At 36.7% G+C, this 106,137-nt stretch overlaps 8 protein-coding genes and 1 pseudogene across 13 annotated transcripts; 5 read left to right on the top strand and 4 right to left on the bottom strand.

Moving 5' to 3' along the window:
- Window positions 1-3,593: 3,593 nt before the first annotated feature.
- LOC104598587 (uncharacterized) lies at window positions 3,594-6,085 on the top strand. The gene is made up of 6 exons (XM_088900807.1): window positions 3,594-3,758; window positions 4,233-4,327; window positions 4,602-4,859; window positions 4,966-5,296; window positions 5,545-5,626; window positions 5,706-6,085. The coding sequence occupies exons 1-6, from the start codon at window positions 3,733-3,735 to the stop codon at window positions 5,895-5,897; spliced, it is 984 nt and encodes a 327-aa protein (XP_088756933.1). The 5' UTR covers window positions 3,594-3,732; the 3' UTR covers window positions 5,898-6,085.
- A 22-nt stretch (window positions 6,086-6,107) lies between these two features.
- On the bottom strand, window positions 6,108-9,743 carry LOC104598598 (EID1-like F-box protein 2 pseudogene; annotated as a pseudogene). 4 transcript variants are annotated; one of them, XR_016083941.1, is made up of 4 exons: window positions 9,609-9,743; window positions 9,298-9,515; window positions 7,069-7,951; window positions 6,108-6,463 (listed from the first exon to the last, which is right to left on the bottom strand). The product of XR_016083941.1 is annotated as an EID1-like F-box protein 2 pseudogene, transcript variant X3 (transcript). The 4 variants fall into 4 exon arrangements; XR_016083942.1 differs by lacking the exon at window positions 9,609-9,743 and having other exon boundaries at window positions 7,069-7,354; window positions 9,298-9,498; XR_016083939.1 differs by lacking the exon at window positions 9,609-9,743 and having other exon boundaries at window positions 6,324-6,463; window positions 7,069-7,991; window positions 9,298-9,586.
- Window positions 9,744-11,393: 1,650 nt separating this feature from the next.
- Window positions 11,394-16,127, bottom strand: LOC104598551 (uncharacterized). Of its 2 annotated transcripts, none has more exons than XM_010260679.3 (3): window positions 15,806-16,127; window positions 14,069-14,135; window positions 11,394-13,913 (listed from the first exon to the last, which is right to left on the bottom strand). In XM_010260679.3, the coding sequence occupies exon 3, from the start codon at window positions 13,889-13,891 to the stop codon at window positions 11,759-11,761; it is 2,133 nt and encodes a 710-aa protein (XP_010258981.1). In that variant the 5' UTR covers window positions 13,892-13,913; window positions 14,069-14,135; window positions 15,806-16,127; the 3' UTR covers window positions 11,394-11,758. The 2 variants fall into 2 exon arrangements, with proteins under 2 accessions (XP_010258981.1, XP_010259015.1); XM_010260713.3 differs by lacking the exon at window positions 15,806-16,127 and adding an exon at window positions 15,554-15,742.
- Window positions 16,128-23,305: 7,178 nt separating this feature from the next.
- LOC104598542 (RING/U-box superfamily protein) lies at window positions 23,306-26,407 on the bottom strand. The gene is made up of 2 exons (XM_010260668.3): window positions 26,240-26,407; window positions 23,306-24,536 (listed from the first exon to the last, which is right to left on the bottom strand). The coding sequence occupies exon 2, from the start codon at window positions 24,516-24,518 to the stop codon at window positions 23,709-23,711; it is 810 nt and encodes a 269-aa protein (XP_010258970.1). The 5' UTR covers window positions 24,519-24,536; window positions 26,240-26,407; the 3' UTR covers window positions 23,306-23,708.
- A 17,246-nt stretch (window positions 26,408-43,653) lies between these two features.
- Window positions 43,654-50,130, top strand: LOC104598533 (cyclic nucleotide-gated ion channel 2-like). Its single transcript, XM_010260655.3, has 8 exons — window positions 43,654-43,999; window positions 44,120-44,774; window positions 46,959-47,174; window positions 48,173-48,486; window positions 48,598-48,709; window positions 48,900-49,136; window positions 49,307-49,393; window positions 49,503-50,130. The coding sequence occupies exons 1-8, from the start codon at window positions 43,962-43,964 to the stop codon at window positions 49,983-49,985; spliced, it is 2,142 nt and encodes a 713-aa protein (XP_010258957.1). The 5' UTR covers window positions 43,654-43,961; the 3' UTR covers window positions 49,986-50,130.
- A 5,911-nt stretch (window positions 50,131-56,041) lies between these two features.
- Window positions 56,042-58,576, top strand: LOC104598527 (UDP-glycosyltransferase 708G1-like). Its single transcript, XM_010260645.3, has one exon. It carries the CDS (start codon window positions 56,958-56,960, stop codon window positions 58,374-58,376), a length of 1,419 nt encoding a protein of 472 aa, XP_010258947.1. The 5' UTR covers window positions 56,042-56,957; the 3' UTR covers window positions 58,377-58,576.
- A 5,152-nt stretch (window positions 58,577-63,728) lies between these two features.
- Window positions 63,729-65,231, top strand: LOC104598520 (uncharacterized). The gene is made up of 4 exons (XM_010260633.3): window positions 63,729-64,037; window positions 64,160-64,249; window positions 64,371-64,467; window positions 64,653-65,231. The coding sequence occupies exons 1-4, from the start codon at window positions 63,806-63,808 to the stop codon at window positions 64,789-64,791; spliced, it is 558 nt and encodes a 185-aa protein (XP_010258935.1). The 5' UTR covers window positions 63,729-63,805; the 3' UTR covers window positions 64,792-65,231.
- A 4,671-nt stretch (window positions 65,232-69,902) lies between these two features.
- Window positions 69,903-77,717, top strand: LOC104598513 (uvrB/uvrC motif-containing protein). The gene is made up of 10 exons (XM_010260619.3): window positions 69,903-70,055; window positions 71,281-71,795; window positions 73,471-73,530; window positions 75,089-75,183; window positions 75,393-75,565; window positions 76,658-76,770; window positions 77,036-77,081; window positions 77,217-77,257; window positions 77,345-77,495; window positions 77,588-77,717. The coding sequence occupies exons 2-10, from the start codon at window positions 71,463-71,465 to the stop codon at window positions 77,590-77,592; spliced, it is 1,017 nt and encodes a 338-aa protein (XP_010258921.1). The 5' UTR covers window positions 69,903-70,055; window positions 71,281-71,462; the 3' UTR covers window positions 77,593-77,717.
- Window positions 77,718-80,855: 3,138 nt separating this feature from the next.
- On the bottom strand, window positions 80,856-93,138 carry LOC104598504 (uncharacterized). The gene is made up of 4 exons (XM_010260608.3): window positions 92,479-93,138; window positions 85,325-85,560; window positions 84,220-85,045; window positions 80,856-83,334 (listed from the first exon to the last, which is right to left on the bottom strand). Exons 2-4 carry the CDS (start codon window positions 85,556-85,558, stop codon window positions 81,113-81,115), a joined length of 3,282 nt encoding a protein of 1,093 aa, XP_010258910.1. The 5' UTR covers window positions 85,559-85,560; window positions 92,479-93,138; the 3' UTR covers window positions 80,856-81,112.
- Between the last annotated feature and the right edge of the window lie 12,999 nt (window positions 93,139-106,137).

Genomic DNA, 106,137 nt, shown 5'->3' with positions numbered 1-106,137 from the left:
TCTATGGAGCTATTCTCAGAATTTTCCATGGTTGAGTTATTGAGAAATTGGAAAGAGATAGCTACCTCTGCACAATGTAAGAGGACTCTTAGGCCCTGTTGGTCCCCTCCTTCTGGATTCATAAAACCAAATTTTGATGGTAGTAGCTTAAGGAATCTATGGCCTTCTAGGATTGGGGGAGTGTTCAGGAATGAGGACGGGGTTATTATTGCCATGTTCTCAAGCCCAATTGGAGAGGGTGACTCTCTTAAGGATGAGATTCTTGCAGTTTTGGAAGGAATCCAAAGAGCAAGAGAAGTAAACATCAAATGCTTGGTCCTTGAAGGGGATTCAGAGGTGGTGATTAGGTGGTTGAAGGGAGACAACAATGGTTTGTGAAGCTACAACAATGAAAAGAAAAAAAAAATTAAATGGCTGAATAGGGATATTGAGGTGATGTACAGTTGGGTGAAGAGAAGTGCTAACTCAATTGTGATGGGTTATCCAAGCAAGGGGCATTTAGGGAATCTCTATTTTGGGCTAATTTTTAGCTTCTTTCTTTGTTTTTTTTGTTTTTTTTTTTTGTTTTTGTTGTTGGGAAGTTAAGATAGTTTACCTCCCCCTTTGTAAAGTTTCATAAAACTCATTCATTAATAAAGCTTATTGTTATTGATGAAAAAAAATGACTACCCCTAAACTCAGGCATCCGAATGTTGATTTTTCTCCCTCCTTCTTCAGTTAGGGGGCTGGAGACCAACGTTCAAAGTCTCGAAAACGTCAAGTGCATCGAAAAGGCAATTTTAAGAGACGTATCGAGATATGCATGTGTATCGAAGAAAAACTAAGATACGCTTGGAAACACTATAAATACTTTAAGACCTCAATGAGGTGTATATACATTAAATTAATATATTTTAATGGTTTTATGAAGAAATATATTGTAGTTAATTATAATTTCTTTTAAAATCCTATGCTTAACTATAATTTATAAATTATAATTCCTAAGTTTTAATGTTTTATGGGATGGGAAAAACCCAACTCTCCTATCAAACCATAAAATATGCATTGGCACAACTTCTAAGTGAAAATATAATTAATAATTATTTATTATTTAAATAATTATTATTTATTTTCAAAAAATATAAAAAAAAATAAACATTACATAATATATTCAAAAAATAGTTATTAAAGAAGAAATTTCAATTGCTTTGTAGATATGATAGATCATCCATAGAATTATAATATATTCAATCATTATGATCAAATGATAAAATATAATTAATTAATTAATTATTTTTTAATTCTATAAATATAAAAATAAAAAATAATTATTAAAGAAGAAATTTCAATTGGTGTGTGGATATGATAGGTCATCCATAAAATTATAATATATTCAATTATTGTGATCAAATGATAAAATGTAATTAATTATTATTTATTTTTTAATTCAAAAAATATAAAAAATAAAAAAATATATTAAAGAAGAAATTTCAATTGCTCTATGGATATGATAGATAAATCCATAGATCTAAAACATATTTAGTCTTTATAGGCAGAGAAAAAATTACATTTTCAAATTTTTTGTTAGTATATATTTTCCCCAAATATCTTCATGAAATTTCCATAAATCTACCAGTAACACAAAAAAAAAATTATGATTTTGAATGTAAGAAATGTAGGTTAACATAAATTTATACATTCAAGAAAAAAAGAAATCATAAGATATTATAAAAAATTGAAAAAAATTACCTATTTTTACCATATTTTTTCAAAAATTGAAAAATCTTCAAAAAAATTAATGATTCATACTTGTTTCTTGCAAATTTTTTCAAATCTAGCACTCTAGGAACGAGTCTTGGAGTTTGAGAGTCATTTGGGGGGGGGGGGGGGGGGGGGGGAGGAAAGAAGGCTTATTTCAGGGAAAAGAAGCTTATTTTTCCCCTTTATTTTTTTTCAGTTTTTTACCATATCTTTTTCATTGATACGCTACCGATACGCCCCGATACACCCCCGATATACCCCAATACACCCTCGATATACCTCCGGTATGCCTCCGATACGCATGAAAAAAAGACAATACGCACGATTTCTATACGTATCCCATATCTATTTTTAAAAGATACGATACGATACGCCCTATATTAGGCATATTGTATCAAAATTTTAAACCTTATTGGAGACCAATGCAGATGAAAACCCAAAAGTTACGAATTGCGGAAGATTTGTAAGCTATAGACTAGTTGGTGTTTCTTATATACCATAACATAATGCTTAACGGTAATAAGAGCATTTTGACAAGTTTAATGTGTTTATTACTGAAAACATGATTCTACTATATCTGCTATTTGTATCAAAACATGGGAAAGGTTTATGGGATTGTCAGAAAAGTCGGAAGAAATTTCTTCGGTATACCCTTATGTTTACTACTCTATTTTTGTTCTGTTAGGCCCCAATCGAACTCAACAACTTCATAACCATAGTCCATGGAGTTAAGGAGATTGAGGTCCCAGTGCATCAGTAAAATTACACAAAAGGCCTTTGCAATGCAATTTCATTTGTACTTCAACAAGAGAGCTAAAGATTAATCGATCCAGGATTGGTTCGTTGGTTTGTTAATTGGTTTGTTCCAGTGTTGATGCGGAATCAAAATTACGCAATTACCACTTTGGGGAAAAGGGGTCAAAAGGGGTCAGTGGAAAAGTTATTAATGGTAGCACCGAACACAAAAAAAAAATAAAAGAGCCAAAGATTCCAGGGTCATAGGAAATTTTGTTTCACTTCGGTTCTTTTTAAAGAGGAACTACTCCTTTTGACAGTAAATAATAAGAAAAAAAAAAAAATACTTAGGCTCCTTTCTCCTTTATGGAAGGAGGAAAAGTCTTCTTCTGATGCACTACCCATGTTTGAAATAATTTTAAAATTCATTGGAGCGACGTTTTTCCATTGGTCAATGATCCTTGCATCCTTCAAACAAAAATAAACCCCTTGTCTAGGATAATTAAACCATACAATAAAGGATGGAGTAAACTTTTGCTCCTTGAAACAAAGCAAAAGTTTCTTGAAGAATGTAGATAAACTGTCTGTAAATCTTTTTCTCTACTTGAATAAAAGTTCTGCTTTCCTCCCCAAATAAAATGGTTTAGATCTCATCTAAGGAATCATAGAAACTTGAGGCAAGCACTTTTGTGTTTGACAAAGACTCCTTCATGCCAGCTACCAATAACATATTGACCAAGAAAATGTAGTTATGAAAAGGAGAGGAGATTCTGGGGAATAATCTGGAATGAGAGAACTGGAATAAGTTGGTTGTGACATGGTGACTGACCAGGTAGGGATCAATCCCTTCACCCCTTTTCTACAACTTTTGACCTTTCACAAACTTCAGGCCCCATATAAGGGAATAATCATGAAAACCTCAAACTAGTGCGTGCCTTCCATGGAAAGAAAGCATAAAACATATAGAAAGAAAAAGAAAAAAAAAAATCAAAACCCAGGCATGAGGGAAAAAAGTATGCTTTCCTTTGCCCAATTGCGATCCAAACCGGGAATTGCGTGCAAAGCACAAGTGACAAAGACACATTGCTTGCTTGCCCCCCTCCCCAGTTCACTAGCAAATAGAATTGCAATCTTCCAAGACCTTATTTTTCTAGGCTTCTACAGATAAATACCCAAATCAAAGGCATAACCCTCTGCAGTGAAACGGAAACCAACATCGAAGAAGCTCTAGGGGATTCATTCCAGTGGTCTGAAAGAATGGAAAACTCGATTAAGCAAGTGAGGTACTCTCTTATCCTAAGTTGACTGTTGTTGGAGATTGTCCTTCATCTATGTTTACTTATTTCAAAAATAAGTCTGAGATTTCGTTATGAGAAGGGTCTTCCATTAACTGGGTCTTCATTGTTGCACCAAGTAATGGTAAGGAAAAAATCCTACCTCCTATAAACAAGCGACTGATAACAAGCACATAATTAGCACCAAATTTAATGGAATTCAGCACTTGGGTTTCTATTATTTGTGTAGTGGATTTTGTAAATCCACAGTGGCAGATATTCATAGAAGAGAAAATAAATTTCTTGGAAGTTTGATTGGAAGTCAGTAACATGGTTTGCCGCTTTTAATGTTTTGGATTGGAAGTAAATATACAACCCAGGATCTTATCTTGATTATGGATTTCTCCCGATATTTATGTTCATGTGTTGATTCTTTTAATCTGTAGAACGTTGGTTATTTGAGGTTACTGACCACTTTGTTAGGGTGAGATTTCCTGGTTTTGGACAGGATGGACAAAATCCCACCACTATAAGAGAAAGACGGATACCACCACAAAAGACAAGTTCCTTGAAAAGAGGTATGAAAGAGTAATGAACATTTCAAATTCCTTTGATTATGTTTTTTAGTCAACTTTTCCGCTTTTGTTTTGTTCAGTTATTGTTGGGTGGGAAAAGGCTAGGACATGGTTCTGATTGAACCGACCCAGAACCGGTTAACATGCTGAACATTATCAACTTTGAACAAGAAAATACTCCCCTCTTACTGCTACCCATGCATTGAAACCATGAAGACATACCTCGAATACATTAATGCAGAGATGATAAATAAGCCATTCTTGTCATGTTTTGTAGAAAGGAAGAAGAACTGGTTTCAAAGGCTATTTTCTAGCACAGTCAGTCGGGATCCTGAGTCAAGTGATGGTGGTGAGTTTGCAGCCTCTGTTGCAGCCACTGTACTTGCCATCAATTCCCTTGAAGAAGAGGAGTTACAGAAGCAAAAAATGAAGACTGAACAACAAGAAACCACTGTGGCCAAGGCCCACAGCAAAAAAGATAGCGCAACTGCAACTGGACCACGAGAAGCCGGTAGAGTATCCAAAAGATTTTCAGGTAAGAAACCAAAGAGGAAAACCAAACATAAGATGGTCTTCTGACTCATGTTTGATATAAGTTTGCGTCTATCTTTTACCCATGGATTACAATTGGCCTGTCACAGATGATTCTTCTGTGAAAAAATCAGAGGGAGTGGATCGAAGAATGACAGATATTGCCACCACCAATGCGAAGGTTCCAGAAAAGATTGTTAGCAGAGTCCCGACAATCAAGAAGTCCCCAACTTTGGCTGATCAAATCTTGATTGAGACGCAGAGCATGAAACCAGGAAGTTCAATAGATACAAAACCAGCACCAACTCCACCGCCCAGAAGAAAACCTACACTCTCAACAGATCAAGATGAAAAGCTTAAAGAAAACTCAACAAAACCTGGAAGCAGAGGAGCAGGAGCAATTGCTTGGGAGAAAGCTGAGATGGCAAAGATTAGAAAACGGTATTTTACTTATTTACTTGGGAAAAGAGCTCACAAATTGCTCTAAGATAACCAACAGTAGGTGCAAATCTGATTTAAAAATAAAAAATAAAAAACAAGATACAATTTGTCACAACTTTCAGACAGTACCTGAAACATTGAAAACTAATAGACCCAGAACACAGCACATCTCTTTAAATAAAAAGAAACGTTCATATCAAACTACTAAATTTTGACTTTGTTCTTTGACTAATAAGTGGAAATTTCAGGTATGAGCAGATGAAGAACCAAATTCTATTATGGGAAGATGAGAAGAAGAGAAAAGCTAAACGCCGACTGGATAGGAAAGAGGTTTTGCTTTAACATATCTGGAATTTAAAGAAAAATATGGGTGTCAATTATAGCAACTGATCACCTATTTGTCATGCAGGGTAAATTGGAAAGGAGAAGGCAAAGAGCCTTGCAACATTTTAGCAATGAAACAGCAAAGATTAATCAGATTGCTCAAGCAGCAAGAGAAAATATGGAAAGACAAAGGAAAAAAGAAGAATCTGAAGTCAAAGAGAAGGCAAACAAGATCAGGTCAACAGGAAAAGTTCCCGTCACATGTTTCTGCTTCTAGGCATATATGAAATGTAAAGTATTGTTTCATGGGATCTGTATAATTCAGACTGCAAATAATTCTTTGATTGATTGTGGCTTGAAGAAATGGTGATGTCATGATGAAAATGTACTAATATGCATTACAGAAACAGACTGAACAGCAGTCAGCCTTCCAGAGAATGAAACCAGTAAGAGGGAATTCTTCGATTTAGGTTGTTAAAAGAACAGATTGACATTAGAAATGGTATGTTCAAATTAATGTGTAGTGTAGTCTGAACAACAAACTACAAGTCAAATACATATTTAAGGAACTTACAATGTACAAAAGATTACAGGGTTCATAGTAACATAGGGTAAATATTTGACAACGGGAAGAGAAGGTCAGCAACAACATTGACCCTTTAATTCGAAGTATTATGTTTTTACAGAAAGATTTGGCAGCACAATGCCCTTAGCTTGGGGAAAAATGCCATCTGCCTTGCTGACAATGAGTTCACATAACAGCTTTTTACAGTTTTCTCTTGCCAATTTCCAAGTAGGTTCCATTGCACTAGAAAGATATTCCAAACTTAAAATAACACATATCTGCCACAGCAAAAGAAATCAAAGGGTTAAATTTAATATTAAATATTTCAAAAGAAATTGAAAAGCAAGTGACATCTATAAATTGAAACATTAGATGGAATAAAAGATTGGGCCTGGGTCATTGGAGATTAGCTTGCTACCTGACAAGGGAGCTGTATGTATGTATCCCCAAATAATAGGGTGGAAAGGGCTAGTTTGTGTAGGTGAGTTGTTTATCATTCCCAAGTCCCATGTAAGATACCTCTAGAAGCATAAAGTAAAATAAAACAAAAGACCCTAACCACCTAATCTCTTGTGCTTCTTCAGATAAATAGAACATGGGAAATAATGGCCTTGGTTTGAGGAGGGGAGACCTCAAGAAGTGTATAGGAAATACCATAAAATTCATCCAATTGGAAAAGTTTCAGATGCAGCATGCAGGAAAGTTTTCCTGTACTCCCATCCCAATGTTATTCCTATACAACAGAATTATGTTCTGGACCACTATCAGAAGAATTTTTAAACAATAAAATCCTGTATGAGGAAAACCATAGCCATAGTCTCTTTTAAATGCACAATAATTTTTGTTCTGTAAAAAAAATTATAGCTTGATGTTGAGAGAATACCATTGTCTTGTTCGAACAATCACTCCAACTCAGAAGCTTCCTCTGAATCAGACAGGGGTAGGAGAGTGCATATCCCAAGCATGTGCCCATTAAGGCACACATAATATGGGCATGCACTCCGTGGTATCATTTTGGCCTGTACCATGCTCCATAACTTTGACTTGCAATATGGGCATGCCTCTGTTGGGTGAAGTTTTGCCTCCCTATCTATCAACATCTTCCGAACCCTTGACACTGAAAATGACTTGAAAACACCCCGGAAGAATCCCACATCGCCCTCCTCTCCCTGGTCAAGATGCTCACAAGGGTCAGAGACATACAAAACATCTGTTCTGCATTGGGGTAAGAGAAAGCTTTTCCCTGATGTCCTGGAAAACCGGGTCCTGTAAACAAAGTGGCCAGGGATCTGAATACTATTAAACAGGCCACCATTCTTGCATCCTGAGCAGTAAATTAGCAGCTTTCCAAGTGCCTTCCAGTTCCCATCCACATTGTGACTCCCACTAGATTGTAGATCAAGCATCATCTTGGGGGCTCGTGTGCAGCAGAACTCTTTCCACAGTACCCGCTTTGCAATGTCATCAAACCATTTGCATACACAAGAAAGGGTGGCAATCAACCTAGGGTTCCAATTAAGTTGTTGGAAAACTAGGAAAATTACATCTTCATTCAGGTGACCTTTTGTGCATAAACAGCTTGCTGAGTGTATACAACGGTACTGCTTGGTCACAATCATTATCTGCACCTATTATGATTAGACAGATAGCCTAAACGACCAATGATCCTCAGTGGATCCAGGGCTGACTTCATTTACTGAACTGATTACCAGTGATTGCATAAGAGTTCACTACTAGATTTATTGCATACATGAGAGATCATGATCCTTGTACATAAAATTCATAAGGTTAAGTGAGTTTAGGATCCTGCAAGTTAAAGACTGACAATGATGCTGGACTGAATAAAAGCATAAATCTCTTAGAAAACTTAAAAGCTAACAGAATTATAATATCATATACACCGATTGCCATCTGCAGATTATATCAACTCCTATAAGAAATCAAACCTCATTTCATTTCAGTCTGATTAGTTTTCCTTCCCCTCTTCTTTCAAGTTTCACTGGTAATTGATAGAGTTGAATGATGAAAAGGGTTAAAGGGATACAGTGGAATGACAAACCAGGGTTGGCATGGATGACTCCATACAGCTAGATTGGACTTTGCTTAGTTGAGTTTTGAGTTCAATTGGAAATCATGTATGATACAAAATTGCAAGCAACAACATCCAAAGTCAGCTTTCTTCCTAGAGATATCACTCTTCCCCTTCCTTTTCTAAATTCCAATGTATCATGTTGAAATGCATCTCTTCTAGAATTATTAAGAAGTGAGATAACACAAATGTGTGAAGCCCTTACTACATGCATTAAATCGGGGAAATTTTCTATAAATTTGATTGTATTACTAAAAAACCAAGATGGATTTAAATGAATCGCATACAAGACAAACATCGACACTAATTCAAATCTCAAGCCCAGCATGATAAAATCTCTACCTTGATGCATATTGCCTCATAGGCCATACGATAAAAATCTCAAGACCATATCTTCCAGCAACACAGAAGTACACACTCACACAATGTGCTGGCTCAGAAGTTACTGTGTCCTAAAGGTTCATTGCACTTCTAGAGATGTATGACCAACTATTCTGAACGAATTATGTCACGAGTCAAACTCGCCCATTCAGATTAGAGGATGAATTTAAAGGATTAGCAGTAAAGGAGACCCTTTTCTGGACAGAAGATAGTAGATCCTCTTCCAGCTCAAATTTTAGGTTCCACTTTATAGAATGCATGTTTGAGTCGCATCCCAAACTATAGATTCGGATAGCCTCAACAGCGATACTGTGAACAGAATTTAACAAAATCTATAGAAATACCACGAAATTTTAAGTGATTATTTGTTCAGAACTTTTCTGAAACACACACACACACGCACTTTTTTCTTTGACATTCTGTAACATATTCTCTCTGTAAGTAAGATCTACATTTCCTTTTCTCCGTAATTCCACGGAATCGCACTTAACTCAAACAAACAGAATAATTCATTAGAGCCCAATTCAGATCACATCAACCCAAGCACTCTGGCTAAATTTAGTTATACAAGAGCATGCGGATTAGCAGAAACCGAACATAGCGAAAGAAGAAAAGGAACGAAATAAAAGCGGAATTTCTCACCTCAAACCAGCCAATTAAGTTCTCGTTAGGTCTTCCGAAAATCCAAGCGAAAAAGAGGACGAAGAGGAATACGAATTAGGGTTTTATGAAAGACATAGGGCAATTGAAAAAACTAGAAAGAACAGACCAGGATTAAAGGGTATTTTCGTCCGACGAAGCGATAATTCACAGGCTCGCCGGTAACCGTGGCTCTGTCTCATCAGCTATCGTGGAACTGACTGAAACATAAAAAAGGGGTCGGCATCAACCTCGGATCGGAAGCACGGAGACGAAAACGATGATGAAATACAACAAGAAGATCTGCACTTAACTATAAAAACGATTTTATGACCGTGGGATTAGAATCTACAATAAAGCGATGGTCTTAGAATCATTTACTTCACGCGCTCTTGTGAGCATGGGCTTTCTGAAAACATTTCCCCCGTAAGTCGTAAGCAAGACAAAGAGCTTTTGAGAAATGATTGAAAAGGACGAGGGAAGGATAATATGCATAGGGGAGCACCTGAAAAGGATGTGCTTTATCCATCGAATGGATGGATCATGGTAAATACCTCTGTCAGAGTTAAAATTCCAGTTCCAGACCAACCCTATGAATTATGATGTTGATATATTGACATGTCAGACGTATATATATATATATATATGTGTGTATGAAAGAAAAACTACCAATTACAATCTCTGTTCAGAAAATGACTTAAAATCAAGAAGAAACGTCGTTTTCCTATAATTACCACTCATGAGTCATGACTCACCTTTTATGTTTTTGATATTAAATTCGTTTTCATTCCTTTCACATGCAACCAAACGAAGCCTAGCCCAATATTCTAAGTATCGCTATCGCATGATGAACACGCAAATACAAGCAAATGGTTATTTTTGTTTTTATTTTCTTTGAATTTGTATTTTCTTTGTTTTTTAAAGTAAAAAGAAATTGGTTTCTCCAATGTGATTTCTCATAAAAAAGTCAGCAATATTGCTTAATTGGTTCCATTTCTGCCACGTAAGATTTCTGAAAAAATGGCAATTATGTTTGTTTAGTAGTATCTTTCGATAATATGAAAGGTATCCGGCTGATTCTATTAGAATTTTGACAAAAATTAAGCTCGAGCTCGACCCATGAATAGATCTACCTAATCATACATTGAGAACATTTTCCGTATTTATATTTATTATTTATAGAAGGATATTTCCAATAGAATGGGATGATGCGGCTGTGAAATCCAGGTGAGACATGCTCTGTCAGGTATAATAGATCCCAATACGACCAATGTATTCATCAAATAAAAAAACGAATTGACCTAAAAATGGAGAGATATTCTCAATGCAAGGTTGTAAAAGGGTATGGGCACAGGTTTGCTCTGATGGAAGCCGATCTCCTAAAAATGGTTTTTGGGAAGTCATAAAAATTGGTAATTCCTCATCCAGGCCCGATATTTGCATAATAGTAATTGATTTTGAAGCCATTTATCCAAAATTGGCTCGGACATGGCGCTGATTTCTGAGAAATTCACAATGGTCCCAAACACCTCCCTTATCTGCACTGACAGTTGCACATAAACTGTTGAATTTTCACTTTCTTGGGAAACAATCGGAAATTAAGATTGTTTGAGAAAGCGCTCGGCAAAAGAAACAGAAAAAAGGGGCTGATTGATAAAACATATGTTTCAGATTGGCCCAACGGGAACGGGTAGCTGAGACTGGTCCAGGGCCAGAATCATAGGATTTGCCCCAAAATTGAACTGAAATAACAGATTACCCAGTGTTTCGAGTTTTCTGAGACATAACCACTAACCCCCCTTCTGAATCCCATTCATGGAGAAGAAATAATATGTTATCAACTTCAAAATGGGAGGCTTTAGAGTTGACAGCTGCAGGAGGAGACCTCAACTACATTGCCATGTGGGATATTCTCAGGTCAGTCTCTTCTTTGCATCTTTTCCAAATTGTTTCACTAGGCTTTCTTTCTTTACAAGGATTTTTATCAATATATCAATCTAGTTAGGATTACAATACAGGTTTCTGGCAGAACAGCAAAAGCAAAATCAAAACCATCCAATTGTGCCCATAAAAGAAGAAAAGCAGGACTAAACAAATTCCACATCTCAACCACTAGTTACAGGTTAACGCTAGTCTCATTGATAAAGTATGAGTAATGGGATCAATTAATTACATTCTAATGCCAAAAAAATCAATCAATCAATCATATTTGTATAGAAGATTGAAAAAGAACAAGTACTACACATCCTCCAACAAACACAAATCTTATATGTCAAAATCATCACACAAAAAGACTCTTTTTCTTTTTCTTCCAGGCTTCCTCACTTCACTCTCTCCATTTACACCATTGCAACTTCACAAGATTGTAAGGATTCACTCCACTATCCTTATAAAAAATTTTGGTCATTTCAGATTATTCTTTACAAAACCAACGTATGATTAAAGAGAAAAGTATCTTTATAACTCATGCAGTACCTGCAGTAGAAGGTTTGCTCTCTTGGAGGGAGATAACAGTTTCAAAAGCACCCACCAATGCCTTGACTTTGCTCTTCCTGGTCTCAACAAGCTTACTTGCGGTTTCTTCAATTACATTATTAAACAAGCCCCGAGTGTCTTTCTTTCCCTGCACATCTTGGTGCCTCAGAACAACCTTTTCTGATTCAGGTTTAGTACCATTTGGGTCACCATCAGTTGCTTCCTTCCTCCTCCTAAAGCTTCTCCTCCCAGCATCACCCTTCCCATTTTGATTCTCCCCCAACACTTTTCCTTGCCTGAATCTGAGTCTCCTTGGAGCATGATTCTCGGATTGAATGTTTATCACTTTCCCTCTCCTAAAATTTAGCTTTTGGGGTGGGTTGTTTTCCGGATGAACAATTGCACCCCTTCTAGGCCGTTTGGATACCAATTCCACTGTCTTTATTTGTTTCTTATTTTCAGTTTCATTGTGTTCAGAGGTGGAATTCATCGCTCCTGTCTCCTCATTTTCTTTCTCCATCTGTGATGACAGAGGTTGAGAGGATGAAGCAGACAAAGAAACAGATGATGATGATGATGATAGAGAGAGTCTAGTGGTATCGGTTCCATTTTTAGCTGGCCTCAGGCGGTTGTTCCCAGGTTTTGGCTCAATGGTATTCAATATCTTTTGTTTGACTTTACCATTGTTGGATGGCTTGGGTTGAGCCTTCCTACCTTGGTTTTGATTCTTCAAAGAAGAAGTTGCTTTCAGGATCCGAATTTTTCTTGTAAAGCTGATAACTCTGTTGAAAGAAGGTTTAGGGGAAAGAGAAGCTTTAGGAGGCACTGACGCCTTTTTCTGACCTATATTGGAGTTCCTTGTGTTCTTCACCATCTTCTTATCACCTTTTCCTCTAATCCCCGAACTCCCTGTAAGATTCAAGGTGGATGAGGATGGCTTTGCTGCAACAGGCTTTGGCTTCACAGCGTTTGAAGGCTTTGCAGATAAGGTGGGTGATGAAGCTTCTTTAGCAGAGATATATATCTTGGCTGATGATGAAGCTTCTTTAGCAGAGGCATATATCTTCTTAGCTGATGATGAAGCTTCTTTAGCGGAGACATATATCTTCTTGGCTGATGATGAAGCTTCATTTGCACGAAGATCTGTTTTCTTGTTAAGTGATGAGGTTTCTTTTGCAGGGACATCTATTTTCTTAGCAAGTGATGAAGCTTCCTTTTTGGGGCTATCTATTTTTTTGGCAGGTGATGAAGCTGAGATATCCAGTTTCTGGGTGGGTGATGAAACTCCATTTGCAGAGATACCTGTTTCCTTGCCAAGTGATGATGTTTCTTCTTCAGGGACATCTATTTTCTTGGTAGGTGATGAAGCTGAGATATCCAGTTTCTGGATGGGTGATGAAACTCCATTTGCAGAGATATCTGTTTTCTTGCTTAGTGATGAGGTTTCTTCTTCAGGGACATATATTTTCTTAGCAGGTGATGAAGCTTCCTTTTTCGGGCCATCTATTTTCTTGGCAGGTGATGAATCTGAGATTTCCAGTTTCTGGGTGGGTGATGAAACTCCATTTGCAGAGATATCTGTTTTCTTGCTAAGTGATGAGATATTTTCTTCAGGGACATCTATTTTCTTAGCAGGTGATGAAGCTTCCTTTTTGGGGCCATCTATTTTTTTGGCAGGTGATGAATCTGAGATATCCAGTTTCTGAGTAGGTGATGAAATTCCATTTGCAGAGATATCTGTTCTCTTGGCAGATGTTGAAACTTTTTGCTTGATAATTTTAGGTTTATTGGGTAACTCCGTTTTCTGATCTGATGAAGGATTGAGGATCACAGATTTCTTCTTCCTTTCTACTAGAGTTGCACTTTTAATCACATCTTGGTCCTCAGTTGGTTTTGCTGTGATTCCTCTCCATAAAGGATGCTTTCCCTTTGCTTCAAATGCATGTTTCCTTCCATATTTACAGAAATCATGGCAGGAACCAGTAGAAGCTCTGAGATAATGGGGGAGAATATTTTCACTACTGCTTGGAGTACATATTTTACCTGTTGAGTTTTGCTTTAAATTACCATCTTCAGGATTTTTTTCTGGAGTTGCTGGGATTTCGATATTCTCCTCGGTCATTATGGTCAAAGCAGGGAAAAGACTGAAAAAGAAAGAAAGAACCCAAGATTATAAATTCAAAGTTGTCGCTATATGTGTGTGTGTACGCGCATGAATCTAGTAATAGAGTATTTTTCATATTACTAAAAGATTGAATATATTATGCATTACAAGGTTAGTTAAATCAATAAAACTTACCAATAATCAATCTGATTTTATTACAGAGACTAACGAGCTTGAGAATATTCAAAAGATCTTCTTCAACCTGGAAATAAAGAAAAATGTTAAAAATGACATATTCCTTCCTGTTTGCAGAAGTTCATGGGCCTCCCATGAATTTAAATTAAAAGATAAATAAAAAGAAAGTTTGCAAATTTTTATTCTTGAAATCTGACTAAACCAATATGAAATGATACCATAAATTACAAGTTATTAATTACAATAAGTCCTAGATAAATTTCAATTTCCAAATGATTTGTTTAGTCAATATCTCAAGAGTCTTAAACCACACTGCGCCTTTTTACAATAAAAAAAAATTCTTTTTTACTACAACAGGAAGAACTTGGATGAACTAAAAGTCTAAAGTCGAATAACTGGAACCGATATCTTGCTTAGACGAATTAATCAATACTCCTCAAGAAATATCAAGGTGCAGACTTTTTCCTAAATCTTTTGCATTTCACATCTCATAAAACAAAATCAGAAAAGATAAAGCAAACAACTACTAAACTGACAAATAACCCAAACGAAAAAGCATAGAGTAGAAATACATCACAAATATCAATTTGCCATCTGAACCTTGTTATCCATGAAAACCCCCCCAAAAAAATTAATAGAGCAGAAAATAATTAAAAAAAAAAAAACACGAGATCGCCCATTGAGTTACATCTGTGCAGTCCATTGTAGTGAATAACAAGAGATGAAAATAACCCTTCTGAATTGATTTCAATAGGAAAAGAACTCTATCACCAATAACTATGTTTAACCTAATTTTGCACTTTGTTAAATGAGCCATGAATTTTAAATTCTTACACGATTGTTTCAGTCACTTGTAAGTAAATAAGTTTAAAAAAAATCCATTTCAAGTAGAAAATCAGAGAAGAGAAAAGACATCAATAATTCTATATCAGCAACATCCATTTAATACTTAGTTCCAAGAATGTCAGCTAAAGTAATATTCTTTTCTTTGGGGGTGTTAAATTAAACAAAATAACTCAAAGAAAAGATAATACCTTAAATGTGAAACAGAAAATGGAAGAAGGAAATATATACAAATCTATAAAATATTTACGTCAGTGGGAAAAAGCCTATTTGATCATGCTTTTCTAGATCCCATTAGAGGAAAAAACCAACAGTATCTCAATCATACACTAGAAATTCCATTTTCTCTTTGGCGAGTAAATGAATTAGTAACCTTGATGAAAAACCATAAAGATCATACGACTCTGCAATCTCTTGAACCATAAATTGAAAGAAAAATCAATTACAATCAACAATAGTTCTTTAATTCTGTAGAAGGAAATCTGAATCCTAAAGAAAACCCATCATCATTTTGTTTGTGCAATTCCAAACGCCGGCAAATTAAAAAGAAGAAAACACTTCTGAATTCTATTGAAAATACTTCTTTACATGCTGAATTTAATAAAAAATGCTGAAAAATAAATAAAATCCAGAAGATCAAACCTTTCTGCAATTCCCTTAACCAGGAAGACTAAAGAAACAATCCAACTCGAGGTCAAAGAAAATAAAAGCCGATCATCTTTATCTACCCAAATCTAACAGAAGCTTGAAACAGTCAACCAAGATCCAATATTTCTGCAATTCCCATGTCCACAAAGAAAACAAAACCAACCCATCTGACACCCACAAAGTAAAATCTCCTTTCGGAGGGAGAATTTAATCAAGAAGGATGAAGAGAGCATGTCAGGATCATACCTTTCTGCAACTCTCAATCACCGGAAAGTGAAGAAAAAGCAACAGTCAATGAGGAGTTGTCTTTGAGAAGGTCTTCTCTTGCTTTACAGGTCGTGCAAGCAACAATGGCCGTTTCTGGGTTCCCTGGGTTTTCCTTCAAAGTGTATAACATTGCGTGTTTGTTACAGAGATGAGAGATCATAAACTAAAAAGTAAAATATTTTACGATGTAACAGAGAAAAGCCAAGAGAGGGAGGAGCTGTCAAAAGAGCGTGGAGAGTGAAGACCCCACCATGGAGATCGTCTCTGGTAAATAGATACCCGCCAATTTCTCGTCTCCTCTGGACCTGCTAAATTCTCTCGAGGTTTGAGAGGTAATTTTCAGGGAATAGACTAGTTTCTCTTTCTTAGCCACGTGTTCACAACTCCAATCCACTTCAGCCCTAAAACATCCTTTGATTTGCCACGTTTCCCCCCCCCCCCCCCCGAACAGCACTGAAGCATTCCAAAGTTCCCAAATCGTTGAATCGACTCGTCTAGTAATCAGTATCAGTTCCTAACTTTTCAATATATCGTCGTTTTCTTTTCTTCTCACCCTTATTGATTGGCCTCTCAAAGTCAAAATTTGAATTTGGTAAGAAAAACTAACAGGATATCTACTTTGCCGCGTGGTAAGGTATGGGTTGAAACTTGTTTAAAACAGGAAAGATAGGCAAAGACTGTAGTCTTTAGTGTGAACAGGTAAAAGTCTGAACTGAAAGATCCAGATCTCTGTGTGCACCAGTCCCTATAAAGGGGGAAAGGTAAAAGAAGAAACACTGAACTTTGGTACGGACTTCGTCACAGATATATCTCATGCTTTATTTCTATCTGATAAGTCACCGTCTCATAGGAGTGAGAATCAGATAATACTGTAGCTGATGTTGTTAAGTTGCTTGATGCTCCAAAAATCATTGATCAAGGCCCATTTCATTGGTCCAAAACTTCAAATTATGCTTCAGTTCCAGCTTGAGAATCTCTGATAATGGTCTGGTGCTATCAAACTCTCCTCAAGCCATGCCTTTGTAACAGCCTGTCTTCCTCTATCTCTTGACTCTTGCCATTTGAGTAATGCCCCTTCAACTATTAATTCATGTCCAACTATTTCATCTTTTCCTTTTCTCTGTTGCTTCCGCTTCATAAATAAAAACAAAATGAGTGGACAATTAATTGGGTTCTTTGAAAAATACAGTTAGAATCCCATGTTTGGCAGTTTTGTTTTTGTAGTTTTGTCCTCTTTATATGTATGAGATGCAGAACTGGGGTCTCTTACTAATGTTGTGTTCTTATCTGCTTGTAGACTTTAGTGGGTAGAGGGGCCAATCGGCTTTTCCAGTGTCCTTATAAAGAAAAGGATTCTTCCGGTAAATAGCTTAAACCCCCTCATAGGATGCTCTTGCTTTTAATATATTTTTTGGTAATATCATGGTTTGGTAAATGGTAATCCAATGGAAAAAGCCTTGTTTATTAATTATATTTGTCCACAGTAAGAAGAATGGTTTATTTCCAGTGACAGTTTCAGTATGGGCTATTAAAAAGCAGAGAGAGAGAGAGAGGTAATCTCTAATCTCAGACATGTTTCCCATGGTTTTGGTATTCTGCTGAGCCCAAAGAACTGGAGAAATATAAAATAAAAAGCTAAGATTCGGTACAAATGATTAATCAGAAAAACTTTGTTCTGTCTTTCAAAAACACTTTCTTAATACATAAATTAAATTAAATAACTAAAGATAATCTTCTATTAATCAAGGGATATGATGGGCCAGTAAGACTCTTCTCTCGTGAAATCTGACATTCCGACCAACTGGTAGGGAAGGATTAGTTAAGGAGGGAGACTGGCTAACCAAAAAGTAAGTTGATATGTATAATAGATCGGACACTGTGTACCACAAAAATTAAAAAAAAGGGGGATACTTTTGGCTGGTAATTTAATATATAGATTTAATTTTCAAGTAATCATAACCGGAAATCTCTATTGAGTATTGACCATCAGGTCCATCAGAAACTTGTACATACAGGAAAGAGGACCATGACCAGCTGGTTTTCCTTGTTGCCTTGTATTGAATTTTAGTCTTATTTGGACAACTCAACTACAATATGACTTTCTCCTCACCAAACTATTCATCCATCCAACCATATACAACTAAGAAGGCAGGGCATTGTTCAGCTTCGCCAACAATCAAGAACGCCATTGGTGTATATGGTGCTTTGACTATATTTTCTTGAGGACATCTCCAAAAAAAAAAAACTGTCAGCATTTTCAAATTTCAATGTACCACATCATTTTGAGATTCAAGATCACTAAGGAGATTAAAAAAAAAATGTCAACTTGACAATTCATGAAACCCTTCATCTCATGAATGATGAATTCCAAGTCTAATTGTTGCAACAATGTTTTTCAATACAAAAAAGAAAGAAAAACGACTCATAAAACGCATCTTTGCCAGACACCCACATGATGCATTTGTTGGACCTGAGACTCACTCCTCAATCTCAAGTCAATTGCTTATTAGTGGTTCTGCTAGTACCATGGGAACTGTCAACACAGAAATCCAGATAACTAGCTTGGGGGGTTCATGGCTAGAGCCTTTCTGTGTTGGTCCACCAGGCCAACGCCCTGATTTCCCACCTTGCGTTCATCTTACTTAGCTGTTTGTTGTTAAAAGAAGAGCCGCTAGATCAACCCCACAACACGGAGAGGAAATAATTGGGGGCATGTAAAAAACAGAAGTTTCACTGCTTTTAGTTCTTTTAATAAAGTTGTCTTCATTATTGCCAGTCATTTCTGGCATGTTTTTTCTAATATGAAGTATGAAAGGAAAAGGTAAGATAACTAGATAAGCATTCAGAGTCCTCTGTGAAGATTGTGTACACTCATTAATTATGCAGATAAAATTAAGTTTTAAGATATTAAAGCATGTGGGTTTCCTCTTCTCATCAATGACTGAAAGCTAAGATCTTGAAATATCAAGAAAGAATGGATAGCGATTAAGTGGATGACTATTAATTCGACTATGAATTTCCGCATTCATTTGGTATGCCAAACATTACAAACACGATCATCTATTAACAGCTCCAGTGAAGAGGTCATAACTCATAACTCAGAATGTATTATTCAAGTCATCTCGGGGAAGTAGCTGGTCGCCTTGCCCACCAAAATGAAGGCCTTGTGATGTAATGTTGACCCAATAAGTCGTTCAGGAAACCCAGTGGCTGCTAAGAAATCTGACCTGATTGCACTTGTTGGGGCAGCAAAATGAGCAGGTTTATGCTCACGAACCTCCAGTCTCAGACTATTCTTAAGTTTTGAAGCGTATAACAAGGTCATGGTCACAAAGTACAGTCGAAGGAACTCAATTTTCATGTATCTGAAGTACTAGTACTTATATCTTAAGGTTTAAAGCTGGTCACACTACTGCAATTAAGGCTCATATGTAGAGTGCAATACCTTGTATTTTGTATGAATTTGTACTGTACATATTTGTATTTATATTCCTTCCAAGCTGAGCCTAAACAAACTTGATTTGATTTGGCTGAACTGGAATTGGGGCAGAGTATATGGCTTATATATTTCTCTGGACTCTGAAGATTATACAAGTTGCCAACTTGGCTTGCTGTTGACTACCTTGGTTTTATTATTAAGGCAAACATTCTGATGAAGGGTTTTTTGGCCAAATCCACCCTCATCACATTCCATAGGGGTAATCATCATGGGCTCGGATGGGCTGGGCTTCCTCGCCCAGAAATTTACTGGCCAGGTAGGGTTACAAATGATCACCATCCAAATGATGTTGTCCCCACCTTATACGAAAGAGAATAGCGGTAGGAGGGTTATTTGTGTTGGAGTCAATAGGAAGCAAAATGATGCGGCCCCTAATTTATATGGGGGAATTGAAGTAGGAGGAACCTGGTACATATTTTGCATCAGTTTTTGGAATACAAAATTTGCACTATCAATGATTGCAAATGAGATAAAAAGTATAAATTTTATATCTGGTAGGAGTGTAAATCATGATTACAAACAGCAAAATGTACACGGCAAACAAATAAAGCCTAATATTAAGCTTATATGGAGAGAGAGAGAGAGAGATTAGGGAGATGATTACTAGGCTAATAAATAATTGAGGAAAGGGAAAGAAGTTTAAATTTAAAATTTCAAGTTAATATTGGAGAGAATTGAAGATCATTATATGTGTATGACTGTGTGTGTTATTAGGATGTAATTGAGAGCAGTTTTGTAATTGGCATAAAAAAAATAAAGAAAAGAGAGCAGTTTTGTAAGACTTGGGCTGGACAGGACAGTTTAATTGGCAATCCAATGGGCCTTATTCTCTCCCCACAAAACTTTGCACATCTTAGGAATATGTATAGGTGGATGTCAAGGAGCATGCAGAGTTTTTGTAGGGATGAGCCGAGGAGATTTTATATCCAATCGCCATATGACATTTTTGGGTCTTGGTTAAATGATGGTTTGAACTGTTGGGTTGGGCTAACTGTCTTATTACGTCGGGTTGACTCTTACAAAGTTCATTAAGAGAGATAAGGAGAAGAGAATTAATGGGTGATTTAAGAGAGAAATGGGAGGAAAATCGAATTTTAAAGCTGCATTTGGTAAGAGAGTAAAAGCTGAATCGTTGCAAATATGTTCTTTGGTTTAGGTTTAGTGGGTCCTTCCCCCCACCCCACACCCCTCCTTCTAACAAAGTGGAGGCAGGTCAAAAATTTAATAAAGTGGGTTCTTGCCCTCCCATCCCCCCCTAAAAAAAAAAAAAAAAAAAAAAGTTAATACCACTTTTATATGGTTACTAAGTGAAGGCAGGGCCAAAAATGTAATAAAGTGGGTTCTTCCCCCCTCCCCCCCTCCCCCCCCCTCAAAAAAAAAATAAAAAAAATAAAAAAAAAACTTAAATGTAAAGGATTACTCTCTATTCTCTAACACTCCACCTCCCAAAATGCTCCCCCCCCACACACCACACACACACAAAAAAAAAAGAAAAAGAAAAGAAAATTTTTGGCTTGGCCACTGATTATAAGAATATAAACTTGTTAGACTTAACCTGAAAAATGAGAGCAAAGTTTTTTTCTTCTTTTTTTATGCAAACCTTTTCTCTCATTTTCAATTGAAATAAAGATACATAGTAGGAATCAGAATTGCCGATTCTAGACCTCTATTCCTGCAAACCAAATGGGCTCATAGTTTATTTGGTTCAGACAAGAATTGGAGTAGGAATTGAAATAAGCTAGAATGGGATTTCATTACCAAGAATGGGAAAAGGGTTCCAATTCTGTCTAACCAAACAGTTGAAATCAAAATGGTCCATTCCAATTTTTATTGTATACGCCTATTCCTACAAACCAAATGACGGGCCTTGAGATCTAAGCCACTAGTTGCTTTCTTCTTTGGGGCAACTTCATAGCAATACTTACTTCTAATACTAGGAGATCTGCTTGTACTATCTCTGATCTGCTTATATGCAACCAAACGATGGGCCTTAGTACTTCTAATATTAGGGGGGAATGGGTTTAGAACCTGCATATAGTTTCTTATTATTTCTTGTTATATAAAAGTAATAAATAAGTAAAATAACACAAACAAACAACACGATTTTTAATTATTTGATTAAAACACGAAAAAACACATAAACTATCAATTATCTTTCACATAAAAAATAAGATATTATTATATTTAACACCTAAATGCATAAAGTTTATATGCTTTTCATCCAACAATATGCAAATTAGGGAGGGTTGGATTTAGCCTTATATTGTACGCTATTCTTATCTGTATAGGTTGTAGAATCCCAAAACCCGTCCTTCAAACAAAAACACCCACCCTATCAGGACAGGTAGGGGCAATGCCCATTGCTGATGGCTGCGTTAGGATGCTAATGTGTTTTTCCCTTTGCAAGGGAATAAGATATGTCCCAGTGCCCTAATAACATTTGGTTAGGCTATGTTTGTGTTAATAGAAAAATAAGAGATAAACATATAATTGAAGGAAAAATCTTACCAACGTTGTAATACTTGAACCAGACCAAAAAAAAAAAAAAAAACAGAATGCTCTATCGGTCCTGGTTTTTTCAGTTAATCTGGATGTTAACCTCTTAAACCATAAAAGCCCATGAAAACCTTCATTTAGCCTCAACTCATTGAAGATGGGATAGAAAAGTAGAGTACTGGTATTGTATTGTAAGGGAGATCAAATCAGCATTTTGTGGGGGGCTGATTTGAACGAACCAGCATTCCTCCAATTAGGCACTAGTGAGCCTTAGTGCATACTGTTCTGCCTCAACCCTGGAAGTGGCACTCCTCCAAAATAGATGGGACATTTTGACAAGTGGGCCTCACGTGGACCCCGTTCTGTACCCAACTCTGATTCCTCTGGGGTGTGTACTAGTGTACTCTACCTAAAAAAGGTCTCTATTTCTCATGCCACCTCAAAGTGCGATTCCTGAAGGCAACACCCAAATAGGTGTTTGGTATGGTGCTGGCCTGCTGGGGACATCACACAGTTTTATGAGAAAATGGTGTTGGGCATGTAAAGTTGTAATTGGCGCTGAGTTGTTTTTTGAGAAAACAATACTGATTTTGTTTGGTACCAATACTGACAGCAATGTTTTCAACATGATCTATATTGCCCAACGTCCAAGATGATGCCACATCATTATTCCGCCGACAGTAACATTTTTTTTTTCAGAAAACATTGAATTTGATGTTTTTGCTTCGACCACACTTTCCCCATTTCCAAGGCATAATATGAAGCAACATTTTTTTTCTGAAAAAACAGTATCAAACAAGAAGGCATTGTTCAAAGCACCGCTTTCTCTAATATAATGCCTATGTAGCACTGTTTTCTCAAAAAACGAGATTAATACCAAACACCCACTAAATTAAGGAGAATGTGTAACATTGTTTGAGGCTTACAACTAGCAAAACTGACCTCAAATTGGTATTGATCAAACCTTCAGGCTTCATCACTCATCAGAATATCCCAGGCGCCAGCAAGCCGTTGATCTAAGATACCAAGATCCTGGTATCAGACAGCTGAGAAGCAACCTCGCCAACAACAAAAACCCTTCTATTTGTGACGTACGATGTCTGGCGATGCAACCGGGGATTTGTTGTTTTAATAAAAAATCCACCCGTGAATTTTTGATAAATACTTCAATTGGTTACTTAAGCTTGGATGAAGAATAATACCAACTTAAGCTTGGACGAAGAATATACCAGATTTCCCTTTGCAACCCACCCAGGTGTCCTAGTAAAGTGTCTTCAAGGATTAAGCCGCAATTTACTGGTAATAAACTCTCAAATCTCAACTCTCAGTTTGCAATAAAGTTCTTACGAGATTGTTGATAAATCTAATCTGACATTCTTTTTTTTGCTGCTTATGAAGCTAAATCTAGCACAAGATGAAATAACCTCAGAAAACACGTCCTGACAATAGAAGGAAGCAAAAAATTACAAAATGCAACAAAAGGCTGGAGCGAATAATCAGAGTCTCCATAGAAAACACGAAAACAAATCGTCAGATCTCACCATTACAATGACTTTCCAATTGTCTTGCAAGAGCTTTTGGATACACAAACTAAAAAAAACCACTTGTTTGCAAACAGAAAGTTTTATACCGAGACCTGGGCCACCACCCAAATTTCTATTCACGAAGAGCAAGCACATATTCCACAGAACCCGGACTGGTTTGTTGACAATGTGGCCTCCGATTAATAGAGAAGAGGATCCATATCCTTTGAAACAGGGAAGTCGTCGAATTACACACACCATAGCTGGTATTGTTTTCTTTAAGTGGAGAAGATTCCATGTCAAAGGGTCTTCAAATTCTACACATGGTCATGGTGTTCCTAGGATAAAAAGGAGCCAAAACATCTTAGCTGGTAATTTCTCTCACCAGCCAATCCAGACTAGGGTATGCGAAGTACAATATAAGAAAGGATGGAAGTGCAAACAGAACTGTGATGAGTATGTACAAGGTCAAGATAGCTGCACTGGCGGGTATTGCATATAAGACGATCAAAAGAAATATAATGACCAGTGGGAATTTGGCTGTCAAGTGAGCAAAGAAAACAAGAGACTTGCGTACGGAAGCATGTAGCCTTTCCATGTTGAGGTAGTTGGCCACTGAATTAACATGATTGCCGTTTGGCACTGACTGTTCTGTCTGACGCACGTACTGAACCCTCCTGATACTGCTGTGGTTAACCTGGCTTCCCGAGGCTGCATTGTTGTTTGAAGACCAAACTGGTTGATGATCTCCACATAAAGGGGAATGAAACTTCACTCTATCACCATTCATGCCCTCAACCATCCAAAGGAGGAAGAAGTTCTTGCGGGGGAACTTGAGATTCCCCTTGTATGCCAATCGGAAAGATAGTAGATGGCACCATGGGCAAGCAATGAACAGAGGAAGCTGGACTGGCAGAGTAGGAAACTTCACAACAGCCCATTGGAGCCCCAGAACACAGTTCTTACAGAGGGTATGGCCACACCATAAAACATAGGGCACATTCTCGACAATGTTGAAGGACTCCAAACATATTGGGCATTCCAATCCTTCTTCCCTGCTGGTGTTTGAAGAAACCTCATCATCTGAGCAGTCTGAAACAGATCGATTTGGCTTTTCACTGCCATTTTTCAGTCCAATAGTCCCAGCTGTGGCATTTGATGCAAAACCCCACATGGTGATGACACAACAAGCCTGTGGAAAAGGTATTAGCGACTAGAGTTTGTATAACTGTAGAGGGTTACTGTTGGCACTAGAGGTCTTCTGAGTACTAAATGAGCTTTTTTTTTCCCTCTGATAAGCAAACAAGCTCATATTCTTGTAGCATAAATAGCATACAATCAAGGGAATAAAATGGTAGTAACTGTTACCGTTTTTTTTATTATTTTTATTTTTTTATTATTATTTTTTTTAATCAATAGTGGTAGTAACTGTTATCTCAGGTCCAATAATTCCTCATGCTAACAGAAATTCACTGTTTTGGATTGTGTCCTCATCTGAAGACATCATTTAGTGCCTATCTTAATGTTAATTCAGAACATGTTCAGAGCCAATCAAAAAAATTAAAAAAGAAGTCAGAACATGTTCAGATATTAAAAGCAGAATACATGGAGTATGAGGAATTGTGCTTTTATTTGAACAAAGTGGCAGTAATAGTTATCTCAGGTGCAGTAATTCCCTGGGGTCTTGATTATAAAGGCAGACAAAATGCAATCTGTTATGTTTGTTTGAATACTAATACAAGAGATATCCCATCAAAAGGGCATTAACTATTGACAGTAAACCAATATGTATTATGCTGCTGAACACTTTTCATTGGTATCTTATAATGATTGAGAATTATATGATACCCTTAAAAATATTTTTGTATTTTTTATCATAAACAGAGTAAATACTTCTCTATTAAATATCAGTCATGATTCAACAAGGGTATCATATCAAAGAACAGATGGGAAGATCTTTATGTTGTTGGATGGACCATATGGAAGTAAAATAATAAGTCAAACCCATTTCCCAGTTGATCTTCATACATATTCTCTATTTGATTCCACAAGCAACCCTAAGTTTACACTTCAAATTCTAGCAGAAAAGTCCACCAACTAGTCAGTTTTCATATAACAGAACTTAAGAATTCATTCAATGTTGAAATTACCAAGGACCTTCAATGTTAAAATCTAAGATAGTGTGATCTCGGAGGAATTTCTTTTGACTACAAAGAGCCAAAAACAATTGGTCTGAGTGCTTAAATTTTGCAAGACACCACTATCATCCCCATTCCTAGAATGCACAGTGTCTGCCTAGATCATGTCGTTCTACTACGTCCAAAGTATCATTTTTGCAACGAATGATAGAAAAAAAACAGAAAATCGTGCTCAACTAATAAAAAGCGCAACAACATGTAGAAATTTTCTTCAATTGTTAAACTGTCCTTGGATCACTTGATACAGCTACATATATAGCATTACCCACTTTAGTTTCAATGCCATCTACGTCCACTGCACAAGATTATAGCTTAAAATCAACTTCACCTTCGTTAGTGAGAAGCTATATCTACTCCGCATCTATGAACCACAAAAAACCCTAGACCAAACATAAACTCCTAAATAGGCATCAACAGAGGCAAAATAATCCTAATGCTCCACCCAAAACGAGGTTGTATCCTCAACCAAACTCATCAAGATCCACAAATTACAAGAAATCCCAATTCCCGAATTTATAGATAGGTGGCATTTGAAATTTTGAATCACAACGAACGATTAAAATCTATGAAAATCACGATTTAACAGAAATTACAACCGATCCATACAATTGCAATCTGAAATCACAAAATTACCAGGAAAACATGAGAGGATTTCAGGTTTATTGTACATAAGAATCAAATTCAGAAGAGATCTTACCAATAACTTGTGGCGAATCAGAAGATTTCGTAAAGGAACAAGGAGAAGGGTCGATAAGGGAAGGAAAGAGCAGAAAAACCCTCCATCTCCGTCGCTCCCTCTCTCTCACTCTCTCTGCTGGAAACTCTCGTCTCTCGAGAAACTGCTCGGTGCTCGCTCGCTCTACCTTTGGGTAAACAGATATTACAGCAAATGTATTGTCAAATTACAGAAATGGGTCTCGTTATAGTACACTCGGAAGCATCGTATTAAGTTATTTCGGAGATTGTAAGACCTCGATTCGGCTGTTTGGTGAATGATCTAAAAAGAGGAAGGGATGCTTTTAGAGGTGTAGTGGCCGTGCCGGGCCGGCACCCTGCGGCCCGCACGGCATGGGCCCGCATCGTGGGCCGAGCCTTGGGTCAAGTCGAGTTGTGTATTGGGTTAAAGCTATTTATTTAAAAAAAATTGACAAAAAAACTTAAAATTTTAATTTTATATGATTTTTGTGTATACAATTGCTTATATATACAATAATTAAATAAATTAGTATAATAAAATTAAAAAAATTATTTATTTTATTAATATAAATATATGTAAAATATATATACTAATATAAAATATATATGGAATGTGTTGTGCTGGCCCGTAGGCTGCACTGCCCGCTGGGTCGTGCCATGTCGGGTCGGCCCGTGGACCTAAAACCCTATGCCTAGCACGGCTCGCATGATCGTGTCGGGCCTGGCACGACCCGATTTACACCTCTAGATGTTTTCATCGTCGAAAAAATTGGATCGATTGCTCCGAGTCCAAGATCCTACATGCTTTATGACCTCATTCGAATATTTTGATTTTTCGGGCATTTTCTTTACTTTGCTAGCTCTGGTTCTTTTTTTTTTATAAAATACAAAACCTCCCCTAAAGTTTCTGACAATCATAAAAACCTCCCTTATAATTTCATTTTAACAAATATTTCCCTTGAACTTTTGAGAAACTCAACAAAAACCTCCTTCCGCCATTGTCCTAGACAGAAAACGTTAGATTGATGCACCGGTTTTTCTTCAAATACCCATTCTACCCTTTTATAAATTATTTTACATACAAAATTACTGAAGTAACACAATTTTAACTCAACAAAAACCTCCTTTAACGATCATGTCAGTAATTTTATATACAAAATTACTGAAACATGTTTTTTTGTTGAGTTAAAATGGAATTAGTTTAGTAATTTTGTATGTAAAATAATTTATAAAAGGGCAGAACGGATATTTGGAAAAAACTAATGCATCAATCTAATGTTTTCCATCTAGGACGGTGGCGGAAGGGAGGTTTTTGTCGAGTTTTTGAAAAGTTAAGGAGATAAAATTATATGAGAGATTGTTAGAAACTTGGGAAGGTTTTTATATTTTACCCTTTTTTTATTACCGTGTATTCTTAAGGGTTTTGGTTTTGTTATTAGTAATTAAATTTAAAAAGTCACTGTAGTACCTAAACTTCAAAAAACTGTCAGTTTAGTACAAAAACCATTAACAGAAGTTAAGTGGCTTGTAAAAGGAAATGCCATTCAATATTTTTTATCTACCACTCTCACATAAAACCATTGTAAAAAGGTTCCACGGGAGGAGGATCATTGCTCACCTCTTTTACCATGATTCTCTCACAATGACCTCCACCTAAATGCCATGGTTCTGGGACCAAAGGGCATTGAGGGATGTGACAAACATCATATTTGTTTGCTCCCTTCCCAGTGCTCCTACCTTTTTCTCATGGTTACTCAACCACTTTCGACGCAAGTTTCTTTTCTAGGGCATGTTGGATTCTGATCGATCCCAAATAATCCATGGCGCCCATTCGGGCCTTGTGGGCATCTCAATAAAAGATGGACACCGCTTCTTTGTGGAACCCATTCGGGCCTTGTGGGCATACCTAGATAGATATAAGAGCAAACCAAGAAATCAAATCTGGCTCCAGAATTTCGTCAGTCAGGTTGCGATTAGATCCGGAATTTTGTCAATCAGGTTGCGAGTGTAATAAAAATTTGGCATTTTGGATATAAATTGATCAAATGATTGCGTAAGTGTCGTGTCTTCCGAAAACCCATCATATATAAGAGCAAACCAAGAAACCTGATTTGGTTCAGAATTTCATCAATTTGGGGTTGTGAGCTTAACAAGAAATCTGACATTTTGAATATAAATCGATCAAATGATAGCGAAAGTGTGGTGTCTTCCGAAAACCTAGATTTGGTTATTATGTGGGTGCGAATTTACATTCCTTGTTTGAGAGGCTTGGAGGAATTGATTGCATTATTCTAATAAGAGCTTAGAGTAAACGTTGGACGTCAGGGAGAACTGACATCTCTCTCTATCAAGCTAGCTTAACATAGCTTAGGTTTTTTTCTCCACAAAATATATTGGTTTGGATAAATTTAGCAGGAGTAAATGGTGAATAGCTGATAGAAATGATGGTGCACAACTTTTAACTTTTTGGAGGGTATAGAGCCACCAAAGCTTCATCATCCATAGGTTGGGACTTGGGGATTGTTTGTCTTCCCATCCTGTCCGTGCCATCACTGTCCTACTCTGATTCCCTAAATACAACCATCACTCACTTCCATTTCTAGTGACCCCCTTCTACTCTTCAATTAACCAATTTAGCACCGATTTAGATGATACCCAAGGCACGAATAACCAAACCAGAATAGAACTCACCTTCTACATCTCTACCCCTCTCCCTCTATTTCAGATCACTCCACCTACCAACAAAACTGTTTTTCACCACATCATCAAACATATCTTGGAACTGTAAAACGTTGAGGGATGCTGCCGCAAATGAGACACAATCATAGTGTCTTGAAGTAGAAGACAATGAATAGTGTTTTTTTGAAGGATAGTTTTGATAATTTAAAAATTTTTAAATAGCACATGTCATCACGTGCATGGGTTAATTGACCGACTATTAACAGTGGGTACTAAATTGATAGTTTTCAAAAAATTTGGGTGCTGCAATGACACATTTTGAAGTTGGGATGCTAACTTAATACTACCCGCAATGTTTAGGGTACTAAACTAAAATTTCCCTTTTAAGATCTTCTAGAATACAGTATATTTACCAAAACAAATCCCAAGGCAGAGATGGGAAGCCCTTCTCAAAAAAGATGCATCCATAGAGCCATATAACCAACTGAGGGCTGGCTTGTTAGTATGTTAGCTGATTCGTTTCAATGTTGGTGTGGAATGGAATTCCGCAACCAACACTTGGGAAAAAAAAAGGAGGTCTAAGAAAAATTAAAAAAAAAAAAAAAACAGGAACAGGAGATGATAAATTCAAAAAAAAAAAAAGAAAAAAACAAACTTTGAAACCGTTGTCAACAAACTTAAAATATTTTGAAACAATAAATCATTTCGTGCCTCGCAAAAATAATAAAATGCTACTGCTAGCCAACCCAACATATCTTTCAATATATGCAATGGGAAATTTCACGATATTAAATCAGATAATCAAATTGCCTGCTTAAGAACTTAAACCCCCAAGGAGAGGCAAAAAGGACAACTCGAGAAAGAGGGCATAGACAAAACAAATGGATAATATTCTCTTCGTCCTGACAAAAAAGACGTGTACTATCTGACATAATACCAAACATACCTAACTTCCTCTTACCGATCACAAAACCTCTCTCACTAATCTCCACATAAAGAGTTTATATTTAGGAGGAACATTAAGGCCTTGTTTGGTAACATTCCCTTGAAATGTTTTGCATGTTCTCCGTGTTCTGATGGGGCAGAAATGTATTTGGTATAATAAAAAAAAAAACACCTTATTCTCGCATGAGAACCAAATTCCACGTTCTTTGGGAGTGAAAAATCGATGCTCCAAATAATGCATTCCCAGGGAACGTGTGGTTTTCACTACGTTAACCCATATTTACGAAGATGTGTGATGGACATCCACGTGAGAGAAGGGGTGTTTTTGATTTTTCGCACTAAACAATAGAAAACCCTTTTGTTCGACAATGAATTCCTCCAAAACTTGCTGCTGCAAATCTCAGATGAAGGATGATCTGGGCTTGACTCCAACCGGATGGAGAGTGGAACACATCGGCAAGCATCAACAGGTATGGTTTTTGGCATCTGTTTTAAACCCCGGCCAGATTCACCTTTGAAATCGTTTTCTGCTCCCACCGCATTAACAAAATCTATTACAACCATTAATGTTACCTCCTCTGTAAGAAGTTGCAATCTCATCACTCATCTTACAAACGTTGCCATTTGGACTGGTTTTCTTGCTCAAATTCTCCTCTTACCTGTTTGATGTAATGTTCCCTCTGAGTCAAGTTTGATGAAACTTGATGATGTTAAGAAATAATTTCATTATCCAAACGCTGTTTTTGTTCTGGTAGAACAAAAAATCGTTCTTCAGGAACAATTTACCAAACGTATTTGTTACTCTTGAAAAGCAAGAAATAAAATAATTCGTGTTGTAGAATAGGAATTTCTAAAAGAACAGGAACACATAAGAATATTGCCAAACAGGGCCTAAATTGCCAAATCAATTATATAACCTGTAAAATGTTAGGATCTAGACTGACCTGAGATTCTTTCCAGATATGACAATACAAGCTTTTAACTGAGAATTTGCCACTCATTGAAAGTGGCCAAATGGACTTATCTAAGTGATAATGCTGAAAGATAAGTGTTCAATATGAGACTAACCTCCAAAGAATTAAAAAGTGTTCGATATGGGGTGAACAGGTCCCGAAGAGTTGAAAATTTTCCCTCCACGAGTAGGTGGATCCATTGGGGCACACAAAGTATTTCCAAAATTAACCCAAAGAGAATTCCACACATTCAACGTGGATGATGCAAGTAAATTGAATTCCAATTTTAGAATAGAACTCCCTTAGATTTGCACTAATGCTTTTTTCTAGATTGGGGAAGCCAAAGCTGGAGTTTTCCAAGGAAACAACCCATTGTTGTTGAACCCAAAGAGATTGAGGTTCATTAAGAAAGCGCCACGCTGATTTTTCCTTATTAAGTAAAGTGGATTGTCTAAATCCAAGCCCACCTTCACATTTTGGGGATACCAATTTATCCCAACTAGCCCATCTAAGGCTCTTTTGATTTTTCGAACCTTTCCACCAGAAAGCTGCCTGAATCCAAAACACAGTTCGATACAGGAGGGAGCCAATTAGGCTAATTGGGTTTCATTCATCAGTCCGGATAAGCTGCACATAAAATTATGCACACCGGGTTGAGATGGGTCAGAATGAATACGCCAGTATTCACTATGGTCCCACTTGGGTAGAGGTGTAAATCAGGCTCTATCTCCCGTGGCTTGATATGAATTTGGACTGGCCTGGCATGATCATGCAGGCCGTGCTGGGCCTGGGGTTTTAGGTGCATGAGCAGTACAGTCCAGCCCGCAGTCCGGTCCAGAACGGCCCGTGACACGACCCATATATATTATTTATATAACATTGTATAAATTATAATTATATAATAATATATAATATATAATATTAATAAAATACATATTTTTATCAATTTTTTTAAATAAATAGCTTTGGCCCGATACACGGCCCAACCTGGTGTAAGGCTCAGCCCACGGGCCAGCCCAGACCACAACACAACACGGGCCCACATAGGCCTGGGCCATGAACTGTGCTGGACTGACCCCCAAAATTTTCATCAGAGAATGCGGCACGGCCCATAACGATTTACAGGCCAACACGACACAACCCGCACTTTGCATGAACTGCCCGCGGGCCATATCGTGCCGACCTGGCACGTTCCACTTTACACCTCTACACTTGAGCCCATCTGACGATGTTCAGTCGTGATAAACCGAACCCGATAATGTAGGAACTGTTGGTTCCATGAATGATCTGAATTCATTAGCCTTTTGATACCACACTACAACAGAGACCTGGGCAGGCATTAGACCATAGTTTCCAAGGGACCCGCCAAATGAGATTTGATAATCACTATTTGGGAATTTGGGATTGACAAAATACACTGGTTGATGTAATGACCTGAGAAAGGGAGCTACTGACTTCCACAAAGTCACCAAAAGCTTATTACCTTCATTAAGAAATTTGCAAGCTAGTTTCTTAAGAAGTGATAAATTAAAAAGCTCAGCCCACTGGAAACCTAGCCCACCTTGTGACTTTGGAGAGCACAAATTGCGGCAAGAGCACCACTTATACTCCCTTTTGCCTATAAGGATTTCCACCAAAAGTTCCTCAATCTTCTTAATTTGAGAAAGAGTAAATTTGGGAAATTTTACTACACCCATGCAATGAATAGGCATTGTTTGTAACACCAATTGTAGCATGACTTCTCGACCTGCAGCAAAAAGGGTGAAAGCTTTCAATTGATTTGAGTTTGGATTTCAAGTCGGTGTTTTAAAAACTGATCCCAAGGCTGAATCATTTTTGCCTCTGGGTTGTGGGTCATTGGTTCAATCGTCTGGATCGAATACGTCAGACGGTGCCATATCACCGTCTATATATATACACAAATACATATTTTAGACATGATATATGTATTATTTTATATTTAATTTATGTAATTTAATTCAGTTTTTTATTTTTTATGTAAAAATATTAAGAATTGTGATTTGAGGCCAAAAAAGGGATTTTTTTCATGAAAATAGCGGGGTTGGCGCCTTAGGATGCATAGATCTCAAAAAATTACCCAAAAAACAAAAAACACTTCAATTGGGCATCGGAATACAAAGTTATGGCCTTTCAAAATTTGCATACACAATTAGTATACAACCCATGACCCGGTGACCGAGGCAATGGTTCAACGGTTCAACCGTCCATATCAACTATTTTGTTGACTTTTCAATGGTTTTTGGGATAATGCTAGGTTTTATAAGAATCGCACTTTTCAACCGTTTGAGCGGTTTTACCGTCCAGGTCAATGGTAGTGTTAAAAACATTACTTCAAGTTGTCCAAGATAAACTAGAGGAGCTTGCATCGTCTGTCCCTGGGACAGAAAATTTTGTCCTAGATTGATAGCAATCTGCCACATCATTTAAAAAATCACTTTAATTTTGAAATGAGGAAAACAAGCTGGTGTGACAGATTGATATTGGTCTGGGAGAGAGAATTTTTTGTACAATGATGTGAATTCAGACTAGAGGCACCCCTAGGTATTTCGAATGCATAGAAGTTGATGCCTAATCATATGCTAGCATCTAGCGTATGTTTGGTTCCATGGGAGTTTTTTGAGAAGTGTTTTTTAGATAAGCGTTTATCTGAAAAACACTGTTTTTAAATGTTTTTTGTTTTTTTCTATTTGATTGGACATTTAATGGGTGTTTCAAGTAACACCCCATAAAATTGTTTTTCACCTCACATAAAGTGCGATATATCAACATTTCATTTCAAGAAATGCCTATGCATCGGGGGAAACACGAATTTGACGTTTCTCCAAATGTCCTATGCACATAAATAAAAGCGTTTCAATTTTTTAGTGTTTATTTGATAAATGGTGAAACTAAACACTAGTTTCATATGCAATAAACACCAATGCCTATGTGCCTAAATTGGAGTTAGATTAGTATTTGACCCACCATGCCTTTATTGGGCTTAACAAAAAAACAAAGGCCTTCACTGGTGTTTCATCTATCATTTGTGAAACACAGTTTCTAAGCCTTTATGCTGGATCAGATCCAAAGATCCGACTTAGTGATAGGATTCGAATTCAAATCGAGTCTTATTAGATTCAATCGGATCTTACATGAATAGTGTCAGATCGGATTCAAATATACTTTAATTCGAATCCAATCTGATCTATTTGCATCCCTAGATTGTGAGCTCCTTAATGGATGAAGTTGAAGTTGGGTTGGATGGATCACTAGAAAGTACATTTTCATTTTAGTTTTTTCAAAATAGTTATACTAAAATTATAGAATATCAGTACTCCTTGAATCAGAGTGAGGGGCTCTTTTGGCATTACTTTCTGTTGTAATATTGGTGTATGTAGGTTGACACTGATTCTCAACAATCAACATTTCTTTTTTATTTCAAATAATATAGAATCTATTTTCTTCAATTTGAAGGGTTTGAAAAGAGAGTTCTTGGGGCTAATCTAGATGTGCACCCAGTGAAGCCTTAACTCACTTTGCTTGGTATGAGAGTGGGCCCGATGCTTTGTCCCATATATAAGTCCATTATGACTTACTCTTTTTTTTCAATCTATTTTCATATTTTCACTGCAAATTACCTTGAAAATGAGTGAATCACCACACTTGGTTTATCTTAAAATATCTAAATCATTAATGGTTATTAGTAGCAGTTATAAGCAGAAAACTAAATTTAGAATTTCATACTTGGAAGGACCAAGCCTATAGGCAATACTCATTACCATTTATGCAATTTGGTTTTTCAGAAAGTATCTCCTAATCTAGTGTTTTATTTGTTTTAGTCAAATGGGCTAAATGGGCCCCTCTATCTCTCTCTCTCCTATATGTGTGTTATCAATATGGCAAGTTGGTCTATTATTATAATTAAATGGGGAGGTGTGAAGTTATAGCCTTATATGTGATTGTCTAAGTTACAATATTGGGGAGCCTTTCCTGTAATACCTCCAAACTTTTATGCTTTAAACTGGTAATTAATGAGAACCCTTTTGAATAAACTGTTTGTTGATTTAACTGAACAGAATCCAAGCTCAAATGTAGGAGAATTGGAGGCCATCTCTATCAAGCCCTCATTTGGAAGTAATATCACTGCTGGACCGATCTCCATGCATGGATTGAAGTCACTTTTAGACAAGGCCACCAAGGGACCTCTTTCTCTATGTATCCTTTTATGGATAGTTACAGATATGGATATATGGCCTAACTCTTTTTTTTTTTCGTCTGAGACAAAAAAGAAATCATTATATCTGTGTAAAGTCTTGGATATAGGAACCATTCCAAGGATTTCTATATATGGTGGTACTGATTCAGATCTTCTTCATCTTTATCATCTTCTTCTTCCTCTTCCTCTTCGGGGGGCTATATTGGAGTGAATCTCTATTCCTGATACAGTCAAATTTGCTAAAACTTTTTTCTGGAGTTAATGGGGGGTATTAGCTAGGTAGGCCAGGAAATTACCAATCAAAATATGGAAGAATTAATTAATGTCGCTTAGTTGTCTTATCTGGTGGTCTGGTTAGTTGTCTTACGTACCTCTTGACCTACATGGTGTTTGGAAGCATGAACGTTTTTCGGGATAGATTTAAAAAAAAAAAAGAAAACGCCCATATTTTCAAGACCCGTTTTTCACAAAAAAAGAAAAAAAACTTCTGCCACGTAGGCAATAAACAATACTATGCTATTTGATAAGGTGATTTTCATCACCATTTTTCATACATCAATAGGGTCCTGATTTTCGAGACATACCCGTTTTTTTAATAATCGGCTAAACCAAACAATAAGATACACGGGCATTTATTGAAATGCTTATGTAAATCCGATGTAACACCATTTTTTTTAAAAACGGCCACGGTTTCAAACATTCCCGTAATTACTACTTGGATTAATTGGGCTGTATGGCCGGCCTCATGGAAGATTGGGATATATATGTCATATGTAATGTTGGGTCAAGGGTTGCTATCGGCAAGTTGATAAGCTGGTAGACCATGCTTTTATGTGTCTTTTTTTTGTTCTTTTTCTTTTTGTCTAGATATTTGTACAAATATTGTATGTGTCTGCTACTTGCAGAAAAGTTTTGATTGAGTTAAAACAGTGGTTATTTATGATGAAGGCAGCATCAGCTTCCCTACTCTTTCTTATTATTGATTCTTGTGTGAGCATTCCAATTAGGACGTGTTTGTGGTTCATGTTAGAAATAAATAGTCCTTGTCAATGTTAATGAGGGTGTGTGCATTTTATAACCTAGTGGACATAAAATTATAAATTTCCAGAAAGAGAATAGTACTCCCTCAAGTACTGACATTCAAAATCATAAAGCATCACCAATTCAGTGCATGCTTAATCGTGCAAGTTTGCTAATAATTAAACATTAAAGTAAAATGAATAAAAAATGCCAAACACGTTTGGCATTCTATATATTGATGTCTAATCAAAATGTTGAAGAGTCTCATTCTGATTAGCATTTTCTTTGTAAAAAAAAAAAAAAATTAATTATTAATTTAGAGCCTGTGTACGATTTGGGTTCACTAAATTTCGTGATTTCGTGTAGGTTTGAATGGAGGTAGAGGAGATTCTAGTGGGACGGACGACGGGAGGACCAATGGAGAAATTAATGGAGGACAAAGTAGTGCAACATCCACACAGTACTAAAGGTCCCACAGAGGATGTCTGATTCGATAGTTTCTTGGAACTGAGGTCAGCAATTATATGTTGAGTGTTTGGGGATGAAGGGAAGTGTAGGCTTTACTACTCAATTACTGCCTCTGACAAGACAAGACCCCTTTGTGAAGGAAACCGCGTTAAAGTGGATATGATGAAAATGAATAATGAGGCAAACAGAACCTCTCTCTCTCTCTCTCTCTCTCTCTCTCAGAGATGAGAGATGAGAGATGATAAGCAAAGGTGGGTGGGTAGCAAAATCTGTAACAGTATAATGTGTTTGTGTGCATGGGAACTATGTGATTCTCTCATGCAATTTAATTACTACATACTTTTTTGTGTCTGAATCTCTTAATAGTATACTTTTCCATTGACATTTTTTCACATCAATAATCATTCTAAAAATTAGAACAGGGTTGCATTCATGACAAAACCCTTTTGATCATATTTCTGATACAAGAATGTGCGGAATAAATTCAATTAATTAAAGTTGCGTCTTCTGAATAAGCATGTGTTGTACTGTCCTTTCATTTGGGAAACTTCCACAAGACAGAAAGAGAGAAAGAGAGAGAGAGAGAGAGAGAGTTGCTCTTCTCTAAATTCATCTCCAGTCCACATCCACTGTGAAGTAAGTACTACTTCTGTTAACCCATTCCTCATTCCTCATCACTGTATTTTGCTTTTGAGCTTTGAGCTGCGCATGGCAAACGAGAATTAATGAACCAAAAAGTGTTTTGATTTGAGCATTATTTTGGTAATTCTCAGTTAATTGTCACTAAATACTCTCTACTCTTGACAATTATGGACAAACAAGTGAATATATCATCCATCATCGCAACTGGGTAAAAGTAAAACCAGCTGAAGCTATTAACTGCCCCTGTACGTAGGTAGGTAGCAGAGAACATTCCAAGGGTTGCTGGCTGCAACAGCTAACCAATTTATTAAGGTCTGACAAAAGTAAGTAGCAAAAGCTGTAAACAGATGGATATGCATGGGTGATGGGACACACACGAACACAACATTACTTGCATGCATGGGTCATGAAATTCTGGCTAGGATTTTAATTCATTTTTTTAGTCGTGATGATGGTCGATCAGCAATTCAGCATGTGATGTGAGAAGTTGGAAAAATCAAAGTTAATTTGTTGGGTTCTGTAAGGGATAATTCCAGACTCTAGCTGCTGCCATGGTAATAACAAACAAACAAACGTGTGTAATGACAGCGATAATGCCAAACAACACCCTGATCAGCTGCACTGTCTACAGCCTTTGCATGCATGCATTAATTAATTAATTAATTATTAAAGGTGTATGGCCACAAAAATGTTAATTTCTAATCAAACAAAAGAGTGAGGATCAGTGACTGTGTGTGAGGAGGGCATTGTCATCATATATCCACACTATATGCAGACCGTCTTCTCTTCATTATTATATTTTTCACTTGTCGTGGTATAAAAAATAAAAGAAATAATTCCCATGACAAGGATTGTACTTTATTATTTCTATATTCCTCCCACTTCTCAATTGTCAATGGAAGAATTTATGGGTATTTGTCAACCTTATGGGACTGCCTGCCTTTTGAAATGAGCGGCCAATAGAGGAAACAAATACTCCATTATATAGTTTATGGGTATTTTATAGATCATGCTTGATGTTTGTTTAAACATTTTTTCAAAAAAAAAAAAAATGTTTTCTCACCCCACACCTTGAAAATCGAGAAAGGTGTGGTATGAGAAAACGCCCTTTCGGTGTCGGTGTTTCCTTGTTTATATATTGATGTGGTGTTAAAAAAAAATGCCCATTTGGCAATAGCAGCCCATACACACACACAAAAAAAAATGTTTTATGAGAAAACAACATACCAATACAGCATCCTTTTATCAAAAAAACACCTCTCATGAAGCGGCATTGATTCTAAACTTGGCCTTAAGAAATTTTATAACTGTTTTAACTCGAAACATTATTAATATCTGGATTCCACTATGATATGGAAAAGATATGATATCTGAAAAACTTCTCACCAGTAAATTAGAATCATAAACATGGTAATTAATCAGGTGTTATTTATCAAAATTCATAGGTGGATTTTGATTGATCAAAACTCTTCCGATACCATATCTTTCTCACATCATAGACGCCTAATTCCCCCTCTTTCTATGTCCTCATCAATTGTGTCTTAAAACCATTCAAAGAGTCAACGAAATCACTTGTAATGTGTAAAAAGGTTTTACTTGCAATTCTTATTTGTACATTGATGTGGGGGATAGTTTTTGACAATTACAAATTAATTTGCCCTCATTATTAGAGGTGACCATTCGGCTTATTCGATTAAAAACCGAATCGAATAAAAATCGAAATTTTAAAAACCGAACCGAAATCGAAATTTAGAAAAACAGAAATAACTGAAACCGGTCCAGTTAACTAGATTTTTTGTTTGATTTCGGTCAATTTTTCTTGCTCAACCCTAGAGATGGTCCCCCCTCCGCTCCCTATAGCTCCACCCTTATATTTTATTTGTCTATTACAAATCTCCTAAAATCCAAAGTATTATTATATATCAAAAATCTGATACAAAACTATGAAATTAATGAGATTTTAAAATGATTTTTGTTCAACAATTTTGAGTAAATGATGGAAAAAGACGAAAAACAATCAAAATACTTTGAGTGGTTGGCATGTATTAATTAATAAAGTTGACTCATAAATACCTTATTAAATAAAAAAGTGATAACCAATTAGGTGGATTTTCATCAGAATTCAGGGGTTTTAATTGGTCAAGAGTCGATCTTTTTCAGTAAATCCAGTATCGTGTCTTTCCGGTATCATACTACTGATCTAACTTCTAAGTATGTGGCTAATTCAGTTTCTACTTTCTAATAAAAACAGCCAATTCTATTAACTTTGCACCGAGTTTGAATGAAATTCATGTGATGTTTCGCATTCAAAACAAATTCCAATATTATTGAGTCCTAGTTTCTTCGAAAACCATGTTTTGGAGCTAAGAGATTTGTAGTCACCATTAATCTGACTATGATGCCAGAAAAAGCATGATACTAAAAAGTAGAAGATGCAACGACTAATCAGCCACCATCATAAAAGTCATAAACCAACAAGTGGATATTCATCAAATTCACATTCAATAATAATAATAATAATAATAATAATAATAATAATAGATATTCAACAAATCCTAAAGGGGTTCTTATTGGACCAAGTTTTTCCAGTATCTTCCGATTCTGAGTTCGAATCTCCTGCCCACATCTACTTACATAATATCTCAGACACACATGGAGAATATCTCATCCTCCTGCATAGTATTATGCATGGGGAGGTGTTTCCCGTGCACGCGGATAGGATATTGTGGATATACATGGGTAGAGTTATTATAAACAGGAGATCCAAAGTCTCCATCTCTAGCATCATAGATGGTGTTTGGAAGCATGGGCATTTTTTGGGACCGATTTTCAAGAAAAAACGTTCATGCTTCCAAGACCCATTTTTCACAAAAAAAAAAAGCGCTTTGATTTTGTTTGGGAGTGTTTCTGCCATGTAGGCAGTGAACAAACAATATGCTTTTTGGTAAGGTAATCATCACCGTTTTTCATGTATGTGCTGAGGTAAGCACCACATAGGATACATGTAATCACCAATCAGTCAACCGCTAGGGGCAACGGTTCACCAATGCATGAAACGCCAAATTTGACGTTTCATACATCGGTGGGGTCCTGATTTACAAGGCATGCCCATGGTTCAAGCGTTTTTTTCCAAAAAATGCGTAAACCAAACAATCATATATATGGGTGTTTGTTGAAACGCCCATGTGAATCCAACATGACACCGTTTTTCAGAAAAAAAAAAAAAAAAAAGCCACGGTTCCAAACATCCCCATATAGTTGTTGCCTATGATGAAAGGATATGATAATTTTGTACTTATCAATCATTTCTAATTTTATATGGTTTAGTATAATAACAAACATACACCCGTTTATAATCAGGTTAGGTTTTGTCCGCCCATAGGGAATGATGTGGGCAGCCAGATTTTCTATAAATAAAAACCGTATAAATACTCTAATAGCATAGCATCCAACCACACATAAAGAATATCTCCCATACAAATTTATTTATATTTCCATCTCTTTCGATGGATGATAAAAAGAAACCTCGTATAATGATTTACCGACTTCTAAATTTGAGGAGAATCCACATTTGCTACAACCATGGCTGCATAAGATTCTTGTGACCATCATCCAATAAATTACAACACAGATATTCAACTAACCCATTTACAATTTCTCCAATTTGTTAATTGGCAAGAAGTGTGTAGCTCACATTTGTTACCACCACCATTTCTGCATTTACTTCCTCCACTGCAAATAAAACATATGTTGCACGATTTCCATTTATTATATTTTAAATTCAAATCACTTGGAGATCTACTTTTTGGTTTGTATTGCTATCAGGTTCGTGTTTTATTGGCCACGGGATCTGTTTTCAGTAAAAATGTCATACATGCTGATGGCACGAAATTCAGTCATACAACAATAGGATCATCTCATCTCCCCATAAAAGATGTTTCTAATGTGCGGTTAGATATAATTGCGTTATCACATTTTTTCTGCTTAGAGATTTAATAGAATTTAGGATATATTGGATTTAGGACTTTTTACAAAAATAATTAATAAAGTTTGATTAATTGGCGAAATCAGATATTTTTTTTTTAAAAAAGGACAATTTTCTTAAACTATTCTTATTGTTTAGCTAATTGACTAATTATACCCTTCTTGTTTAACTATTGTCTTACGTTATCCTTATTGTTTCGGACAATTACCATGACTGTTAAATCGTAATAGAAGGGATGGAAATGTTCATTTTACCCTTAGGTAATTTTCTCTCTCCCGAAAACAAGGAGGAGCTTTCTGATGAATTTGAACACGCGTAAACAGAGACCAAGCACCATCATCGTCATAGGTGATGGCGGCTGCTGCAACTTCCAAGCACCATCCTGGCCTTCATCGAATCCATCAAGCCAGTCTTCTCTCTTTGCCCATTCACCATTCACTCTGGTGTGAAGGTTTTGCCGTTCACTGAAAATGTTCGATAACTGAAAACAATTGATCAAGAGAGAGAGAGAGATCGCCGCTCTTTGTCTATTCACCGTTCACTCTAGTGAAGGTTTCACCATTCACCATTCACTGAGAATGTCTGAGAACTAAAAGCAATTGATCGCTACCTTAGTCAAAACATGCTCCGCTCTACCAATAGGTTTTGTCGGTGGTAATTCTCTGTTCACTATCAAGAAGACAATGAACAGAGATGAAGAAGAAGAAGAAGAAGAAGAAGAAGAAGAGGGGGAAAGAGAGAGGGAAGAGGAGAGAGACCGGAGAAGGGACCTAGCCAGAGGTGGAGAAGGTCAATGCCGGTTGTCGCTGTTGCGCCCATTTTCGTTGTAGCAACGACGAATCGACGGTGACAAGAGATAAGAAAACGGGGGAGAGAGAGAGAGAGAGGTTGGAGGTGGAGAGGAAGAACGAGAGAAGAGAGATGCATTTGAGCTACCACTGCTAGAAGTTGCAGTGGTAGTTCTCTGTTCATCGTCAAGGCAGAGATGAAGATGGAGGAAGGAGAAGAAGAGGAAGGAGAAAGAGAAGAAGAAAAGGGGGAAAGAGAGAGGGAAGAGGAGAGAGATTTTACAAAATTTAAATTATAATGATAAGTTTTAAATCATATATTAATATATTATGATAATCTACATATTAAATTACTTAATTTAATCAAAAAAGATAACATAACTTTTAAACTATATATTATATTTATTGAAAATCAAGTTTTTGAAGAACATGTATGTTTTTAAGGGAGAGAGTAAAGAAAGAACAGCCTTCAAGGATAGACGCTTGAACTGACCTCGAAACCAACAAGGCCAAAACTGACCTTCACAGGGTAGGTTCTAGTTCCAAGACCTAGAACGAACTCTTGTAAGGTAGGTTCCATGTTCTACCATGGAACCAAACCAAACCAGCCCATGCTCACTCCTAGTAGGAATGTTATTTTCTATTCCACCAAGAATGAGAATGGGATTTTGATTCTACCCACCAAACAATTAGATTCCGATTCCGATTTTGGACCCCTATTCCCACAAACCAAATGAACCCTTAATTTTAAGGTGACATGTGTCTTAATTGAACTTTAAAATCTTGTCGTTTCTAATTTTTAAAATTAAAAAGTTGGTGCATATGTTTTATTGATAAATAAAACTTAATATCCAAAAATATCTAACAACACAAAAATATCCAAAATGTGCATACAATTACCATTGAGGCTAGTTTCTACAAAAAAAAAAGAGTTTTAAAAGTTATAGGTTTACCTTTGAGGGATCGACATCAAGGGTAAATTTGGAAAATATATCAAATTCAGAAAAGAGATTATAAAGGTTTAGCTAACGATTCATATGAAGATAAAATTTAAAAAATAAATATTTTGGTTAAAAGCAATTGTATCGATATTTTAGACATTTCCATGTCTCTTTTTAGCAGATTCTAGCAAAAGAGGTCTAATTGCAACTAAGGATCTGTTTGATTCGCAGTCAGAATTGGAATCGAAATCCTCCAAAATTGGAATCGAAATGATCCATTCTCATAATCTGTTTGGTTCAAATAGGAATGGGAATGATAATTAAAATCAGCAGGAATGGGATTTCATTCCCAAAAGAAAAGCAGGGAATAACCATTTGGGAGAATGCCATTCTAGCAGGAGCATAAATTTAAAGAAGTAATTACAATTATCAAAGTTGAAAAGAAGTTTCAACAACCACCATAAACTTTAAGGGGAGGTTTCAGCAATTTACCCTTTAATTTATTACCTAAAATAAAAATCCGGTTTTGAGGACGTTACATTAAAGTGGGCCTCATTTAACATAAAATGTGAGTTGATATTAATGAATCTAATCAAATAAAAAAAAAAAAAAAACTTATAATGGGTCCCAAACAGAATGCACTTATGTGGGTCTAAATGAAATAGATTCATATACTTTCCGCCGTACTCAGTACGGGATGAATTTATTACCGCACAAAGAAAATAGAAGTTTCTCAAGGATTGAAGTGAAATTATAAAGTTTTAGTGCCCGAGGAAACGGGGACAAATGGCGGGATTGTTATTATTCCTCTGTAACACCTTCTTCTTCTTAGCGTTTCTTGACTTTCTTCATCCATACGATCACGAGTCACGACACTTCTTCATGTGCTACATGACAGACCCATGAGCTAAACTACCTCAACCCTCAAGCTACTCTCTCTCTCTCTCTCTTCCAAACCTTCTGTCTTTGATATATTAAGATCTCGTCCTTGGCCAATAATTAGCAGCAGGCCTTTTCAAACTCTCCTCTTCTTTTTATCTCCACCTCGCCTGCGGCCTGCTCTCCCATGGTTCCACTCTTCCAAATATGCCCGCACTTCCGGAATCCCTCATCTCCCTGCGAAGGTTAACTCGGCTCCGATCAACTACTTTTGCTTTTTTTTTTTTTTTTGGGTTTCCTTAAACCCAAAATATTTTATTCTGATTTCGTCATTGAATATTTCGTTGTTTGATGATGATGAACAGGTGGCCTGGAGTGTTACTTCAATTCCGGAAGAACCAATTGGGTGCAGGTGACGATGAGGAAGAGGAGAACCCCAGCTCACACTCGGTGGAGTGCTACGCCTGCACGCAAGTGGGTGCGCCTGCCTTCCACTCAACGAGCTGCGATCGAGCCCACACACCCGAGTGGGAGGCCTCTGCAGGGTCGTCGTTGATTCCGATTCAAAGCCATTCCGATGATGGGGCGTCGCCGGATCGGAAGTCGCTTCGTAAGACAGTGTCCAACAAACGGCGGACCTCGAGATGGGTGTTCGGCCGGGTGCTGGACCCTCGTAGCAAGCGGGTGCAGAGATGGAACCGTGCCATCCTGCTGGCTCGAGCCATGGCATTGGCCATCGATCCTCTGTTCTTTTATGCGCTGTCCATCGGCCGGGGTGGGGCCCCTTGTCTCTACATTGACGGAGGGCTGGCAGCCATCCTGACTGTGCTCCGAACCTTTGTGGACGCGGTGCATCTTTGCCACCTGTGGCTCCAATTCCGACTGGCGTACGTCTCCAGAGAGTCGCTCGTGATCGGCTGCGGGAAGCTCGTCTGGGACGCCCGTGCTATTGCGTCTCACTACGTGCGATCGCTCAAGGGGTTCTGGTTCGACGCCTTCGTCATCCTTCCCGTGCCCCAGGTTGGTTCTAGAATCTCAACCCCTCATTAATAGTAATTATTAACTTACATTTTACATACCTTTCTGCCTTTCCATAAAAGAAAGAAAGAAAAGGATAAGGGCCCAATGCTCAAAATCCATGGACTGGTTTGACTGTGGTCCAACTGCAGTCCAAATGCCCAGCCCAGGATTAACCTTCCTAGCATTCCGCCAGACAAAAATACGAGAGAGAGAGGAGAGATCCTCTGTCCTCTGATATTGATAAAGCAAGAGGAGACGAGGACACTTGCCTGCACGCTTCACGAAGCGGCTCAGAAACTCAAACACTGTTAACTGTGTTTCCACCGACATGAAGCTGCTCAATCTCCACCGTCCCTTGACCGGTGAAGACTGACGTGTTTTCATCTCTGTTGCACTGACACCTAATAGATGTCCTGTGACTCCTGTCTCCATTCCAGCGAGAAGCGACGTGGAAATCCCGATGCACGGTTGGTTGGGAATTGAGGATGGTTAAATTAGGTTGTACTGCGTGATTCTTTGTGGGGCCCATTTGTCCAATCACCCATCGTTTTAATTCTCAGAACGGGAACATCAAATTCAAGAGTACGTCGCATGACGTGTCCACATCCCGATTTGACAACATATTACACAAGTGGAACTGTAGATAATTCGAACTTGTTCGCTTTTACGGATAAAATTAGCTTTTTTCTCTTTAGGGAGAAAAGGAGGCACGAGTTACACGTGGCATGGACCAAGGAAGCTTCCTTCCTGGAAGCGATGATGCCAAATGTACATAACCATCGTTTCAAAGGGCAAAAGCACGTTTCGATTTCTGGGCTGTACCCGTCAGTCCAACTGTACATTACCATCGTTTCGACTCCGGATCTCGATGCTCCACACTTTTCAACTTTTCTTTTCCACGTTAGCCTGCTCCTGTCACTCACAGTAGGCAAGAGCGAGAAACATGTGGTCTATTATAGGTTGGTTTCTCATCTCCTACGTGGAGGATTGAAATTGGATTTGGACCGCACGATATTGTCAAGTTTATGGGACCCTTCCCTCCTGTACGAAGGAATCCGGAATCCGCTGAGATGTATTATGAACATCTCCTAATGATCAAGTGTGGGAGATGTGCTTGGGGAGTCGAATGTGATGATAATTACTTGATAACAATTAATAAATAATAATAATTTCCCTTTTTGAGATTTAAAAATTAAAATTGTCCCCATTTTTTTTTTGTCTTTTGAAGAAGAAAGAAGAATTTGTAGAAACGCCACGCATCAAAAGCATGAAGCGACAGAACTCGTTCACGTTATGTGAATGCGTTACGTGTTCACATCTCCGCCCCACAGCGCCGTTGTGCTGTGGGTCTTGTGGGGCAGAGATGTTTACCTACGGGTGAGTCACACGTGGCTTGACGCGTTTAAATTCATGATGACGTGGCAGATTAGAATAGCTTATTAGGAAAAGTTCATTGTATGGTTGAACTGATAACGTTTTTCTCAAATTAAATTATGTAGAAACCGTTTATTAAAAACATTAAAAATGATGTTTTTTTTTTTTTTTTTTTTTTCTGTTGGCACATGTGGCCTGTAATAGCATCTGGTGGTGCTGAATTACCTAAACATTTTTAAAGTAGATTTTGTCCCGATTAAGGTTGTATTTGGCATTCCTTATTTTAACTCCTTTTTATATAGTTAAAAACTCAGTGTTCATTGGGCATTTTAACAGCAAAAAGGAGATAAGTCCTAACTCCTAATGCTAAATGCAACCTAAACAAAATCATATCAAATGTTTATTACTTTACTAAACAAATGCCATTGATACCAATTATAACCTAGAAGCCCACTAAACAAAATCATATCAAATGTTGAACAAACTAGATTCAGAGGGTGATTGGATCAGGCTGAACCGGCTGATTAATGAGTTATTAGTCAACTCAAGTAACTTGATTAGTTCCAGAGAATGAACTACTAGTCAGGACTCAGGACTCGGCTGAGTTTTGGATCGACTCACCCGAGTTTCAGAACTATGGCATGATGTATCTACCTACTGTAGTAGAGGTTAGAGAATGACCACCATGAACCATCTCACATTTAATCAACAATAATATGTGATCATATACCATTTTGATTTTGTTGTTTAATTTTTATCTACTTATTGTGTCCTGATCTGATCTTGTATCTGACTCTGTAATTAATGCAGACAATTTTCTGGTTGGTATTGCCAAAACTGTTGAGGGAGGAGAGGATTAAGATGATAATGACAATCGTTATACTAGCATTCTTATTCCAGTTTCTCCCAAAGATCTACCACAGCATTTACCTTATGAGGAAAATGCAGAAGGTTACTGGTTATGTGTTCGGCACCATTTGGTGGGGTTTCGGCCTTAATGTCATTGCCTACTTCATTGCTTCTCATGTAAGTATTACATTTTACTTTGTTTACATTTCTGAACCATAACTTAGTTTCTTCTCATAATAGATATCATACACTTTTTCAATATCCCTTTCAGCTAAATGCAGCCTCTTTTTTTGCTTTTTTGATGTGTCACATAACAGTCCATAGTCTATGTCAAAAATTGCCTGATCCATCAACAACCACATTGTGTTTGGATCCCTATATGAAATTTGATAAGGCTGTGTTGTATATCCAGGCCTGCATTACCAGGTGCCCAACAGATCATCAGCAAACAACCTTAGGAGCTATAAAGAGTAGAGAAATTATGTTACTCCATATCTCTTCCATTATGTCCACCTAATTTTTCCCTTTGCATTAGTCAGAGCACTTGCAATTCTTACTTAGAATTTCAGAAGCAAAAATCTAAGGGTGGATTTGGATTTTCCAAGTGAATTGTTTTTTCTTTGTTTCCAGTTCCAAAAATAAATCAAAAACATGTGATGTGGGTTGAAAACAGAAATGGAAAACATGTCCTTGGTTGTATATGTGCTTTTTGATTTCAAAAGTTGGAAGGAAGGGTGAAAATTTGTTCTAATTTTAGAAAACACAACTTTGATGGTTTCAAAAGCATAACTTCTTTTATTAGAGACAAATTCCTCTTATTTTCACTTCTCAAAACAAAAACAAGGTTAGAGAACATGTTTTTGTTTTTCTCTAACATGGTAATTTTGAAAACAACATTTAATTTCTCAGGAACAAATAGGGGCGAGTATTTGGTTTATTCAAAAACTTTGGATTAAAATGTAATTTTAATACAATAAAAATATAATATACTAAAGTTCAATTAATTGTTTTTATGGTTAAGCTGAAATTTTAATTTTGAAAACCGAAACCAAAAGGTCCAAAACTAAAATTTTCTGTTCCGTTTTCCCATTTAAACCAAATAATTAATGCTCACCCCTAAGGCTAGGAGCAAGCAAAAAATTAAAAAAGTTGTCCTTAATTAATGTTGTTGGCAGGTTACAGGGGGTTGCTGGTACATCCTTGCCATCCAACGTGTAGCGTCATGCCTTAAACAACATTGCCGTAGAGATACAACGTGCAACCTGTCTTTGGCTTGCGCCAAGGAAGTCTGCTACCGGCTTCCATTAGCATCAACACTCATGAAGAGCTCTTGCCATGGCGATTCAGCAATTGCTAGTTTACCAGTGTGCTTAGATAGTGATGGGCCATTCCCTTATGGGATCTATGAATGGGCACTCCCTGTTGTTTCTAGCAATTCTGTTGCAGTCAAGATCCTCTACCCCATATACTGGGGCTTAATAACCCTCAGGTACGTAGAATGCTAAAACAAAGGAAACAAAATGCTATCCTATATATAAATTAATATTTATACGCTTCTAACACCAAATACTACTTAAACTTTCCCCTTCTTCAATTGCAGTACTATGGGTAATATACTTGAACCTACCAGTGAGTGTCTAGAAGTGATATTCAGTATAATTACTGTGCTAAGTGGCTTGATGCTCTTCACTCTATTGATTGGGAATATTCAGGTAATCAATCAGCTGTGATGAAATTTCATTGATATTAATATTTTTTTTCTTTATTTTAATTAGTTGATTGAAGCTCTCTCTCTCTCTCCATTGGAATCAACACTTTTAATTCCCCTTCCCCACCACGTTTTGATCCATCATCTTCTATGCCAAATTGCTAGCTAACTGCAATGGGCGAATGTTGGTATAGGTATTTTTGCATGCAGTCATGGCAAGGAAGCGGAAAATGCAGCTGAGGTGTCGAGATATGGAATGGTGGATGAAGAGGCGACAGTTGCCTTCGCGTCTGAGACAAAGGGTTCGCCATTTCGAACGACAGAGGTGGGCAGCTATGGGAGGAGAAGACGAGATGGAAGTGATCAAAGACTTACCAGAAGGACTCAGGCGGGACATTAAACGTCATCTTTGCTTGGATCTCATCAAGCAGGTAAGGCATGCAGATAAACCGAGTCTCTCAAGCCCATTCCCATTCATGCATCACCATTTCTCTAAGCTTATTTTCTAATTGGGTTACTGATGATCAATTGCAGGATATATTGTCAAACTAAATTAATTAACGTTAACCCAATTGAATATTTATTGTACACATGCATGCAGGTGCCTTTGTTCCACAATTTGGATGATCTTATCCTGGACAACATCTGTGACAGAGTTAGACCCCTTTTCTACTCTAAAGATGAGAAGGTACGTAAGTAAAACATGAAGAGGCTAGGCCTAGGACTAGATAATATTGAATACATACAGTTCATAGTTCATTCTCATCACATTTACATTTATATTTATGTTGCTGCAGATAATCAGAGAAGGAGACCCAGTACAAAGAATGGTATTCATCGTGCGTGGGCATATAAAGAGTAGCCAAGGCCTCAGCAAAGGCATGGTAGCAACATGCATGCTGGGCCCTGGGAATTTTCTAGGGGATGAGCTACTTTCATGGTGTCTCCGTCGCCCATTTATCGGCCGCCTCCCCGCCTCATCGGCCACCTTCGTCTGTGTAGAGGCAACAGAAGCGTTTGGTCTAGACGCCCATCACCTCCGATATATTACCGATCATTTCCGTTACAAATTTGCTAATGACAAGCTTAAAAGGACGACAAGGTATTATTCATCAAATTGGCGGACATGGGCTGCCGTGAACATACAGCTTGCTTGGCGCCGATACATGGTGAGGACTAGAAGATTGGTGGTTCAGCCACAAGAAAATGGGGATGATCGACGCCTTCGACAATATGCTGCAATTTTCATGGCTCTCAGACCACATGACCATCTCGAATAAAGCAATAATAATCTTGGTGTTCCGCCCGCAACCCCTCCACCCAATTCCACTGCTGGAGACCCAACTATATATGGAGCTTCATTGAAAATTAATGCAACTTGAGAATTGGAATATATATAATAAGATGGTTTTCAAGGAAATCAAAGCAATCCGATGTTATTGGTTTCATGGATAAATTCAAAAACTACTATATACATTTTATCCATAATCTTCACATGCAACCAAGTGCAAATAAATTATCTTTGATCTTTTACACAGGGGGTAATTAACAATGCTGGAGCAACCATGGTCCATATTTGTATTTTAGGACTTTGATCCACAATTACTCTTACAAACAGGAATTATAACTATTAGTGTAAGGGAACAAGCATGTGCAAATGGAAATAAAAGGTTAAATAAGATAAAAAAGAAGATATCTATATTTTGAATTTTTTATTATACTTCTTTATGTCCTAATTCAACGATTATATTAAAACATTTGGACAACTACCATTTGCAAGCATTCAAACTATTATGATGAATCTATTATTATATTAAAATATTCTGATTTAGCTTTCATGGCCAGTCTATTATTATATTAACACACCTTCACCTTATTACTATCACCATCATCATTTAAAATTGCCCACATTCACTAGTGAACCCACCAAAAACAAATTGCTCCTCAAGGACACAAGAATATTGGCATAAGGCAAAAAATTAAGGGATAATAGTATATAAGGGAAACTTTTGGGCCTTAATATCAATAAAAGTAATATTTAAAAAAAATATTATTTTTTTATTTAAAAGAAAACTTTCATTCATTATTGGAGATTAAACTACTATTATTGAATTTTTTAAATTTAATTTATTGTATTTTTGTTATAACTTATTGTTTAATTAATATTTATTAGAGATTAAACTATTATTTGAGATTATACTATTTATTGACTAAGTTAATATATTTTTAGTACTTATTGTATTTTTTTCATTATCAATATATTTTCAATAATTGTGTATTTTTGCTATAAATTTTCAATAATTATTGGAGATTAAACTATTGTTATTTATCAAAGATGAGACTATTAATTTAGATGAAACTATGAGTGTTCAAGAGTTGGTTCGGTTCAGTCGTAGGCTATTTGGCCAACCAAATTGACTTGGTCAGGTTGGGGAGTTGGTTAGCTGAAACCGACTAACATTTTTGTGAAAACCGACCCACTCAAGTTGTATCGGTCTGGGTCGATTTTTTGGTTTGGTCGATTGATTCAAAAGATTTAAACTTTAAAAATAAATTTAATTTTAAAAATTATAGTGCAATTATTAAAAAAATAAATTAAAAAATTAGTTTTATGATAGAAAACATTTTAGACTAAGAAATATGGGAAATTTTCCACTTTTCCATATTAAAATTTATATTTAAAATATAAAATATTAATATATATGCATGATTAGGTCATTCCATTTTGGTTGGTTTACAAATAGCCAAAGTGAAATTAGTCCAACTTGGTCGAATTGGAAAAATGCCTTCCTCGACAACATGAATATATTTATCAAAAATTACAAAAGGAAATTATGAAATGCAGATAGAGTTGGTACAAGAAGATGGACGGGTTTTGTTCGAAGATGGCTCTTGGGTCATCGCAGATTCCATTATTTATTGTACAGGGTAATTGGCCTCATAGTTTTCCATCCAAGTTTTCATTTTAATTATATATATGGAAATGGAAATTCTATTGTATGGTTATAAATTCTCTAATATTAATATATACCTTTTCTACGCAGGTATTGATATTCATTCCCATTTCTTGACACCAAAGGAATGGTAGTAGTGGATGATAACAGAGTGGGACCATTGTATGAGCATACATTCCCACCATCTCTTGCTCCCTCTCTTTCTTTTGTGGGTATTCCTAGAATGGTAATTTCCTTCTCTTTTATTATTGATCAAATTGGAGCAGAAATTAATGAGCACCCCTAGGCCCTAGCCAGTGAGAAAATTTTCAATACTTGCTCAATCCCAGCCACATCTACCCAAGCTATCCATTCCTGAGTATTGTTGGGTTTAGCTTAGGTGGGGTTTCAGTTGGCAAAGTTGGGCCTTCAACAAAGTCTATGGCCGGACCTTGCTGAAGCTTCATTCCTTGCCTAAGGAAGGGTTTTGCTGGTTTCTGACTCTACCTAACTATCAATTTTATACCCCTACCTTATAGAGCAGAGGGATCCCTTAGGCTATGTTTGGTTTGAAGGAAAAGATAGGGAAAGGAAGGGAAAGAAAGAGAAATATATACAAGGTTTCCTTACCTATCCCTTCCTTGCATTTTCCTTCAAACCAAACATAGCCTTAGAGATTTAAGATGAGAAAAAGATGGATTTAGTGTGGGGAGGAGAGAGGTTACAAACATCAACTATTTGGAGATAAACCAAACGAGAGAGAGAGAGAGAGATGATATAGAGAGAAATTTACCACTCTTAGGTCTTGGCTTCTCTCTTTCCTGTACATGAGATATGATACTCCCAACTATGTCAATTATCAAAACTACCAACTGTTTTATCCTGGGATTTCCTTTCTCTGAATCATCTGTTACCATGGAATGAAATGATGCAGATCCTGGGCTGTCTTTTCTTTGAATCACAAGCAAGATGGATAGCTCAACTCCTTTCTGGGAAAAGAACACTGCCATCATGGGATGAAACGATGCAGTCCATTAGTAAATTTTATCATTCCTTGGAGGCCAAAGGCATACCGAAGCACAAAACCCACGACATTGGAGACTTTGAGGTATCAAATCTCTATCCACTTTCCTTTATATTTTACTTCATTATTGATCTTTTTTTCTTCTTCCTTTTCTTAGCCCAGTGTCTGCACTGAGTCATGTTTAAGGGAATTAATCTGGGTTAAAATGTTGGTCATGATCCGAGTCAAACTGAGCTTGGAAAATGGAATTGTGTTTGCCTGAGTACGGGGAGGATGAATTTGGTATCAAACAGTTGCATTCAACTGTAGAAACTCAGAATAAATAAATAAACCACATAAACAGTTCTTTTGGTTTCTCTATGCATATCTGTGTTTCATACATGATACTGAATGTTAGACATTGAAATCTCGTACTTTTGATGTAAGAACATCTCTAATATTTAAAATTTCCCTAACATTTTCCTTGTGTTTCTTGCAGTACTGCGATAAGTATGGAGATAACTGTGACTTCCCACATACAGAAGAGTGGAGGAAACAGATCTGCATATCAACTGTAATAGATCTTTTTGTCAATTATGAGACCTTCCGTGACACATGGAACGATGAAGAATTGCTTAAAGCCGCTTATCAGTGTTCACATTTTACCCAATTTGGACCTCAGGATGCTTTTAACATATAAAGCTCCCATCTATTCAATACTACTGGAAACTGAGACTATCCCTAAAAGTACAGGGTATTAATTTCGAATTTTTCTTCTTCTTCTTATTATTATTGCTTCATGAGACTACACAACGGGGGAGTAGTGCATCCCCATCCCCTTAACCCACAACACTAGTGGCATGGGTATTTGATCCCAGGTCTCTGCTACAATAAGTCAGAAACCCTACCAACTGAGTCACCATCAGTTGGTATCAGGCATCCATACATGATTGAAGTGATTCATCATCAAATTTTTTTCATGGTCATAAATATCACTAGTTGATAAGTGATATATAGCCATTCCATGTGCATGATCAAGATTTTATATCGAATTGGAATTCTGAGGTATCAAAGATTAACTCTGAGCCATAACGTGAGAGAGACTTAAAGGTAAGTAGATTTAACCACTTTCAAGTTAGAAATGGTAAATGAAAGCACACTCATCTAATCACACATACATTAGAAACATCTCTCCATGAATTTAACATACATGTAAGAGAGATATATTCCCAATATGCATAATATGCACCTGGATGCTGTGCTCCCAGAGCTTTAGCTTACGGGAGATCCTAGCTGACCTATAAGCCCCAACCCTTCCAACAGCTGGATTTGATCCCAAGTCTCTGCTAGGACTGCTACAGCTAGAGAACTTATCAACTGAGCCATTGGCATCATCAAATATAAATTTTCATTGGTTAATAACTAGAATTTTTATTTAGGGGGCGAAAGCCAATAAACATGGATGGGAACCAAAATATAAGTGGAATATAAATGGGGATTATGGGAACTTTTAAGATATAGGGGGGCCATGGCCCCCCTCCACCACTAGTTATATACAAGGTATTCTTTTACATTTCACACCATTGAAGCCCACTGTGACATATATCACTAGTAGGTTTACCTTTGCTGCAATTTCTATAAAATGCACTATAGATTTTGCATTTTGTATACTCAAAAGCAAAGTTTTTAAAACCAACCTGGATAACGAACTGGTTAGGGGTTCGGTTCCTGGGTCGAATGATCCGACCATTTGAACTGAACAGTCGACCTGTTCTGACAAAAAAATAAAACACAATCAAACCGTTGAACGGTTCAACCGCCTGGATCAGCAGTTTACTGACCAAATCAACGTTTTTTTTGCAAATATTTGGTTTTGGAGAAAAACGAAACCAATCACCTGACCGGTTCTCTGTTTTTCCAGTCCGACTGTCCGATCTGGTCTGATTTTGAAAACCATCCTCAAAAGAATGGTCAAAATTGTGATTTTATGGCATGTATGCCAGCCTCTCTCTCTGTATAATACATGTGCAACTTGGCAGGTTGGACTGGCTTTAATGCTAACTAAACTGAACCCAACAAGTAGAAGGGTCAGCCTGAGCTTAATTAACAGCATTGAACTGCCCAACCTTAAGCAGGATGGGTGGTCTAAGAGAAGTCAGGTTGTACAAGGCATTCCCATTACTTCTATGTAAATATACATGATGAACATGGAACCCATAAGTATATCTTTCACAAAGGGTCCTTTTGGTTCATGGGAATAGAGATCTAATACTAAATTCCAATCATTTGGATGGATGGAATCAGAACCCAATTCTCATTTCTAGAAGAATGGCATTCTCCCATTTGAGGGAATGGCCATTCCCTCTCCCTCCCTTGAAACGAAAAATACATTTTAATTGCAGTCTGATCCAAACAAGTGGGAGAATAGACCATTCTGATTTCTGTCCCAAGGGACTTTGATTCTAATTCTAATTCTGATTCCAACTACAAACCAAACGGATCCAAAATTGATGGAAGTGTACAACGAATGCATGCCAAACAAGTGCAGCAAACTAGATTCATAATTCAATCTGTGGTTGCCTCCCGTAATTAAGGCAAGAGCAAGAAACAGTGGAAAGTTGGGATTCACTAAGATCACATTAGCAGGATGTTGGCTGCAGGCGATAAGGGTTTTTCCAAGGTCTAGGTGAGGGAGATTCAAAAATATAGGTAGTGAATGTTTATGAAGTTTAGTTATGAACTATCAACCACCAGAGAGATGTTAAAACTTGATTGAATTTTACGTACGTAAAATCATCAATGCGGTCGTCTGGAAAATTTGAATACTCTTCTGCATTTTTCATTATATAATGTCAAAAATACCCATACCTTCTCGTGCATTTTTCAGATTATTTTGTAGAGTGAAATCATCATCAAAGAATACAGTTGCCGAAAAATTTGAATGTATTATTTACTATCCATGTGAGAACGTCATTGTAGGGAGATGTTTGGTTACTTGAGAATGATGTCAGAAGTATATAATAAGGGTATTTTTGCCGTTATATAATATTTAACTGACAGAATACTAGTAGGTGGACCCAAGTGTCTACTTTTAAGAGTTCAGGGTATTCAAGTGTTGCAATTGAAAGGTTAGGGTATCTATCTGTAATTTACCCTATGTTTATTAGCTTGCATGGAATCTTGTGTATTATTTTCATCTTAATTAATAGAAAAATGAAGAACATTTGTTAATTTTTAAATGGTAAATTTCTTAAACCACCCAATCTACCCTTATGATTAATCATAAGTTAATTGATTAACTATACATTTACTATTTACATATTACTACTTTAGAGTATCCCTAAGTTTTTTGACAATTGACTAGCTCTATCTCTATCATTAGCATCCGGTTAATGTTCCATCAAAATATAATTTTTTTGAAACACAATATTATCCTCCATCCTTCTTACGTAAGTCAGATAAAAATCACCATCCATAAAACAGGGCTGTTACCGGCTCTCGGAAGAGTTAAGAGACGATTGGTTGATTTTTACAAGTAAAAGTGAACAACAATGGATGCTTTAATATAGGTTGAATGCATTTGAGAAATTTTAGGGAACCTAAGTGGTTGGACAATAGATACCTAGAGGTGTCGCGGAATTGATTGGCTGGTGTCGCGGATGATGCCCTCTTGACAGTGTCTCTATTGCCACCATCCACCGGGAGACGTTTAAGGGCCGCCGGTATTATCTTTTATCCAATATCGGAGGCAATCAGTGAGTGCTCGGAGCAGAGTTGTCCCTTCTTATGATCAGAATCAGCTTCATGCTGTAGTTGCTGAGGTGTATTGCATGGAGGATGCAGAGATCAAGTATTCCACGATCTAGAACTGGTACGCTGTGGTAAGGAGAGGGTGGGAGTCAATAGAGGAGCCCCGTGAGGTCTTCGGAATACCAATCGGAATGGAATAATGCATGGGAGAGGGGCTGTAAGAGACGGCGATCTTCCTGAAACTTTTCATTAATTGGATTTTATTTTGAAAATTTAAAGAATTAGTAGAGGGTAAATTTAAGATTTTGTTTTTTCAGTAACACTTAATAACGATGTCAATTAATAATATAGATACTGTAAACAGTAAGGATCAATTATCTAAACTATAAGTGTAGTTTAAGAAATCTATCCTTTTTTTTTTTTTAATTAATTAGTGCTGTACTCTGTAACACCTACCACTTCCAGTGTTCTATGTAAAGAAAAAAGAATGCAGTCTGCAACCTACTCCTCCCGTCTTCCTTTTTCCTCTTCAACTTCAACCCCCCTCTAAACTCCAAAGAGCTGTGATGGAAATGTCATCTTCCAGCGATCTCCAGATACTGCCTCCTCATGTGGCCCTCCTCCCAAGCTCTGGGATGGGTCACCTGGTACCTTTCGTCCGCCTTGCCGCTGCCCTTGCCCGCCGCAACTGCCTAGTCACCTTCATCACCACCCACCCAACTGTGTCTCTCTCCGAATCACGACTTGTTTCTCGTCTGCTCTCCGCCTTTCCTCACGTCACTCCCCTAGAGTTTCATCTCCTCCCCTTGGATCATTCCACCGCCAACTCCAAGGACCCTTTCTTCCTCCAATTCGAAGCCATTCGCCGATCTGCTCACCTCCTCTCTCCCCTCCTCTCTTCCTGTTCTGATCCGCCTCTCTCTGCTCTTATCACAGACGTAAGCTTAGCCTCTGCATTCATCTCCATCACGGACGAGCTTCGTCTCCCTAACTACATTCTCTTCACATCATCTGCCTGGATGCTATCACTCTGCCTCAACTTCCCCACCTTTGTCGTCAACACTAGTACTAATCTCAGTGGCGGATCCGCTACGGCTAGTGATGACATTGAAATTCCCGGGGTTCCACCCGTACCCAAGTCATGGCTTCCACCACTGCTTCTGGATCTGAGTAATCTCTTCACGACCCAATTCATGGCCAACGGCCAAGAACTCATAAAATCAAACGGAATTTTGATCAATACATTCGGCAATGCAGAGCAGGCGACAGTGGCAGCGCTTAACGAAGGTAAAGTGGTGAATGGGTTACCCCCAGTGACCAAGATCGGCCCTTTGGCACCATGCGAGTTCGAGAAGGGTTCATCGGTGGAATGGCTTGATGGACAACCAGCTGGGTCAGTGCTGTATGTTAGCTTCGGGAGTAGGACGGCCATGTCGAGAGAACAAATTAGAGAGCTGGGCGATGGGCTAGTGAGGAGCGGGTGCAGGTTTCTGTGGGTGGTGAAGGACAAGAAAGTAGACAGGGAGGATGAGGAGGAGTTGGGTGGGATTGTGGGTCAGGAGCTCATGGAAAGGATGAAGGATAATGGGTTGGTAGTGAAGAATTGGGTTGACCAAGGGGTGGTACTAGCTCACCCGGCTGTCGGTGGGTTCCTGAGTCACTGTGGGTGGAACTCGGTGACTGAGGCTGCATGGAACGGTGTGCCGGTTTTGGCATGGCCACAACATGGGGATCAGAGCATTAATGCCCAAGTGATGGAGAAGAGTGGAATAGGAATGTGGGTTAAGAGCTGGGGTTGGGGAAGGACAGAGGTGGTGAAGGGGGAAGAGATAGGGCAGAAGATTGGGGAAATGATGGGGAATGACCGTCTGAAAGCCCAAGCGGCGAATATTAGAGAGGAATCTAGGAGGGCTGTTGAAGTTGGTGGAGGTTCTTACAAGGAGTTGGAGGGAATAATTGAGAAGTGGAAGATTAGCAGAATCTAATGAATTTCTGTTGCTTGTTTTATTTAAGTACTGTGTAATGAACCCAGTGGTTGTTTGTTTTATCGTTCTTTGTTTTTCACTTTCCTGTTGAATTTGGTTCAGCATATTATGATTTAGTGGTTTCTCTCTGTCCTGCTGTGATATTCAGACTCAGTGCGGAAGGATTACAAATACAAATATATAGATATACTCTTTCCAAATTGAGCCTCAGTGATATCATAAAATAAAATAAACCAAACAAAATAAGGAAAAAGAAGGTAAAAGTTTGCCTATTCTTTGCTCCAATTTCAGGGACTCCGCTCTGCAAACTCTTATTTATGGAGCAGTCTAGAAGTTGTTTAAATCCAATAAAATTTTACATAATGAAAATGGCATACACAGGGTTGAATGTTATGATGTCAATAAATTAAAAGGGCGTATCGTATTGTATATTTGTATCTTTGATTATATGATATGGGGAACGGTAATAAACAATGTGTTTTTCTATAATTTTTTTACTGCATCCATCCGTATTGATAATGTATCGGTGGCATATCAGTAATATATTAGGGTGTATCCGTCGATACGTTACTAATTTGTAACGAGCAAAATTTGAAAAAAATAATTTTTTTTTCTTAAAATAAACCTTCTTTCACCCCCTCCCCTGAGATGACTCTAAAACTTCAAACCCCATTTATAGAGTTAAATCTACAATAGAAACGGAAGAAACAAGTTTAACAAGTGTGAATTATTAAGGTTTTTAAAGATTTGAAAAATATTGTGAAAATAAGTAAAATTTTTAACTTTTTTCACATACTTGCTTGTATCTTTTAGGTATTTTTATGTTGTGTTATTTAATTACCATGTAATGGACTTAATGGTTGTTTATTTTATCATGATCTGTTTTTTATTTTCTTGTTGAATTTAGTTCAGCATATTCTGAAGATTTAGCGGCTGTTTGGCACCGTTGTCGTTTCCTGGAGCAATGGCGTCACATCAGAAAAAATGGTGCTCCAAGCCACGCCTCGGAAATCAGGAATTCATGGCTTGGAGCAACACTAAATTTGGCGTTTCCTGGAGCTGCAGCTTGTTGCTGCCCACAGGGCAGTGATGTGGCACTGGATAATGGGTACCAGTGCTGAAAACGTTTCCTGGAGCATTGGTACCAAACAGAAAAAGTTGTTGTTCCAGGAAACGTCCTACCTGGCAGCAACGATTCCAAACAAAAATAGAGGCACCGTTTTCTCAAAAAAGGTGCCTCCAACCACACATCAACAGCACCGTTTCAGAATAATCTGGAAATTCTTATCTAGATATTAGTCCAAAAATTGTTTAAATCCTAAAAAATTTTGGGGAAATATGAAAACTTCCCCTAGATTTTTTGACAGTCATATAAACCTCCCCTTAGTTTTGACCTTAATAGAAACCTTTCTTAACTTTTCAAGAAAATATGCAAAAAGCTCCTTTCCTATAATAAATTTATTAAATTACCTTGAAAAAATTTCTTGAAGAAACCAGCCAAATTTGCAGTAACTTTAACCTCCCCAACCTTAACCAAAAGAAAAGGGTCATTTATTAGAACATCTCTATAGTTTCATGTATTTACTTAAACTTGGCCTATAGATTTTATTTTACTAAAACATCCATATAGTTTGCAATCTATTTACTTAATTGACTTTTAATTAAGAACTGTTTGTTTTTCCATCTGAAAATAGTAACTTGATCACCTGAATTAAGTGAAAAATATTCAAGGGCATGGGCCATGGTTGTTTATGCCCCTATCGGTACATCATATAATAAACAAAATTACCAAATAGAGTAGTTGCTTGTATCTTATTATTGGAAAAATTGGTATTTTCATTTATATTCCTTTTTTATTAAATTTATTTGAATGAATGCTAAGGTCAAAATTATCATTTTTCACTTTCATCTAATGGATGGTTGATTAAGTAGGTCAATTGCAAATTATAGAGGGTGTTTTAGTAAAATGCAAACCATGGGATAGGTTTTAGTGAATCCATAAAATTATGGGGGTGTTTTAATAAATGGCCCAATAAAGAGAAAAAAGAAAAAAACTCCTACAAAACTTGATCAAGTGAATAAAGTCCTCTCTAAATCTTCAACCCACAAGTTGTTCCCACATACCCACCCACAGACCACCACCACCACCCAGTATTGGGATCATCTACCCATGAATGAAGGGAGATTTGCAATGCACAGCTATAATGTCTCATGGGCAGAGATGTGGGTAGAGCTCGTTGGTAGCAGATCCGAGCCCAATAAAGGCAGCATCCCTCTGGACCTCATCTGCTATCCTTAGACAATAGAGGTTATCCTTGGAAGGTTAAAACTTAAAACTGTTGGATAAATGGAACTTCTAAGTTCTAATCCCAAGGACAGGAAGAACAAGTTATGGATTTCTTTCATTCCATTAACCTTAAGAGATTAAAGGATCCAATTGAATAATTTCATTTTTAAGGAGAGGTTCAGCTTTTCACACAAAACAATAAAGTGAATCTGATCTTACCTGCGCGCTTAATCATCTGGTTACCTACCGGCGATCATTTCTCAACAGATAAACAATAAGCAAATTTTTTGGGGCAAATTTCTTAAACTACCATTATGGTTTAGCTAATTGATTAATATTAATTATTACCTTTCTACCCTTATTAGTTCTGACAATTACCATCGCCATTAAATCATAACGGAACATATGAAATGTCCATTTTGCCCTTAAGTAAAAAAATCCATGTAAAAGTTAAAATTATTTTGTTAAACCTCGATTTAATACATATGCACGGATTAAGCCTAGATGAATAGAGCATTCGAGTAGAGAAGGAGCATCGTCTAGGTTAAGCAAATTTTTTAGGGTAAATTATAAAGACCCCCCTGTACTTTGTTTTGCGACAAAGACCCCCCTGTACTATGACCGTGAGACAAAGACCCTCTTTCCGTTAGCTTTCTGTTAAAATCCGTTGTTGCAATATTTTTTAATCCCCATACTACCCATGCAATAACTATTCAGACAATTGGGAGAAAAACATTGTTCATCTACAGAAGGCTCTACATCAAAGCCTGAACTTGTAAAGAGATGAATTAAGAAAGAGAAAAGAAACCTAGAAAACAAAGTTCCGCAATCGCATCTGTATTCTCTAGTTCTACATGTCTTCGAATGCACCTTCCAATTGGATTGGACGACATATTTCTTTGAACACTTGTCGCATTTCCATTTTTTATCTCCATGCTTCCTACAGAAATGTTTCTTTATTCCCGTAAGATCGCCCAAACCTCTTGATGGATTGTGATGAACACATAAAGGCTCGGGGCAGACATGCACTCGCTTACGAACTTCCTTGCTCGATCGCTGCCTGAGCTTCCAAGGAAGATTGTATCCTTGGTGGTCAAGTTGGCAAGTTGCAAATTTTGATTTCGTTGGAACCCCTTATTGCAGATCTCGCACACGAATCTATTCGTTACCATTAGGGTTTTTGGCGACAGAGCGATCACCTCCGCTTCTGGATCTGCAACTCAAATAAAAAATAGAATGAAGGAAATAAACATGGCAAAGGGATGCAATTTTTTATATTAATTAGATGTTTATCTTTAATCTTACCCGGGATTCTAGGAAGATTGCGCTTTTTCTTTGTTGTTGTCGATGGCAGAGCTACTTGGTTGCCAGACGAAGACACATTAGCTTCTGCTGAAGCTGTAGAAACAATGATGGCAAATGAATTCTCCAACTCTGCATGTTTCCCAAAATTCTAGGATTCTTAGGAAAACAGACTACAACAGAATCTGGAATTCTATGTTTTTTTCGTTTTTTCTTTAAGTGGAAGAATAGAAAAGGAACTTCAATAGGTAACCTAGCTTCCTAGGGTTTCTTCTCAGCTCTTAAGTCTTATCTACCGGTTACAAACTCTGATATCTCCACCTACCAATTCCAATATGTCTCCAGCAAGTAATCTAACATGAACTAGAGCTTCAACAACCATTCAAATCGTCGTTAAACTCAAAACGCTTACCGGAGGAATACAAGAAGCAGCAGCAGCATAAGCTAATAAGGTTCCACTTAAACCCAAAATAGCAGACATCGAAAACTAGCACCACTTGTCTTTAGCCACAGCAATCTGATCCAGCTTCCTGCCCCAGATATCGAGTCAAACCTGTCGGAATCCTATGCCTACCGTAGAAAAATATATATCTTGAAAACAACCAAATCACCAAACAAGAAGGTAAGATACTTTTGAAAATTTATTAGGTTTCCAACATTTCTCATGCCAGAAATTTAGCCATTTTACCACGACGTACGAGAAACCGAAACACTTCGACAAATAATCCGATATTTCGGGGAACCAATCTACATGACGAGAGGGAGAGAGGTATTGATGTCTGCATCTACATTGTTCGTGTATCGTGAGGTTGGGAAAGATGAATAGTGTTTTTCTCCCAATTGTATTACAAGGGTAGTATGGGGATTAAAAAATATTGCAATGGTGAATTTCAATGGAAAACTAACAAAAGGGTGTCTTTGTCTCACGGTTATAGTACATGGGGGTCTTTGTCACAAACCCCATAGTATAGGGGGTCTTTGTAATTTATCCAATTTTTTATGAACAAATGTTTTCATTTTGACTTTTGAGTCTTTAGACTAGCAATAAAATTTTTAATGCTTTTTCTTTAAATTAAAAAATAAAAAATAAAAAATGGACTTTCAGATGTGAAGTACCCTTGATCAATTCATCAGATGCTTATACCAAGAAGCCACTAATTCTTATTAAATGGCCTTACTAATACCAAAAAAAAGACCTTATTTACCTGCTTTGTTGTTAGGGGTGTCAATTGGACTGGATTTGGTCCAATCCAATCTTAATCCAATGTGAATCCATTACAAATGGACCAGATCCAATTCAATCTAATAACTATTTTGGACCAATCCAATTCAATGTCTGGACCGTCTAATCTGTTCAAATTTATTTTAGTTTAAATTGGTTCCAACTCAAACCCGATCCATTTACACCTATATTATCAATGGACTAGATATTAACTTAATCTAAATTTATTACGGAGAGACCAAGTTCAATCCAATCTAATAAATATTTTCGACCGCATTGATCCAATCCAATATATATATATATATATTATTGGTCCGTCCAAATTGATTTTGGACTGGACGGGTCCATTGACACCCTTGTTGTAGTTGTTGGTTTGGGTCTCATGACATCCACTCAATAGTCAACATGGGTTCCAATAACCCTGAAAAACTGGATTGATGCAATTGGATTGGAATCTTTTATCTGTCTAATCAGTCCAACGTTGAGAAATACGTTTGTGGGATCCGCCTCCGCTAAACCGCTTGATATCTCCGACTCTGGAGTCTGGATATACCCCGCCCCCTCTTATCTTGAGCCTTTTGGGGAGAAAGAGGAGCCTACCATCATCAAGCATCAACCATGGTTTCTTCGTCATATATGCAACTCTCTCACACCTCCTTCCACATCCCACCTGAAAACCTTAGAACACCTCGAAATCAAATTGGGTTTAGTGCAACTTCAAGACCCATTTGGGTTCTTCGTACCTGTAATCCCATTTCTTCCTCCTCTTCTTCTTCATCCTCATATCATATTCTCCGGAAATCCGTTCCTTTGGCAGCTGCAGTCGCACTTCTCTTCTGGTCAAATCCAGGTACACCCCATCCGTTTCTAACTTCTTTGGGTTTTCTTTGGCGTTTGTTAGTGGTGGAAGTAAAGGAATGCGACTGTATATTTTTTAATTTGTATACAACCATGCTTTTACTGGTATTGCAGTCAGCGCTGGAATTCTGTCGGGCTTCTCAGGGATAGAATCGGTCCCCGGTCCTCAGCTACCACAAATCGATTTCCTAAACCGGTTTAATGGTTTTTTTTTCATCTCTCCCGAGTCCCAATTACCAATTGTATTTCTTATTCTTACCATACTGAAATGAATTATATAATGATTTGTAATTTCAAGGGAAGATGCTTTGGTTATTTTATGCAGAGGAGAACCAGAAGAAGTATGCAGAACTGGATGAAAGATTCAAATCATCTCCAATCCTCAAGAAGCTGTTGGAGCAGTCCAAATTGAACAAAGAGAAGTAATGTTTCTATTGTTGATATCTCTATCTCTGCCACTTAGTAATCAATCAATGCGGGTTTATTTATTTGTATTGACCCGCCAATAGCTGGACACAGTGCATATGATGGGTCGGCCACAAACCACAACTAACATGCACTAGAGTACAGTGAGTGACCATCTGAATTTTGTGGGGAAATTTCTCAGGAATCGCCGAGAGATTGAAGACAAGTACTGCTTAAGAGGGGCGGAGTGGGGTGTAGGAGTATGTTCCACAGAGGGTATGACAGCAGCGGAGAAAGAGAACTTCATTACAATGTTGAAACAGAGAGCTGAACCAAAATGAACCCAATTTGTTGCTTGTTGATAATGATAATTTTAGTGGTTTGTCAAGGTGGCGGCAAGTCTGCGAAGCGATTCAACTTGGGAAACACGTCTAAAGAACTTCTTTTTAGGCTTAGCATATCTCCTTTCCTAGTTATATCATATGAATGAGGGAGGGGTTCAACATACATTTCCTACCAAACATATTCCAACTCCAAGTTTGAAACCAATGAAAATTAACAGAAGGAAGGTTTGGATTGTTTTCAGGTTCAGCCAAATCTGGTGCCCAGAGTGCATTTTGCTAATATTTATGTTTTTCTGATTGTTATCAGTTCCTGCTTTTTTTTTTTTCATTACCTCTATTATTGAATTTGAAGAATGGAGGAAAATGAGAATGTATGCAATTGAATATGTATTGTCTCTTTGTCATCTTATGGTCTAATTTACAGATTGTTCACTCCATCCCTTGCATCTACATGGATCTCCTGAGGCTCAGACTGAACTGAGTTGAAGTTCTAGTTTTTATATTTGTATCTTTTTTTTCTCTTTCCGGGGATAGGGGCCCAAGTCTGGAAGTGGATATTGTATTTGAAAAATAAAAAGGAAATAAAGTGGGGAGAGTCCTTTGATGTCACTCCCCAAGGCAGGATTTGATCCCAAATCTCAGCTACAACTAGCCAAAGACCTTACCAACTGAGCCAATTGGCACCTTCCAAGCAGAAAGACCCTTGTATTAATGGTGGACAGACAGAGTGGACTTTATGTAGTCTTGAACAACGCCTTATATTATCCCAATGTTGAGCCTACAACAGCATGAATCAGAGAGTAAATTGTGGAATCATTTCTCAGTTTGTCATTGTCTCAGCTGGTGCCCTTACCTTCCGTTCCAACATCTCTTTGGATCCATAACCAATATCAAATGAGTTGGGGATCTTCAGTACTTGTTTGGGTTGAGCTTGTCTGCACTTGTATTCAATCGGTGGTAGGCTAAATGTGTAAATACCATTGCATATAAGACAACACATGAAGCACCCGCTTGGGAGAAGTGGAAGCAAATTAAATTTATGGACCAATTTCTATGGATATGGGTATCTCACTATCTTTTCCTTTTGTGTTTATGTGATCTGCCCAAATCAACAGTTTCCTCACATCACATGATAGGAGCTTCTCTTTTTCTTTTAGTATTTAGTTGTTAGTTGGGGTTATATTTGATTGTTCTTTGTATATCAATTGTTTCCTTGCATGATTTCCTTTTAACTTAATGTTTTATGTAATTTTGTGAGACAGAATGTGGAAATAAAATCTTTTGTTTCTGGCCCTGTATCCTGGTCCTGGATAAAAATTCAAAGCAAGAAACATAGCATATGTGAACTGTATTGCAGATATTTGGAATTAACTGTAATCACATTTAAAAACTTGTCGATGACAATTTTAAAATTAAACGGTTGGTAAAGTCATCTCAAGTCAACTTGAAATTTTTGACTCTTGGTCAAATTACAAGCTAAAGTTTGTCATAATATCCTATGCGAACTCATATTGTAGAGATATTTAGAGCTGTAATCTCCTTTGGAAAACTCAAATCTGGGTATTGATGAAAATTTTAAAATTGAATCATAATCAGTAAAGACAACTGGAAACTCCAAGGTGGTTTTGGTATCAAAGCCGTTTGTTGGACGCAACAACATTGTCTGGAAAATCGAGAGAAAAGTTGAATCAAGTTCTATTGTTTATTTCCATTTATTCCCATTTTAAGAACATGGGCGCCATTAGGTGGAAACTGGATTCAGTCAGTGTTCGAACACCTATTATAGCCTTGCATTGGAAATATCTCTCATGAAATAAAGCACAGAAGTGCAAAGATATTCCTAATGCAGGGCTGTAAAAACTGAAGCGGATCTCCATTAAGTGTTATGTAGGATAAAACACTTATCCAAAAAGTGACTTTTATAAAAGTCGAAGCAAAGAATTGCAAGTACACTTTTTCCATGAAACTAGTCAACCAAATAAGAAACCATTTGAAATGCCTACATGATGGTTTCTCTGGAGAAAACAGTTTTGATATCAAAACCACCTTGAATAATTAACATAATCACCCTATTGAATAATTAATATATTTGAACTTGTGTAATGTTATTAATTATAATCTTAGAGGCTAGGCCATACAATTAGGGTGGATTTGAGCCGAATATCTAGTTATTAAAATTTAGCTCGTCAGAAAAATATGAGGCTCGAGTTTGGGCTTGAGATTGATTCGAGCTATAAACATCAATTTGAATTTGACTTGACTCAAAATCTCATATGTTTGAACTCAGCTTGACTCTAACTCGACAAAAAGCCAAACTTCATAAAAAAATTAAGCATGCAAAAATTATGAAAAAAAGTCTAATTTAAGCATATAAAAACTAAATATAAACTCAATTAAATTTACGAGCTTCATGAATTGAGTTTCACTGGGATCAAGCTTGACTTGAAGCTTAGTTTAGATAAAATCAAATCAAGCTTTTCACGAGGCAAACTCGAATAACTTGTGAAAAGCTCAATTCGTATCCACCTTGACATAAGAGGGAGAGATGGCTGGGAGGTAAGCTCCTACACCTAATTGCCTAGTTGTTGGCACTGCTCACTTCATCCACATACGCGTCTCCCACAGTCATCTCTTACACTATCTCTTAGCTTCCCACATGGCCCCCCTACCTTGGCTTCATTGGCAAGGCTATCAACAGACTCCAAAAGTTTGACACTTGATCTAACATCCAATCTGATTATTCTGATATGAATGTCAAAATTTGCATTAAATGTGGATTTAATTACATCGATCCAATATAAATCCGAGTCCAATTATTATATAAATATAATAATGCATATGTATAGACATTATATAATATTATATATTAAAACATAATTAATTTTTTTAATTTTCATTCTAATGACAATAAAACGAAGTTGGATGAAGGGGCTTTTTAGTTCCATTGCCATTTATTTAAAGAAAGCTTTGTACAACATGCAGCTTGAAAAATGAAATAGCTGATGAAAAACATTTTTAATTTTTTGGCAGCTAGGTGCCATCAGATGCCATTAGGCACCATATAAACTGAATAGTGAAATACGCCTTAACGTTGGGAGGACATCAAAAAGACCCGTTTAAGCAAATATCATTTCAAATAGACCTGTTCATGGGTCAGGCTTCAGGCCTGACTTTACACTATGTCGGGTCAGGCTTTGAGCTGGGACCATTCAAATTTTGGCAAAAACTAGGCTCAACCCCAACCCATGAACAGGTCTAATTTCAAATTCTATTGGAAATACGCTTCCATGACATTGCACTAGTGCCATTTTTTTTCAGATAAATGGCAATGAAACTAAACACCATATAAATCTAAATCCAATCCGAATCTGATATTTCAGATTTTGGACAAGGTTTGGTCCATTTGGATTTAAATATTTAGATGGATTCAGATGTAGCTTAATCTGATCCAAATTCCAACCCAATTACAGTCCTAACTCGTAGAGGCCCATCATAACTAGAGGTAAAGTCCGAGTTGACTAGTCCAAGCCCAACTATACATCACTTGAACCGGAGTTGGTCCTAGGTAGACTTGACTTCTTTTCTTAATAATGTTTTCACATTCTATTTCCATTTATTTGCGTTGCAGTTTCATTTGCACTATGAATTCATAATGAGTATAAAAACTAAAAAGAGAAGTGTATAAACTGTAAGGCTCAGTTTGGAAGGAGTATAAATACAAATATGTAGTGTAAATACATACAATATAATACAAAATACAAGGTTTTGCATTCTACAAATTTGTATTTATATTCTTTCCAAACTGAGCCTAAAGGGTTTTATTTCACTTCGTTTACACTCCAAACAAACAAAATCAAAATTTGCATCAACTCATCTGCACTTCACCGGTGAAAGTGAAATTTCATTGCAAATAAACTAAACCTAAAAAAAAGGAAAATATATGGGATTTCATTGCAGCCTTACTACAACATTTTTTACCTGTTCAGTGTTCACACCCTTACTATGTTACTGACTCCCCAAGTTCGCCCTACTCACCACTCAAGCATGAAAGCCTGAGTCATGGTGGTGAATCGTCTGTTTGGGAGGGCTTTCATGCAGTGGCCCCTGGCATTGTAAGATAGGCCCCATATAAAAAGCCATGACGCTATGTTTTTTGTGAAAAACCCGAAAACTAATTTTTTTTTTTTTTTTATTATTTGGGTAATCCGTTTTTCTGGGCAAGTGATTCTTGGGAAAATGTTGCTCGAATACTCATAAATACAACATTTGGCTAGGTAAAACGCTATCTAGTTATGACACAAGAAAATATGGATATGATTTGAGTTTTTGGCAAATGGATAATTTACCCACTTGCTCTGGGGTTAACTTTGACTATTGGAGCCCAACAGCAGAGCGGAGGCTGTTGAGACGGTTTCTCGGTTGGGCACATTTTGGGCAGTTCATTTATTATTAACGCCCGTGCTTTGATATTTAGTTAAAATAAATTAAGACGTAATTACTAATTTATCCATTCTCAGGATAACGTGACATTCCCAAAAATTCTCTCAACAGCGTAGGCTGTTGACCCCCAACAGCTAAAGTTTTTTCGTCGCTCTCCAGATCTTGGGAAAAAAAGTTTTCCATGAGCTCCATTGTAACAGTGGCTGAACACGGGATTATTGCAATTCCGTGGGATTCACCCACTTACTCCCCCTTCCATTTTTATCAAAAAATAAACGAGACCAAAACGCCACTTTCCACTGAAACTAATTTTAATAACTTATTCAAAGCTGCTTACGATCAAAATCGAAACCTCTCCAGTGGCTCTAGATCTAGTGTAGCCACTTGTTTTTAATTTCTATTATCTCAAAATGCCAAAAAAATGTATATCATCATATTTAAAATTAAAAACTAATAATTAATTTATTTAAATCTTTTTCTATAGAAATCAATTAAATTAATAACTAATATCCCTGAGACGGACCGGGTCCGCCCCTCATCAAGGTGCTGAAACTGGCCCGGTCCACCGTCACCGAAAGGCATTCGTCTGCCCGTACCGCCAGAAAAGCGCGTCGCTGAGACAACACTAGCTTGAGCAAATATCCGAAATATTTGGTAGTTAGGAAATCTAACGTCCTCCAGCTTATGGTGTGGAGTACCATCTTCTATCCATTGATTCCATTCTCTCTTCGCCCTTCGCCCTTCGCCGAACTCCTCAAACGTCTCTTCTGTAGCACTCAGAGAAGGTCCTCTTTGAATATCTCCAAAGCCGATGAACCCAGGTAGCTTCAAACTCAATTTCGACAATTTCTCGTTTCTCAGAAAAGAATAACATTTTCTATGCCACATTGCAATTCCTCTGCAACAATGCAATTGTTCCGTTTCCTCTTTTTTTTGTTGGGTTGGGGGTTCGACTGTGCTTTTTCAACCATTGGTTTCGTATTCAATCATATTAGGAGCTTCAGATTTATTTATTTTTTTTAAGTTTTAACCCAATAATCTGAGCTTCTCGTACTGTTGAATTCGTCCTCACTGAACCCTTATAGGTGCAGCTCTGTTTCTTAATTTTAATTAATTTCAGCTTTCTAAAAAAAATACCCTTATAGGTGGCGGATTCCCGAGTTTTCTGAGTTGATGGAGGACTGGGTGGTTCATCATCTAGATTGCTATAATAAACCACTGCTTCTTTGTTTCTTTTGTATGTCGAAACTGTAATCAATGCTAATTTGTTCAAGTCTATTTAAACAGAATAGCGGAACCCTACAGTGGCATTACTAATATTTCAGAGCATCTTCTGTTCACGTGATGTAGATATCCAGAGATAAGGACCCCTATTTTAACATTTGAACTTCAGCTATAATTCTAATTATCCTATCAATGGTATTCTCCAAGGTGATTTTAATTATAATCACTATTAGAGATCCAAAATTGGGCCGCTATGATTTTTCTTTGGGTAAAGACCTCTTTACTAAAGATTTTATTCTGGTGCATGTATTTTGAATATCTAAGATAAAGTTTAAATACTTAAACCACGCCTTTGTGTATGCTGTATATCTTGACTACAGAATTTGTACCAAGTACTGATAACAGCTTGGTTATACCCCATATTCAAGCAAGGAAATCAATCACAGCCCCAATTCCTCTTTTTTTTCTCTTTCTAATAAAATTTTCTCTTTATTATAAAATAGAAAATCAACAGCCCCAAGGTAGATTTACTTTTAGACCCATCATTTTCTTTTTGTTAAGTGGTCCAGTTTATGTTAAATTATTTAGAAACTTCTAACAGTACCTACTATCTCAGGTTTTGCATTGTTGCATGTAATTTGATCCTTCAAGTATGTCATATATGCCTAAATATGACCAGAGTGTTAATATCCATTCTTTTGGTCCAAACTCGAATCATTCATTTACATAATTGTTTTTTGAGGATTTGGGTACTTGCATGTTGCATCTTGATTGGTGGTTCTGGTTGAGTTTCTTCTCATTTCTGCACTTGATGTGACATAGGAACCACTGGCAGGATGGGAACTAGAAGAAATTGATGCCAACCAAGGTTGCTGAGTATGGAAGAAGAAGTTTCCCAAGGATTAAAGTTGGATAGAAAATCATGCAAAAATTATTGTGATCAATCTAGAAGGATGAAAATATAATAATAAGACATTATTAACAAAGAATTTACTTCTTCAAAAATGGTGCACGGCATGTTAATGGGAGCTACAACAACCACTGGAAATAGTAGGTTATATGGAACTGCCCTTCTTAGGGGAAGTGATTGCAAATCTGTGAATAAAACCCATATTGCCTCCCAAGGTAGAAGGCAACACTGTTGGGGTCCATATGTCATGAGACATTTCCTGCCAAATAACTGCAATCTACCAAGACAAAGTGGATTGAAAGTTGAAGCTGGGTGGCTTTTTAATAGAAGTGACCAAGAAATGGATGCAAGTTCAGAGCGCAGTGAGAGTGCTAATGAGGACATTTTAGTTTTCTTTTTCCAGCTTGACTTAGCAACTCGAGTACAGGTTTGATCTGCTGTTTTTCATGATTTTGTCTTTTCAATTTCAAATTGGTTTAGAAAACCTTTGTACTTATGTTGCATGTCTTGATTAGCTGAAACTACCTACAACTACACACTGATAAACGTGGCAAGTTGATAGCTACCATAAACCAAAGACTGGCCCAATCAAATGACTATACTATCCATTTATTTTTTGAAGAGTTGGTTAGCAATATCTCCAAATTTTGTGATAGTCACTCATATTTTCCCATTTCTGAGGATGGGGACACAGAATCCTTGAGGAATCCAAAAATTTGGTGGTATCTTGGGGACGAAGCCCCAAAGCTTATTTGGTATTACTGATATTTTAGGGTATTTTCCTGGTATTGGCAATATTTGGGATCTATGTTGCATGGAGGCTTTAAAATGGGTAATATGTCCATGTCAAACACTTTTTTTCTTTATAATTAGAGTATTGTATTAATATCATCCAAAAAAAAAAGTGTGAAGGTCTGTATATATAATTTCTACATGGCTATAAAGCTGAAACCATGTACAAGATATACACGAGTATCTCAAAAGTTCCTATACATCAAAATTATGATCAAAGATTATTTACTCCCATTGCACTCTTGTTTAAATCCATGGAAATATTTAAAGCATAGACACCCAAAAGACCAACAATCTTTTGGCCTTCTTAATTACCAATGCAGCTGACTGTGATTTCCCATAAAAGGTTTGCCAGTTATATTCCTTTTGATATGCTCTACAAAAAAATTCACCCTTTAGGATTGAAACCTCTCACCTCTCAAGAGGCAATCAGAGCCAGTAGGTCCATAGCAATGATCCAGTTCCTCTTGAATTGCATAAACTCCTTTTCCTATTCTTGCCATTGCTGTATCAGTGTAAGATAGCTTTGATAACCTGGAATAGTTTTGATATTTTCGATAACTTTCAACATGTTTTGGGTTAGGTCCATATAAATAGATTCAAAATTTGTCATCGTTGATATCTTTTGAAGGGCTACACAACAGGGGTAGCCCATCCCCCAACCCAGGTGCAGGCGGGATTCGATCCCAAGTCTCCGCTACGACCAGCAGAAGACCTTACCGACCAGATGGTTGGCACCTTGCATATGTATGTATTTATTTATTTATTTATGCGTGTTTGTATGAATTAGCTCTTAATATTTTGTTTTCATCCATAAAGTCCTTCAATATTTTGTTTTTCTTTCCCTTTTTTGTCTTGTTTCTTATTATTCATTTTATTTTTCCAAAGTTCAAAATTGGCTGATGGTGGTTATTTTGCTAAGCTAATTATCTTTTTAACTTTGAAGTACTTAAAACTTTATATATAAATGGTTTTACATAAATTTCAAATCTGATATTCCAAAAGTTTGATCTCAATTCTCAATTTGAGACATGTTCCACCCACTACCTGTATGCTGCTTGCTTGATCATCTCCGTCAGTGTCTTTCTTGGATCACTTTTTCACCAGAATAAAAGAAAAGGCAATGGTGCACAGAACAGCTTGGAAAAGGATAGCAATCCTTTTCTTGATGCCCTTTTTTTCTTGCTAGTTAGGTAGCAACTCCATTAGTTTCACCGGTAATGTGCTTTAAAGAAACATTGTAAACATGATTTAACTGTTTGTCCCTCCTTTTACAATGTTATGTTCTCTAATTTCTTTTTCTTGTGCAGTATGCTTTGAATTTGGAGCAGTATGATGTTGCACAACAATTAAGAAACAAACTCACTGAGGTAATATCCAAGTGAACTATCTTGTTAATAATAATAATAAGTGAACTATCATTTTAGTAATTGCAATTTAATCAGAGATACTCCATTTTGGGGAAAAGGCCTATTATCTATAATTTTGTAACCTTAAAAGTACTTTTCTTTCTGCACATGACCTATTGATTGTGCACTTTCTCAATGTATTTCTCCTACTGTACATTGTTTGTTGTTTCCTTAAAGCTTTGCATTCTTCTCTTTTTTCTTTTTTCGTGGTTTTTTTTTTCTACTTTGACAACTAGAAGATATATCCATTTTATCCCACTATATAGGTTCATCCAACATAGATCCTCCTCCAGTCTACTCTTTCTAGAGCCATATCTTTTGTGAAAGAATGAGCTAACAAATCTTCCTCACCACCTGACCCAGGTTCTGTTTGGGTTTCCCTTGCGTTTTTAGAATGCAAAACTCTCTGGTCATTCTCTACTATACTCATTGTTCTGTGTTCCACATGGAAAATAAAATGAAAATCTATTTTTTCTTTATCTTGTTATCAATTAGTGTTACACCTAAGTTTCCTCTAATATGCTCATTTCCAATTTTATTTCTCATATTTCTGCCACTTATCAATTTTAACCATCACCTCTGACACTCATTTTATGGGTATGTCTTTTCATGATTTACTAGATTCTACTCCATGAAACATGTCTGTTCCTAAACAAAAAAAAATAAAGCATGGCTGCTTTTTTATCCAGAAACTTTCCCCCTTCAGTTTAATTGCTTGCACCCATCATACAGCATTTCTAAGGCACATCTCTTAAAATTCTCTTTTGTGGATACCAAACACATACCTAGCTAGGTGTTACATATTTCCACCATTTCCATGCTGCAGCCCAAGGTGCATTTGCATGGTTCTCCACTTTCCTCTTTCCATGTGGCATTTTTGTCCTAATAGCCTTCTGGCACATATCAATAAGACAATTTTATGTCTCACTTTTGTTTATTTAAAAGTTAAATCACAGAAAGTTATCCATGGTGAAAATGCAATGCGCAATATGTAGGGCCAGCTGTCTTCTGGTGGACACTCTGGATATTCCATGCCAAGCTTGCTTGTGGAGGAAAATTCCTTTCTCTGCAAGCCTCAAAACCATTTGCCTGCACAGATGGACATCCCCCCATGCACGCGCACCAAAACACTAAATAGGCATAGAGTTTCCACTGTACAAAGACTGATGCACCTGCCCTCTCAAATATTAACAAATAATAACTTGATAGATTCCCCTGTCAATGGATATGGCATTAAACAGAACGGAATGGTGAAACAGGATTCATGTAGCTGACCCCATATAAAAGGGCTTAGATGATGATGGGATTCTCCTGTCAAGATTTTTAGGGTACAATGTCCAATATCATTAAGTTGCTTTCTCAAAGAAGAAAAAGGGTTATAGAAGTTAATTCCAAAACATGCTTATCTAAGCTGCATATAGCAAATGAAAGAAAAAAAAAAGATTAGTGGAGAGTACTTGCTCTTCTTTGCATGAACTCTTTTTTACCAATCATCTTAGTACATGCCATTCTTGGAAAGGTTGAAGAAGAGATTGTCAGGCAGCGGGATGCTAAAAGGGGTTCAACCTCTAAGACTGAAGCTCAGGACAAGGCCATAAGTATTCTACGTTTGCGGTGAGTATTCCTTTAATCTGTGTAGTTTTGAAGGCAAACTGTAGTTTGTATTATTTTCAATAATTTAGGTAAATGATGATGCTTATTTATATAGTCTTCTTATAGATGGTGTTTCTTCTTTGCAAATTTAAAGTTTATATTGTTGGTTCAATAGAAAATTACTTTTCTGACTACTAGATGAATCATGGTAACTGCTTCTTTTATTGCAGTGCTGACATGCAGGAAGCAATTGAGAGTGAGAACTATGCTGTAGCTGCTGAATTGCGAGATGAAATTTCAAAATTGGAGGCAGAATCTCTGGCTGCATCAGCAAAAGCTCTGGCATATGAGAATGCACAGTATGCGTTTCGTTTAGGACAGAAAGTGAGGCATAAAATATTTGGTATGTTTCCTACACTTTGATGTGTTACTTCGAGTCTCTTGTGTCTGAGTGGGTGGATGCCTGGATGGTGTTTCACAAGTTGATTTTGGGGCATTTGTGATTGGTAGAGGTTTTGATATTATTTTGGAAATTATTATCAAAATTTGAGAGATCACTAGGTCATACTATATCAGGTTTCAAATTGCAAGGTCAATTTATCTTTTCTTTATCTATATCTATACTATATAAAAGCTGATACTTGCCTTGGGTTATGACCGTTGTGTGCAGGTAAAAGTTAAATTCAAATACAAAATATATCATATATGGTTAATACTTGCTTGCACACGTGCATAGCACATGCTCTTACACTTGTAGGTAGATAATAATAATTTATTGATCTATCAACTAATTAAGCAAGCAAGTGCTATGCAAACTAAACTGGATCAACTAGATAAATCTTGTCTGCCATCTCACTTTGTAAAGAAATATATGTAAAGCAATCTCAGAATGTTTGATATTTGCTTATATATAACATGTTACTAAATTTTAGTCTTCATTCTAATCAATAAATTTCTCGGCAACAAAAGAAGGTCAGAGGTGCTATTAAAGAGGCCAGAAGGTCAGCTAATGGGTTAGCTGATATGTTGGCAAAGCAAGGGACTTTCAGACAGGAATTGTTCTGGGCAGTTTTGTAACTTAAACTTTACTTCTTGGGGTCAGCACCCTCGTGTTCTGGGTGGTTGACAATTGTATTTTATGTTAATCTAATTCAATGAAAGTAACCGTTTCCCATAAAAAAATATAAAAAAAGAGGCCAGAATCCTGGGGAAAATTTTCCCCATATGCAAATGATGAGTCACTGACTCACTGATTAGAAGCAAAGCTGTAAACATCATATTACATTTATAGGTGGTTTAGCTCTCAAAACCCATACTATCTTTATAACAGAGGGATGTCTTTGTATCTGCGTGTAGATTAAGCTTAATTGTACTTGAAAGAAGGTCTCTTTCCTTAAGTATGATGTTTTCCCTAATTAATGATAAGATTGTTAGTTTTCATCATTGTTATACTTTCTAATGTTCATGGTCTTTCTTTGTTTATTTACTATGTTAGGCTACCGTGCTGTGGTTTGTGGAATGGATCCTGTTTGCTGTGAATCAAGTTCATGGATGGAAATTGCACAAGTTGAAAAGTTGCCTCGGGGGTCCAATCAACCATTTTATCAGGTTTAGCAGCTTAGCGTTTCTTTCTTTTTCCACTATATTTTATCTTGTGCATGCAAAATTACTGTGGACTCGCTTCTTCCATGAAGAGAAAGTAATGGTAATACAGAACTTTGTCTAATATCATGTTGATTTTGTTGTGCTGTACCAGATAATTAGTCTTTTAGGACTTCTTGGTGATGATAGTGATTCCAAGTTTCATAGAATAAGGTGATTAAGTGGACAAGTTGAAGCAAAGACCTTACAGTTTCAAGTCACATTTTTGCAGGTCTTGGTTGATGTACATGTTGATCCTAACCTCCTTGTGGCTTATGGTAAAATAACTGAAAAATGGAAATGCAAGATTCTTTTAGTATATTATTTTTATTTATGTGCAAAGTTGGTTGCACAATGGCCTACATTCTCTGGTTCACCCTTGTCTCTTAGGAAATGTTTCTTTCCTTGTGCAGTTCCTGAGGATAACTTAATAGCCTTTGATCAGCCAGATATGGTTAGTACAAAGTTCTAAAACACTCAAATGTTCCCATGAACTTCCCTCTCCTTGACATCTGATATGTGCTGAACTTTACATTTGCAGGACAGATTTGATCATCCCTATATTTCGTTCCTATTTTATGGAATGGACACAGCTGGAGATTTTGTCCCAATAAAGCAGTTGCGTGAGAAGTTCAACAGGCCCCGTCATGAAGTGCCTGTGGATCCACAGAATGAAGAAGATGGTAGAGAAGGTACTGAACTCCTTTATCTTAAAGGAGAGGCTATTGTTTGTGCTAATGGTTAACTGTAATCTGAATCTGTAATATCATGTATTTTTTTGTAGGATGAAGGAACAGAAGTTAGAACCATGGACTATATCCTGACTACAAGCCAGTGAAGCTCACCTGTATTGTATATGCTCATCTCAGTGTTTGTACATATAATATGATGAAAGTGAAAGTTCAGTATTACCATATTATACTTTTTGTGACACCATTGGTATGGTCTCCTGGATCATTTCAATTCTAAGCGGATGCCAAATTTAAAAGGGAAAAAAAGGTATTGTTTGTACTGTTTCTTTTTGGGGACAAATGCTTGCGATCTGGAGGGTTGCACACAGGAAGTGAAGGCAACGTTTTCAAGTTGAGGATTGGAAGGCATGTACACCTTATGTTTCTGCCTGCAACCTGATTCTTTTCTGGAAACAAAAATTTATGTTGGGTTACAATTTTGCCCCTAAGTCATTTTTCGAAGAATAAGTTATGAATCAAAAATGATACTTGAAGCTAATTTTTTATAAGCTTCAAAGAACCAATTCTTCGAATGAGTTTTGAAAGAAAGAAAGAAAGAAATAGTCACAGCAATTTTTATATATCCAAACTTTTACATTGCCAAGTCTTAACTATTATTGTCATCGTTTGTGCAGCTCTCAAACTCTCAATCTTTGGAGTTGAACGCTAGAGTTGTATTAACTATATTTCATAAAATGGTTCTCTTTTGGTTTGGATCAGGGTGCTTATTGTGCATTCACTTCTATCTCCCTCGACTTTAATACAAACTAGTCGGCAACTTGGGCAGCTCAACAACCCAACCCAAGTTTATACACGGGTTGGGCCTGAGTTTTTGGGCTACAGATTGGGTCTGACATAACTCAGGTTGGACTTTAAAGCTTAATAAAATGATGGCTGTACAAACCCGCCCAGCCTGGCCAGATACAACCCAAGTTGTTCTGGGCCTGAGCCCAAAATTTATATCTTAGGGTTGGGCCTAGGTTGACCTTCAACCCAACCCAACCCGCCCAAGGGTGTACCCTTAATACGAATGGACTTCAGTCGGGCCATATAGGTTTTCACTGGATATTCACAAAAAACGTAACAGGATCTTCCATTCGATGGAGGATGGTGAACGGTATCCTCCATTCAATGGATCCTGGTCTGCTGAAGACTCCAAGCAGCTAATGCTGAGGTTTGCAATTGTTAATCCAACCAGGCAAACCCGCCCTCTCTGTCACACACTGATTGCTTGTACACAAGTGTTTAGAAATTAGAAGATAAATGAACAATACAAAATGAAGTCAAAGCCACTTAAAAAGAAACTTGTTAATCTTTTCTATGGAAATCTACCATGGTTCTCAAAATTGGTTATTAGATTTTGATGAATAAAATTTTCTTTTCTAAATGATATTAAGGGGTTCATTATACTGGTCTTTTACAGTTAATTTTCCTTGAAATCAGGTTGTGAACTTCCACCAAAAAAAAAAAAAAAAAACCCAAGGTCATACCTTTTGAGTCAGAGATGCCTAACAAAGTTAAAAGGAGAAGACCTAAACATGTGACAGGGGCAGAGTCTTTATCAGGAAGTTAAGATTTTATTAGGAATTGGAATTCAAACTTCATCTTGAATGCTATTATTTATTAAATTACATCTACATCTAATCTCATCTTGGTCTAGGTAAGAACCTAACAAGCATTTGTTTAAGCATATATATATGTCCCTTTGAGAAATTTCAATCAAAGGGAATGGAAATGATACAACAATAGAGAAAATTAAATAACTAAATAAGAAAAGAATACAATAAAGAAGAATTGCCAACAAAGTCAAGTCAAGACCATATATAAAACTTTCATGAGTTGCCTAGAAAAAAGAAATCTAAACAAACTTGTTCATTAGATCAGTCGATTTTGTTAATAATATATGGGAAGAAAATTCTGCGAATGGGCCATGAGCCACCTACATTTCTTTTCGTCGGAGGTCTCTCTTTTCCAAAATAAAGCAAGTCCTTGGAGTCTCTAAATATTACTTTTTAACTTTTAACAAAAGCCAACTAAAGAGGCTCATCTCTTGCCAGGTGGCGGTGAATAAAGCCAGGCATGGATGATGATGGATCCTTTTGGCCGCTACTGAAGAAGCCGCGTGGATAGGCGTTTATCCTTCATATAGTTGATAGCTGTTCTTGTGTATGTACATAACTATGTAGATACAACTCCATAGAAGTAATGGGGTAATGAGCCGAATGGCCAAAGAAGAGAAAAAGAAGAAGACAAATAGTCAAAAGATCCTTGAATCAGGTGTGGAGATTGGAGACGGTCAAGAAGGGGGACGTACGGACAGTAAGTACAATGGGATGATGGATCTGCTGCTTAATTTCCCCCATGATCCAAACAAAAGTGGAGATTTTCTGATTGGTCCATTCATGGGAGGGAGTATCTATCCTATCCTAAGGTCACATCTTCGTACCAAAAGGCAAGACACTTGGCTGTGGCCTGTGGGACGGTGCAGTAGGTTCTTATTCTTTTCACTTACTTAACTCATAAAAGGGACGTAAAGTAATGGGTACTATCAGCCTTGCCTGCTTTTTATCCACGTACCTTCTTTTCATTTTTTTTTCAATTGTTTTTCTTCAGAGGATAAGAGAATGTTTGGTAATGGGTGCAACTCTGTTTTAGTTAACCCTATTCAGTGTTAACTAGCCCCATCCTTCGAGATTTGTGTATCAGTGTATGTGTGTATGTGAGAGAGAGAGAAAGAGTGAGAGAGAGAGCATTCATTGAACAAGAGCATTCTCTGGAGCTGCAGCAAACAAACCTAATGCATTTACATCATTTGACTATTATATAACTACTGTTACAGATTCGATTTTTATAGGATTGGTTGAGTTAATGGTCAGCATAAAGGGCCATCAATTCGACACATCATTCGACCGGTATGTCTTATCCAAAGTTCATAACATAATTAAGATGTGACATCTCAGCTTTCACCGAAAACAAAGAAAAAAGAAAAGAAGACACCTCTTTTAAAGTTTAATCTGAGAATTTTAACTAGTTGTGGGTGGGAACTGGGAAGTGATCTTCGTTTCATGCAGCTCCAGAGAAACTCTAAGAGGTACCCAGCTTCACGTAAAATTGTTGCGGGAGTTGTTACCACAATCACACATCTGGGTCAAGCTAAATCATTTCTGCTTCGCAGTTTAATGGTGCCAATTCTGTCATGGTGTTCAAGTCTTTGGAAGGTTTAAGTTTCAGTCAAATTGCTGTCTTTTAACCACCACTAGGCTAGGCAAACACCAGGACAAGGAAGAATATAATGAAGGTGCTATTGCCAATTCTGTCGTAGCCTCTACCCAAACCCACGGTTGAAAATGTTGTATATCTGGGATGAAACAATGCAACATTATTTATGAATTATACAAGTTGGTAAACTCAAACACAGAAAATCAAGGGACCCGAATTTTGGGCTCAGAAGAGAAGAAATATACAAGGCAATCCCCTATGACGCACAATCACCTAACCCTGGGACATTGAAACAACTCCGGATTCCCCAGTACCCTCTATAAAATTTTCAAACCATAAAGCAGAGCGTCTCTGTCTCTCTATACTATGGCTACAGGAAGAGGAGGGTTCCCTGCTGGACATCTCTGGCGCCGGGGCCGTCTAGTTGTCTTTCCCCACCCTGTTAGGCTTCTCTCCTCAAGTCCAAGTTCACCATTACTAGATTGTTGTTTTGGAGGTGGGCATTCTACAGTCATTACCATGGTTGGAGCAGGGCACCTTGACCGCCTCCTCCCCCTTGCCCATCCACTTCTACCAGCATTCTTCTTTGCCAACCCTGTCTCCCAGGAACAACCTGTAGCTCTCATTAGTCCTTCGATGGTCTGAAGATCTTCATTGACCTCATGCCTCGACAATGAAGCAAGACCTGGCAGGATATCCCTCTGAAAGTCCCTCCTCTGCCTTCCCCTCCTCCCTTGGCCCTTGCGAGGCCGACTAAGCAATCGAGATGCACTTGCTTCTTCAACCTTTGGAATCTCGGGTGCATGAGGTTTACACCAGCGCTCTTCCACCTCGAGTTCTGTCAACTTCAATGTCATGGTCTCAAAGTAATCACTCTCATCAGAGGAAGACTCCTGATCAGACACACCCTTACACCTTAGAGCTACATCAATGTAACTCTGCAGATCACCCATGTTAGAAGAAATTATTTCTGCAAACCAGTGTAGAGTTTCCTTCAGTGGGGTTTCTGATGGCTGACAAATGTCATCCTCTGAATGCTTATTATTGCTAAATGATGAGATGGCAACTATAGCCTCAGCAGCAGTTTTGACAAGCTCCTCATGTGGGTCACCAACCACACGTGATGATTGAACAAGACTTTCAAGTTGGTCACTCAGAAACTCTCCTCCAGTAGGAATACCTTCCTCACTCTCAGGAACTGCCAGGACCTCCAAATCTATCCCAGTAGTACGTTTCTCTGCACCACACTGTACATTAGTCACTGATAGACTCTCATCCTCATCTGCACATGAATTTAAATTAATGCGATTTCTGGAATCATCCAAGTTGTTACTCAATCTCTTCTCTACAACCAGATTTTCCATGGATAGCTGGTCTCTTGAGTTGGGCAATGAAGGATTGTGTGACAAATCAATATTAAGTACCTTTACTTTAACATTATTTTCAATATCTTCAATTTCTGATCGATGATGACAAAGCTTGGCAGAGGAGCACTGAGAAGATGAATGGTTGTGGGAAACATGTGGTTTGTCAAAAATGGGAAACCCAAGAATCTTTTTATCACTTGGACTGTCAGCCATCTTAACAATCTTGGCTTCAGTATAACGAGTGCATGAAGCCAATGTAAAATCCTGAATAAAACTTGGATTTCGACCATTTCTAGCTTCAACTTCGTCAGCAAAATGCTGAGGACAGACCTGTAGAGAATCAGATCCAGTTTTGTCCAAGTTTCTGCTTCCTTTGGTGGTTGTGTCGTTGCAAGCTGGTTTGGCTCCAAGCCAAGGCAAGCCTCCTGGTGGATCTTCATGCTTCCCTTCTCCATCTATAATCACAAGATCTCTTTGTAGAACCATGTCTTGGAAGCCATTTGGAAGCACCATATTTAAGTTAATATCCTTCACAATCTTAACATCCACGGAGTCTGAACCCTTATAATGCTTTGCAAGACCATGGTTTCCAAAGTGTTCATAAGCCGATGTATTGTCAATACTGCAGTTTAGATAACCAAAACCAACAGAAGGAGAGCAAACCTGTAACAACTTGGACTCTGACTGGGACCCATGGCAAAAGCCATTTTTTCCATTGGATATTTCGCTTCCAAAACTTGGATTCGATCCAAAATTGCTATTAAGATGCCATTTGTCTTCAATAACCCCAGAGCCTTGATATGATGTCTTTGAATTCTTACTCATAGGAGAAAAAGGGTTGACACTTGAGAGTTCTTGAACTGCTATAGGCTTCTTCTGGATCAGGCTGCTCGTTGGCTTTCTCCAAGATGAAGCCAAGGATGATCCAGAATTGGCCACATCGGACTGAGGAATGCTCGGATGCAGACCAGGAACATGAGCATCTGCCACTGATCCAAGAAAGTTAAAACTCTGAAGATTCTGCTCTCTTTGAGAGCTTTCTAAACTATAACTTGTTTTTTCTCTCCATGGTTCTCTTTTACTTTGATCAGATAGAACAAATGATGGTAGTTCAAGAGCTTTTTTATGCTCAAATTGAAATGGTGCAGAGGGTGCAGGCAACTTTTCTGGATAGAAACCTTGAGGTAAAGACTTCAGGCTGCAATTACTTTGCCCTGTAAAGAAAGGAAGTATCCACATGATAGATCAGTTATAAAAATAACACCTCACGACTATTCTTTGGACTCAAACTCAGGTCCCTAATCAAAACTTATTATAAACCAATTGGGAATCTCTCCCTTCCCTGTTTTTCACCATTAATGAAATTTCATCTCTCGAAAAAAAAATGTTGTAAAGCAATCTAAAGAACTAAGTAACCATGTGTGTGTGTGTGTGTGTGCGTGTGTGTGACTGTATGTGGTCCATTATTTCAGGACCATCCAGCCAGGAAGAGAGGATAGAACATCTCCCTTGCATGTGACAGCCTTGGTGGTGGAAAATAAGAGTGCTCCACCATCTAACTCTTATTCAGGCAGCGTGTCTGCCACACATACACACACACATACATACATATAATGTCAGGATATTTCCTTACCAATTATCTAAGGATAAGAACAAAGTATATCATTTTTCACCTAATTCCTTGGTAACTACCAAATCATTTTTTCCTAGTTGCTCCCTTTTAAGAACTGAATACTGTGAACAAGATTCCATCTCTTAGCTTACTAGACACAACTGGAAATTAATTCTGTTTAATTATGTTAAGTTTATGTGACACCTAACTCCTAACAACAATTCACTTGGCATAATTCAGCTTTAAATTCCTCTACTTTTGGATTTCTACTTCATTGCATTTTGGCCCCAAATAAAGGAATCTGGATACTTGCAAAATTTGAGAGGACCACTTACGTCGCCACCAAATTCCATCCTATCAAAAAGTGCAAAGATAACCTATCTGGTAAAATTAATTATATACGAAATAATTCCTCTCAAAAGATAAAGGAATTCAAAAAGAAAAGGCAAAGTGATCTGAATTCTATGGGAATTAGAAATGCCATTACCAGCTTCAAGGTTAGGTGGCCATTCCTGTCTGCTTCTCTCATTTTCTGAACGTTGACTGTTTGATGAAGTTTCATTATCCCTTCCCTTCTGTTTATCTTGGAAGAAATCCCTTGATGAACCATGGAAGCCTGAATTTGGTGTGATTGGCAAGCTCTGACCTTTGATCTCCCCATGGCAGGTGACAGGGTGCAGAAAATCAACAGGAGCTGAAACAATTTCTTCCTCAACCGGGATGGGTTCATTCAAGTCTGCCAAACCATGGTGTGTGCTTTGTAAACATGAGTCAGATCTCAAAGAATCTGCTTGGCTACCAGGGTTCCCACCACTTCCAAGAGAAAGCTTCACATCACGGTCATGTGCAGCCCCAGAATTCCTCAGAGGATAATTTGTCACCACAGAAATCTCAGAAGCTTTTTCTTCTTCAAGTGGTTCCCCCTCTTCACTGTCAATGTACTCATCAGCTGGAAGTTGAAGGTCAAACATTTTTCTTGGAAATTTCTTGGAGCTGGACTCTGACAACTTGTCTTTTGAACTGCTTCCCTTTTGGGTTGGAGCAGGGCAAGTGTGTATACCGTTCTCTTTTCTAAAACTGAAAGGTGGCTGTGTTTTTTCAGAATCACAAACAGATGGTTTGCTACAGGCAGAGTTCACCAAGGGCAAGCTGGGAATGTGCCGTGTCTTCTGAGCATCTTCAGATGACAATTGAGATGAAAAGAGACTTGACTGTGTTGTTTCCACTGGTAATGTATACTTATGCAATTCTTTCATTCTAAGTTCATCCATCAAGCTCTTTTGTATTTTGTAAAGACGATGGAGTTCATAGACCTGAATGATACAAATAAATTTGAATAAATTGAGTGCTCAAGAAAACTGAGCCAATTCAACTAGACCAGTAATAACTGACACTGAATGAAGGTACCTTTCAGCTTTAAATTCTAGATAAAACTTAATTAATTACTCAAGAAATTCCATTCATTGAAATACAAGATATATATGCTAACAGGTGTCCAAGTCTCCAAGAAACTTCAAACACCAGATTACATGATTACATCATATATCTAAAATTTAAAACAGGAAAGGCAACTGATTTCATCTTGTGCTTACCTGCTTCCTGAATATGGATTCATGCATAAGCATTGTTTGCTTTAGCACTTCCTTATCGTAACCCAAATATCCATCTGTAGTAGGTCTTGACGAGAAACCATTGTAGCAATGTCCACTTTTTAAAGTTTTATTCTCGTAATATAGGGGCCAGCTACCACTGTTAGCATCTTCGTTAAGATCCCTCATGGAGTAATATCCTGGTAAGTAACTTTTACACTGTACCTTTGTTCCCATGCCTGCCAAATACTCGAAAAGCAGCACAAAGTTCCTTAAGAAATGAATGAAATAATTAACCATATACTTGAGAGAAATGAAATCAATGAAACATTGGAACTGCACTCAAGGACATGGGATGTTTTTTTTCTCAAGGTAGACAGAATGAAAAAAAGAAAAGGCTTTCATTATGATCCTTTGCATAAAGTTTCTGAAGAAGTTCTGATTAATGAGTAGCTAGAAGGAATAGCAATAAGAAAGGCAAAGTCATTAAGGCAAACAAGGAATTAGTCCAACTGATAATAATAATAATAATCTTCCTTATCCAGCATACCTAGAAAACTTTCACATTTAATAATTAAAACTTAGACAAAAACTTGTTTAACTAAGTCACAGAACTAGTCTTTTCCCACTTGGATGATGTTCCTCCTTTGGTAGCTCTTTTTCTTTGCTTATATAGGGTTCAGGAATCAGGAAGCAGTCATCCTGATACATTTGGGAACTCTGAACTGTTGCAATTATCTAAATTTCACTTACATGGTTACATCGGCAGATGGATCAGGTAGTAATCTTGACATAACCTTTGTAACTATGGTCTGATCTCCCAGCAATTTTCAATAAACTACTTTGCAGAATCATTTCAAGGAATTGAAAGATGAGATACATCCTAGCATTGCAAGAATCATTACCCTATGTGCGCCAATTGTTAACAAATATATAACCTATGATACCCAGAGCAGATACCTATACAAGCCTAAAATACCAGTCACAGACTCAGATGTGATATGTACCCAATACAACACAGGATACTGCATTGATTCTTCTACATATACTTTATAACCTTAACACTTTTAGAATAAGTAAAATGATATGTTTTAACAAATCATACCATAAAAATCTGTATGTCTCGGAAATGTAACTAGATTTGGTAAGACGTAAGCCTTGAGAAATGGCACTTAGCTTCAAAAATAAAATATAGAAGCATAATATAATGATATTACATGGGATAACCATATCCATATTCATGCCCAGAGATTTAGGAAATGGGAAGTCATATCCCTGTTCCCCATATTTGTGTCCATGTCAGTATCTATGTCTGAGTATCATAGTGCATAACCATCTCTCTTTTTTCCTCCTGAGCTCGTCAAAGAGGGCCATTATTATGAGTTTTAAATAAAAAGATATCCAGGTAATAAAAGATAATTTTCTCAAAATGGTTTCACTAGGCCAACAAAAAAGAAGCATTGAGGTTCTTGGGAAGATGTATCACCTAGACACCATGTATCTAAGGGTTCAGGAATGTCAGGCACCTTAACATAACAAGACACTCCCCAACACCTATTACAGATGTGCCAAACTGTTTTGGACAGAGAATGGTAAAGCATCTTGTTACACCATATCAAACCTTATTTTAATTTTGATCTGTCTTGTTTCTTTCATGAGTAAAGTAATCTGCCTTTGTGTTATTAATATGTAACTGATAAATCACTTTCTTTCTACATCCACCCTGATTTACAGCAAAGATCAAACAAACAAAAGAAGGTTCTATAAGACAGTTTCAAAGGGATGAGGGTTTTCAGAGTAGATACAAGTAGAATCATGTGTTATACTTGTTTTCTTATATTTTCTGTTTTTATTCCTAGTAATGTATATATTTTTCTTTTCTTAGTTAGTCATATATAGTTTTACATAGTTGCATTCACATTTTGGGACTTTTAGAGGTTGTTTAGAATTTCTATTGGCAATTGACCATTTGACACTTGTATCAAATATTTGGGTAACACTTTGGGGGAATTTCTCACCATTTGCAATTAATTAGCTTATTTAAATAAAGAGTTTGTTTCATAAGAAGAATTACTAGAATATTTCATTGATAAAATACAGATTGTAGTGAAAGACATAACATAAGAGGCCCATACAGTGTGGAACATTTGTGGTGTAGCCGTGTAGAAATCATGTAGGCCAATCACTCTACTGCATACTTGGGATAAGGTGTTGATGACAATGACGATTAAGATATATTTTGCATGTGTTTCTCTGTATTTCACCATGTATAATCATTACCCTAACTCAGACATGAATAAGAAAAATTTCAGAGACCCTGGATTTTGTTACAACAAAAGGACAATAACATCCAAAGATTTTTTTTTTTGTACGTTAGGAAATAAAAGGATTGAGTTCGTGCAAGTGTACCAAATAAGAAGAATGTAACCATTTACATGAACATGTGCAAAAGTTATGCATGACAAATAATATAAAAAAGAATACCTGACAGATTAATCTGTCTAAATATAAGTTTTGACATTGTTCTGAGACCCAAATAACAAAGGTGCTTGATACCAGCAAATTTTTCAGAATGGAGCACTCTTTCTTGCACCAATAATCAAGTACATATATGAATTATTTTAATTGCAATCTTTCTTCTTCTTATGGAATATATTTTAGTGATGTTGAAAGTAATGTCAGAAGTTCCAAATGAAAAATGCTGACTATTTTCTTTTTACCTTTTTTTTTTTTTGTTAAATGAAAGGAACACAGTGGAGGGGAATAGAGTTGTTCAAACAAAAACTAAGCACATGCAAGAGGGCAGTGAAAGCACACAATCATGTTACATTCCCTAATTTTCCTGGTTTGACATGAACCAATCGAGTTGATGTCTTCTAGTATTTTACTACTTTGTCTGAACCATTGGATCCTAAGAGTCTGAAACTAATTTACAACTTAACCAAAGAATACCACATTGACCAGTTTTCTGTAATACTTTTGTGATCCTAACTACTAACTAACACAATGATAAAATTCTGCCTCGCCCTCCCTCCCTCCCTCCATCCCCCTATATATGAGTCTGAACCTAAGTCATCCAACCCATATGTGTGGTGGGAGCATGGAATGGGATAGAATCATCTGGCCACAATTTTGAAATGTCCAAAGTTTCAGAGGATGGGTAGGGTGGGGCCTGTTGTGAGAATGGGTCTGCCTGAAGGAAAAGAAATTATGAACAAATTTATTCTATTTATTGAAGTTGTCAAGGCATTGCCTAGGCGCCCACATAGGCAACAAAAATGACAAGGTGGGGCACCTTTTATAGTATCATTTATATTGATGCATCTTATTAATATGTGTGTGAATACATTCCATTTTATACTATATATCATTTATACTTTGTTTTAATGTTTTACTATTGAAATTTAAAGATTAAAAGATTTTGAGAGGAAAAGAAAGAAAGAAAAAAGAAAGAAATAATATAAGTACAGAGGCTTCTTAAGAAACAATATAAGTATAGAGGCTTCTTTTTTTATTCTCCCCCCCCCCACCACCCTCTTCAATAAAAGAGCAACTGCTTCCTGTTTTTTTATCATATAAAGTTAATAACCTTCTTTAGTTGCTAATTGATATGAAATTGCTCTATTGAATGGATATTATAGTAGTATTATTTTTTAAATAATGAGATTAATATATTTAAAAGATTTTTTATCTTTTAGATATGATGATTTGCCACATTTGTAGAGGAAATTTAATGTTTTTAATAAAGAGAATTGCTATTTTTTCAATTAATATGCATGCTGAATGCTATCTAAAACTAGGGAACTAGCCAATAGTTGCTTCTTCATATTATAAAATTTTTATCGCCTAGGTGACTAGGTGCCCTAGTGTCACCCAAAATCAACTAGACACCTTGACAACTATGTGAGGGTCAATATTTAGAAATTGCATGTACCAAACATAAAAGCATTTATTGTGTATTAGTGTGGAAATGAAGGAAATGTTGGGAGGGGGTGTACCCCACATTAGAAAAAGTAAGCACTTTTGGAACAACCACATTAATATAAAATGCCCCCCCAACAACCACACAAAATAGATACATAGATTTTTTGTGACTTATCTCTCAAGAAAATCTCTTGAACAAAATCATTAGCACAAAAGGAAACTGGAAATGGGCTTGAGAAACCCGAATGGTAGTATGGTTGATTAATAAGCATTTCTACTTGCAAAGAGATACTTGGACATTTACGCAAATAAGGCTGCAAATGGATCAGATCAAATTGGATATACTTGTATCCAAGTTTGGTTCATTAACTTTTGAGTTCAAGTTTAATCTTAATCATCAAAATTAGTTTGGACTAAGATCAGATTTAGATACTGAATCCATTAAATAAATTAAACTAAAAATAATCAGTATATTATATTTTATTAATAAAAAAACTAAAAAAGAATTGAATATTGTATATCATGAACAAAATGATTTGAAAATAACTTATATGAGACTTAATCCTATGGGTCTTCAGTAAACGTACAACATTCAAACGAACTTTACTAATAAATACTAATAATCCTATGTAGATGTAAGTATAAACAAAAATGCTTAACTATTATTGGATTAGATCAGATCATATCTGATTGGATTGTGGTAGATCCATATCCAATCCAATTATAAGTGGGATGAATTTGATTCGTCAAAATAAATAAATAAATAAAGGGGCTGAATTTGGATTGCCTTAATTGAATTAGGTTTGAATTTGAATTCAGATAAAAATATACCATTTGCAGTCCTATGCAGTATGCATGGATACAGATACAAGAATCAGAAAATGGCACATGTCTGGGAGTCTGACTCAACAAGATGAAAAAACATGGACTTGCAGACACGTCTGTAGAGAAATATATACTATTAAAACTGTCAGTATTTTTGTTGAATTCTAACATCACATGCCCATTGAAAAAAAATCCAAAAGTTCTTTCTTGTTATGTAATTTATGTTCTATAGGAAAAATGGCATTTGCCATGTATATTACTTGTTCATTTATGTCAAATAAACAAGAACATAGAAGTGCCCCTCAAGAATCCACAGATTGTCATAATCTGATGCATCATGTGTTTAACATGGATACTTCATCCATCAAGGACAGTTGCAAAATGGGTATCAGAATTCATGCAATATGCATCACAAGTGTCGGAATCCATGCAACACTGTATTTAGGCATTTTCTTGTATCTTATTGTAACATGTTTCCAGATCTCAACAGAGAGGAGTTTCTTTGGAAATGATTATCTTGTTTTGATTTGAAATATCCATTTATTTATTCTAGATGTAAATTACAACATTTTATCTTTCTTAACAGTCAAAAAACAGCTCAATAGCTTGATGCATTGCATCTCAACCATGAGATTGGATATAAAAGTCCAGTTTACAAACCAAAGTAAATAAATAATAATAAAAAGCGGTTCTCATAATAGTATAAGCTTTGACATATTTTTTTCCTTATAATTCAACTCAGATCAAGAAAGTGATCCACTGTAGCTTTTATATCTTTTCACCAAGGTACCAGAAAATTTGTCTTTATCCATCAGCTTCAAGAATATATCAGTTTACTCATACATAATAGTATCTTACATTGTAGATCAACATCACAAACAGTGAAAGTATACATGCAGGGTATCCATAAAAAAAAGTATATATGCAGGCTTTTGCACTGAAACCTTCAAACAGACGGATGAAATCGAGGAAACAACAGATCATTACAAATTCCAATGAAGGTGGTTTTGAATTGTGTTTCCAACAATGAATGAACCTAAACTCAATTCAACATGCAAATTATTATCTAACAATATCACTACAAAAAGAGTTATTATCAACGGATGGCTTTGTACACAAGCTACGAACAGTGACCATGAAATACACGTCAGAACTCAGAAGCAAGTCAAGCAACAATGTAAGTCTGTAAGAACAGAGTCAAATCCAAATATTGAAGAAAAAAAAAGAAAGTAAAATTCAAGTGCCCAATAACTTATTGACTCAGAAAGCAGCTGAGGTGGTCTAGTAGATGGTTCTATAAATAGTCAAAGACATGAAATGCTTATAGCCATCCTAAAGACCCAAACCATAAAGACAAGCCAAGATATAAACAAGCTGAATGGCTCATTTACCCTTACCAAATCATGGAGAAGTGCACAGTTACAACAAGCTTATTTGATGTAATGCTTTGTGGATAGCTCAGATCAGCAGCAAACAAACAGTTGATAGAATTTAATATTTTATGAGTAGAGCGCATCCAACTAAAGCACCACATACTAGGAAAAAAAAAAACCAGAAAGAAATTAAAAAAAAAAAACTAGTAGACTTATTAAACCAGTCCACTGATTTGAGATTAACTATAAATGAATTACTAATAAAACTAAGCCACAAAGCATATCTATTTGGATAGTCAGGGTGAATTGGATCATCGAAGTTATCAATTAAATGTTAAAACAAAAACCCAATAACCAAATAAGTAATAATAATATTAAAAGGAAGTCCCAGAATTCTTTTAATAGTAGTAACAGCAGTAAAGAGTCCGAGTAGAAAATTCCCTCATTCTCAACAATGACTAAAAATATTGAATAGAAACTCCATTCCAGAACGCCTCCAGAATTTTTAAACAACAAAATAGCTCCAGAGACAAGCACCGGAGGAGCTCAAATTGATGAAAGCATTTAAAGTATAAGCATCACAAGTGGGATCACGATATACTTATAAAAAAAGGAGAAAAATCCGGGTTCTTTTTTTTCTTTCTTAAGTTTGAAGAAGGAAATTCTAGACTAGAAAAATTAATAAAAATAGATTCCGCGTGGAAAAAAAAAGGAATGCAAATCCAGATAAACGAATCAACCGAACCAAAACACTCAATCATCCATCAGAATCCATCAATAGGAAACCAATAGAAAAAGAAAACGATAGCAATAGCAATAAGCAGGAGTAGCAAAAAATAAGAAAAGAAAAAAAGATGCATAGACGCAATATACCAAATCATCAAACAAAAATAAAAAGGACTTTTGGACCCAAAAATAGAACCATTGAGAAAATCGATTTTGATCAACCAAATCATCAAACGAAAACAAAAATAAAGAAAATGGAATCACAGAATCTGGACTTAGAGCTAATAGAAAAGTAAAAAAGCAATTTACCTCAGACCCACATCCTCTATCACCCCTCTTGGAAAATCTGCCACGGCTTCAGCAAAATCTCGACGACCCGACAACCTCAAGGAGACCCAATTCGTTCCATGAAAATTGACAATCTTGGACTCGCACTCGCAGCATAAATGAAGCCAAACATGAAGCAGAGCAACCAGAAGAATCCCCCGAACCAGAAAACAAAGCACAAGACCCTAAAGAGTGAAAATAACGAATTGGGCATTTTTCTAACGCCATTGATGGAGCTTAGATCGTCATAAGGTCGACGAAAGGATGGAGATTTCGATCTGCTGGGGCCAGTCCCTGAGAGAAGAAGGGGATAGAGAGAGATCCCAGATAAGAAATCTTCATACAAACAAACGACCTTCCAAGAACAGTGACATGAAATTTGTCAACATCCGGTCTCCTTTTTATTCTCTGCTTTTTCTTCTCTTCTTCTCTCGGATTTCTTAATTAGTTGATATATGTATATATAATTTTATTTTGGGTTTTTGAGGAAGTGAAAGAAATGGGCATTTCTAGATTCTCTCCATCTTCCTTGCTCTTGAGTACAAATATTAAAAATTGAAAATAATAAATTAAAATAAAATAAAATCTAGAGTCTAAAGACACTTGCTCTACTGCAAATAGCGAACTCGAACATCAACCATCTCCAAAAACAGTCACTTTGTTTCTCTTTAATTAATTTGATTACTGTTCTATTTTTCCATTTAAAGTATTTTCTGATCCAATCTCATGAAATAAACTTTTTTGAGATTGGTTGAAACTTAAAACGGTATACACCAGACAGCCGTGGGGACCCATTTACTGTGTGATGAAGAGATTTCTTATGGTTTCAGTTTAATTTCCTTAACACCCCTGCTTCTTTGCATAATTACAACAGCAGGACTGACTTTGGAGCTTTTGTTTGTCTGGTTACTTTATTTGGTTGTCAATCTCCCAACTATTCCAGAATTCCCTTTTGCAACCAGCATTAGTTTAAGACTGATCAGCATTTAGACAAAAAGCCTATATTCTTTGATTTGTTCTAAGTTCTAACTTCTAATCAAAAGAGAGAGATATGATATGTGAAAAACTTCTGATCAGTCAACTGAAATCATAAGTGTGATAGTCAATCAAGTATTATTTATCAAAATTTATGGTTGGATTTTTATTGATCAAAACTCTTTTCATATTATATTTTTTCCTTATCATAAATTTTCCTAATAATCAAAGGTGAAGGTGAGGAAAAGGAGAGAGAGGGAGGGGAGGTTTCCACTTTCCAGGCACATATATATATATATATATATGTATATAAATATCCTTTTTAATTAGTGAGACATGTCAAAGTAAAAACCAAAGTGAATTTATGTAATAATCATGGATCAGAGAAAGTAAAGAGAAGACTGAGATAGAGATCTGGGTCGGGGTCAAGCAAGTTTTATCTTTCTAGATATTTGGCCTTTTCTCAAGTCTTAACAGTGGTCCACCCACAATTGCTTCCCTTAGTCACCATCATGGAAAATGTGTGAAACCTTCCTTAGTGGTGATAGACTTTGCCAACCAGATCTGGGGGGCCCATTTCCCACGGCTTAGTTTTTTATTAATCAAGGCTTTGTTGTGGCACAGAACCCCAATAGACTTTACCACACATAACCCCTCTCTCTCTCTCACATCAATGGTTCTGGTTTGTTCTGGCACCCTGGTTAAAGATGTTGGGTTTTGCATCTATAATGATGCCCAATGTGATCTAAACATCCAAAACTGTTAAGCTACTTATAGCTTCCATTAAAACAAACCCTTCACTCTCTCTCACGATATGAAAAATAAAAAATAAAAAAGGGCAGCAGATACTTCAATCAATTTGTTTGAAGATGGGACTAAATATATCATTACCTGCAGCAAGGCATGTTTATTAATAGTAACTATTGTGGGTCCCACAACACCTCCATGCTTCAAAGTTCAAACTTCAATGTTTGTAGTATTCTAATCCTTCCTCGTCCTCCCCCCCTCTCTCTTGCCTCTTAATTTTGCACCAGGGATTTGAGATTTCTATCTCTTTTTTTTTTTTTTCTGTTGTTTTTCTTGGGTAGAATTTGTGGATGCAGCCCACCTAATCACACCCAACATTACGTATCGACACGTGTCAGCAATTCAACGGTTATAAAGTGGCACATATACTGAGGTAATACTCGTTCAGCCCACCCTGGATTCAGTTCAGCTGCCCTAGACGAATTCCATGGACATTATATAACTTGGACTTGGAGCACAAAACAATGCCCACATGAGTCTCCTCTCCTTCCCGGTTCCCCTAAGCCCCAGCCCCCAGGTGGCCAGGTGTGTTTCTTTGTGCTGAACCCTAGGCAAACGAGATTGAAGGTTTTAAGACTAAGAGTTCCATGCGAGGGTAGATCGGTAATTTTATCATTTCGAATAGAGATGAGATGTCTCGGGGGTGATTTTGTAAATTTGAGTGACATAACAGAAGGCATCAGTCAGATTATCCGTACCATTCTTGACTCTTCACAGCCTTGCGGCGGAAATTCCTGCTGCGCCCCCTCACTCTTCCCTCCCTAATCCGATAGTCCCTCCCGTCTGACGTCTCTCTCTCTCGCTACACTCCTCCAATCCCAAGGCGATCTGCGTCCATGAATCTTGGGTTTCTAAATGACTTTGGCTTCTTCATAAACAGATCTTATTTTCCTCCGAATAACCAATATGCCACTGTTCTTGCCGCAATAACATTATTGCCCCTGTCCACTCTGTCCTCTTGCGTCTTTAGAAGGGCTTCGAGTTCATGGCCCGGATAGCCCAACGGGCGGGCACGGCCCGGCCCATTCTATATCAGGTTTTGACAAATTTTTAAGCGTGTGGACTCGAGTTTGGACTCCAAACACTGGTTCGACTATTTTTTAGGCCAGGGGCTTTTCAGCCCGAGCTCAAGCTCAGCCTAATAATATTATATATAATAAAAATATAATGTATATTTAATAATATATAATATTATTAATAGTAAAAAAGTATTATATAATATTTTAAATATTATAGTATATAGAATATTAAATAATATACAATATATTATTAATAAATATATGCTTTATATATTATAGATTTTTTGTTCAAATCAAACTTCAGGTTCAAGCTCAAGATCTAGGTCTGATGGTCGGGTCAAGTTCAAGTTCAATCTGATATTTTTCTTTTTTATAAAGAAGCATAGCCTAATCTAACCCATGAACAAGTCTAGAGATAATTGTATCTTATTTATATTGTTATTTTATGTTATATTTTATATATAAACATTATAAACAATACATAAAATGCATATTAATATGATATTTTATATAATGCATAAAATATTATATGTTATTCAATATTTTATACACACAATTCATAGGCTCAGTATCACGCCTAGCCCGAGCTTGTGTTTCAAGCCTAGAATCCAAGCCAGGCAAGACCTGGGCTATACCCTTATCACAGGTGCATGGGTTCCAAACATAGCCTTAGACAATCTCATCTAGGAAAGAAAACTAGAAACAACTTGCATGGTTCATGGCAATTCATGCATAAAATCTGATTGATTAAATGCGGAAAACTCCAACAGAAGTCTCATGTTGCAAACTCTTCCAACTAATTTTATATAGAGTGTATTTGGTAGGTGGTGTTGCAGGAGACAATGTATAACTGCTTATCATAGGCTACGTGATTAATAACAAGTGAACATGCCAGTGCCAGTGTTTCGTATACATGGACGACTATTACACACAGCTCTGCTTGTAATAGATTCAGAATGATGTTGTAGAGATGCTGCGAAACCATTTCATTGCCATATAAACATCACATAGGCATTTTGATTTTACCCTACAAAAATGGTGTTTGGTTGGGTATCTAGTGCCTAATGACACTTATGTGTAATAAACCAATAAACAATTAACATTCTAAATCATGCCAAACACTTTACTCTCCGGATTTGCTTAAATCAAACACGATGCAACATCTGCCTTAGGCTCAGTTTGGAAGAAGTATAAATATAAATTTGTAGAATGCAAAACTTTATATTTTATATGTATTTGCACAATACAAATTTATATGTATACTCCTTCCAAACTCAGCCTTAGTATCACATACCAAACACCCTCGTAGTCAAAAAAGAAGGGAGCAAAACAGCCAGTAGCTTTGGTTACTGACTGCAAGGGTTGCCCGTTGCCCGTCCCATAGAACACCAAAATCCCCCAAATTATTTTGCAAGGTCCCATCAGCAACCAACCAAAACCTTACTTTCAAAAATCTTCTTCTCCACTCAAAACCCATATAGATAGTAGAAATCTAGTGGACAAGAAACCAATTCAATTGAATGTCTTGTGCCTCTACCTACCAAACAAATAAATGCCATTGAAAAAATAAACAAACAAATCATTACATTAGACAATTTACTCTTTTGGATGCGTTTGGAAACGATGAAATATGTAGAGTGTAAAACGGTTCATATAAATTGTAAAATTGGGTTAGTTTTGTATTGACAACTTTATCTTCTTATCAAATAGACTTTTAGCTATAATGGATGCAAACACGAATTCTAATAAAGTATATGTTTTTTTTTTTTTTTTATCAAAAGCCCACTTGAATGCAAATTTAATTATTTTTTATTGCTTTACTTTTACATCTTATTATCAATGTAAATATGCATTGGTCTGTCATTTGTTAATGTAAAAATATAATGTTGCCAAACACAGGCAAAAGTAAACCAAAGTGCAAATTTACCCTGAACCAGGATTTACACTCCATTTGCATCATTTCCAAACGCAGCCTTTGTCTCAATTTGGAAAGAGTACAAATACATACAAAATAATACAAATTAAAATGTTTTGGTCTACGTATTTATATTCATACTCCTTCCAAACTGAGCCTTTACGTTTGGAAATGTGCAAAATTGCAAATACAAGGTCCAAAGATACAAATATGGATTATATGCAAAGTTTTACATTTAGCATATTTGTATTTGTATTTATACTCTTTGAGTACAAATGCAAATAGATACAAAATAATTCAAAATACAAGATTTTTCACTGTACATATTTGTACTCCTTCCAAACCGAGCCAGGGAATCTATTACCACGATTTTGGGGTACAAATCAGATATCATAGGCTATGCTGAATTATCTGAAGAGCAATACTGCAAATGCTCTTTTTGTTTCTGCATTAGGTCGGTATAGTTTTGGGCAAATATGATAAGACGTGGTAGACTTAAACCATATACACATAGGACTCCACAAATTTTCCCCCGTGGATCGGTGGATGGTGATGACAAGGCCAACATATGATGAGGCTGTCCCACCATTTAGCTAGAAGAGAGTTCCTACTCATCAATGGATCGACTAGAGTAGTGGTCCTAACCTAAGTCTAAAGCAAATGCTTATATTCAAACAGGATGAATGCTAGCAAACAACAGCATCACATGATTTTTCACATAGAGTTCGGATCTGCTCCAAACAAGCCACTACTGCCGCACATCGCTGTAGTGGGCCTTGTGGCTTGTTGGAAGTGTATGTTGGGAGTAGATCTAGTTTGTCACATAAAGTCATTGATTCCATTCCCAATTGGGATGAGTTTGCTTTTGCAAGTAAATGGTTTCTATTTGTACCAATTTCAATTTGAATTTAATCCAATCAAGTCGGTCCATATCCATCCCAATATCCGATCCTTTTCAGGAACCTAACTATTTTATCGTGTAAGTGTTCTTATTCATATATGATTCAATTTCGTGAGTCAAATACTGATCAATCAAATTTTGTATCTTGGCATACCGCTACCCGACACATTTGTATGCTTTATCTGTTTGTAGCCATCTTCGCAACCATGTTAGAATTGCGCTTGTTTGCACCCGCACCCCTCATTGTAACAGAATTTGGAATACATACTAGAGGTGAATATTATTCGGTTAAAACTAGGGGTGTTCACAGTTCGATTAACTGAATCATGGGACATATTTTGTAATCGAATCAGTAGTATCGGTTTTTGGAAAACCGGTAATTAAAACCTATCGATTAACCGGTTGACCAGTTCAGTTAACCATTGGTTCGGTTTGTTGGTTTTTCAGTTTTTAATTTTTACAATATATATTATAAATATATAATAAAACATTATAAATATATAAAATATTATATTTTAAATAATAAATAATATATCATATATTATAAATATATACTTATATATAATACATATTTATTAATTTATAATATATAAAAATATAAAAAATATATATAATACATAATATACATAAAATATATATATAATATAGAAATATATGTATACCGATCGGTTCGGTTAACCACCGGTTTTTTGTATTGGTTAACCGAAACCGAACCGTTACCTTCGTTTTTTTAAAAACATTGAACTGAAACTGAACCAATCGGTTCGGTTAATCAATTTTTCAATTCGGTTTTGGCCGGTTCGGTTTTCTAGATTTTTTTTGCTCACCCTTAGTTAAAACCGAAATACCAAACCAAAAATTTCGGTTTTGGTTTTTTTTTGGTTTTTGGATAATTCGGTTTAGTTAATCCAGTTTTCAGAGTTAGAAATTTGGTTAACCAAAAAAATCGAATTAACTGAAATTTATTATATGATATACAATATATAACATTTAATATATAATATGCTATATATTTTTATATTAATATATTATACATAATGTATTATAATGAAATTCAATTTCATAATATATATTATAGGTTATAATATATAATATTTTATATATATTAATTAAATTTGATTTTTAACCGAAATAACCAAAAATTTTGGTTTCGGTTATTTCGGTTTTCTTGTAATTCGGTTTCAATTCGATTTTCATTTTTTTTATTTTGATTTATTTGATTCAATTTTTAACTTAATAAACCAAATGCTCAACCCTAAATTATAGAGCTGACGTGGACTGTAGTTTGGGTGTTTTGCCATATGGCTGAAAATAAGGAACTTGTCTGGCATAAGGAATTAGGATGGATCTATCTGAAGTCTGAACACCAAACGAAAAGGGTTGCCCCTCCAGCTACAAAATTGTAGTCCGGAGCAAAACAGACATTTTTGTACCACAGAAAACTCCGATTTGATTTATTAAAAGGGTGAATCCTACACAATAGGCTGCGTTTGTTTCTATGTAGTTCTTGGTGGCCCTTAAACGGCAAATATATGTAACTGTGATTTTACGTACCGAAATTTTTTTACCCCTTTTTAGAGTAAAACAATCTGAGCAAGTGAGCCATAACATCAATACCCCCCCATCGGTATCATAAGCACTCATATTGTCGTTTGCACGTACTAAATTATCTTGAGATGCACATTGGGCCCCGCTAATGTCGAAGTCATGGTTGTTATGTTATCAACCTATCCATCTAACACTCTGATTCTTGACACGTGTTCGCAATCTGAAAAATCGCCATCCAGAACAAAGAATCGGTGGTAACTCTTGTTCATCTAAAATTCTCGTGGGTTTCAGAATTCAGATTGGTTAATTGTTTTTTTCTTTTCTTTTTTTTTTTAATTTTTTGCAGAGGTAAGACTTACATTTTGGATGGGACCCATGTAATATTGGGCCTTGGGCTTAATAAAAGAAATGTTGCTTAGAATTCTTACTGGGCTTAGCTTAAGAGACGTTAAATCCACTAAACATTTGTGGTGGATCTCCTCTTGATAATTTTTGTGGCCTAGTTTATAGGCAAATATAAAAAATAAAAATAAAAAAAGAAATCGCCTTTTTAAAGCCACGATGAGATGGAGAGAGATTAAAGTCCAAAGCTAAGGTAGGGGTAACATGAACCATAATTAGTTTGAATATGGACATTGGTGTGGGTGTGGGTGTGGGATCCATTTTGTGTTGAGTTATCATCATTTTGCGCATGGGACTCGTCTTAACCTTGAATTCGATTTCCATGTTACGATGTATGATCATCACATGCTTATATTTGTGTGAATCAGAATCTCAATTCATCCTGCTTGAGAAAGATCATCATCATCTAATAAATTGAGTCTTAGCTTGTCTCAAAAAAGAAAAAAAAAAGTGTAGTTTACTTTGCAGTGCAAATGCCTGAGAATGCAAATTTTAATCGTTTGTGTCATAAGACACATTGATGCAAGCTGGACGTTAACCTTTTGCCAAAATTACTTTAAATGTTTCAAATTATTAGCCTAGAAGGCCCTAGCTAGAACAACATTCTTTTATAATTTTATTAGTGTGGTGTGGTTGAATTTGCTCCACCTTTAGTATGTATTTGGCATAGGCGTATAGCTTCAGTTTATTCATTGAATGCTTTGTATTTGATTTATTTATAAAACCAAGAAAAGTAATAATGACACCATTTACTGATAACTATGTATCATTAGGCACCACATCAGTATAATAGTAAATAAATGTTAAAGTGTTAAAATGAACCTTCCCCCAACGATAGTCATGCACATAAATCAAGGCCAATTTTTACGAGTCTCCATGTGTACAAATCAGCATGATGGGCTAAATGATGAAGTGATACCTATGTGGCAGCGTTTATTAAAAGAAAAAAACACCCATAGTTCCAAACATTGCTGGAGTCATGATATTTTACCATAAACAAAAATAATAATAATTTGAACCATACGTAAATGCGGTTGAAACTAAGAACAAATTTTAAAACAGACAAAATAAAATTATAAATAAATTTACTCAAATTTATGTGTAGTAACATTTATAGTAGAGTTAAAATAGTGGTTTTTAACTTTTTATTTTGTCTATTTCATGAGGCAACATTAATTTTTATCTTGGAAATCGGGAAATCAGTTGAATAGTGCACAAATCCTGATGCACAATTATTTATTTTGGTTTAAGACACCTGAGCAAGATTAGTTGTCACGTAGGCCAAATGAGGTGAAAATGCCTCTAGAGCAAGAAATCTCAAAATAGTTGTTTTCACCAAAAATCACTTTTAGAGGTAAAACAAATATAACCAATTTTCCTCAATCAAATAAGGAATTATTTGGATAAAATCAAAATGCCTACATGGCAAATGGCAATGAAGGAAGTAACCACAGTACCAAATACCTACTAGGTTTTAAAGAAATGATATACCATAAATAATTTTGAGAAAATGAGCTCCACCACATATTCTATTTATTAAAATGGGCATTTTTGTTCCATTCAAGTGTTAGCAACTTTTTCCCTAGGTGGGAAAGTTATTTACCCACCTAGGAGATGGGTACCACATACGCGGGTAAGTGATACATGTGATACCCAGGAAAATAAACTTTTCCTGATTCCCACATAAATATGAAAAATGAACATGCTATTCTTGGTCAATGGGAACCAAAATCCCATTGACCAACTTTCCCCCTCTCAAAATCTAAAAAAAGAGCACCCCTTAGTGCCCTATCCAATTAAAATAAGATGAAACTTCAATTAATAAAGGAAAAATATGATACTTATAACCAAAAATACGGATTCTTTAATAAATTATAGACTTTTTCTTTGATTTATACGCTCCAAAAAAGGTCATGACTGTTCAATCTCTAGATATTAATTACATGCGTAAACTTCACTAAAATTCCAGATACGATGATGAAAAATAAATGTTGAAAAAGTTGGTATAATTTGGTTTTAATTTAAAAAAATGGGACAAAAAAATGAAATATGGCAAATAGATGGTGTTTGAGTTGTAATAATAGATATGGTATTAAACAACTTAGCTGATCAGCTGTTTGAGTTGTAATGATATACAATTTTGCTTTAAAACATCTTGTACAGAACTTTTTATCATTCTTTTTAGAGAGAGATTGAAACTTCCTTGAAATCAGCTACCACTTCCTGCTTTTTAGAAATAGACTCAGACATCCCCTATCATATATGTTTCCTAGCAAAGACCTCTTTCCATTAGGTATTTGTTACAAGGACTAACAGAATGCAATCATGTTTCCTTTTTAGAATTTTTCATAAATTCCAAGCTACCCTTATCTTGCCTAGGTCCAAACTACCATGCACCACTCTATTAGGGAAAATTCAACAGAAAAGTATGGATAAGTCCAATGCAGAATTCTGATTTCCACTGCAGAACTATAAACACTCAAAGTGTCAAAAATTCTCACTTTATACACCAATGCCCGCCGTGAATTAACATCAATTCTAAACTGGCACTCACACCAACTGTACTTTGGGCCTAAAAGTTCTGACCCTGGGCTGAACCGTCATTCTCCCAAAATTCAAGGAGACCATACAAACTACAAAAGTAGAGATTGATTTCAATAAAGAAAAAAAAAAAGTTAGGAGCCATTACTAATGTATATGGTGAAATTGAAAGTTGTGGCACATACACTGTTTAACATAAATCTCGGGCTGGCATGTGTGAGAATGTGGGTTTGAGTCTACAGCGGCCACTTGTGCCAAAAATGCCAAAGATTAGGACCATATCCAGTCTATCCCTCTAAAGACCCTAGATAGCTGGTTCCAACAATAGAAATGGCCTTTTCATGGTTGCACTATATTAGGGACGAAACCATTAACTAGTATGTCTGCATGTTTACAATACAAAAAAATAAAAATAAAAAATGTATGGATTTTCTATATTCAAAATATGGTCCTTTTATGAAATGTTTGTGCCTAAAAACTAAGAAAGCTTGTTTATAAACATCATCAATAGGAGTTGCTTTGGGTATAGCACTTGAGAACTTTGGTTGGGTCCCGCACCTCCCAAGTCCCAACAAAGAAAAGAAAGGGAAACATCAACTACAAAAACAAAATTGTAGGTAGGGTTGGAATCTCTCCTTCGTCGAGACTGGAGAGTGGAGAGGGGACCAAAGCTCCCCATGCATTCCTGATCTCATCCTTACCTGCTGCAAATTGTCATGAGCACAGTGTAGTAGTAATGGTGAAGTGGCTGAATTGAATGACTTATTTCTTTCTATCCTAACTAATAATCTATATTAATTAGGTTGTGAGCTCCTTAGCTTGAAGGCTGAATGGAAAGTTGGGTTGATTTCAGTATCCCTAATTAAATACTTTATTAATACAATTTTTGTCCACTAAAAGAAAAAGGAATAGGTGATTATCAGTTCAGCTACATAACTTCATGAGTTTCTATCAGACTGACTGTAGACCAGAAAGTAAGCTTTTATTCTTTCTTAATTAAACAAGCTTGATATAGCAAAGATGCCCTTCTAAGTTCTAATTAAGGGATGTACAAATCATATAATGGCAAAAATACCCTAACAAGTTCACCACAGTTAAGCTTGACTGGCCTAGTTCAGTACTGCAACAAAATAGGCTTCACTGGTATCTATCTCTATCTCTGATACAGTGAGAAGAAGCCTTGGCATTCCACTTGGTAACCATTAATGGTGATCTTGATCCTCCTCATCCACCTCAAGGACTAAAGAAATGATCTAGCTATCTAGGTTGACCCTTTTCCTTCAAACCCTCTAGCTAGCTGGGTATATATGGTAGAATTAACACAGTAATTAAACACTGTAAATTGGAAATTATTTACATGAATGTCCATAAATCCTATCCCTTTCTTGGGTCCCGGGCAACCTGTTCATTACTCAAGAGGATTGGAAACATTTGATGCGTCCCATCCAGGCAGAGTGCAGAGCCCAAGGATCAACATGATCACTGATTCATCCATCTGTTGGGAGCTAGCAGCTTTTCTAACTCCAAGAGCTCTGTCCTTAAGAACTTTTGTCCACAATCCAAGTATATACAGTGAAAGCATGGACACTATCATGTTCCAAGCTGGTGTTTTCTCCTGCTAATAATCTCCGTGATGGGATCATTCATAGGTCGGTTTCAATCCTCCTGAACAGGTGCGGGGCAAGTTAAGGCACCCATTACTATTTATACGGGTCTGTAGCCCAAGAATTATGTGGCTCATTTAAAAGGTCATCGACATTGTGGTCCCTTTGCGCATGTTAGAGATTCTTACAAGACAATGTACCACTGAGGAATTCATTTCTGTTCAATTCCTTCCCTCATTGAAAGCGCACGGAGACATGCATTTAAGTTGACAAAGGTACCTACCTCATCTCAAGATTGATTTCGGCAGCATTAAATTGGAAGGTGTGATTTCCTTTTCCTTACCTGCTGTTCAGATTTTCACTTTTTTTTAATGGAACCTGGAGTTGGGCTGCGGGAGCTGAAATGCATCTACATTCTACTTTTGCCTGATTAGACGGAATTCAAATGACTCCCACCTTTGGAGGGTTCCTCTATGATAAGGAAAAAGGTGGAATCGAGAAACCCGAAGAATCATTCCCCAAATCCCAGTACCAATTCTTATGGACATAGTTGGTTTTTTCTTTTCATTTCTTTTTTCTTTTTCAAGGGGCTATACAATGAGGGTAGCTCATCCCTCAAACCTATAAACCCTCCAACCTAGGTATAGGCGGAATTCGATCTCAAGTCTCCGCCACAACCAGCAGGAGATCTTACCAATCAGAGTTCGGAAACTAGTCAATTTTAACTTTTTAAGCTTCCAATTTCACATCTATTTGCGGATTTTGAAATTCTTAAGGGGATTATTTATTTGTGTGTCCGGTCGGGGAATTGGGTCAAAAGAAGAACTCTGGGGGCCAGAAAATTAGTTATCATAATGGACATTTGTGTATTGGATTAGTGGTCTATGGAAATCTAAAAGACCCAAAAGTCCTCCATCTGGGAGGAAGACAACGACCTCATTTATTCTTTCATCACATTCTCTGTATCAATTTCAGTCCAATTTTCCTTACCATGTTGATAAAGTAAACCGTCCATTTATTTTAAGAATGCAACTATACATCAATGAAATCTATAGGCTATAGAAAATTGTGGACATAAAGAGCCTTATCTGATGGTCTAGATTATCAAATTATTTCTGCCAGAAGAGAACCCTAAATTAATGATCCCGTTGGATTCTGATGATGCTAACAAGGAAGGTCTGTCAAAGAAAATGCGTGGGTTTTGTTGTCAAGAATAGGCGGGTTGGCCCAAATCAACATTTTATATCATTTGGGCTCGAGCTTTGAATCAGGCCCATTCAAATTTTGACAAAATTCCAACCCGAAACCATCCAAGTTGCACCCATAATTAAGCCTGTACTTTTACATGGAGGTGTGGTTTATCATCACAGTTAGTTGAAAGTATGTAAAAGAAGTGGAGAGAGTAGGTTTAACATCCTTCCTCACTTTCTTAGGGTTACTATTTGGGTTGAGCCAACTAAACCCAACCCAAATAGAAAAAGATTAGAGTTGGGTTGGATTGATGACTGAGTTAGGATCAGGGTGGAAATTTTGTTGATGTTTTGGGCAACCAGAACCCATGCATTAACACTTGTAATTAGATATTCTTGCCTATTCTGAATTGATTTATATGTATATAAGTATGTCTGTGTGACAAGGGGGTGGGGAGTGGGGACAGAGAATGATGATGAAAGGTAATTTATTCCTATGATAATATGTGTATTTATGCATGTGCTTGTAAATTTGATAAATAAATTCCAACCTGAACCCAACCGAACCAGCCCAATCTCATGATTAGGTTGGATTAGAGTTGAATTAGGTCGAAGATTGGGCTGGGTTAGGGTTAGGTTAGGGTTTCAAGTTTCAACCCATCGATTAGGTTAGGTTAGGGTTCATCTCAACTCGAGAACCAACCACCCATGTTTTCCGCCCATAATTACGATTTTGGTT

Source organism: Nelumbo nucifera, chromosome 3, assembly GCF_055504915.1.
Source record: "Nelumbo nucifera cultivar China Antique chromosome 3, China Antique-T2T, whole genome shotgun sequence".
NCBI classification, from domain to species: Eukaryota; Viridiplantae; Streptophyta; class Magnoliopsida; order Proteales; family Nelumbonaceae; genus Nelumbo; species Nelumbo nucifera.
Note: the sequence above shows the minus strand (reverse complement) of the source record. Positions and strands in the feature narration are given on the sequence as shown.

Coding starts and splice junctions, on each gene's coding strand:
- LOC104598533 (XM_010260655.3), top strand. CDS start 43,962: ATGCCCGCACTTCCGGAATCCCTCATCTCCCTGCGAAG. Junction 48,710..48,899: donor TATTGATTGGGAATATTCAG/GTAATCAATCAG, acceptor ATGTTGGTATAG/GTATTTTTGCATGCAGTCAT. Junction 49,137..49,306: donor GCTTGGATCTCATCAAGCAG/GTAAGGCATGCA, acceptor ACATGCATGCAG/GTGCCTTTGTTCCACAATTT.
- LOC104598513 (XM_010260619.3), top strand. CDS start 71,463: ATGGTGCACGGCATGTTAATGGGAGCTACAACAACCACTGGAAATAGT. Junction 75,184..75,392: donor ATAAGTATTCTACGTTTGCG/GTGAGTATTCCT, acceptor CTTTTATTGCAG/TGCTGACATGCAGGAAGCAA. Junction 77,082..77,216: donor TAACCTCCTTGTGGCTTATG/GTAAAATAACTG, acceptor TTCCTTGTGCAG/TTCCTGAGGATAACTTAATA.
- LOC104598520 (XM_010260633.3), top strand. CDS start 63,806: ATGGTTTCTTCGTCATATATGCAACTCTCTCACACCTCCTTCCACATC. Junction 64,250..64,370: donor TTTCCTAAACCGGTTTAATG/GTTTTTTTTTCA, acceptor TATTTTATGCAG/AGGAGAACCAGAAGAAGTAT. Junction 64,468..64,652: donor TCCAAATTGAACAAAGAGAA/GTAATGTTTCTA, acceptor GAAATTTCTCAG/GAATCGCCGAGAGATTGAAG.
- LOC104598504 (XM_010260608.3), bottom strand. CDS start 85,558: ATGGGAACAAAGGTACAGTGTAAAAGTTACTTACCAGGATATTACTCC. Junction 85,046..85,324: donor AATCCATATTCAGGAAGCAG/GTAAGCACAAGA, acceptor TGTATCATTCAG/GTCTATGAACTCCATCGTCT. Junction 83,335..84,219: donor GCCACCTAACCTTGAAGCTG/GTAATGGCATTT, acceptor CTTTCTTTACAG/GGCAAAGTAATTGCAGCCTG.
- LOC104598587 (XM_088900807.1), top strand. CDS start 3,733: ATGGAAAACTCGATTAAGCAAGTGAG. Junction 3,759..4,232: donor AACTCGATTAAGCAAGTGAG/GTACTCTCTTAT, acceptor CCACTTTGTTAG/GGTGAGATTTCCTGGTTTTG. Junction 4,328..4,601: donor GACAAGTTCCTTGAAAAGAG/GTATGAAAGAGT, acceptor CATGTTTTGTAG/AAAGGAAGAAGAACTGGTTT.
- LOC104598551 (XM_010260679.3), bottom strand. CDS start 13,891: ATGACCGAGGAGAATATCGAAATCCCAGCAACTCCAGAAAAAAATCCT.
- LOC104598527 (XM_010260645.3), top strand. CDS start 56,958: ATGGAAATGTCATCTTCCAGCGATCTCCAGATACTGCCTCCTCATGTG.
- LOC104598542 (XM_010260668.3), bottom strand. CDS start 24,518: ATGTGGGGTTTTGCATCAAATGCCACAGCTGGGACTATTGGACTGAAA.